Raw genomic sequence first — 121,896 nt, 5'->3', positions numbered from 1 at the left:
CCAGGAAAGTGTACAGGTAAGGCTCCGCCTGTGCAGAGCACATACCCCTTAGCTAACTAGTGTCCTTTCCATTTGACATGTGCCCTTCTGCCCTGGCGACGTATGTCGCGCACCGCGGGGGGCATGCGTCGTCCGTCTTTTTTCGCGCGTCATTCCGTCCGTATGAGCCGACAACGCCGCCCACTTATTCACATTCAGCACATGCCCCTGGGAAGGTCTGTGCACGGTACTGCTACTATCCAACAGCCCATGGCTCAATTCCTAGGGCCCTGTATGGATAAGTTGGTCAGGCCGATACAGATCAGACAACAACATTTCAATAGAGTTGAAGTACTGTGTCTTAAGATGAACGACATGGCGATGCTACACTCCCACAAACTTCTAGTTCCACTACGGTCACTGATTTTAAAGCCCTGCATTGGTGTGAATATTTGTCAGAAGGAGCTTTTACTTTCCTAAAATCCATTATGTTATGCGAGTATGCTTGGAAGTGAGAAGAATCAGAAGGAAGCCCATAAAGAGCACACACAACGTACTAGGGAAAATAACTAGCTCTGGGAAGAGCATGAGTTTAAGCATGACCCACCCACTCTTCATTCAATCCCTAATAAAATATACACTCACCTAAAGGATTATTAGGAACACCATACTAATACTGTGTTTGACCCCCTTTCGCCTTCAGAACTGCCTTAATTCTACGTGGCATTGATTCAACAAGGTGCTGAAAGCATTCTTTAGAAATGTTGGCCCATATTGATAGGATAGCATCTTGCAGTTGATGGAGATTTGTGGGATGCACATCCAGGGCACGAAGCTCCCGTTCCACCACATCCCAAGGATGCTCTATTGGGTTGAGATCTGGTGACTGTGGGGGCCATTTCAGTGCAGTGAACTCATTGTCATGTTCAAGAAACCAATTTGAAATGACTTGAGCTTTGTGACATGGTGCATTATCCTGCTGGAAGTAGCCATCAGAGGATGGGTACATGGTGGTCATAAACGGATAGACATGGTCAGAAACAATGCTCAGGTAGGCTGTGGTATTTAAACAATGCCCAATTGGCACTAAGGGGCCTAAAGTGTGCCAAGAAAACATCCCCCACACCATTACACCACCACCACCAGCCAGTGCATAGTGGTAACAAGGCATGATGGATCCATGTTCCCATTCTGTTTACGCCAAATTCTGACTCTACCATCTGAATGTCTCAACAGAAATCGAGACTCATCAGACCAGGCAACATTCTTCCAGTCTTCAACTGTCCAATTTTGGTGAGCTTGTGCAAATTGTAGCCTCTTTTTCCTATTTGTAGTGGAGATGAGTGGTACCCGGTGGGATCTTCTGCTGTTGTAGCCCATCCACCTCAAGGTTGTGCGTGTTGTGGCTTCACAAATGCTTTGCTGCATACCTCGGTTGTAACAAGTGGTTATTTCAGTCAAAGTTGCTCTTCTATCAGCTTGAATCAGTCTGCCCATTCTTCTCTGACCTCTAGCATCAACAAGGCATTTTCGTCCACAGGACTGCCGCATTCTGGATGTTTTTCCCTTTTCACACCATTCTTTGTAAACCCTAGAAATGGTTGTGCGTGAAAATCCCAGTAACTGAGCAGATTGTGAAATACTCAGACCGGCCCGCCTGGCACCAACAACCATGCCACGCTCAAAATTGCTTAAATCACCTTTCTTTCCCATTCTGACATTCAGTTTGGAGTTCAGGAGATTGACCAGGACCACACCCCTAAATGCATTGAAGCAACTGCCATGTGATTGGTTGATTAGATAATTGCATTAATGAGAAATTGAACAGGTGTTCCTAATAATCCTTTAGGTGAGTGTACATTCACAACGCCTATACAATACAATCACAAGTGTAGTGAGTTGTTATACATTTCTAAGGCAAAGCTAATGTAGCAAACTGGGAGGAACCGATAGATGTACTCACTGTAAAGGAATTTTCAGCATTCTCACATACACTCCGCGAACCTTCCGTGGCAGAGGAGCCAGGGCCTGTGTGTGTGTGTGTGTTCCTTTCATAACTGTGCCTTGACTGGTTGGCGGCCTTAAGGAAAAAACACTAACGAACGCGCAGTAAAGAGAAAGCCATCGTCGTACAGCGGACGCTCAATTAAAATGGCGCTACAAATACTTGTGCTTTTTCATGCAGATTTCAGTATGCGACTGAAACGATGAACATCAAATCCAAGCTGTTTATCAAAAGCACAATAAGACGATCATCTGTAGGGTCAAAAGAATACTTAAGCAAATTAATAAATAGTGAGGGGACTTTAAATGGCAGGAATAAAACTTAAATTACAGACGGCCGTTGGTAAAATGATGGGGAGGAAGGACATCCATCACAATATAAGAAATATAGTTCAGAATGCAACAGCATCACCGGGAAACTTTGTGAAACCAGGCGACTATACTCTCTACGTCTTTCTCCTGGACTGTAAACATTTCCCTTCGTTTTTATTTTTCTTACAAAAATAAAAGTATTTTCATAATAAAATAAATGCTGTTCGCCAGACTTCAATTTCCCGACACGTTGATTTACAAAAGAAAACATTTTGAAATTATCCATAGAAAGAAAAAAAAAGTGTGACCTTCAGACAACGTGACCGAGAAGTACCAGCTATCTGCAACACGGTTAAGACAACTCTTTCATAGTGAATTTACAGTCAATCACAGCCAAAACATGCTCGCCCATTATGGACTAGCTAATACAAAGAGTTCAGATCCAATGGGTGAACTCAACAAACCCACTGTACCACCTCACTTTGTCTAACTCAAATCGGATCGACGTAGAAACCGTCACAAGAAAATGAAAGAGCTTGGCACAGAAAAAGCACAGCAGGCATGTCAGGTCAGCAACACAATACACACCCATATGCTATTTGGGTGGGTGACGACTGAATTTAGTTACCTGGAATTTAACTGAATAAATTCCCCGCTAAATCTTTTCCTCGTGAACCAACGGATCTCACTGCAATAGCCTGCTGTGCTGTGTTAGTTTACCAGTGATACAGCGGTTTAGCAGTCCGAAGTGTCGCGGCAGCAGACAACAGACATCACTACAAATCTCCATTATAGTGAGCTATGATTGTCAACTGGGTGGGGTAAAATGCGCTGTTATTTGGTTATAGTGTCCCCGTGACACGTGGTGTGTTACAGTACTTCAAAACAACTGCGAAAAACCTTTTAGACCTCTGAATGAACCACATTGCATTCAGAAATGCTTGTTAGTATGTGCAGGCCAAATATTACATTTGAAAATACAGTTGAAAACATTGAATGTTTGAAACACTGCCGTGGGGACTGGCAGGTGGCGTTGCAAATTGGCTCAGCAATGTCAGGGGTTTGTGTTAGACATAGTTACCATACTTTCTAATTTTGAATAAGATGTATGATGAGAAATACAACACTATGCAAGATGACACTCGATCTTCGACTCTCCTGAGCCGGCTGGGAGTTGCCTTAAGCGCAAACTGGACGAAATTTGAAGATGAGGGGGGAAGCATTTCATGTTCAAATTAATTATTTTGAGCAGTTGGTGAAAAAACGTCAGCTTCAGGTTTACCACGAGTAAAAAGCTGGTTTCCTCAAAACATGCAATAAAAATGTTTGACACTCAAAGCCCATGCTGTAGTAGGCTGTATTTCAACCATATATAGATACAGATATTCCAATAACTAGGGGTAAAGATTTCTGCGTTTTGTTCTGGAATAAGTTGGCAGTGACGATCAGTCAGAGTCAAGTGATGGCGAGGGAGACCACTAACAGAGACGCTGAAACACCCGCGTAGCCCAGGGGCTATTAACAAAAGCTGTGATTGGCTGCCCGGTCTCCATGGCGACCAAATGAAGGTGGTGGAGGTAAAAAATAAAAAATAAAAAGAAGAAAAATACAGGGTGAATGTAGTCAGAGAAGTGAGGCAGGATAAGGGGAACCGTTGTCAGAGACGGTGCGGACCGACTGGAGTGTTACGCCGCAAGGGGTGCTGTTGATTGGTTGACGTTTAAAAAAAAAAAATCTGTTGCCACTCTCATCAGCGGGCCAGAAGCACTGGGGACAGACCCACCGACCCTCCGGTCCCGCCCCTCTTCTCCAGGGCAACTCCCACGAGTGACTCCGATTGGCTCAGGTCTTGACCTCGCCACAGCTGCATTCGTGCTCGAGGGAGAGCTCCGCGTCAGACAGACCCACCTCCACAGCCAGGATGAGGGAGGTGTCGGAGTCGCTGCTCATCGGGGGCTGATGCTCGCCTGCGGGGAGAAAGACTGGTCAGGGCAGGCACAACATGGTGGACACCGTCAAAGAGGACAGAGATATAGGTACACCAGGGTGGAGCCAAAATGGTGGGTCATTTGCAGTAGCAGAGACAAGATGGGGACACTGGACCACCTCCAGTCCCAGAAGACCCAAGGGTAAGTGTCCAAACTTTTGACTGGTACTGTAACTGGTTTTACAGTGCTCTCCTAAATCAGAGGCTTTTTCACACCCAAGACACCAAGGTCCTCATTTACAAATCAAGCCTAAGAACATAATCTCTGAATAAACCATTCACAGTTCTTCAATAGTCAAAACAAGAGTTTTGTTAAAATTATCCACAGTCATGACCACACATAAGCACACGGCTAAGCACTGAAATGTTAATAACACTTTGAGAATAATGTTTGGAGGTTTTTTTATTCGTTTTTGTGAGTGAATCAATGCAGCAGTTAAAAAAAGCTACCTACTATGTATAATTTAATTTCACATTTTTCATGTTTGTCATTCATCAGACACTTATGTAGAGAAACTTCCAGAAGCGAGGGCAAAACAACAGATGTTTGTACCTTGTCAGGTCTGGGATTAGAAAGAGCAACCTTTTGCGAACCGGCCCATAGTTCTTCATCACTAGGATGTCTGCCGACCAAGTCAGTATATTTTCTACATTAATAAGTCATATAAAGTACAGTCTGTTGTTAAATTATTACCCTGTGTAAAAGCATTAATTGTCAAAACATTACAATACAATGAGATATCAAGTAGCAGTTGACTGATGAAAGATTTACCACACAGTGAATTTCAAGAGAGCCCATTGTTAAAGAGATAGGAAATGTTTTTAGAAAGAACCGAATGTAATGGTCATCTCATTATAGCAAAGCTTTTATTTAATCTCTGAAGAAAATTTAACAAATTGAGTAAGTTTTTTCTGCAACAGTCTGGTATTATATTCCCCACAAGCTTTAAAGGTATGATTCTGACCATATATGGCTAATTAGCGGAATTTCAAAATGAAAATAACCATGGTCATGCAAAAGCTCTGAGGCTAAGAATAATTGGTATTTATCCATGGTGATCTACTGAGAGGTGCGAGACTGTGCTGTAGGATTGCTTCATAAATCAATAGTGTTTGTGTGCATACGAACAGTGTAAATTCAGTTCCTAAGTAGAATATTATTTATTGCCATATTGATAAATGAGGCCCTGGGTGAGAACAAATACTTAGCTCAGGTTATTTACCTCAGGCAGTTGTCAGGCGCTAAAATTAGCCGTTTAGCACCACAACAAAAAACAACAACAACACAATGTAAATCTTTCGCAGCAAGTTAAAGATGCAGAAAGAACATTGTGAGTCTGATGTCAGGCTTGACAATCAGCACAATGGAACAGAACCACAGTTTCTATTTAGACAGAGCGACAAACAGAGGAAGACAGAAAGTGTTATGAATGCGGGCGGAAGGTTTTATAGACAAGAACTACTGAGACTTTCTCCATAGTTACACGTGGAGAAAAAAATAAAAATAAAGAAAAGACATACTGAGAAACTGTTAGACTCTAAATGTTTTCTGAAAAGGAAGTGACAGGAAATAGGGCCAGTGTCACCATGAAACCCCTCCCGACACCTATGGTTGGTGTGTCCAGTGACATAGATCCTCATGGCCTGACATTCCACAGTGGCCACTCCCCTCTACAGGGTAAAGAAGTAAAAAAATCCAGCGCTCACGCCAAATTAAATTAGCCACAAAATTCTCTTGTTAGATGTTGTTCGTTCTCTTAAATGAAAAGCCACGACTGCTTTTTAAATTGTTTAAAAAGTGACCATTACACAACCTACTTCATACCTCAAAAATATGTTGCCATTAGAATGCTGACCTGAATTAACACAGACAGGTAGTTAGCACAGCTAGCCTTTTGCTGGCTGAAGCTGAGGTAACTTTTTATTATTATGGACTCAGCTGCTTGTATTTCAACAGGAAAACATTACTTCTGTACCCTAGTTTTGCATGCATGCATGACAACAACAGTGTGCTGTGACGATCCATACTGACTTCAGTTGCCACACAGTACATCAGCGTTGTCTGGTGTGACCCAGCGTGAACAGGTCTGCTGAACGCCAATTCAAATTTGAAATGCTACGTTACAGTCCGAACACAGACCTACGATCAGTTGCGCCTCGTGGATCTTAGTGAACTGCAGGATCTATAAGAACGGCCAGAATCCAGATCTGGACAAATGTATCCCAGGAGCCGCTAATACACGCCCTGAGCTTTCCAGCTCCGGACCCAAAATGTCATTCCACTCCCGGGTTTATTTTACTGCCTGCGCTGCAGTAAGCTATCATGCTCATGACAGCCAGGCTACAGTGAGGCTAACACGAGGGACTTAAGATAAATAGGCCTAGCGCGGTAGCGCGCTGAGCCATATGATAAGGAATGACTCAGCCCTGTTGGGGCTCTGTGTTTTGCGCAACCTACAAATCACTCCCCCTGACGACGCACACATCCCTTCGGGGTGCCTGGCGGGGAAGCATGAAAATGTTCCGGGGTGTATCCAGGAAACCGGGGAGTTATTCTTGCTGTAGGGGTTGACGGCGATGCTAAAACCTGGCGTGTTGACCTCACGTTTAAAAAGGCCATTCATGAGCATCAGAAAGCAGGAGGGATAAAATTAAGATGAGCGCCTCATGGGACAATGACATCAGAAAGGGCTTGCAGCTGACGCTGTCAGTTGGAGTGTTTACCGGGTCTCTAAGGTAGAGGCCCCTTGGAAGCCCGAGATGTCGCCACCACGGCCACACCAACTTTGGCTGGAATTTCAGCGTATTGGGCAGAACAGGAAGTGGGTTGCGCCAGTGTACACGCACTCCCAGGCCACAGAAGTTCGTACTTATGCAAACATGGGCACACACACAGTGCCATGCGGAAACCAGCTGTTAGCGAACACGCTAACAAAATAAAAACCTTTGTTAACTTAGCAAGCCTTAAACGGAAGCCTTAAAACATCCCCTGACCCAACCATTGTATCTGGGTTACCTTGTGACAGTAAAAAAAAAACAGGAGCACTATTCCTGCTCTTGGGCTCTGCCTGGGGGGGGGGGGGGGTCTGGGGGGGACAAGCTGGATTCAGGGAACACTAAAGCAGGTGGCTGATGGCCTGGTTTTGGCCCTCGATTTGCAAAGCCTCGCCAGGCATCTCAAACGGCGCCCTATTTCCAAAGTAGTGCACTACATTCAATGAGAGGCCCCCTGTTAGGCCCGGCCACAAGTGCCCTTTTTACGCGGGGGAGGCCGTGACTGTGGCCGCGCACAGGTGGACCCGTGGAGCCGAGTGAGGAATTGGGACATCGTGCTCCGGTAGTGAGAGAATCTGCTCTGTGTTCTGGTGGAGACGGAGTGGGCCACGAGGTCCGTTTTATAAACAGCACACTTTCGTATCCCCCCGATAACTCTCCTGGCAGACAGCACAGACCTATAGGCACAGCTCTGTGATCCGGGCTGACGAAGTGCAGGGTAAAGGGCCGGACGCCAGTTAAATACGCTGGGATGGAACAAAACCATGCGGCATGATCTACAAGTCTCTGTTTGAAGTGTTTTGTCGGTGCCAAGGTTCCCGTGTGTGTGTGTGTGTGTGTGTGTGTGTGTGTGTTTGTATACTCACTGCTGGCGATGTGCCGGCTGTCCCCGGCCTGTGGCGGTGCATCGCGGGCGTCGTGGTAGACCGCTGGCTGGGCTCTCGTCTGTTCCATGTCCGCCAGGTCCAGAGCGACTGAGCTCTCCTCGGCCCCCACCGTGACGTCACTAGCCCCGGTGATGGGGTTGGTGGGCGGTCCGCCCGGGGACATCTCGTAGTCGGGGGGGATGTCGTCACCGCAGTCAAAGTTGGGCTGCGGCGGACAAATCAATCCGTTAGGTATGAAAACCAACACTCCCCGGGGAACGAAGAGAACTAGGCAGCTGAGGGTACAAGGGACCGAGGGGAAGAAGAAAAAAACGGAAAAGAAAACCTCCGTACAGGTATTCCCAGGGCTTTGAGGATGTTGATTTTGCACATGGGACAGGTCCGGTGGTCCAGAAGCCAAGGGTCCACACAGCTTTTGTGGAAAATGTGCCTGAAACGTAAGTCAAACACACAAAATGGAAGGAATTGGCCTGGATGATGTCACCCACTGCCAGGCTCCCTGATAACGTTCCGTAATGTTCCATCACTCATAACGCCCTCAGTTCGCGTTTTCCAAACTAGGGGCCGTGATCACATATCGGGTCTGATTTGAAAACGGGGAGGCGAGAGAAACAGGAAGTATAATGCACCGGACTACATAAAACCGGGTCTACACAAACAACCTCCAGAAGATGCCGCATTAAACAAATCAGATGTTGATAGATATGACTCTCAGGAAAACGTGTCAGAGCGGGCGGGACCAGGCAGTAAATCAGACGTGTTAACAAACCCGGGGTCCCACCCACTCTCTCAGTTACAGGACTCTCTCATTGCCTAACATCGCTCCCAACAGACCTACTGCGAAAAAGTGGTATCTATGACACATTCCCAATAACGTGCCAATTCGACCGCTCACCGAAGAGACGCTGAGAGAGCGGCCTTACCTGCACGGCAACACCCGAACCACGTCATTGGCCTTATAACCCTCGATGCACACAGCACAGTTGTCAAAGTCGGACTCGGTTTCCTAGAACACCAAACACACAGGAGACACTGTGGTTAATTTGCATCGCCTTGTTCCCATTTCCTGGAAGGTGAATGAAGGAGAGAAGGATCCAAGTCATGCAATGTGTATAGTTACAGTTAACACACACACACACACACACGTAAAAGGAGTCAATCATTATCATAGGGTTTACTGAGTTTCATTATCAAAACACAGTAGAGGTAAATTGTTCCCTCCAATTTAAAATCAATGTTAAAGAAGGTGATGACTCCGAACCAGCGATCAACATAATGTCGGTGCTTAACAAGTCCCCACTGATCTTGGGTTTGTCCTAAGCTGATCACCGGGCCACCAGGGACTGGGCCACCGGGACCAGGGACTGGGCCACCGGGACCAGGTCGAGGTAGTGGAACAAGAGCAGTTGTTTTGTGGTAAAACACCAATGGAAGCTTGGCATTAGAGGGTTAATACATAAATAATTTTCCCCAGAAAATACACAGAATAATTCCTAAGCCGTTTATTTTGTAGTATAAACCTGTATGGATCTAATCTGAGAGCGCGTGTGAGTGTTGCGGGCTGAAGTGCAATGCCCTGCCAGGACAGTGGTTTCCAACAACACTCCTGGAGCCCATGATGACACATTTTCTTATCAACGCTGGAAGAAAGCAAACAATTAAACTCACCAAGGGCCTGATGGTTAGCTGATTAGTTGAATCCAGTGTACTTTTGGGGAAATTTTAGGACCAGGGTGGGGAACCACTGGTGTAGCCTACTTATTGACCATAAAAGGGAGGGGAATAGAGAAGTGAAAACTGGGGAAGTTTGGGAGCAGATGTTTTCACTGTGATGATAACTTCATACATTGCAACACTTTCTGGCTGTCATGATTGTGAAGGCGGTGGATGAAAGTGTGTGTGTGTGTGTGTGTGTGTGTGTGTGTGTGTGTGGGTGTTTTACTATCCCAGCAGGGAACAACAATCCCAGCAAGGAAAATGTGATCATAAAAGTGTGAAGCTAGAGCTCAAGTCAGAGTAAGGCTGCCAAAACGGGGACTGTTACAGGAAAAAGGAAGGTCTGGTGAAAACATGGATGTTTAAAATCATTCCAATGGTTGGTCAACACTTGAAGGGGTCACACACACAAGGCATTCAGAACACCATCACAAAATAAACATTCATAACAAGTAACACGTCCGTACCATTCATAACAAGTAACACGTCCGTACCATTCATAACAAGTAACACGTCCGTACCATTCATAACAAGTACTGTAACATGGCCATATCATTAATAACAAGTACTGTAACATGGCCATATCATTAATAACAAGTACTGTAACATGGCCATATCATTAATAACAAGTACTGTAACATGGCCATATCATTAATAACAAGTAACATGGCCGTACCATTAATAACAAGTACTGTAACACGGCCGTATCACTCACAACAACCTTCGTAACACATGAACTCAACATGTCTAAAGAAAGGCCACTGAAGTATTCAGCCGGTCCTACCATGTCACCTTTCCTGATGGTTCGGACCTGCAGCTTACTGATGGCCTTCTTGGCTGCATCCCCAAGACGTCTCTGCGCATGGAAGATCAAAGAAGACAAGGATAGGGAAGATAAGCAACCAAACATGAAAACCCCAAAAGAGAACTACTACTTCTGGTATGTCCAGTAAATCCACTGCCTGGCCAGGACCAGTGATGGTGAGTGTACTCAGAGACACTGTCCTGTTTTAACATGGTAGGGTTACAGGTCAGCGTGACCCCGCCCTGACTGTGAATCCCTGCGTGCAGAGCGAAAGGTCTCTTGCTAAACATCACAATCTACGACTACACATTAAACGGAAAGTAGAAACTTTAGACCACAGCTGCTCCCCATCAAATCAAGGACAGGTGTTCTTTAACACCAACCCGAGGGAAGATTTGTGGTTTCGGGTGTGACGAGTTGCTGAAGTAGAGGAATTCTAGACAAACAAGGTAAACGACGATTACCAATGCCCCTCAACGACCCTGGGAGTCCGGCCTGGTGACGGAAACGGTCACAGACGTCAAAGCAACGTCAGGGTCAGCCACCACTAACGGTTGTGTCAGCAGAGGAACAGTGGTGGTCAATCAATGGTTTGGCGGTTCACAGGATTACCACCGGCTAACCCCCGCCGTCCGGCTAATTGACATTTTGGCCGAGGCGAGACCACACCACCAGTACAGAAGAAACACAACCGGCTTGGAAAAGGCGAATCCCGACAAATCACCTCAGGTACAGCAACTGCCTTACATACATCAAATATAAGTACAGTGGTCAAGCTGCTTGTGTACATTGTCATAATGACCATACAACACCTGGTTGCTAATCTTAACCTCTGTATACAGTATAGTTGTATATATACACTCTGTTTATGTCTCGGTGTCTGTCTGTATGCGCGTGCGTGCGTGTACAGTGAACAATACCTGGTTGCGGTCTCGTGCGTTAGCATATCTGAACCTCTGGATGTAGTAGAAGACCAGCCAGGCCAGGGAGATGATCATGAGGACAATGAAGGAGATGGAGACGAACACCACCGACGTCCTGCTCACGTACTTCTGAAGGTTCCTGGTTCCTATGGTGACGTGCATGGTCACCGTGACGTTGCGTTCCAGAAGGGCGGCAATCTCTCGGCCCTTGGGTTCCGGGATCATGACGGCCACTATATCCCCTGTGCCTGAACACAAATGTCACGGGTACTATTAGTTTTGGTTTTCTAGTTCCCAACAGTGAATTGAAGTTCAGTAATTGGTAATTATATGCCCCATTGAACTGGGGCTGTAGCACATTGAGCATAAATGCCACCCATGGGTTTGTTGGCGATAACCTGTTGATCTCATTCACCGAGTGTCACCATGTTGATCTCATTCATTTGTACTGGACTGTAAAGCCCTTTACGGAGGATAAGGACATCTGTGTATCACCGAATTGAGCTATAAATAACCGGCCAGTGTTCACAGACGACTGTCTGTGGAAGAGTTAGCATTCAGCAGCTAGCCCAGTGGGAGTTAACGCAGACAGACGTGGCGCAAGCGTTAACAAAACAACCCCCCCCCCCCCCCCGGCTCTTCGTGCCAGCGTCTTGGGGTCCGGCTCGGGAACGTACAACATATTACAGAGGAGGAATCATATTTGGTCACATTAGGTCTATGCACACAGAGTCTAATTGACAATTTGGCCAGGCACAGATGTTCTGATTGGTAATACCGAAGAACCAATCAGAGGCAAGCAGAGTATGACAACATATTCCTCTACCATGCAGTCTCTCTGTAAGGGGATATTATTTCACAGCGATTATCATTAGTTTACACAAGACAGTCAAGAGTACAAAACTGCTACCACCCAGGACTTAACACAAGAAAGTTGGAGATGTTTGTTTGGATGTTATCAATGTAGATAGTATTGACCCCCACAGTGGGTAAGTGTTCGCAAACTAATAGTAATCAAACAAGCCATGCTCAATTGTTTTGTTCCACTGGCAGAGAAATCTGTTGGTGAAAGTAGTAACAAGATGTTAATCAGTCAAGATTACAAAATGGCAAGTCACATTCAGAAACAACAGAACAAAACTTCAGAACCTTTAAGCAAGACAAGACTCATGAGTGACTCAACACACAGCTATGTTATTCCTTTCTTATCTGATCCAGTGAAGCAAAAACTCTGTGGCCTGTTGCCACTGTGGTGTCTGTGCGGAGCCACAAGAACACAGAAGCCCTAGGAAGTTTTGTTTCTCCAATCAGTCTACTGGTCATGTCTAAAGGAGAGGTACATTCACCCTGCTCCCAACGCAACTAACGTTGCCATCGCTAACCGGGCAGACTGCCAGCCAGAGGGCATTGTGGGATACCTTTGGCACCAGACTGAAGTCTGACAGTGACCAAGGCCATTATATCAATCTCCTCTGGTGTAAACCTGCTATAGAGTGGGAGAGGAAAAAGAGAGGAGACAGAGGAGAAGAAAGAGAAAAGGGCTACCCCTAGCAGTTGGCAACATCACTTTATCACTGCAGAAGAGACACGGACAGGGTGGGAATTTTTACTGAATTGGCTGAAAACTCTGAAATCCATGAAAGACACAGAGCAAGGCATCCAATAACAGGCGGGTCAGTCAGCACACCCAATAACATATCTCTGGGTGAAAACAACAACGGACATGAATCTACAGACAGATGTACAGTACATACATACAGTAAGGAACGTGGGAATAAAAGCGTAGCTGCGGTGTGAGCGGTGTGCTGGTTTCCCTTGACAGAGTTGCATGACTCACGTCTGTACGGGTCTAGCTGACCGTAAGACGAGGTAAAAAACAAAGAAGCTTTAGGGAGTGCGGTCAGAAGAGAGCGAGAGACAAGAAAAGAAGAGGGAATAACACTCATTGCCTCAGTTCTCCCGGTTGGTCGCCATGGTGCCCAGTTTCAGATGGGCACGCAGACTTAGTCTCCCGACGTCTAATGACGCTTCCGGGGGGACTATATATAACCCTGGGTGGGGCGGGGGGGGGGGTGCTGACGCACAGCCGGATCCCCATAGAAACCACACTCCTCATCCGCAAAAGGGCGCACAGCTTTATTTTGCTATGCTCTCATGAATCTCAATGAGTGACGAGGTGGTCCAGTGATACTTAAAGCCACAAGTTAATGCAGGGGGAAAAGTGAGCAGGTCAATAGATAATGCTAATCTTCCCTGGCCAGTCTCTTAGTCAGGCTCTACAACCTTCATTGATCAAGCATTTACAAAGGCCGGCAAAAGACCGAAACTGATACTGGCAAAGTGAGTTTAGGCTGTCGGTACCAGTGCCCATGACATTCCAATAAGACTGAAAAGCGCTGGAGCCAAAGCGTCGGCAGAGATGTGGACTGACTCAAGTCCTCGCCAGTGTCTGTGTTTTGCCAGCCTTTATGTTCATGTAAACTGCACTGTCATTTACTGGAACTGCGGACTGGTGGAGAAAGCACATTCAAAACAACCTCTGCATCATCCTGACAGCTCTTTGCTTGATGCCACAAAAAAAACCTAAAAAATGCCTCCCATCGTCCGGCGAGCGTCAGCTGAAAAGTTCCAGAGCGCTCGGGCTGCAATACAGAAGCGGCCCAGCCGCAGCCGAGACGCGGAAGACGGTCGGAGATGGAATGACAAAGGTTTTGGTCTTTGGGTAAAGCCTAGGGGGTGAGTCTTTAGCAGAAACACACCAGGTTAGTCGAACCCAAGCATAATGCATGGAAGGACCAACACCGCTGGGAGATTAAGCAGGTAGGATACACCTACAGCAGTGTAATGTGACCAAGGAATTGACACTCTCACACGTGTGCTAACACACAATTTGTTGAACGTTCATGATTAGCGACGAGCGGCGCTGCCAAACAGTACAACAGCTGCACCACGATCGTGTCAACAGGTGATTTCAGAACACGTCTATGTCAGAGCTCCTGTTAACAGTCTCAATCGCCGTCAGGATAATAAGACTGCGTGTGCTCAGTAAATTGATACCACGGCTAATGCTACCATGGCACTAGCCGTGATATCAACGAATCGTGATCGCGCTAAAGCCTTTTTGCCTCTCGTACCCCTCAACTGTTACGCTTGATAACCTGTTTTGACAAAAAATTTGAGGACACAGTCCAACATGGACGCCCAATGATTAAGAGCAAAACACATCACAGTTTCTTCTCCTTAAAGACCTTACGATGACCTGTGACGATGACCTGTGACGATGACCTGGGACAAGGGAAAAGTTGTAAAGAGGACTTTGGTCTGTAAAAGCTTTCAAACTGACCTTGTTTCAACTGTTGAGATCTTAAGTAGGTAAAGCAGAGATGAGGTTAAGGTTTTAGCAATTTTGACCATCTGGGTGGGCTTTGGAATTACAAAGCCTGGTCCCAGATCTGTGATGTCTAGCCAGCTCATTTGGTCATTGGCATGTCCATAACCATGGGAGTTAGTAACTCTAAGTCGCCCTAGATAAAAGTGCCTACTAAATAACTCAAATGTAAATGTAAAATGAGCCAGAATAGAAAGATTTGGTACCAGATTAGAAATTACAACCAGTATTAAAGGGAAATTGCATTGCTGTTCTACTTAACTATATATGTTCGTTAAAATTGTATTAACATATCATGCCATCAAAATTGTGAATTTACTCAAACGAAACAATTTTTTTTTTCGTTTTTTGGATCAGACTGCAGGCTCAAATCGACAGATGGTGTCATTTTGCAACAATACTGCCGTATAATTTTGTGCATAATTATGTCGGACAGACCTCCAATCCCTCATTGTTATGTAATGTCTAACCAGTATCTAGCAGTGGAATTTCCCTCCAAGGATACAGAAACTTCCAAAGACAGTCCACAAGGGGAATCATATCACCTATAAATGGATGCACTCATTTCCCCCCCTAAAGCCACCATCAACAAGTAGAATATTCCATTTCAAAATGAACCCAATACACGCCACCGGAAAGAGGGGATGCAGCATGTTACCTTGAGCATGCTTATGGGGCCTCTCCCTTCGGTTCAATCTTTGTGAGACATTAACCAACAGTTAATGAGGGCAAATGGACCGAAATAGCTTCTCCTAAAAAAAGGCTGTGTGTAAAATCGACCAATGGCGCGACAGACGTGGAACTAGACCTAAAGCCCTCCGCCCCGCTGAGACCCTTGGAGAGGACGGTGCTGTAGGCAGCCAGGGAGAACAGAGAGCGAGTCAGACGTCAATTTAGGGGGGAGGGCGCTAACCTGTTAAGCGCAGAGCACTGGCTTTTGCTAGCAGCCTTGAGGGCTGCAGGGCCTGCAGAGTACTGGAAAAACATTCTGTGGTTTGCATGGAGTTAAACGGACAAACGCTTGTGCAATGTGGATGTGTTAGCCCAGCCAACTGAATGGTTTACTAAAACATGAAATAATTAATGAATGTAGCCCCCCCACTGTTAGTACAGTCAAGATGGCCGACAAAATAACTGCCTGAGAATAAATAGGTTGACACAAGCATCTATAGCCACTAAGTAATAACTAAGTTAGACAAATTTGTAAGATTAGTCTTAACATTTTATTTGAAACATTAACCACGCGGCCAACCTTAAAAATCAATCGGCTCACAAACTGGATTTGAGTCTGTGACATCTGACTTTGGGCCTGCAGAATACTGTTTCTGGCTAAAGCAGCCAGGGACTAACAAAAAAAAAAAGTCTAGGGAGGAAAAAAATAATTTAAAGGTCTGAATGAGGGAGTGACTCTCATCATCCGGTAATCTAATTACACATTCAAATTCTCAGAAATGTTCTTCCACATGCTCGTTGCTCTCCACATTAAAACCAGACTGAAAACGTCAAGTCGTTACGCAAAGATAAACCCTGATAGGATTCATGTGTCCCATCCACACAGACCTCAGTGTTTTCAGAAAGAAAGGGCCCTGTATCTTTTCCTTGTCACAGCTGGGGCGAGGATTAAGAGGCGAGAGGGCGAGCGAAAAGAGGAAGCAGAGAAGAGATTCTTGTCTGTGGTGTCACCGGTTAACAAGGACCTCATCCACTGGTTTACAGAGATGACCGTTTTACCTTCCTTCATCTCTATCCATCGCTTTCCCGTCACCAAAACCCACTTCTGACATGAATCCCTCTCGCAGTCCTCCCCTCTCTCTCCCTCTGCTTACCAATCTAATTTTCTCTTCTCATCTCTCTCTTCAACTGTGTCCCCCCCTCTTTACACCAGAGGGATTTGGTAAATCCCAAATAAACCACTCCGTTCTCCACTCCACACTCCGCCTTCCATTTGACTGTTCACACGCTCAAGTCGCTAGCGAAGTGGAATCCCATAAGGCACTGCATTCTTTTTGAGCTTGCGCACAAAACAATGGACAAGCGTGCTTAAAAATGTGCCACCAGCATTTATGTACATCTGATATGTCCTCCGTTTAATGTTTAATTGTCTACAACGACAGGCCGAATATGTAAATTAGAAATGACATGCTGGCTTTATTAAGCAACAGCGGACGACAAGCTGCATCGTTCAAATCAAGGCCAGGTCTCAAGGTTCACACCTTTATTAAACCCCTAGCCATGGATGTCACCCTCTGAGTTTCATCAGCAACGGCTGACCACGGAGGGCAGTCCATTCAAGCATGTAGGGGATGTCGGTTTGAGACTCATAGACTACATCAGGCTCGCCCCCCCCACCCCCAACCTCCGTAACCAAAGGTACACCCTGCTGACGGTCTGGCATTTTAGTTGGTACTGACTGTATTGTAACATTAAAAGCAGTTATATTCACAGGTCAGTACGCTGTGGATATTAACATCCCCCCTACATCTCCCTTTGTCTGTCTGACTGCCCGTCTGTCTGTCTGGAATTTGGACTCGTGGATGGAGGCAGGCATGCAAGCCCAGACACATTCTCTCTTGTTGTATATGTTCCACAGGTACCCAAGGGGGGCGCCTCTTAGCGGGTAGGAGGGGGCGGTCTGTCAAGCATGGACGGCCACAATGGGGTGTCTCGTCTCCTTTCATTACTTCCCCGTTAGGAGCCAGAAGGCTGGCCCCCCTAATGGCTTCCCTCTGCGGGGGGGTGACATTTGGGGAGATGACGCACACAATACACTGTCATGGGCCTGCCAGAGAATTCAAACCAAGGAGTTTACAGGAATGCCCCCCCCCCCCCCCCCCCCCCTCGGTGACCCCCTGTCGCCTGCTGACCTCGGGTGCCCTCACAGACGGTGCTGCGCAGTGACAGAGGCGCATGGGCGCTGCAGGCAGACGTGCTGACAGGGCGATGGGGCAGGCGCGGAGGTCGACGGAAGACGCCACGGCACACCAGCCCAGTGGGGGAGACGGTGGCGGGGATCGTTTTTTTTTGTTAGTTTTTTCCGGTCCAGTTCCGCGATGAGTCCCAGTCGACCCAGAATGGAGCGGAGATCTGCTCAGACGCATTTGGGGCAACTACGAGTGCTTCCTCTTTCCTGTCAGTCGTGAGAGCAGACTAGATGTCGTGAAAAGGAATGTGAAGAGAGGCTATACGGACGATAAACGGGTAAGGTGAGAAAAAGGTGAGAGGGCAGAGACAGAGAGCAGCGATATACATAAACCAAAACGTACAGAGCAAACTGGAATGCTACTTTGCCCTACACAGAGAGTACAAAGTGGCAGAATACCAGACCACAGCGACTGACCCCTTATGAACTCAGTAGTTCACCACAACCTAGGAGACGGTGACCACACAGTTTAGGAAACCACTAGCAAACTCTCAAATGCCGACCCAACACAGAGACGAAAGACTTTCACGGTGGAATATCTGCAAGCCAGTTCCCTCCCGTTGTCTCAGGAAGCCTTTTGCCTTGAGTGCTGGACCCAGGCCAAACGGCTACACCTCAATGAGTGGGGACAACATGTCCAACTGGTTCCAGCGCCCGCTGGATGCGTTTTGGGGGAACGACTGACTCATACGTTCCGACGGAGAGACTCCCACAGCTGGTTCGTCTTAAACCTGTCCAGCCACCGTTAAAAGCTGCGTTGCTCTCATAAAAAAAAAAAAGAGGGAAAAAAAGAAATGAGTAGTACGAGGAAACGTTGTCATCGCAACCACCGCTTTATGTTGACTAGACATTATCATAGATTACAAATTCACTGTGGAGTTTGAATTGGTCAGTTTGTCTGCCTGGCAGTTCATCTACTCCATTAAAACAGTCTATGTGCTGTCTTTTAACAAAACGCACGCGCACGCACGCGCACGCACGCACACGCACGCGCACGCACGCGCACAACTGCAGTGTCAATCTCTTGCCAAGTACGGCTCCAGATTTACAACCCAAAAATGGAAATACACTTGGGAGGAAATATGAACTGTGCTAAATCCTTCTTGCATGAACATTTATACGTCCACCTAAACCTAACCTCATTCCTCTCTCCTCTCCAGCTCTTTGTCCTTGGTTTTGTCAAGAAAGGCTCAGGGGCAGAGGGGGGCGAGATAGGCTCTAAAATGTCTCTTTAAGTCTTAAGTCGGTTAAGTCTTCCTCATTTCTTTCTGTTGGCTCTGTTGGCGTGAACGTACAAAAAGTGCGAAAACAATAGCTGGAAGCCTGTCACTGGGCTGGCTCCTACCTGGTCGGACGTCAGGCCAGATGAAATCTGCTGTCTGCCATGACGAGACAGCTAAGGAGGAGCCTGTGACAGACATCACAGGAGAGTTCTAGACGGCGTCAGAACCCCAGCCTGGGTCTGTGCCGGCACCATGACAACACCGGAACACAGTTCATAATCAGCAGAGAACTGACAACACACCGCCGGCAAGAACTTGATATGCATTAAATGTAAGACAGCTCGTGTAGAGAAATGTCTGAGCCAGGTGGATTATCTGCTCATTGGTCTGTGCACTGTCCGGTCAGGGGAGGCTTGTATTAATATTATTTAGAAGCTGGGTGGAGTCGATGCAGCATGACATCCCTGTGTGAGAAATAAATAAATGTATAAATAAATATAAATATGCAGGCCTCCATTCTAGAACTCAGTTGTGGAGAAAAATAGATCATTTGTTTCTTGCTCTCCGCTGCGGTTCATTAATAAATCTTCACACGCCAGGGAACATTGACAATGAGTTTACCAAATTATAGTGAGATGTTAATCAGCTAACCAAACAAGCTGGAGAGAGAAGGACACAATGGGGTCTAGAGGAGTCTATTGTGCCTCTGTAAAAAGGGTTCAGTAATTTAACGTTTTATTGTAATTGCAAAACAGATGGCGCACAATTTCCTGTGTGGTGTATTTACCCAGAGTGCATAAGTGAACGTTGGGAAAAGATCTCAGTTCCTTTCTTAGCAGAGCAACACGTTAGTGAAGAGATGAGTCCTCATGGAAAGGCAATGAGAGTCTGCTTTTTGATCTCCCCAGAGTTAACTTTAAAGAAGACTGGGATTGTATCTTTTAAAAGGGACTTTGTGTGAGAACAACCAAAACAGCTTAGTCCTGACACAAAAGCCTTGTCAGTCATCAGAATGGTGTACTGCCTAAAAAAATTGCCATAACAAAACCTTAACAGGTACAGTACGACTGTCACCGAGTCATAACGGCGATACATAGTACATGTGACACACCGCAGCCCATAAAATTAATACAGCGTATCACAGTAATGACAGGCTGTTTATACATTTTCCTCCCGAAAGTCAACTTACCTTGATGGGGCATTGTAATTGTTTCGTTCACATTACTGGACCCCACGTTGTATATAATGACAGCGGATGCATTGTGAAATGCAGCTAAGTTGCGAATTTTGTCTCTGAATGTACAATTCCCTGCAGCTATCAACGCCACCCAGGTACTATTTTGAGGAGGTAGAGGATATTTAGTGTCTGGGTCGCAAGCCTGTCTCTCTCGCAAGTGCGAAGGCATCAACACTTGTCCTTTTGCTTCTTTCTTTGGGGAGTGCTCGCCATACCGTCCACACTCGGTCTTTTCGGTTTTGATTTCTGAAGTAACGGGATCCAGATAGGTTATGTTGACAAACGCTGTGTACCATTCTTCTTTCTCTGCCACTGTAAAGTCCAGACACAGCAAATGAACGAAGCAAAAAGATAGCAGCCATGTTGAGAGAGCAAGACTGCGGCAGGCTTGGATGAGGGACACTGCCATGTTCAGTCCGAGGATATGGCAAGGTGCGAGTGTTTCCCTCGCCACCAAAGGTGCACCAAGCCTATAAGCTGCCCCCCCCCCCCCCCCCGGTAGCTTCCTCCTCTTTCCAAGCTCGAAGACTATACGACTTTGGGCTACAAAGTAAAGTTGAAATGCAAAAGAAAAGTTACGTTGTAAAAACAACCGGTTAACGTTAGTCTCTGTTTCAGATCAACCAGAATTCCAGGTTGTTGACACAAATGTTTTCAAAGAGTTGCTTGCAGCCGTGCTCCACCATACCCACGTCTTCAACAGTACCTCAACTGGCCAGCAATGTTGTCGTCTGTCAGCTGTGCGCGCCGTGCAAGCTTTACGTATGACATGGGCGGGGATAACGAATACAGTCGAAGAAAGTCGAACCTGTCGCTCATTATAAGGGCTGTTGTTTTCCTATAATTTAGTGCACTGGTTCGGCATAGCGAGCTCAGACGTTACCTATTATTTACACTGTTCACAAAAAGGCGTTAGGGTATTTAATACCATTGCTTTAAAAAAACAAACATGGAAACTGTAATGTTGTCTATTTCAACATATACATTAGTAACCATTGATATACAACTTACAAAGGGGGGTTCGGAATTACTGGTTCGTATTGTCGAAAGGACATCAACATGGTCGTCCGTTGCTAAGCTCTAAACACGAGGATATATTGCCATCTGCCGGGATAAGCCTAACATTACTACAACCGTGTTTTGAGGTAATACAATGTGTAGTTCTTGAAGGTGACCAAAAGAGGACACTGTATTCAACAAAAGCAGTGAATGATTGGGATTGAACTGACATGGAACGCCAGGTGTTCTGAATGTATTAAATTGAACGGATCAACCGATCTAATAGATAAATTCAGTGATTGACTAAATTCAACACACCTGGTTCTTCAGGTTAGTAAAATAAGATACCGGAATACTGGACAACGACATTTGTGGTAACTGGAATTCACATAATTGGGAATCGGTGATGAAAATGAAATTATTAAAAATGAATTACATGCAAACTCTCCAGGAATAGGGTTGTCCATCATGCCCGGCAGAGCACGGCCATAGTCTGGGAGCGGCGAATATTTTTTTGCTCTCATTTGGTGTCTCATCTCTGGCTCGAAGAAGAATCTAAGCAGCCATAGCAGGACCTCCGGTCAGCCTGGTGTAGTGTCGGGGGTGTCTGCGTAATATCAGATGTACCTAATATGACTTCATGCTAAATAATTTGTCAGGGCGGGTATTGACACCGGTACAGTTACTGACCTGTTACATTACTTCAACTACTGTGTAATATGTGCTTCTAACACCCACGAGACACCCAGTTGTATGTACGAATGTGTAGTTAAATTGGAACACAAGACTCATTATTAATGATTATTTACCATGGAGAAAAAGGAACCATGATGTGCAATAACACAACGCTTGCTGTTGTGAAAAATCTGACTTTTCGCCAGTGTTCCCTTGGCAATGTTTCTGGACACGAGGCTTCGGATGATGTCAGAGGAAATTGGACAATTTGACCGAGAGACACCAGGAGGATCTGAGACTAACACACAGTGGTTTAAACAATTGAAACATCCCCTTGAGCTCATCTGAAGACACAACAAAGAGAAACCTAAAATGTCTGGAATTTTTGCACGCTCATAATCTGAATGACTAGAAGAAAACACCCCACACCGAGGATTACCCCAATACAGTTTAAAACTAAGGGACACTGTTTATGTAAATGTTCGGCCACTGGGGGTTTAGGGAAATAGATCAAAATAGATAGACCTAAAGAAATGGAATAGATCACATGCTGATTAAAAGGTCTAACAGCAAGAGCCTTTCAGAACAGTTCAATTTGAATATGTAATGTTGTTGTCTGTTATCAGTTCAGTAAAACACCCATAAGCATCAGCCTACAGCCAGTTTATGTGGCCCCTGTACTGTGAGCTGAGTTGGTAGAGCATAGAATTAGGGTTTGATTCCAATAAGGGTGGGGGGGGGCAGTATCGAAAAATATGTTTACTACTGCAAGAGCACCTACATGACTTTACTGTGACTCAGTATGACTTTACTGTACTTCCACTGGCGTACAACACTTCCTCTGAAATCACAGGGAATAACAGGACTGCACCTCAGTCTGGTGCAGTCATGTCATACTTATTGGTTCTAAGTATGAAAGCAGAAGTGATCTACACCATCGCCACCACATTTTAAAGGATCATATTCATCCCATCCTGATTTGACAAGACTCTTGACACATTTGAATAAACACTTGTTCAGTTCCATCAATCTCATATCGAGGTACAGTTTTTTTTTGCCCTCTGCTTTTGCCCTCTGTCAGTGGTCAAGATTCTTCGTCATTAGTAAATGCATTGCAAAATATGCTTATATTCAAACGTATATAACTGGAGATTGTGTAATTGTTTAGCTGTTGTATGCTCTGGAGATTATATAAAAATGTGTTTTATAGTGTGTTTACTGTCTGCCTGCCAGTCCCTTACAGTAGCTGAGAGCTAACACTCATTGAGTTAGTTTCAGAGACGAGGGGACATTTAAAAAATATATATATCTGAACTCAGAAAGTATTAGTGAAACTACAGTACTCGGTTAGACGTAGTTTCATTTTGAACCATATCACTGTTTGTGGTGGTACTCCTATCTGGGGTTTCAAACTATGGGAGACTGTACAGTATTCATAAACTCAATCATTTCCAGCCATGTGTATTACTTATGCTAAAATACAAAAATGACATAAGGTGTAAAACTGCTACATGAGTAAAGGAGTTTATGTCCTTCACATTATCTTGTAGGCACATGTTAATGGATGTTTTACCAATATTGCATAATCATTTACTTTAAAATAAGAGACCACTTTACATCGTCAAACATGAGGACTGTTTTGAAAGCCACTTTCTATTTGGCCGATTTTATCGGCATGTGGTTTTTTTCATTTCTCAAAGTCTATTTCATTCCTTTAATGTGGAATTAATCTGTCAATTATAAGAGATAAAACATACACTTTTATCTGGTTTCCATGAACCACTAATGGCCAAATTATGACATATACAATGCTATTTTGGTCTAATCAGTACTAGGGCAATAATTCATTTGTTTGCTTCTTTCGTCTTGGCCAATTCTAAGACTTTAAAAGAAAATCTGTATTTCTGTGTTTTGGCTGCTCAAAACAGAACAGGGGAAGGAAAAGGCACATCACCACTGAATGGGAAACCATCAGTTCTGCTTCTGATACTTTAAAGGGAAGGGTTGCTTTTAAAACCAGGATGTGAGGATGTGCCAGAAGTAAAGCAATGGAACACAGAGTGCTGAAGGCCCCCCAGCCAAGCAGAAAGCAAGTCTCCACAACCAACTCAGCCAAGAAAGGCTTAACTCAACTGGGGCTGTGAGAGAACCATGAAAGCCTCAGTTCCAGATGTCTGCCTGCCAATAGAAAAACATTGATGAAATCCCCTGTCTGTCAAGGGGAGCTCACGGCAGTAAATGGAAGTCAAAAGTTTTGTAGATGAGGCATGGTGAAACTAATTGGGGCTTTCTGAGTGTAGTTTTGAATAGCAACATAAACTTCTTGCTCCCAACACATTCTACACCACATCCAGCAGAGGAGTTCCGCTCATATTGTCAGGCATGATGGGGATATACCGTTTAAGCCCAGGAAAAGAGACAAGACAGCTTCCTTTGATTTAAAATAGGGGATCTTTAGGAGGTCCCTTTGCCATTTCCATGTCACTGGGTTTGTTACTCCTCTATGTCAAGTTTCGGTCCCTCGCAGTGCATCCGCATCTAGATCCGTGGATGAAACTGTTCCACCAAACGGTGTCCACTGATACAGAACAGTCCCCAGCACTGCAACTGTGCCTACCTCAGCCAGCAACGCCCGACTGAGAAAAACAAAAAAGGGCAATAACACCATTCTCACCTCTGCAGCCTTTTCTCAATGTGGTCTGCCGACGTCTGCTTGAAACCGCAAATTCTTAAGTCTCCAATTCTTTGAGGGCAGGTGCTCAACCTAAACTGCAGTCAGTTTAGCTAAACTAAACCCACGTAGAAAAAAAAAAAATCCCTACTAAGCGCCTTTCATTGACCACCAACCACATACTGTGGCGTAGCTGACAGAGAAAAGGTATGGCGTAAACGGGCCTAGTCTAGGTCTATGGCTATCCACGAGTACATATTTACCCAACATGTTGACATGGAAACATTTCTTTAATCTATTTTAGCAAATTTGTGTGGGCCTGTGTTTGGTATGGTGTGATGCAATGTATTGCTTGACTGGACTGGATTTTCTTGTGCCCTTTCAGACCTCTCAGACTAACTGGACATATGACGAATGGTTTATCCCTGTCCAATAAATCAATAAAAGTACCAGTAAATTTTTGTAAGGTTTTTTTTTTTTTTATAACTGAGTTTTTACTTGAAAAAGAGCTCTTTAAAAAACTATTGTCTCAAGCTCTTGTCGTTGTAGCCCATAAACCCACTAAACAAAACAATTATTTAAACCATATCTTATTATAAAAAACCTGTGTTTCATTTCCAAAAATGCAACTACAGATGAAAGAAACTTCAAGGAACAAGTTGACAACATTATACACAGCCAATTGGTAGCCTATCAGGTGACAAATAGCCATGTATTGTCAACATTATCCAGACTACCAAAGCAGGCTGTTATTTTTACACATTTTAATTGGAAATAATATGTTCGTTCTTACTTTCCTCATATTATTTTCTTTGCCAGTAAATAGTTTTGTTAATAATATGTGGAACTGGTACGCATTTTCCTCCCACAAAGGTGACGTATGGATGTGGCCACTCGGTGACGCGTGTTGTTTATACAGTGCTGTGCGGTGGCGGCGCTAGAGAGTTGGCTGCGTTGCATTGTTGTTAGATTTGAAAGCAGCATATATATTTATTGGAGAGTGCTTTACTAAGTAATATATATAGGCTATAACGTGCTTGGGCATATTATTTAGGCTCTTGACACTGATAATTCTAAAATAGTTTGCATTCTAGGAACAAGGAGGCGTCGTTGGGATCGATTCGCACCTTACAGAGGTTCTGGATGAACAACAAAGACTGAACCGAAGCGTCGCTCATCTCCAACCTTGCATAAACCTGTCAGATTCGGTTGTTATGCGTAGTACACCGAGATAAATTGCCACTGGTATTCGATTTCGACTGATTGTGTCGGAAATAATTTGTGGAGTATTCGGCGTACACAGCTGGAATTAAATCACCTTTATCGCGGCAGGCTGTTGTACACTGAAGTTTGGAGCGCGTATTTTTGTAACCGACGATTTGGCCTATGTGCCTTATTGCGCCTTAAAGTCAAATATTGTCTGTATTCGGATAAATACGGCGACATACGCTGTGGTGGTTATATAGCCACACCGCAACCAAGCCGTCGTACAATTGACACCACAAATACCTAATCAGAATTTCAGTTTATTTGAGAAACACCGTTTCAATCAGCTGGATTTGATGTGCTCTTAACGAAATCAACGGGAGGAAGATGTGGGTCAACCCTGAAGAGGTGTTGCAGGCGGGTGCGTTGTGGATAACCGAGCGAGCGAATCCTTATTTCATCCTCCAGAAACGCAAGGGCCACGGGGATGGCGGAGGAGGACTAGCGGGTGAGAATTGTCTGCTGTGGATCTCGCTATCTGCATGTCTCTAAAACAAGCTATTTAATGCTAATGCGGCTGTAGAGTATTCATTCCGCAAGATGTTGATGGAGGGGGATTGTGTAACAGTTATGGTTGGATATTGAGTGAAGTGACAGGTTACGACAGCTGTCACTGTCAAGAGGTGTTAAAGTGGTGACAAAGACGTGTGTGTGTGTGTGTGTGTGTGTGTGTGTGTGTGTGTGTGTGTGTGTGTGTGTGTGTGTGTGTGTGTGTGTGTGTGTGTGTGTGTGTGTGTGTGTGTGGAAGGGGGTGGTGGGGGGACTCGACTGTAAACGCATGAATGAATAGAGGCACGTCACCCGAATTGCCTTAATAAAACTACACGCATAGCTACACACATGCGGGTTTTGAGCTTATCGGGTCTACTAGGCCCTTGTGTGTAGTAAGGGAGTGCGTTTCGGTCTTCGTACACCCGCAGTATCATAGACCCGACTGGCCCGACTTTGACAGAATTTGGGTAAATGGTATATTTGACTTAGGGATCCAACATTTTCTAAAATACTCTGTTTGGCCCATCTTTCGTGCTGGTTTACATGTGGACTGTTGCCTTGTTTTATTTAGAAATACTGTAGATCTAATTAATACTGTGTTTATAAAAAAAAAAAAGCATTCATTTTGTTTAAGGTCCTTTGGCCATTTTAAAGTTTCAGTCTGATTGTGTCGGATTGGCCTGTTGGAGAGCCTAACCCATTACCAAGATGAATTCCACTGGTCTAATAATGAGTCACATTGGGACATTCATGCATATGGGCCAGAAGTTAGTTCTTGCCTGATTAAGCTGAAATTCCTGGCCTTTTTCTCCCTCAAAAGTATCTTTAACAAAAATGGGATAATCATATTTCAATCTGGCCCCCAACTGTTTTGCCCTTGAGCAAGGCAATTACCCCTAATTGCTCACTTACACTTGGTTATGGATATGCTAAATGGCTATACTTTTATACTTTTACCACTGAACCATTATACAAACAAAAAAAGAAATGCATTGATTACTTGTTGTTTACTATGTGCCTAGTTCCATTCAATCACTATATCAGTAGGCTACTAGCTAGCTAAAATGAACCTGGATATCTCCCCTGACAAGGAAGATTAATCCCAGCACTTGGGACCACCTTAAGGCTCAGATCAATAGAAAATAACCTGCAGGTCATTAGTGATAAGAACCTTGCATACACAGGGAATGCTAAGATGTCTGTTGATTTGCCATTCCACGTGCTGAAGTCTGTATACCACCGAGACAACAGGCGCACACAGTGTGTGGAAAACACACAGACACGGCTTGAACCTGTTCTTTCACACATGTATAATACATGCTGAATCATTGCCTCTTCGCCGCTCTCTTCCTCCGTCTTCTCCATCACGAACGCCGTCTTAACTAGGACACAGTGATTGGGAGAGGGGAGGTACATTAGGAAGGAGCAGCACGGAGATGTTTTATACGTACAGACTATGCCTGCAACTGAAGCGACTCCCTAATTCCCCATAATGCTAATCTTTTCAGGGCTTGTTTCAGACGGACGACGCCAGTTGCCAGTGTAGTTCTCCCAAATCGCAGTGGTCTCGTCCGCTTCAGGCTGACCCGAACTGAAACCTATACATTAATTCCTTGCATCTTTGATAATCCAGACAGCTGAATATTGGGTTGCGATGTTACCTTGTGTTTCAGAAAAGACGAGATCGCTGATGAGAGAAAAAAAACATGTACCAAAATCGATCCTTTCAGAAATCCAAGAGGTAGGGTGGATGGGTTCAGTTCAAGTCATTGACTCTGAGCTGTAGAAAGGCTTCTGATATCTCCATATCCCTGCCTTAACTAGACTTGCTGGCCCTGTCATAGGGGGTCAAAGGGGGGGATGAACCATGTTGTCATCCGCAGCGTTGTGTTGCCTTCCTCAGTGCCAGTCAGCCAGTAACACAAATGACAAGGGGAGCCAAAATGGCCTCCGGGTATCTCATTCAGTTGGGCAACGTTTAACCAAAGGACAGTGGCCACGGTTTTACCCCCTGGCCGGCGACTGAGAGTCGGCCCTTAAAACGACACTCTCCCGCTGCACTCTCCCCCGTTTTATCTTTTTGCTGGGGTTAGTGACTGTAGCCACGACACGTGAGGCTATGTGGGATGATGTCATTGTTATGCAAATGTTGAGCGGGCCATGCCGAGGGCCAGTTGGATTTCCGAGAGGAGATGCAGAAATCCTGGGCTCACTGGCAGGCTCTGCCCAGTAAATCCCCCCCCCCCACCCCCTTTCAGCGGGTAGGGAGTGTCAGGCCAGTGCCTGGTCCTCCCAGGGTGTACGGAAGAGGACCCTGGGCCAATCGTTCGTCGCCTTCTGCCGCGTTCTTTCGGCTACTTTACATGAGAACGAAGGAATCGGTCCCGGGGTTGCAGTAGTACAGCAGAGGCTGGTGTGTTCTCTTATAGGCAACTGCTGTCCCCAGTCAAAGTTTGGTCGCAATGCCGGATAGAAATTGGATTCCTCAGTTGTGAAATGCTGGCTTGTGATTTAATCCGCAAATCACACTCCCGAGATTTCACAGTATTAGAGTGCGTCATTTGGACGTTGTTGTGACATGAAACTGAGCTTGGTATGCATATTCGACCTAGGTGGGTACCTGGCCTGGACTTCAAGTTCCCTCTGTTTCCTTATATTTGTCCGTATCTCCCCCTGATTATCTGCCAGTTATCTGCCACTTAAGTTAAGAGCTTATTTCTGGTGACATCTGACCTCTACACATATAAACAAAAAGCTTGGCAAGGTTTAAAAAAAAAGGGGGGGGGGGGGCACTTGATTTGGACATTATAGGGCACTGGGTTAAAAAGAAAAAAAACGATAATCCACAGGTACTGGGTTCCATCACCGGACCCAAACAGGTTCCTGTTATTTGAAACAATATGGATCCTTTGGCCATGGATTTGATAAGATGCCGTGTCATTGTCCTGGAGAAAATGGGCCCAGCAGAAAGCAGGATGGAGACAGGCTATATTAACTCACTACAATTTCTATTCTTTCTTGCTCAATGTTGTTTTCCTTTAAATAAGGAACCATCCCACCATTTGGAAAAGGAAGCTTTTCTATGTAACAACGGGCAGGCCAGGCTTGGACCTTGCTTCTCCAATCTGTAGAAAACATCATGTGATTCTGCCCTGTCATTGCTGCACACAAATGCTGTAACGGTCGTGTTTTTCTGTTCACCCACAACAAAGAAAGTATTTCTCATTGTTGCCTAGTTTCTGAACGTCTTGTTTTTTTCTAGTATATAGACAGGCTGTTCACCTCAGTGTTTGTGCGCGTGTGTGTGTGAGACCAGATTGTGCTTTCCCAGAGTTCATGTTATAGATAAATTGGTCAATAGATCCAGGGTCAAACCTCTTCTCACCGCACACCATGCCTTGTGTACTCTTTTGTGCTCTTAAAGAAAACTTCCCTGCTGATCTAAACAATGTGATGTGGAAAATGTAATTTCTTGTATAAAAAAAATAATACATTAATCACTCTCAATTGGTGTTGTGAATTTCTACCCCATGTTCCAGCTGACGTTTTGGAGTAATGGTTTTACTTCTTGAGCTGTAGGTTGAAAGTAGTTGCCGTCACAGGATGTTGTGGGTGTCGCCTTCCCCGGGTCTCACTTCAGCGGTGTCCTTTGTTGTGCTTAACACCTGCGCTTCCTGTGCTTACCCACCTGTGCTTACCCCCAACCCAGCTGTGTTAGGTCAACAACTCCAGTCCTGGGTACCAGCAGGCTCGTATTAGAACACACTCATCGCAGAACTAATACCCTAATTCAGCTGCCTGACCAGTCATAAAGCTCTTGATTATTGAATGCAGGAGTATTATTATTTAAATTTTTTTTAATAATTTTCTTTTCATCACGTTACTGCTGAGCTAGAACAAAAACATGCTGCCCTGGGGGTGGAGAACTGGAGACTTAATAATCTGTTCTACTGGAACAACAGGTTGAACCTTGTAACAGGTTTGGAAATGTAAGACCTGTGTCTGCCACATGTGATACATCCTGTATAAGGTTCAATAAACTAAACAACTGCTACAAGAATAGCAGCAGCTTTAGTGTCTGTAGTAATGATATGCAAATAGTAACTGGGAATTTAAATGGGTAATCAGCTACTGCTTCATCCATTTTTGACAAATATATTGCTTCGTCAACTTGAAGAATATACAGAATGCTTGTATAAAGAGTAAAATGTGAACGCTGTATAGCCTCAACTAAATGGATTTTGGCAAGGAAAATAAAACACAAAGCACGTGTCTTTAGGGAAATTGCCTTAATTTTGGAAACAACTATCATTATGCTGCCATCGAGTCATTCATTTTAATTTATGATCTTAATTTATCGAACATTGACTCGTATTCATACGTTTTCATTTTTTTAAAGATCAAAGGATTTGGTCTGTTTCCTGCTTGCAATGGAAGAAATATTGCGGTACTGGTATTTGTCACAGACCTTATTCTCACCGTGCTCCAGAACTCTGTCTACTGTTCCAACACTGGAGGAAGCAATGGGTTGTAGAGAGCATACCACCATTGTGAATACTGTGGCAGTACCTCTACTGTAGACCGCGCTTATCGTCCCTGTGAACCACCAAAGACACAGCCGTTGTCTGTTGTCAGACGGAGGGACCACTCCTGGCTGTCTGTCCTAACGTTTAATTGGGCCATGCGTAGGAAGAAAATGTAGAGAACGAGAGAATGATACAGAGGTAGGATGATTGTATTCGGATGTGTTAATTACAGCAATTAGTGTAGTCGTGACAGTATCCCCCAGCCGGACGGTATCCACAAAGGGCAGATGTATCGGTCGAGACTGGCCCAGGATGATCTCAGAGAACTGGAGAACAGGCTTGTCTTTAAGTGCCTGTCTGTCTTTATCTCCGTGACTCACGGAGAAACGCATGCTTCTGACACCACCGGCCAACCCTGTCTGTGGCAATCGCAATATATCCAACCAGGAAGAAGTAGTTTTAAAGCAGCAGTCTGTGGCTTAAAAAAAAAATCACAGTTTGAGTATGTTGGAAGGAAACCGCTTAAAGGAAAAACGTTGATCCCATATCAGCTTTAGACCAATGTTGCATGTAAAACAAGACTAATCCATATTCACAACAAACATTTTAGGAAGACTAGCATATATATCACTTGATAATTTTTCGATGATTGTTTTAGGAATGGTGGTACTGGTTCCTTTAAATCTTCCGATAGACTCATCAACACTTGAGGTTATAAGGAAGGCACAAGAAAGCAAGAAGAGTATAGCTGTGGCTTAATATCAAGCAATCAGCTGCGCTGTTCATTCGCCATGCTGTGTTATAGCAGTCAATCACCTGTCCATCCATCTTACCTCAATCCACATCGATTAGGTTATTCATCTGTCCTTCCACCCCAGGTGACTTTGCCCTCACCTTCTGCCATTGATCCGTGGCACGGGTGGAATATGAGCTCTATGCCGTTGGCATGGTTGTGGTCATCGCCCCCCCCCCCCCCTTATTTGATAGGGATGATCTCCTAGCAGGCAGGCTCCATGAAGGGCCTTTCATTGAGAGCGTTAAGCAGTCTAACCTGGGTTAATGCATCAGAGATGGCCTCAGTCACACAGTGGAGGATGTGTGTGTCTAAAACCACGGCGATGTTGGATTTAGTGTGTCAACGGGTCGTCACGGCGACGACTGGTATTCATGACTTTGTCGTATTGGATATGTTTTTGTTTTTGTTGTTGTTGTTTTATATACGTTAACATTCCTCCTGTTCCCTAAGCTGTTGTGTACAGAACCACGAGCTGTTCCACAGTATCGGCCTTCCTAACACCGGCACCCCTGTCTCCGTTCCCGGTTCTTTCTGCTCCAGGCCTGCTGGTGGGAACCCTGGACGTGGTGCTGGACTCCAGCGCTCGAGTGGCCCCCTACAGGATCCTCTACGAGACGCCTCACTCCCTTACCTACTGGCTCATCGCTCATGGTCTGTGTGCGTGTGTGTGTGCGCGCGCGTGTGTGTGTGGTTACTGTGTGGCCTCCCCCAACCCTATGCTGCCCTCTCTTCCTGCATATCCCCCTGTTGCCTTGAAGGCCCCCAAAATTCCAAGCTGTTAAGTCACGGTTCGGCACTCTTAAAGGGCTAGGACACAGGCAATGGGAATCGACGGAAAAACAACGCTGGCGTCCGAGTGGGTTGTGCTCACCGCGCCGGTGTGTGACGTTGCTGCCCCCCCCCCGCCCCCCCGACCGTAGATGTAAATATTAGCACCCTTTACTTTCTTTCGCTTCAGCCTCGCAGTGTGTGATAAGGACCTTTTGTCACTTCAAAGGGAGCCTTGATGCAATCAGACACACTCACCGTGACGCAGTAAAGTCATGTGGAAGTGGCCTGACGCCGCAGTAATTTAAGATAGGACTCGACAACAGAGGACCGTACTCCCAGACCTGATGAGCGACCATAGATTAAGGGGTAGTGGCAAGACGTGAACAGACGCCTTTAGGCGTACTCGCACCCAGGATGCTCACTCAAGACTGACTCAAAAAGAACAATCTGTTGCGTAACTTTGGGGATGATAACAAAAAACAAAAAAAAGGTGTGGATCAATGTGTGTGTCTGTCAGTGGTGGATTTCAAAGGTCAAATTGGGACATTATTGCTTTTACATGTTTTGTGTGGGACTAAGCACGCAGGCGTTGCTTTAGTGAGAGATGGGTAGATAGGTAGAAAGGAGGCGATGAAATGGAAGGCCAGGTTTAGAGTCCTCCTGAGGGCTGGCCTCGAAATGGCAACCACTCCACCACCCGCACTCCTCATCTCTCCCCACCCTCTCTCCTCTCGCTGCCTGCCAGTAGCTGAAGGGAAGTGGAGCGGGCTGTTTGCCAGACATTATCACAAATATAGCTGAAGGGATGAACAGTGCTCAGTGGCAGCACTGTGGATTTGCAAAGAGGTGCTGTTCAACATTTTCCTTGAATCTAAGGCGATATTTCAAGGCATTATTATTTAGGTGTTTTAGCCATTTAAATGTTTTTACTATTATAGCTGTTATCCAGCCAGGGCAGAATGGACTAGCTGGGACCACAGAGTGATGTCACTGTATGGGCTATCAAGATTAGTCAAAGTGAGCTGTCTGAGTAATAGATTTAAGCCATCTGTACTGGTTGCGATGGACCGTCATTCTCTACCAAAGAGATTTGAGGAGGAGACGAGGAGAGTGGGAGGATGCAATAGATTGCTGTTATGAATCTCCCAAGTTTGCCTAAAAACAGTCTGTGCCGTTCCCCTCTCTAGGAAGCTCCCGTAAGGAGATCACGGAGCACTGGGAATGGTTGGAGCAGAACCTCCTGCAGACGCTGTCGATCTTCGAGAACGAGAATGACATCACTACCTTTGTCAAGGGGAAAGTTCAGGTACTTCATAGTAGCATCATCTACATCCTCTATTTTCCACAGCTGTCACTTCACTCCAAATGTGCTTCACTCCAGAAATGCTTAAGACTGCTTGGGGAGTTACCAGGTTGGTTGTGTTCAGTTAAGAAGAGATCGACGGTAGGACCTGGTTACTGGTTACTAGCGGACGTTGTCCGCAGTTTGTCCAGGCAACAGGAAGTACGTAAAGAGATGCATTCTCCCTCAGGGCATCATCGCGGAGTACAACAAGAACCATGACGTGAAGGAGGACGATGACACCGACAAGTTTAAGGAGGCCATCTGTAAGTTCCGGAAGCTTTTCGGCATGCCCGAAGAGGAGAAGCTTGTTAACTACTACTCGTGTAGCTACTGGAAGGGCAAGGTGCCTCGGCAGGGCTGGCTCTACCTCAGCATCAACCACATCTGCTTCTATTCCTACCTGCTGGGCAAAGAAGGTACACGTTCCCCAAGGCGATAAATGCCACAGACCTTTGTGCGAAGTGTCTGCAGGTTTTTGTCTCGAACAACCGTGGTAGAACATTCAAGCAATGATGAATAGGTTTTAAGGTCAGGCCCCCTATTTACTCTTAAAAGAAGCCCCAAAATTAGAAAAGTCCTTTTTACAATACGTATTTTCAAATTGTTTGGATGGTGTTGAGTGGTAGTAATGTATATTTCAGTGGTAGTAATGTATATTTCAGTGGTAGTAATGTATATTTCAAACACCCCACCTCTCTCAGCCAAGCTGGTGATCCGCTGGGCTGACATCACCCAGCTGGAGAAGAGCGCGACCCTCCTCCTCCCCGATGCTGTCAAGGTAAGCCTCAGTTCTATCATGGCTAACCTTGACCGCCACTCCATATTAGCACGTCTTTATCCGTCGCTTCATCCTCTCTTTACCGTCATCTCTTCTTACCTTCATTCAGGTGAGCACACGGGCGGCCGAGCACGTCTTCTCCGTCTTCCTGAACGTCAACGAGACCTTCAAGTTGATGGAGCAGCTGGCCAACATTGCCATGCGACAGCTGCTGGACAACGAGGGCTTCGAACAGGATCGCTCCTTGCCCAAGCTCAAGCGAAAGTCTCCCAAGAAGGTGTCCGCACTTAAGAGGTGAGTTTCCAGAGCATTACCGTTTCTGTTTTTGGGGAATTGGATGTTGTAGTTGAGAGGTTTTTGTGGGTGTCTGCCCCTCTAAGTGACGATTTCAGTCGGCAAAAACGTCAATCATTAAAAATTCATTAACTAGGCCTTATACATGCTGCATGACATGTTAAAAGGCTTTGTTGTGGGAGGCCTATACATGTAATGCCTTTCTCGTATATGGTTAAACTGGCACGAACGCTTTCTAGCACTCGCCAATATAAATAAATGGGTGTGCCGCCAAAAGACAATCCTGTCTTTCATTGGAAGAAAGTATAGTATTTTTCTGAAGTGTCCGAAGGACACTAAAACTGGAATCCCTTTTCATTAGTTTGTCTCACAGCTACTTGCTTTACACCAACAACATGATTATATTTAATGATCCATATAGCTCCAGCTGATACTGAACTCTTGCAATTAACTAGCAAACTTAACATCACTGGCCAAGACTTTAAAACGCACTGCCCTCGAGACATGAATTCCAACTCTCCAACCACTGCTCCAGATTGATTCCATATATGGATATCTGTTGTAATGTTATACTGTCAGACTACGTCTCGGAGTGCTTTTAAACTCTACTGTCCCTGTCTTAGTTTACCAACTTAATAGTTACTGTCCGTAAACAGACAGCGGAGGACTAACGTCTTACTCGTCGTTCTTCACTCTCCCAGGGACCTGGATGCCCGAGCGAAGAGTGAGCGCTACCGGGCTCTGTTCCGCCTGCCCAAGGATGAGAAGCTGGACGGACACACCGGTTGCACGCTTTGGACGCCCTTCAACAAGACCCACATCCTGGGCCAGATGTTTGTCTCCACCAACTACATCTGCTTCACCTCCAAGGAGGAGACCCTGTGCAGCCTCATCATTCCCCTACGAGAGGTGAGCCTGGCTGTGGGGCAGACCTTCTTTGCCGAAAGTTATCCCTAATTGTTCCTCCTCCCCCATAACACTCCCCCAGGCCCATTGCTGTAAATAAGAATTAGTTCTTAATCAACTTGCCTGGTAAAATAACCTGTGAAACCCCCCACACTGGACCACCCTAGGCTACAATATTAGATTTAACCAATCTTTTAGGCCGAGTGTGTTGAACTTAGTCAGTTACTGACCCGGTGAGCAAATTGGTCAGCTGAACACGCCTGGTCTTACGGCTCGGTTAGATATAAAACCGTTCTTCAACGTGACAAGGAGGAGAGATACTCCCTGTGGCTAATGAGGTCTAAAGACGGTAAGCATCCGTTTCCCACACCCGCTCAGCTTTCACCGCCGTCAGTCCTTCCTCTCTGCGCTGCAGTTGCCAAATTACTACTGCACGGCCTTAATCGCTGGCGCGCCAAGTGTGGACGAAACTAATGATGCCTGATACTGGCGTTGTAATTTGTGGCGCTTAATTGATTCAGCTTCCGGGCATGTGGGTTGAATCAGTAGCAGTGTGAAACTGTTAGCTTCCTTTGAACTCGCTGGCATGTTTAATAGACACTTGGTGTTTAGTTGATTCATGTGTCCACTGTCCCAGGTGACAATCGTGGAAAAGGCAGATAGCTCCAACGTGCTGCCCAGCCCGCTGTCCATCAGCACCAAGAACAGGATGACCTTCCTGTTCGCCAACCTCAAGGACCGCGACTTCCTGGTGCAGAGGATCTCCGACTTCCTGCAGCAGACCACCTCCAAGATCCGCTTCGAGAGGGAGATCGCCGGGAGTCTCAGCAGCTCCGATGACGAGGTGAGACCATGTCTGTGTCATTGTATGTCTAGGATGCCGTGCGTCACCTATCTATGCTAGGCTCAAGTATGCATCTATGCGGAATTGTACCTCCTCCGTCAAAATGGTGACTGCAAACAAAATACTGTGCAATGGGCGTTTCGTATTTGCCCAAAGCATCTCTGGTGCTGGTCTCAGACCAGGTGTTTTGATGAAGCCGCTGTGGATAACAGCATCAGCGGAATTACTTGAAATGCCAAATGTAAACCAGAGTGATAAAACGACTCGCTGCTGGTGTCACCCCCCAGGTGTACTCCCAGCAGGGCTCCCTCCTCTCCAGCAGTCCCCAGCGGAGCAGCCTAGGCTCGGAGGGGTTCTCCGAGGGCGAACGGCAGTTCAACCTCAACGACAACAGCGTGCCGACTGCCACTCAGGCACTGATGACCATGTACCGACGCCGCTCCCCGGAGGAATTCAACCCCAAACTGGTACGGTCGAAGAGCGTTCGTCGAGCCCGCGGTCGGGTGACATGTCAGAGAATGCTGGACTTTCTACTAGAGAATCTGAATAATTATGCTATTCTTAAAGTAATAGACCTGAACTGGGAATGGCGGAATTGAGTTCAGCATTTCCGGTCGGGCGTTTTTGAAATGGCTGCGAAATGCTAAGACGCAAACTATAATCGTGTTTAAACGCCTGCATGCTGAATAAACTATTGGGAAACATTTTAATTTCGACATGTACAAACATATTGAGGGCTCCTCATGAGTCGGTGCTAACATCAAGCTACTGATTAAGTGCATTATGCACCAGGGAGCCACAAAATTGATCTAAAACCCTGCTAGGCCTGAAGCTTGTAGTCTGTGTCCTATTCCCGCTCCAGCCTCCTCCGGGGTTTATATTACACAGCTTTCAGGCCCTTGTGAAGTTGCTGATGTAGACTAGTGAGCGGGGAGTGTGTATAAAGTATTAGACCTGAGTTAATTATAGTGAACGTAACCTGAATGTCATTATTTACTGACATTTACTGAGTATTTGTGCAAGATGCCTGAGTCGAGAGTTTGTAAACATTCCTGTGAAGGCATGCATGAACCAATCAAGAGGCAGGGGGAGGGTTCTCACCATCAAGGAAGTTCCCAGGCACCCAGTCCTGATTGGCCGATGGTCTAGAGCTGTCATTGGTCGGTTACACAGAATTTGCGTAATCAGAATTACATGCAATTGGACTCAACATTAAACGAATAGGAAAATCCACTTTGAAAACATCTCTCAAGCTCAGGCTTGTTCTTTTTCTCTTCTTTCTCTCGAAACACGGTGAACTCCGTTTGCTCCCCCCAGGCCAAGGAGTACCTGAAGGAGCAGGCGTGGAAGAACCACTTCACAGAGTATGGCCAAGGAATGTGTATGTACCGGACAGAGAGAACCAAGGACCTGGTGCTCCAGGGAATCCCTGAGAACATGAGGGGAGAGCTGTGGCTGCTGTTCTCTGGTGAGACCAGCACGCACGTGCACTCATCACAAACACACACACACACACACACACGTTACATGTTACCATATAGTACAATTTTTACCATAATACTCTCAAATTCACTGTACTTATGTCGTCATGTTTATGTCACGCTAAGCCAATCCGTTTGTGACATTGGCTTGCTTGACCGTCTCCTTCTGCGTCCCCTCAAGTCGTGTGAATAGACAGACAGAAAAAAGACTGCACGTACAGTACATGCTTAAGCACACACACGGCTTACCTACATGGAGACGTGTGGTGGGGACCACACATCTGATACCTGCTGTTACCACAGGTGGAAAGCAAGAGTAAAAGCCTGTGAGAAGCTCAAAACAAGGTAGTTTGGCGTTTTCACAGACACATTGGTTTAAAAGTAGACGTGCCTGTCTTCTGGTGGTGTTGTAAGTATTCGGTCAAAAATGTGCCCTTATTTTCACTTTGCGTGTGAAATTGGGTTATATGATGCAAAGAAAAACAAGGCATCTCATTAAAATTGCATTAGCTTGGCCGTGGAAAGTAATTTCATTCCCGTCTATTGCTGAGCATCAGCATCTTGCTAATCTGACCTTTAGCTGAGCCGCGTACTCCAGTTTCACTATGACTGTGTAAGACCACACGTTCTAGCCAGGTGAAGCCAAAATGAGCACGGCTTTCACTGTTCTTTCTACTGACGCCTGGGTTTAGTCAGGCTAACCAGTGCAGCTTGTTTGTGTTCTGTGGGCGGTCGGTTGAAGAGGTAAGCTGACCTTGTGGCGCGCAACAACTGTGAAAAAGTGACTGATTTATTCAGCAACCTGAAGAACTAGTCGACCTTCAGGCAATATTGACCACTATGCTCAATATTTTTTTTCTTCAGAAATCTTTCTTCCTGTTGTCCTTAATCTGCTAGTGTTTATCTGACCTTAGAGGACATGTCTGTTTATTTGCATCCCCATTCGCTGACTCCATGGCAATAGCATATTTTTCAGTACGGGGTCCTTCCCTGTGTGACCCAGCTATGGTTTCTTCTTCAACAGCCGTGCACCTGCACTTCCTGAAAGGAGAGTTTGTTTACATGCTTGGCTAGTCTCTCTTTTAGAGCAGCTCAATTGCTGTCCTTTTAAGTAGAAGCAGATGCTGTTTTAATTTCGTCATCTGTGTGGCCCTTGACACTGCATAGTGAGAGATAAGCCCCTTTGTATTAAAGTGAGTACACGTCTACCTGTGTTTGCCTAAAGTACTTTATTATCTGCCTGTTTGGCTGAGTGAAGTAAAAGAGTGTTGGGAGTGTAGAGAGAGGCTGGTTTAACAGTCTCTTACCCAGGGGATGCACTTATCTATGTTTATCTAAGGGCACAAAGCTGTTCAGTATAGAATAGATTCTGCCAGGAGAAAAAGAGAGAGGCTTAGCATTGCATGTGTAATGGCTGCCTGATACATTCCTTGGTTGGCAAAAATGGAACCAGAGGTGAAAAGTTCCAGTCTTCCTTCAAATCGTTCTGGACGCTAGTAAATGTACTTTATTAATTCCCCTATACCTGAAATCACGCTCTGCTACATCCAACGTTGAGGTTCAACACAGTGGCGACTGACACAACCGCCGTCCCTTAATTCCTCCCCTTTGGCAGGCGCGATCAACGAAATGGCTACCCACCCGGGTTACTACGAGGACCTGGTGGAGAAGTCCATGGGGAAGTACAACCTGGCCACGGAGGAGATCGAGAGGGACCTGCACCGCTCGCTCCCCGAGCACCCCGCCTTCCAGAACGAGATGGGCATTGCTGCTCTCCGTAGGGTCCTCACGGCGTACGCCTTCCGGAACCCCAACATAGGATACTGCCAGGTACTCCGACAGGGCGTGCACACACACACACACAATGCCTGACGGCCTGTAAATGGTCTGCCCTTGGTTGTGTTAGAGGGGTCCCTAAGTTCAGCTCCCCTCCCCTCTCCTCCCAGGCCATGAACATAGTGACATCGGTGCTGCTGCTCTACGCTAAGGAAGAGGAGGCCTTCTGGCTCCTGGTGGCCCTGTGCGAGAGGATGCTTCCTGACTACTACAACACCCGGGTTGTAGGTCAGTTCAGACGTGGTTTTTTTGTTTGTTTCGTTTTTTTAAATAATAATCGGGATGCGTCTGCGAGTTGAAAATCGCGGCAAGCCTTTTTGATGGGCACCTGGTCCATTTACCCGATGACCTCGGTCAGTTTTGCAACTGCCGGAGAGTCGCTGGGGTGGTAATGAGACCTGGAAGTCACGACTAATGATGCCCCCCCATGATGCTTTTTAAGTTTTAATGCTGAAGGGGCTTCCCAGCCACTCGGCCGCTTGTGCCACAGTTATGGCTCAGCTGGGTGCTATGAGGAGGCCCGTAGACCACCAAGCTTAGGAGGCCCAACTTAATGGTGTCTTCTGGATGTCTTGCCTTGGTTTGTCTCAGCATGTCTGTTACGCGGGAGGTTTGGTCTCCCTTTTGCTCTGTGTGCTGTGTCCTTTCTTTCTCTCTCTAACCTGCCCCTTTCCCGGGAACCCCATGCAGGAGCTCTGGTAGACCAAGGTGTTTTCGAGGAGCTGGCCCGGGAATACGTCCCTGAGCTTTACGACTGCATGCAGGACCTGGGCGTCATCTCCACCATCTCCCTGTCCTGGTTCCTCACCCTGTTCCTCAGCGTCATGCCCTTCGAGAGCGCCGTGGTGGTGGTCGACTGCTTCTTCTACGAGGGCATCAAGGTCATCTTCCAGCTGGCGCTCAGTGTGTTGCACGCCAACATTCACCAGCTGCTGGAGGCCAAGGACGATGGAGAGGCCATGACCGTGTTGGGAAGGTGAGGTGGTGGGGGCGTGTGAGTGGACAGACAGACTAACCCCAGCCTTTCCAAACCAGATGTGTTTTGAACCTCAAGGAACCAAATGTAACAGCCCTGAACTGAAGGGACATGACTGGCAGGCCAACCCCAACCTTTGACCCCAATGTGGGTTTTGTGGTTGGTTAAATTTAGCTTGAGTTGTGTCCGTCATGTAGATGAGAGGTTCCCATCTTGTGCCGAAACGTTGATAAATCACGCTTTGTCCCTTCGCGGACAACTCACTTCAGACTTGATCAATAATGTCTTTGATGAATGCTTCCGGTTGTGCATGGTTTAGAGCTCACCCTACCATGGAAGCATCCTTCTCTCAGGAAATGTACCTTCGAGGTTTATCAACCCGCATGTGTTTTCAAGGTACCTGGACAGCGTGACCAACAAGGACAGCACCCTGCCCCCCATCCCCCATCTCCACTCCCTGCTGACGGACGATGGGGAGCCCCACCCGGATGTGGACATCTTCAAACTGGTCCGCAGCTGCTACGAGGTGGGACGCTGAGCGCCGTCCGCCCTGCCGTTGCCTCATTCTGTCAGAGGAAATAGAACTAGTCAAAAAACGTCTTCCTGTAGATGAGTGTATTCACCTGTACTACTGTGTTCCCTTTCTGACTGTGTCTGTTGATTTTTGGCGGCTTCAGTTCGTATCCCAGAGGTAGAATAGCAGCTGTATTGACTTTCCTCCGTCCCCTGTGGCTTGTTCTAGAAGTTTGGCTCCATCCGGGCGGATGTGATCGAGCAAATGCGCTTCAAGCAGAGACTGAGAGTAATCCAGACTATTGAGGACACGACCAAACGCAACGTGGTAAAAAACTCTGCTTATTACACGCACATGGTATGACACTGGTACAGCACATCTTTGGTGTGGAGGTTATCTTTCTTTGAAGTCCAGGCGTTGTTGATTTAAGTTTAGGGTTAAGGTTAGGCATTACATCTAGGTAAAGCTTAGGCATAAATGTTACTTTATTGAGGTTAGGGTTAGGTTAAGGAGAGGGTTAGGTTTAGGGTTAAGGTTAGGGCAAGGGAGCATGCAATTTCAATTTTGGAGGATATCCATACAAACTTGTGTGTGTGTGTGTGTATGTGTGCATTCATTATTGTGTTAAAAGCTAAATTACTCATGCATATCCTATATTTTTTCTCTGTTCTTGTTCAGGTTAGAACCATAGTGACAGAAACCGCCTTTAGCATTGATGAACTGGAGGAGCTGTATGTCCTGTTCAAGGTGAGTGAGAGACTAGCCAGACAATAGAAAGTCTTAGAAACTGCCCATTAACCAATAGGAAGCTCAAGGGATACACATCCTGTTCCTTTCATGTCCCCCGTCCTCCTCCTCCTTTGCCATTTACATTCTCCCATCTTTCACACAGTCATGCTGCCATGGCAACACAGAATTATGGGCTAGAATTTGTCCCAGGGCTTAATATATATAAACATAAATAGCAAACGCACTCTTCTCTCTGTCCATTACCACAACATAAGCTCAGGATGCGGGGGAAAGACCAGTCCTTATTCAGCATATATCTAACGGTTAGAGCTTGGGCCCCGGGTTCATTAGGAAAATGCGTAGCTTGGCAGTAGAAGTACGGCAGGGCACATTGCCTGGATGTCACACATTATTCAAATCGGGTGCCAATTAAGATATTGTGCAGCGCAACCCAGTGGCGTGACCTCTGTCACCTCACCACAACTGAACAGATTTACCCAGGACCGTTTGGGATCCCGTTTGGGATCCTGTTTGCGATCCCGTTTGGGATCATGCCTTACCTGTTCAAAGGGTCTTAACCACGTCCGGTCCGGTGGTCCATGGTTTGTGTGTTTTTTTAGGATCCCGTTCCGTGTGCATGGACACCTGCCGTCCAAACCCGTCATCCGTTCATATCGTCCCCTTTCTAGGCGGAGCACCTGACCAGCTGCTACTGGGGTGGCACGGGCAGCAGCAACCCCACAGATCGCCACGACCCCAGCCTTCCCTACCTGGAGCAGTACCGCATCGACCTGGAGCAGTTCAGAGGCCTGTTCAGCCTCCTGTTTCCCTGGGCCCCGGCGAACAGCGCCCACTCGGACCCCCTGGCCCAGCGCCTCTTCAGGCTCCTGGACCACAACGGAGATTCGCTCATTAACTTCAGGGAGTTCATTAGCGGACTGAGTGAGTGTCAGCGGCGGGGGGGGGGGGGGGGGGGGGGGGGGGGGATTGTAGTTCAGCGAGTGGGGGGGGGGGAGGGGGTGTCAACCTGTTGGGATTTAAGTTTTGTGTGGCTTTACATTTTCGTCATAATGAAATGACCTGTATGAAATATACCTTAAAAAAATGAAATAATCTAATATAATCTGACCCACTCTAGGCATTCTTTGCCACGGGGATCTGACTGAGAAATTGAAGATCCTCTACAATATGCATGTGATGCCTGGTAAGTGCGCGTGCGTGCGTGCGTGCGTACGTGCGTACGTGCATGTGTGTACATACGTGTGTGTGTGTGAGACTGAAGCAGCGCTCTGAGAACTGGAAATAAAAAGTAGTCTGGGGGGAAATATACATCAGTTACAGCCGAGTGAGGTGGATTGGGAGTCAGGAGAGGGGATTTATTTACTGTAAAGACTAGAGGAAAGAAAAGCATTGTTTGGCTACGCTTGGCTGAGCATTAGTAGCACCGGCCAACGTTTCGCTTCCCTTCTCAAAACAGAATTGTGGGTTGGTGTGCATAAACCCACACTTTGTGTGTTTTAGTGTGGCACGATTTCTGGCTGGTAAAGGAGAACAAACTCAGAGTATCTTTTCAGGTTATTTTGCCAAGCCTGTGTTAATTCTCATGCTAGAAGATCTGGAAACGCTGCGGTTTGCATTTTTACCTCAAAACTGTAGTACGATAATATGATATGTGGAATAGCAACAATAATTGACCACTGGCTGTTTTTCCAATGCAAAAGTTAAAGGACACATTGTACATGTTGAATAATAATTGAGACACAAGATGTGATGTGCAGTGGTCCTCTCCTGTCCCCTACAGAGGTGACCCATGAGCAGGAGGAACCCGACTCTGCCTTCGAAGCCACCCAGTATTTCTTTGAGGACATCACCCCAGAAACATCTAACGGTAGGTTATCAAGCTTATCTACGCGCCAGAGGTGGCGTGGGATGTTCCAAGCCAGGTAGCCCCTTGGGATTCTCTAACATGGGCTGTCACACACCACCAAGCATGCATCAGTCTATTCCAAGATGTGTCATTTCAACTTTGCCCTCTTCTCCCTTTGTGTCCTCCAGGCCTTGACCCCAAGTGCAAAAGTGAGAAGGACGATGGCTTTGTCAGGGTCACATTCAAGACTGAGAAAGGTACAAAGCTGCTTTGAAACTGTTACGGGTGAATAATTTCCATTTCAGTTTTTTACAGGACCTTCTGTAACACGGTACCCTGCTGACCAACCTCTAAAATAATCTGATCATAGTTAACTGGTCAAGTTCAAATCACCAGGGCTCAGTTTCCCATAAGCCATCTATCTGCTTGTCCAAATTAAATGAATAGGACAGACAAACCAGTTTCTACGCACATACACAAGACCTTGAACTTCATTAGCCAAGAAGAATATTTTCAGAATATTGTTTTCTCTTCCAACCATCTCCAGTCACACTTTCCCCAGGGTGTCTTGGGCAGCGAAGCGCCACGCCCTATGATGTAACGTTTACTGTGGAATGACTGAATCATCCCGACAGACCCCTAAACCGAATAAGGGAAATAACCAGGCTGTGCTTGCTTCATTAAAACGTGTTTATTGTGATTATTGGCCCTGGCCCAACCAGATGGATGTGTTCGTTTACGAGTTCAAACGTCAGAAATACCGCTCTGTTTGACACCACGTCTCGCAGTATGGGCTGTAGAATAGTGATCCAAGAAAGCTTGTGTTTGGCCACCTGTATTAAGGGCACGTGGCTTAGAATAGAATTCCTACCCTTAACAGCTGTGTGCGTGTTTGTTCGTTCATGTTCAAATAACTGTACTGGAGGGCCTCCAACAGCTGTTTGGGGCCACAGACAACTGTGGAAAGTAGATTAAATATTGCGTGGCTGGTAGATACATAGTTTTTCATCATCCAAAATATCACTCCAAAATGTCACCATGAAACACATAATTTGAATGAGTATGCTATGTAGTGTTTCTCAAAAAAATCTAATAGTAAACCAATTACCAGTCATACATCATATCTGATGTTGATCAATTTCCTTTAACCAATGTGGCCACAGTCTTTTAACCAAATGATCTCTCCGGTGAAGCAAATGGTGAGCTCCACCTTGATGTTACCATGGTTACAGACCGTGGTGTCTCTGTGGGAGATGTTATTCTCTGTGGTAAAGGCTGGCATCCTATCCACTGGTTTAGTAATCTGTCGTCTTGCCTTCTTGTCAACACCAGGCATGTGAATAACACAATAAAAATAGGCCAGAAATATAAGGACTAACTACTTTTTTATTTCTTCACATTTTAAAGCATACTGACTGTGTTTACGTTGTATATTTTAACCCTAAGATAGTGGTCTAGTTGACTGAGTCTGTCTCATCTGGAATGCGTACAAAGGCTGGCTGTTTTTGGGAACATTGACCTGAGCTAGTGAAAACCCTGTTGGATCCACTGGGAGAAAGGTCATAGTAACTTACAGCAGTGTCGATGTAGATCAATATATCCTTTTAGAACAATGAATGTGTGAATTGGATCACATAGACCTGATCTCTAGATCAACTCTCATACTCTGCTGTGCTGCTGTAAGTGTCACGTACGATAGTCCCTAATATGTCTGCTTTCGCTTCAGTACACTCAGGACATCATTGGCTGTACTCTGCAAAATATGCTTCCTCAAAAGTAGGCAGAAATGATATCAGAAAGCGAGAATCAAGCAAAGAAAACACCAATGAGTGGTTAGTTTTGCTTCTTGGAAAGAGAGTAAGAAGTTTGTGGAAAAAAGCCACAAATTCAGTTGTACAATGCAGCTTTGTTCAGACTTTTTTGCCCTGATACAAGTAGCATGAACTCACCCCATTGGCAGATTTTGTTTGCTTGATCTAATTTTTTATTTCCCAGTCTTGTTTATTTCCTTCTATAAATAGTCAGAGTGCTGGGCTGCTAGCTTAACATCAATGTTTGTTCCCACAGTAAAGAAACTGCAGGCCCCTGATTACCGCAACTACCTGAAACTCTGGAACCGGGGGACCAAAAACAACCTGGAGAACGTGAAGGATCTGCCGAAACTCAACCAGGTAAGATCATTCGAACCCAACCCAGGTCACAGTCCCAGGGCGAAGCCCACCAAAAACACTTCAGGCGGTCAATGTGTGACTATGTGAAGCCAGCTGATCTCTAGGTTCCTCTCCCTCCCCCTCTCTGTCCAGAGCCAGTTCATTGAGCTGTGCAAGACATTGTACAACATGTTCAGTGAGGATGCCCAGGAGCAAGAGCTGTACCACGCCACAGCCACGGTCACCAGCTTGCTGCTGGAGATGGGCGAGGTGGGAAAACTCTTCTGCTGCCCTACCAAGGACCCAGAGGAAGAGGACCTTGAGGACCCAGGGGAGGCCAAACCCTGCGAACCAGCCCTGGTTGGAGGGGCCCAGCCTGGGAGCGTCTACCACGAGAGGGTCCAGGGAGAGGGGGAGGGGGAGGAGGAGGAGGGGGAGGCCAGGCCGCATGGCCCTGGGAACGGGGACAGCGGTGGCGAACAGCTGTCCGGCATGGAGGACATTAGGTTGGAGGACTCGTCCCCGAAAGACACGGGCACGTCATCCTCCATGCTGATCTCAGACGACGAGACCAAAGACGACACGTCCATGTCGTCCTACTCCGTCCTCAGCACCGGCTCCCACGAGCTTGACGACAAGCTACACTGCGAGGATATCGCCGACGACACGGTCCTGGTGCGCAGCGCGAACGGGCCCCCTGGAGGAGGGAACGGGCCTCTCGGCGGAGGTAGGGCCCGGGGCGGAGGCGGGGGGATGCCTCACAGCACTAGCGTTGATAAAGACTGGGCCATCACCTTTGAGCAGTTCCTGGCCTCGGTGCTCACCGAACAGGCCCTGGTGCTTTACTTCGAGAAGCCGGTGGACGTGGCGGCACGCATCACCAACGCCAAGAATGTAAGGAAAGCAGGGCGCCCCCTGCTGTCCACCAGTGACTATGAGATCTTCTTGTCCGGCTAACGGGTGGCGTGTGATTGGAATTAAAGAGACTTCATAAGAGACAGTGAGACTCGTATCCTGTAGGTTGACTGTTTAGGAATACAGGGAAAAAAACGGTGAATCTACCTTTCTTTTATGTATATGTGTAACGTGTAGTTAAAAAGTCTTATGCACTTTTCCGAGGGGGGGGGGGGGGGGCTGGTTGAGTGAGGATGCCAGTCTTGGAACTGAAATGTGTTAACATTTGTGTATGATAGCGTGAGAGTTGCTCTAAGCAATGTCTTTTACACGATGTCAAAAACACCTGTTTTATTAGAGTGTGAAGCAGAGGTTAATAAGGACATAAGGGTTTTATCGATCTCTGGTCTCCGATGGGATCCGGCAGGGCCGTGCTGTATGTACTGTACATGTATTAGCTGATCTTGCTTTACTTTATATGAAGTCATGTATACATGTTACGACTAATAATCTCAAAACCAATTAGACCGCTACGTATCAGGGTTTTTAGGGCTTGCGGACCCACAAACCAGTCTAGGAGTCGCCTGGCTCTGCCCCAGAGGACCACTGCTCACTCCTTATAATGTGCTAACTGCTAGGCGAATTGACTGACAAGCTGTGGCTAAGTTTTTCTCGCTGCTAATCTGCAAGCCTCTAATTTACACCAGTAACTATCGGGTCAGTTGGGTAGCTTCCGCTCGCTATAATAGACAGCTGACTGGATCGTACTTTTGGAGTTCATGCGTTTAGTTCCCACCGGTTCAGGTTAACCCAAACTAACATTTGGACTGAAACCCATCTTAGAAGAGTTGAAAACCATGCATCTGACTCCTGAGGTAAATTTAGTAGGGATAACACTGTACAGGTTTCTGTTCGTGTGGAAGCTTAGCCTACATAATGAAGTTGTTCTCCTCAATGTCTCTTCAACCAGAGCACCAGCACTTTGTTCATCACCCCAAAAAAGGTTTACAACAATCCTTCCTTGCATCTTTTCTTTATCAATTCCACTAGCATGTCTTGTCTTTCCCCCACTCCTATACTCATTTTTTGAACTCTCCAAAAGCTGGTCTTTTTTTTTCCTCAATCGTTTTTTTTTATCACATTAGTACAATGTTTTTAACTCTTTTTGTTTTGTATATTTTTACGCTTTTTGTTTGTTTTTATTGGTTTCAGTGTAAATGCTTTGGTGTCCCCCGTGTACAAAAGCCAGGATTGTAAGTGTCCTGTATCACTTCAACTAATTACAAAGTGTAGAATAAACGATCCTATGCTAAGTATTAACAATGCCTTGTTTCTAATGGGGATTTATCAGTAAGAAGTACTCATACTGTGGCCTGCGATACAAACAATTACGTGGCACTGAAGCGGATAACATCATTACAGATCCCAGGCTATTCATGCTGTGCTCTCGTTAGAGGTGAAGACATACCGCCCTCTGCTGGAGGAGATTATATTCCAGAATCAGACCCAATGCATTTCTTGGCCTGCGCTGATGACACAGCGAAATGTAAGGAAGAACTAACTGGATTACAATGGGTCAGTTCTCTAGCTCTGACAGTAGTACACAGTGTCAGGGTGTCGCCCTTTGTGGGGGTTAAAGTTGAAACCAAGATGTGGTGTGCAGTGGTCCTCTCCGATCCCCTCCAGAGGTGACCCATGAGCAGGAGAAACCAGACTCTTCCTTCGAGGCCACCCGGTGCTTCTCTGAGGATATCACCCCAGGAGCGTCCAGTGGTGGGTCACCAACCTTATCTACAGTCCAGCGGTGACGACATGATTTCAACCAAACGCATTTCACATGTTGCTTTTTTTAGTTTGACCACCTAATGTGACCCAACATTTTAATATGCCATTCAACCTTTTCTCTTCACCCCCTCTTCCAATCCTTGACTCCAAGTGGAAGAGGAAGAGGGATGATGGCGTTCTCAGCCTCAAGACTGAGAAAGTTACACACTTGGATAAAACAGTTATGGTTCAAGAGTGTCCCCTTGTGTTGTACAATGTCTCATCTAAATTATAATGCCATAGGCCACAAAATATGCTGTTCCTGTAGATTACTTTTGCAAATTGACTTTTAATCCTAACTCAGTCAAAGCACTGTTAGCCAAGATACCAGCGTTATGGTCAATTCCTTTCAAATTAAGTTAATTCAGGAAGATGACTGAAATTCCAATTCTCTCTTAGCCTCTTATAAGAAAACATTTTGGAATTTTAGTTTAATTCTTGAATTGACTCAACAGTAATTGACTTCTGCTTACTGGGAAGAAATCTCAGAGATGGATCTTGCAGAGCTGGTCTTGCAAATGCAGTTTCCTTTCCGATCTCTACAGACACAGACACTTAGGCCGTCATATCTCTCCAGGGCTGGAGCCATGGTATGGCCTCTGCAGGTGCAATCTTTGTTCATATCTCTACAGGCCCAGACACTTTGGCCATCAAATCTCTTCGGGGCTGGTGATGGAGCAGGGGTATGGCCTCTGCAGGTGCAATCTTTGTTCATATCTCTACAGGCCCAGACACTTGGGCCATCAAATTGAATTTGGGCTGATGATGGAGCAGGGGTATGGCCTCTGCAGGGGAACTCTCCATTCATATCTTTACAGGCCCAGACACTTTGGCCATCATATCTCTTTGGGGCTGGTGATGGAGCAGGGGTATGGTCTCTGCAGGTGCAGTCTCCATTCATATCTCTACAGGCCCAGACACTTAGGCCATCAAATTGAATTGGGGCTGATGATGGAGCAAGGGTATGGCCTCTGCAGGTGAACTCTCCATTCATATCTTTACAGGCCCAGACACTTGGGCCATCAAATTGAATTAGGGCTGGTGATGGAGCAGTGGTATGGCCTCTGCAGGTGCAGTCTCCATTCTCATTTCTACAGGCCCAGACACTTTGGCCATCATATCTCTTCGGGGCTGGGGATGGAGCAGTGGTATGGCCTCTGCAGGTGCAATCTCCGTTCATATCTCTACAGGCCCAGACACTTGGGCCATCAAATTGAATTGGGGCTGATGATGGAGCAAGGGTATGGCCTCTGCAGGTGAACTCTCCATTCATATCTTTACAGGCCCAGACACTTGGGCCATCAAATTGAATTAGGGCTGGTGATGGAGCAGTGGTATGGCCTCTGCAGGTGCAGTCTCCATTCTCATTTCTACAGGCCCAGACACTTTGGCCATCATATCTCTTCGGGGCTGGGGATGGAGCAGTGGTATGGCCTCTGCAGGTGCAATCTCCGTTCATATCTCTACAGGCCCAGACACTTGGGCCATCAAATTGAATTAGGGCTGGTGATGGAGCAGGGGTATGGCCTCTACAGGTGCAGTCTCCATTCCCATCTCTACAGGCCCAGACACTTAGACCGTCATATCTCTTCAGGGCTGGGGATGGAGCCATGGTATGGTCTCTGCAGGTGCAATCTCCGTTCATATCTCTACAGGCCCAGGCACTTAGGCCATCATATCTCTCCGGGGCTGGGGATGGAGCAGTGGTATGGCCTCTACAGGTGCAGTCTCCATTCCCATCTCTACAGGCCCAGACACTTAGACTGTCATATCTCTTCAGGGCTGGGGATGGAGCCGTGGTATGGTCTCTGCAGGTGCAGTCTCCATTCCCATCTCTACAGACCCAGACACTTAGGCCATCATATCTCTTCGGGGCTGGTGATGGAGCAGGGGTATGGTCTCTGCAGGTGCAGTCTTCATTATGATCTCCGCAGGACCAGACATCTGGGCCATCATTTGTCTGAGCTGGGGTCAGAAGTTCCACAACATGAGTCCCACTCACTGAGAACCTTACCATTGGTACAAATGGGTACCGTACGTCCATCTGGAACACAGAATATCACAGTGTGGTGAGTAATAGAGCCAAATGTATTTTTGTACTGTTTAGATGCACAGATTGGACTGGGGACTGTAGGCGTTTAATAAAAACAGTCACTCACACATCTCGGAAGGTTTAGGAGGTGAGACTCAGAACACCCAGATTCAGGGATTTGAATGTTCTGTGAAACATGAAGTATACATCATAAGCACAAAACCATTTCATTCGTTATAATTAACTGACCGATTGACGGATGATTTGTCTCTCACCTTGTTCCGCGGGGAATTGATAAGCTTCCCCTCCTCCTTTAGATGAATCCCTTCCTCCATCAGACTCTTCCCTTTCTTCAACAGGATCTCTTCTTCCATTCGTTTCTGCAGTTCTTCTAATCACAGTCTCTCCGTTCTGATCTCCTCCACTTGTTGTTTTATTGATTGCATATTTAGCTATTGATTAATCTACAAGAACACAATTGTAATATAAACACATTTTAAGCATTAGAATGATGCATTCTAAGACCATGTAACAATAGTAGAATAGCAACAGTATCCCAGTAGTCTCCAAAAGCATTCACAGATTCTATCTGGCTAAGGTTGTATGAATCTTGTGTGATTGATTAAATAAAGCACAACCCCAAATGTGAATCCAATACATTGAATGATCTCTAGATATTCCTAAAATGCCCACAATGACAGATGGAGGGAGTGAAACGGTGAAAAAGAGTTGGGCTGCTTGAATCTGCTTCCTTTAACTGAAATTACAATCACTATACCTTCTTTTAGACGGTATAGATAGATAATTATTTATTTCCTACCATGTTCTATAAAATACATTTCTACCAGAGAAGTGTTACTTCTGTAACATAACATCCTGCTGTACAACCCCTTCAACCCTTTTGTTTTCTTTAAAACATTCTTACATATACCTCCACTCCACACAAATTGTGATGCCTGAAGTTACCTGATGTTTGTATTGACTGTTTAAGATTACATGATTATAGTTGCTATTGGCAACATGACCTCTGAGAGGAAGGAACCATTTTACATTACATTTTGAAATTGTGAAAAACCTTTTCAATCTCATCTACTAGCCAAAATCCAAATTGATGACTAGAAAGAACGGGTCCAGTCCTTTGACCAATATGAATAAATGTCAAGCTAGCTCACAAAATATCTGATCAGTCAGTTTTACACAAACAACATAAACAACAAAACAATTATTTAACAATTACCTAATTAAGATATACATGTGATATACGACAAAGGTGTTTCTTAATTAGTCTAACTAATAAACTATCCAACAATGAAACAATATCGGGCAACAACCTTACCTCAACTGTCTTCAAATCCCTTCCTTAACTCACTGAAATCCAAATAGTGCGCACCTCTGCTTTACGTATAAAGATGATGCATTCTAATCTGTGTCACAATAAAGCATAAGAACAATATCCATGGAAACAATTCAAGCCTCACGAGTTCTCAGAATGTTTGGATTCTTGGTAGAGTTGACATTTGGAATGAGGTTGGTTAATTCCAAGGACTGGGATGGAAATTCCAGGGACTGGAATGGAATACAAATAAAAATAATAACAATTGTATTTGTAAAGGGCTTTCCTTACAACAAATGTGCTGAATAAAATAGTAAGAAGTATAATAACTTCTAGTTGCATCTTCCCTTTATCAGTTATTTATTTGCCACTCCTGTACACATTGTCTGAACACTCCAAAAGGTGGTATTTCTCCATTCTTCTTAGTTTTTACCATTGCTCTATATACCCTCAGACTGCTGTTGGTTTTAGATTTTGTTTCAGTGTAACTGCTTGTAAGTTGTCTGTACAATAGGCAGGAATTCAAGTGTCCCATACAATTTCAGCTAATTACAAAGTAGAGAATAAAAAAATCCCGTGCCACATTTTAGCAATGTCCCATTTGACCCCAGTGTTCTAACAGACATGCACCAGTGAAGCAAATAATATAAGTGTGAAATCCATATCATTCTGTCATTACAGGTGGAGGCAGACCACTCTCTGCTGGAGAAGAGAACATTCCAGAAACAGACCCAATTCCCTGTGTATGTCGGACCACACCATCGCCACGGTGGAAAAAATAGAGAAGGTCTTATTGGATAACGTCTGTGCGGTTCAGCGAGCCCTCCTTGTTGTTAGGGATGCAAAAATGGAGTGAGACGTTGTCACATGAAGGTGGTTTGTGAAGGCCTTTGGGGAGATTTCTCTGTGATATGCCGTTGCTGTGCTGCTCTGATGACACTGGGCGTGAAGGGGGGTGGGGTGGGGTGGGGGGGGGGGCAGAGTCCGTATCTGGCAATTATTAATCCATTAAAAACGCTTTAATAATGGATTCGGTTGAATGGGTCTTGTTGTAACTGGTCTGTCTTTTTACTGCAGTTATTATGTAATACAGTTGATCCCAGAATGTCGTGTACCGCAGAAAGGTCATCAGAATGTCAAACACTCAGTATTTTAAGGAGCTCTGTTGTTAAAATTACAAATTGGGCTGTCTATTAAATGACTACTCTGGCTTTCTGTTTCTTTACACTATTCTCCCCAGTGCCTGTGTGCATTGTAAGGTAGTTCAGACGTAATGATTATTTGATTAGCATCGTGCTTAAGCCAAACAATGACCCCGAAACATTTGTCTGTTTTTACCATGAACCTGGCTGGTGAGGCTAGATAAGGATTCTTTCATTGACAGAGACTAGGGTCCATGTTTCCTAAGTCCTTAATGTTTTACATAACAAGGTTCCTCTCTACTATGTAGCTAAGCTGGGGAGATATTGAGAGAGAGAGAGAGAGAGAGAGAGAGAGAGAAAAGTGAGAGGGAAAACACCCTGTTATGGAGAAACTCTCTTATCAGCACCCCTTTGAACTTCAGTCACTAGATCACGTCACAAACCCTCCCACTTCGTTCAACTCAGCATTTTTAACAGAAGGTAAACTCTTTCCATCAATCTGAAATCCCATTTGAACTTTTCTGGGACGTTAGCCCATTCAAAGACGCTCTCATACATAGGTCCCTAAGAAAAAATACAACATTTCGCATAGTGACAATTTATTGTGGAGAATTAATGTAGCTGCTAGCCTGGGCAAACCAATGAAAACGTGCTGGGTTGGTGCAGCCTGTTTAAGCCAGTGCAAGATGCTAAAAATGCTTTTCCTTTTTTTTTTTTTTTTTTTATCTTCTGCCAGATCTCCCCTGGTTTGTCCTAATCACATCAGAAAGAGCAGCGGCCGTTTTGACAGCATTAACTGCCGTGCATCTGGTTGTTAGCCAAATCACTCTCGGACTCCATGCCCGTCACCCTCACTCCTAACTCCTATTGGATGAGAGATGAGACGAGCCTCTCCCTTTATGACTGGGGCCCTGCAGTGTTGCTGGTGTTATGGGTAGAAGTCTCTGTGTGACTTGATAACACCCAGCTAACCCATCCTCACCAACTTCATGCTACTGATATGTCTGGTTTTAATGTCGGTCTACATAAATGTGAAAATGTGTCCTGTGTTCCCGTTAAGAACGTGGTAGTTAAGAATGGGTTTTTAACAACACGGAGTGTTGAAATAACCATAGACGTTTTTTTGGGGGGGGGGGGCTTTTTACGGCAACGGGGGCGTCGTCTTTTATTATTACAAAATGAGACGTCGACATTGTCGCATTCCGGTGGGAGGAATGTGTTTGCCATTTCTGTTTGCGGTGACAAAATGTCCCGGTAAACCTGCTGCTTCTCCCAAGTGGTGGCAGGTGGATGTAGCTGTGACGATGAATTGGATATTGATTGTCTTGACTGGGAGTGGACTTTGGTTTGATCCTTACTCCATAACACAGTAACGCCTCTCTGTGGGACCAGTCAGCAAAATATATAAATACAATGACAGAGATGCACAGACACTTTTCAGTTTGTTCAGGTACTTTTTTTCAGAGGTTCCCTGGGATTAATACCTGGCCTTTGACATCCAGACGTGAACCGATTTTACTAGTCAAAGAAGGAACTGAATCCACTGGATTATTTTCAATGTAAGTACTCTTAAACCAACATTTTTAAAAACTGGATTAGTTAATCAAAGTTTAAGTCTTTAAACTGTGATTGGTTACCTGTGTCATGATGGAGTCATTATGGAAACCAATCAGCACAGGTCATTGCCAGGGCCATATGAAAATCCATGGGTCTGATAATTGTTTGCTTGCTAGCAAAGCCAAGAGAGTTTGTGCTTCAAATTAAAAGTGAAATTTCTTGCGATTGCACTTTTTCGTGAAATTATTATAACACTCTTAATATGCAGCACGTGGCCTCACTGACATTTACTCAATGTTACGCCCTCCAGTGGCAGTAGGCGGCATTTAAGATTTTTCTGGATGAAATCTTTTGGAAATTTACATATCTACATTTATTAAAACAGTTGAACAACATAGATAACTGGGATTTTGGTTTGAATTAAATGCATCTTTACGTAAGAGGGACTACATTTGACCAAGATTTTATCTAAAAGTAGTTTGATGCAACATTCATAGGTTAACAATGACAACCAAGTTGAAGAGTGTCATTCAGTCCCTGTTGGTGCAACCCACTGATCCATCACTTTTGTTTGTTTGATCTGGTTCGTTTTATAGATTATCAACATTTTCAAATATCACTAACTCCCTCCTGCCAGAACAAATTCACACAGGACAGACTATTGCAATTTAGAAACCAAATAAATAAATGAATCCCCAAAGTCACTCAAGACCAGTATCACAGCATGTTCCCGAATCCCAGCATTAACATATTGTACTGTACAAGCATTGCCATCCATCTCTCTGCCTCCCTCACTTCCTGTAGAACCAAGGACCATGGTGGGAATGAAACCCTCCGATACACCCCCTACACTTGGGGTGAAGTTCCTGAGTGCTGGGACAGCGGCTTGCATCGCTGACCTCATCACCTTTCCTCTGGACACAGCCAAAGTCAGACTGCAGGTACTGGTTCATTGCCCCACCACTGCCCTGAACTCCTATATCTGACGTGCCGGGTAACTTGTCTGCATTCCACTGTGTTCAATTGCTCAGCGGAGAGGCTTCTGTGAGTGTTGTGAAGTCGGCCTTCGTGCTTTTCTGGGAAGCTTAATACTTGTGAAAACTCCCTGGTTATCATAGGGACCTCCCATGACACTGACAATTATGGGACCTGTAAAAAAAAAAAAAGCACTGAGACCTGTTGGCAGCCAAACCATTGACAATGTAGTTCTGGGGACCCCCTGTAACGCTAACTATGAACCCCAGATTCAGGGAGAGAAAGTGGCGTCGGAGGCCACCAAGGGCATCCGCTACCGGGGGGTGTTTGGGACAATCAGTACCATGATCCGGACGGAGGGGCCCAGGGCGCTGTACAACGGTCTGGTGGCGGGCCTGCAGAGACAGATGTGCTTCGCCTCCATCCGAATTGGCTTCTACGACAACGTCAAGAACTTTTACTCTGGCGGAGTGGACAGTGAGTGACCACGAGCAGCGGGGGCACTGTACACCGTTACTAGCCGTCGTTTCATTTTCATTCTGATGGATTTTGTAGTAAATTATGATTATAATTGGCGTGCTTTTAATAACACCTGACCTGTTCATCAGAGGTTCTTAGAATGTTACTTGAACCGTGCTTTTTTGTCACGGTAACACAGTTTCCCCTTTAATAGCTGTTCCTGTCTTCATCCTATGCCATTCTCCCCCCATCCTATGCCATTCTCCCCCCATCCTATGCCATTCTCCCCCCATCCTATGCCATTCTCCCCCCATCCTATGCCATTCTCCCCCCATCCTATCCCATTCTACCCCCATCCTATCCCATTCTCCCCCCATCCTATCCCATTCTCCCCCCATCCTATCCCATTCTCCCCCCATCCTATCCCATTCTACCCCCATCCTATCCCACTCTCCCCCACATCCTATCCCACTCTCCCCCACATCCTATCCCACTCTCCCCCACATCCTATCCCACTCCCCCCCCCCCATCCTATCCCAGCTGCAAATGTGGGTATACGTATTCTGGCCGGCTGCACCACGGGGGCCATGGCCGTGTCGTTCGCCCAGCCCACAGATGTGGTTAAGGTTCGCTTCCAGGCCCAGGTCAACCTAACCGGGGTGGCTCGCCGCTACACTGGAACCATGCAGGCCTACAAACAGATATTTAACCACGAGGGAATCCGTGGGCTCTGGAAAGGTACGTAATGTGGCTTTTAATCATAGATTACCCATCTTTGTTATCGCAACAACATCACAGGTCAGGGCTTGGAAAACACATATTTAAGACACAAAAATTGTATCTTATGCGCTGACAACAACAGGTGTAGTCTTTATGGTGAAGTGCTTACATACAATCCATAACCTATCAATAAAAACAATAAGAAGCACAAGTAGAATATATGTATTCTACTTTTCCCAAATGAATCGAAAAATCATGCTTAGCTTTGCAGAAGGTTGCTGTGCTTTCCATGGATATGGATTTCCATAGACTTGTGGGTAAATTCCAGAACAATGATCGGTGGCATCACCCAATCATCATGCTCCTTGTTCACACCAGGCTGTTTACCCAACATCACCAGGAACGCACTGGTCAACTGCACAGAGCTGGTGACCTATGACCTCATCAAGGAGGCTATTCTCAGGCACAACCTGTTGTCAGGTAAGTGGGTGGGATCGGTGCATATGGTCATAGTAAGACCGCTGATTGGACAGATAGGCACACACCCTTCGGCTCTGTCTAATGCATGCTGGTACTTAATGTCCATTCCAAATAATAGTTGTTCTTTCCAGTTATGAATTGTGCATCGTAAATGTACCAATTATCTTAGGAGGCTTTATTGCACCCTTCACGACATATCAGCATAAAACAGAGATATTTAGTGTTGGGTATTTACAAGGTACCACCTGACACTACTTGACAATGAACTTTAGTGCCTGCATTAATCTTTTACAACAGTGCCATTGAAATCTCCATGGTGCTGTTTCAAAACGGGTTCTTTAACGCACAGATAACCTCCCGTGCCATTTCACGTCGGCGTTCGGCGCCGGGTTTGTTACAACGTGCATCGCCTCTCCGGTGGATGTGGTGAAGACGCGGTACATGAACTCCCCACCGGGCCAGTACAAGAGTGCCATCAACTGTGCCTGGGTCATGGCCACCAAAGAGGGTCCTACGGCCTTCTATAAAGGGTGAGCTCACAGACCGTCACCTGCACCAACTGTGTAAACAGACCTTTGTCCCTAGTGACCGGGCCTGGACAAAACAAGCGTCAGTTTTGTTGGACTAAGCGGTTGGATGTGTGTTGTTTTTTAAAGGCCTACATTTTTCCACAACAACATATCGATTTAGCTGCTTTCAGGAAAGAATCAAGAGGGATCTTTAGCGAGGTCTTTCCCGTAGACTAATGTTTAATTTCTCCTCTCTCGTTCCAGCTTTGTGCCCTCGTTTCTGAGGCTGGGCTCCTGGAACGTTGTGATGTTTGTGTCTTTTGAGCAGCTCAAGAGACTGATGATGTTAGGAAAGAAGAAGATTGAAGAGAGAAGTTAATTTTGTTTCCAGCAGCAATGAAGAGCACTTTGCAATGGATTTAACAAAACTCACAAACCTGAATGGGACCCAGACAATACTGGACAATCTTTAGGGGATTCTCCAAATTTAAACTGAAATTTTATTTGTTCTGCAAATACCTTGGGCGAAAAAACTTTGGGGAATGATTTTTGAATGCATACATTAGTGATATCATTATTTCCCCCCACAGTTTCAATGTAAAACTGTGGGGGACCGTTTCTGGTGAGTGTGCTGTTCACACTGCTGCAGTACAACAGACTACCAGCATCCACAGCAATTATCATGTTAAATCATGAGGTTCCCATTGGTTTGACTGGAAGAATATTTAATTAGGAATCCTTTGTTAAAAAAGGAGTAATGAAAAGTGCATTTAAGGTCCATCGACACTGCATTTGGCTTATTGCACTGAATGTTTTCTTAACCTGAATTTAGCTTTTACTCCGCGATGTGGCTTATTGCTCTGAACACCAAGTATGAGAAAAGGACTTTCCTGGGTGAATATATTTTCTCTCCCTAGTGTTATTTATTTTGACCTTGCTGTCCACTTTGGCCCAGATGTCTCAACCAAGTCCTCACAGACCACTAACAGTTGCATAAAATGGTGCTCCATAATTATTGGGACGGTAGGCATTTTGTCGTTAGTTTTTTTTTGGCTCTATCCTCATAAACTGACAATTGGCTTCACCACTGAGAAATGACCACACGTTGGGCCGGTTTTGTCAGACACAGATTAAGACTTGTCTTGGACAACAACCAAAAAAAGTTTCAATGAAGATTCCCGATTGAGCAAAATTTTCTTTTGGCGAGGACTATGCATTTTCTGTGAAACCAGCCCTACGCACGCACTGTCCTCTTGTTTCAGGGCGGCCGACGTATTGGGAAATTTGCTGGACAGGTATTGTTGGTTAGCCAGGTGTGTTCCGTCACACAATTTGTGTAGAGACGGCTGTCGATGTCTAGTCTTCACTCTAGGACGCATGAAACTCCTGCAGTGTCTGATGAGGTGAGGATCAAAGAGGTATCAGTACTATTTAAGGAGCCATTATAACAATCATAAATAACCACTCAGAACATAGCCAAAATCTAAGGCATCCCAACAACAGTGGGCAAGGTCATGAAAAGAAACTGACTGGAACATTCTCCAGAAGGTAGGCGTGGACCAGCAGAATAACAATGGTTACAATACAAGGTGCAAACCATTAGTAGGCCTCAAAAACAGGACGGCCAGGTTACAGTTTGCTAAAAATGACCATGAATCCTGTGGAGATCATGAAAAGGACCTTTTTGACGGATGAGACAAAGATTAACGCGTTAGAATGATGACAGGAGGTAGAGAGATAAAGGGAAATGTCAGAGAGCCACAGCGTACCACCTCATCTCCAAATCATGGTGGAGAGAGGGTTATGGACAAGCATGGCTGCCACTAGAACAACTGGCTCACTTGTCTTCATTGATAATGCAACTGCCAATAGCCGCAGCACAATTAATTGTATAGAAACATCTTTATTACAGAATAAACTCAGGACACAAGACTGTGACCCTGAGATATACTGCCATGCTTGCAAGAGCATATTTGAGGCCAATTGGGAAGTTCTTGGTTGGGCAAGTCAATCTCCTGATTTAAATCCAACTGAACGTACCTTTCATTTGCTGAAAATGAGGCCAAAATACCTCCCAACAACTGAAGATGGCTGCCGTACAGGCCAGGTGAAGAATCACCTGAGAAAATACTCAGCTTTTAGGGGGTCTTCAGGCTATTACCTCATACTAAGGATAGCTACCAAATAAATACTTTGCAGGTTGTACATCTGGACATTAATCTGTGCCAATACTTTTGGTGCCCTAAAATAGTGGAGTGTTGTCATTTGTATAATGTGAAACCAGTATGTACAAAAATACCTTCAAATAAAAGCTAGAATCTATGCTCTAACCTCCTAAGTTATTTGATTCAATATCCAAACTTTGAATTTTATAACCCACTTTGTTTTTATCTTCTTGGCTGACACCAGACAATGTAACAGAAAATCAGTCAGAAGATATCACATCAGAAGTTAAATTTATTAACACTGGGCACTTGTCAGTCGTAACGGTATCCATACTGTGTCTACAAAATTACAAATCTTCAAACAGCAGGACACAGCGCATATAAATAAGACAAAATACAAGGTCCGTTTTAGTGCATACAATACTGTACTAACGTGTGAAATCCATGGCGGTGTTGTCACGAGTGTGATCCGAGCACCACCTGTTGAAATGTGCTGACAATGACGGTATCACTTGAAACGCATTAAAACATGCACAGAGCTACATTTGTCTGGTGAGATGTACAACTACTGAGTATAAGGTAAACACAAATTATTCAATTATTTTTTTGTCTACAAAGAATGTTTCACTCTGGATATAAATATTTGATTCCTGAGCAAGAACGACATATACAAGAACCAAGTAGGCAACGCTTTAAATACATGCAAGATAGCTCCTGACATCGAGTTTGACATCAACCATAGCCCTCAGACAGTTAATATTATTGTCCAATCTCCATTTTCTCTGAAACAACGTCCCCCCCAGTCTACAGAAGTCACACACAGCCAATCAATGACCCATCACTACGGCAGCCCAACACTTTATTTCCCTTTTTTATTTTTTACAGAATGGTCATTTTATGAGGCAGTGTTGAATTCCAGTCTCCTGTTCTATATTGCTATGGCTTTGGCTGGAATGATCCATGGAGAACAGACCAAAGAAGAACAGATGTATTTTGGTCTGTGGTGTGCGCACATGCTGGTCCGTGCACATGCTGCTCTTTTGTAATTGGTCCGTACACATGCTGCTCTTTACGAATTGGTCTGTGCACACTTTGCGCCTATCTAATTGGTCCGTGCACACGCTGCTCTTTTCTAATTGGTCTGTGCTTGCGCTGCCCTTTTGAACGTCTTATATTATGGGAAATTGACAGCTATTTTTTGGATAGGTAAATGTGTCATTTCATTTAGAAATCATTGGAATTCATGAATACTGATAAAAATCTACATTCCAGTTTATCCAAAGCCAAAAGCTGGTCATTTAATTGGCTTACAAAAAGTCAATGTAAATATTTCACTGTAGAAACTCCATGAAAATGAAAAAGGATTGTTGAAACTAAATTAAGATAAAACTCAAAGCAAACTCAAAAGGTCCTGGTAGCATGTCAAGGAGAAGGTCGCCCCAACCGGGATTGAAAAGTTCCCGTCACGTGGTTGGTTACTTCTTCCAATGGCCCGTCAGGATGAGGCCGACGGCCGGGTCCAGTAGCTGGATCTTAATCTGGTCGTGGAACTTCTCCCTGTAGTGGTTGAACTCCATTATGCTCGCGGGCTTCTCCTCAACCCAGAACCTATCAAACTGGTAGGCCAGGTAACCTGGGGAGGACACAAGACAGGACGTTAGCGGTTCATCCCGGACGACACGACCACGCTGACGGGCCAGCCCCTCCTGCCGGGGAAAGACTCCTCAGACGGGACGAGCTCGCTGACAGACTGCGCGGTCACGGTGGCGATGTGTTGCCGTCACTCACAGTACAGCTGGTGAAAGTGCTGCAGCTCGGGTCTCCCCGACACGGTGTTGTAGAAGTGGGGTTTGAGAGCACCACTCTTCAGTAGACTGTAGGCCATCTCCGTCAGGTTAATGCCCACTATGGCGTAAGAGTACCTGAAACGAGACACGAAAGATTTGCTCTGACGGTACCATGTTGGACATGCCATCAACTGGTAAGGCCTGAGGACGCTGAAATATCAAGAACATGCCAGTCGGCTCCATAAATGCAGAATGAATCACAACCTACCCCAGGTTGGGATGGTTGGCGTGGGACAGCACCTGCCGGGCCTCCTCGGTGTAGTGCTCACTGAAGAACCTGGGATGAACAGTAACAGTTAAAACAGTCCAAACGTAAGAAAATAACTGGTCAGAACGATATGGAGCAAGGGCACCCACCCGGACGCCATTACTCACGCAAGGTTCGTCAGTCCCAACATGCCCATTCCTCGGAAGTCTGTCTTGGGGTCATCACCTTGGAAACCAATGTCACCCCACTGCTTGGTAACTCTGGACTCTAGTTTGGTGTCAGGCATCAGCAGGTCCCATAACTGAACAGTCAGACACAAGCCCATTCCTGTTAATATACTTACATTCAAATTCTGATGGATATTGAATGCTTAAAACACATGAGATTTCTTTATGCTGATCATTGATATACAAATCCTGTAGTACCTTTAAAAGCATTTCCTCATGTTCTACTTTATCAGAGTCAAAAGTTTCCTTCCTCAACTCTTCCACGGATTCAAATAAGTTCCGGTATCCCGTTATTTGTAAAAGGCACACCTTAAGATGTATCTTAAACCTAAGAGACACACACAGTAAAAAAAAAATAATAAAGGAAAAAAGATTTACCACACTGAAATGGTTAAACAAGTGAGGGTTAACGGTCTGTTTCAGAGACAGAGCGAGCCAACTCAGGGATTCAATCTAGGAACCCCTCACAGCTAGACTCTGTGACCGCTAGGCTACAGAACAAAACAAAAGGCGAAGATAATTCTAGTTTTTTCAGACTTACGTCGGATCCTTCTGGGTTTTGACATTCTTCTCCCTCACGATGAGATCGAGATACTGATCCACACCGTCCTCCTCTACCTCCAAAGCCAATCTTAAGACCTGATGAGAGGGAGTGGTATAAACTAAGACGGGCTTGGCTTGGTCGCTGACAGATTACTCAGTCACACCGCTGATGATGAGCATTAAGGTCAGACGATGAAACGGCCCTACGCTGACCCCTCTGAACACCGTATAGTGTTGCTAGAATGTGCTTAGCATAACGAGAATAACAGATACCAGGACAGTGACCTATGGATCTGTTGAGTGGGTTAAAAGGATTGGTCTGGATGACGAACAGGAATGCCTTGAAGACACGGCTGACTAGATGAGACTATCAAGGTAATGGAATGATTTACAATGCTTACCAGGGATTTGGAGTTCTTGAGGGAGTATTCTGAATTAAGACAAAGCAAATGAGAGGTTACATTTTCTTCTGAATGATCACCAATTAGGCTTCCATCCAACTGGTGCCAGAAATCCACGTGAGACAACCATTCCGTGAATCCACAGAAAGAAAACGTGCAATGCTCAGACAGTGTTTTTGACAAATCTTGCTTGTTGAGGATATAAAATAAGAAATGTGACACTGTAGTACACATGAAGGTATTTTTTTGCTCATGTTTTGTACAAATAATAAAAAAAAAAGGTTCTGTTCACATGGCATTTTCCACTCTATCAATAATTGTCACAAAAACAGTTTCAGTGCTGATAGGTTACAGGATGAGATTAGAATGGATAAGAGCACAATCATTTTAATTTCTCAAACGGTAGCCACGCATCAATCATCATGTCACCAGAATGAGACCCTAAATATTCATTGCAAAAAAAGCATTGAATTCATCACTGAGGCACTTTCCCACTGTGACGTTCACGTTATTTGATATGTAGCTTAACAAAATGCATGATAACTCCAGTTGTAGTGAAAGTGAATCACATAAAGCATTGCTTGACTCAAAGTTTGCTTCAGTATGATGGCTATTCTATCAATATTTGCTTCCACTGCCAGTTATTGTACAGACTCAAAAACGGCCCACCATCTGACCAAACAATTCTGTTAATACCGTATCAAAATATCCTTCTTCCATTAGCCTGGTCAAGACTTGTTTTTATAAATCACATAATTAATTGTTAAATGGTGGGATGGAAAAGTAGTTACTGTGACAAAACATGTCTTCCTAATAAGAGTGTTCATTAGGTACCAAATGGAGGCCCCAAATGCATTACAAAATAAAATTAAAAACACACCTCGGCTGAGGTGATCTCTCATACCTGCTCTTGTTGTCCTAGGTGCCCCAGGCTTACAGCCGGCACATATCCTCTGCAGCTCACATTTCCCTGTCACCTGTCTGATGAACCACTTAAGCCAGTACCTAAGGAAGGATGCGTAAAAGCATCCCCAGATGCTGCCCAACATGTTCTAAAACAGAAACAAACAGGACGTGTCAGCAATAGCTCCCGAAAACAACACAATGCAAATGAACAACTCCATAATGAATCATCCCAGAGGACATACACAGTGGATGGTAGCTACTGATGCCTTCAAGCTACATTTTCAAAGTACAGTAGGACCTCCCAAACACAATCATTAGCCACTGTGTAAAGCCCAGCATTCACTGGGAGTGGTTTGACATCTATCCTATCAGACACACCTTAGTGGTCAGGTCTGATAAATCACTAGAAAGTTACTGTATAACCTGGTCCTCAGACTGCCAATTGCTTTAACAAAGATGTCCACGAGTACAGTGAGTTTGTGAACATTTTCTATGCTTCATTACTATGTACTGAATGACACATTTCCACAAAAGGCTCTTGAACAGCAACTTAGGCTTCAGTTATGTAGATGTGGCTTGAAGCAACGTCTTGACAACATTCTCCAACCCACAATCCAAACCCTCCCCATTCATGAAATAATAGTACAGAACAGCACCATTTCATTCAACTGAATATTGCATGACTGAAAAAACAGCTAATACTAACTGTAACATTTCAGTACACTGTCACGAAAACAAATGTTTATTGAAAATGAATACTTCTATTTGAGGATGTTATTGGAAAGTAAGGGAATTATATTTATTTTTACATTAAATTCTGAAATGGGACCGGCATTCTGTGCAGACAGAATCTTATTCCTGAACCCAGTTTAACCTTTCAGAAGAAAAACATCCCATTGTACCACCTTTTCAAATAACATAATTTTTTAAATGTCTAATCATTTATACTGTTAATTTAGGTACCCGTTTTGAGGACCTGAATATGTTGCTATGACTACAATTTTGCAACAAATCTGAGATTGGTAATGGGAAACATTTGCTGCTCAATATTTCCAAAGTATGCTTTACATGGAAATGAAACTACTAGTCCCAATATCACGATTTCCAGGTTGGGAGAAAAGGTCTTATTCAGCCAATTAATCATTTGTACCTGTTAAGCTACAGAACACTGGGTTTCGAGTAAGAAGTTGTATTGAGAAACAAATTTACACACGAAGAAAAGTCTATATTTCAGGTTGTAATTTGAGTTACTTCTTCAGCATGTGTGTCTTTACGCAATTGGCAATTGTTGGCCGACCGGCAACATTCATTTGGTTTACAAGTTACAAGAAACTGACTAGCCTGGAACAGCATTCAACAGATGTCTGCAACTAGCTAGATTTAAGCTATTTAACGTTAACAGCGGTTAGTTAACTAGCTAATCAGTAATTGAAACGTTTGCAGTTCAACGGACTGTGTGCTAACTAGCAGGTTGGCCAAAGAAATATGTTAATACAGCGACAAACATTTAACTGGCTAGCTATTAACTTCTCCTTAAAAGTTAGCTAGCTACACAGTACTGGCTAAGGTAAGCTAGGCTAGCCATAAAGGTACTGTTACTACTGACTATATTTACCTCGAGCAATCAGGATTTGTGTGCCAGCAATTGAGTTAACAGGGCAAGGACGAGATGTCACATTAGTTATTTACTTCAGAAAGGAGAAAATCTAATTATTTAGATAAGCTAAAACAGCAAGATATTCATTTGATGCTAAAAAAAAAAAGTCGTTTAGCTAGCTAACAGTAATTCCTACCTCTTCTTCTTTTAAATGAATTGCGAGGAACAACTGCACTAGCGGACCTTTGGCGCCGCCTGTTGTCTGTAATCTGATGGAATTGCGTTGTTGCTGATGTAGATGGTCTGTGATATTGGCACAATAGATAACGCTCTCATGTTCATTCTTTCTTTACTTGGTAATAATGTGTTCGATCCGTGGTGTAGTGTGGGGTAAACACAAGTAGTTTACAGAGATAGTGTATTCATTCTGTCAAAAAAACAAAAATCCGAAAAATATAAAATAGACATTCGTCTAGATCTTTGTTATGTTACGCTTGCTTGTGTTGAATAAATCTTTCACGAAACATTTTGCTTGGCATAACAAAAACATAACATATTTTATAAAAAATAGGTAATGCCCATTTTAATTAAAACAAATTAATGAACTTGCTTTTCTAAATAGATGCCTAGCATTCCAGAGGATTTTTATGAGGCCACTAAACGTCAGATGTTTTTACCTTCATTTTATCAGGTGATTTTTTTTACAGCAACAACTCTGGAATAGTTACATGGTGATTAGAAATAAATGCATGAGCCAGTAGGATGCTGGGCATCTAAGATGGCCTGTTGGTAAGAGGCTCAGATTGAATATTCTGCCATGACACCGGGGTTTACATTCTAACTTATACGATAAATGCGGTGGGATCTTTACCAAACGATAAAACATCATTTTAATGTGCCACCAGAACAACTTTCCTGACAAGGGGCAACAACACTTTCTGTTCCCCTGGGGCATTGGGATTCAACAGAGCTAAGGGAAAAATGCCTCCCACTATCTCTCCAACACCACTTCCAGTAAGAAGCATCTGGCCTCCAGGCACTGAACAGCACAGATTCCACTTAGATTCGTCAGACCAGGCAACAACAAAGCTTTTTATTGCTTGAAAAGAAGGGAACTGATAAAAGGATCACAGATAAACCAGTATTGCTCATGTAAATAATGAGAAGACCTTGACCAAGAATCGATTACTGTGGAACAAACTTTTTTTTTTTATGCCAAGGAAACTTTAGTTACATGCTGCTCTTTCTGTTAAATCATTTTGGAGGAGCTAGACGGCGCCTGGATCAAGCAAAGTCTCAGAATAAGTTGTGATTCGGAATGGAACCGTTACAGAAGTCAATAAAAACAGCTGTGTGCCCCAATAGGAGGTAGCCAAGCAGAGCCAATGTTAAGCCGCAAGGTTAAACATGTTTTGGACCCTGCCAACCTGCTTCTTTGGGAGCACTGGTGGGACACATGCAAAACAAATGCGGCGAAAGGGAAGGGGTCTGAATACTATCTGAAGGGACTGTACTGGTTCTTCCACTTGGTTGAATCAAAACGTGTGTGGCACTACCCCTCTCCATGGTTTCTTAACCATCACAACTGACAGTCCAACAGATTTTCACTTAGCTGCATGGTCATAGAGACCAGTAATGGGAAGGATGCTAATGTATGTTTCAGACCTCTAGTCCCAGTGTCCCAAGATGAATGATTTTGACCACTAACGTGATAGGCATTTATATTTCTGCTGTAGGGTAGTAGGGTGACAGATAGCCTGGTGGTTAGATTGTTTGGCCAGTAACAAAAGGTCACTAATTTGAATCCCCAAGCCAACAAAGTTTCAAATTGGTTGTTGTGATCTTCAGCAGGTCACATAACCCTAATTGCTCTTGAAAACCCTGCTTTGGAGTGTCTGCAAAAATGTAAATGTATAGCGGCTTTGCAGATGCAATTTAGATTACACTTTATATCTAGAGTGTCTGCTAAATTATAAAAATGTAAATGTATAGTGGATTTACGGATGCAATTTAGATTATACATTGATATAACTAGCTGTCCTGCAGAAATGATGACAGAGGGGTAAAAAAATAATAGGACATGTGTTTGTCTGCCTGTTGAAATAATAATTACGTCTGGAATCCAGTGCAGTTTCACTAGAATTATCCAAATCAATATTTAGTGTTTCCCTTCACATGGGGACCAAAACATTCCCACCCTTAATTCATGCATATGTATTATCAACCTGCGTCTGTCTTCAGAGGTGGAACCTCAACAAGACGTGTCGGACAGGAATACGTCGAAATAAGGGGCAGACTTGCCTGGTATTTCCACGCAACTAATTCAGATAATTGTAAGGAATGTACGATAATTGGTGTACAAATATTACGTCGTCATTTAAAAAAAATTATGTTCACCAATACATGGTGTGTATGCAACAATTTAGGGTTGCTGTAAAATGTTTTGGTATTCAAGACATTTCAGCTTACATTTTTTTATTTGTGACTGTTTGTGTGTTTGGTCCTGGAGATAAAGCAGGACTTCCATCAGTCACAGTTTTTCATAATACATTCAGAGGACTGATTGAAATGCGCTTGCAAAGCTTCGGCAGAATCAAACGGTTGTCATTCCTCTGTGTTTCAGGAAACACTGACATTCAATGATACACTACCATACCAGCCACTCACCTTGGTTTCCAAAACGTGTCACAGCACAGTAATAGCATAGCGTGCTGGAGGTGAGAACTGGGGACGTGAGAGAAGGGAAGCGAGGAACGGAGGAGATCCTCGATCAGATTAATCTGACCTGAAGGTGTAGAGACTACAGCCACTGTCCCCTGAGGGAACTGATGTCGAAGAGCATGCTGTACCCTCTCATAGTGGACTATCTTAATTGTCTCAGTCACTGAGTACTCTGCGGGGCAAACATTTCATCGTCAGTGCAAATGCAGAGTCGCATCTGTGTGATGGAAATGAAAAGTAAATAGCTGCCGCTTGAACCCAAAGTGCTGCAGTGACACTATCCGACACTGGTCCGGTTCTGCCAGCAATGCAGTGAGTTGTTAATAAGATTGAGATCTGTGGTTACATTGTAAGGGACAACGGTATTGTCCCACATTTTTTTAATTGGTTCTATACCTGCCCCTCGCTACATTAGTGATGGACTGTCTGTCCATGTGTGCTCTTCTCTCGTTCCCACAGAGCGTGGCAGAGCAACAGCAAATGTTCAGCCGCAAGGTTAAACAGTCCTGCAGAGCTATTTACAACTTTGCTCAATGCAGTAAATTCACAAAAAGTAAAGAAATATTCTGTCACAGCGAACAGACACAATTGTTTGTAAGATACGACATACTTGATTCGACGTGACACATTCAAGTCAATTCTTTACAATTTAACATATTTTCAGATCTCTGCCGGGCAACGGGGTTACATGCTGAAAGCTCAGTTCTGTGATACAATTTTAGGGGATATTTTTTTAAATAATAAAAAATAGGTTTTTGGCACTGGATTTTTTATATTCCAAAGCAAAAATGCTACAGTACATACTGCCCCTTTGTCTTCCTTTAGTTTTAAGTCGATGCCTAATTGGTCCTGTGTATAACACAATAACACAATAACTTTAGCACTAAACATATAAGCAAATGTTTCACCTAGCTTTCAGATTAAACAATATCTGCAAGACTTGCTGCTGTTACAGCCATTCATCCAAATCAAACAATTGTCTCTAAAGTTTCAGTTTTACATATAGGACACGCATAAAGCCTGTTGGGCTTTTTTACTTTGTTAACAAATATTTGTTTAAAACCAGTTAATATTGGGTTAAACTAAGCTCCTGAGGCATTTATGAGAAATATTCTTAAAGAATTACTGAATAGGCTTACATTTAATTATAGTTGGAAAAAATCCATAACAACTCTGATTGACCCTTTGCAACAATGTTATTCGTTTTTTATGTGACACATTTGTGATATAGCAGGGCTTGAAAAAACATAGGTCAATAAATGTTAATTTATTTTCGTTGATGTCTCTGCAGTTGTGTAGTCTCATATACAATGCTAGTTGCTTTCTGTTTTTCAAGTAATTGCAGTGCATCTCCTGGGACCGCATGAAATCTCAGAAAAAAGAGGTGACCACGATTTGCAAGCGCCAACGAACGTCTCGGTGAAGCGTAAAGCAAGTTTGATATGATAACTGCACGTTGGATCATCGAACCGAATAAGCATGAGTCATAGCGCCCAGTCTTGGCTTTAAATCTTCCGTCGACCCTCGGAGAAAATCGATATTCCAATGTTTGACCCAAATATTATTTACCTTCTCTGATCAGACCCATACAGAACCTCTCTGAAGGCGTGGCTTTATGTCACGGAGACGCGCTTGAAATAATTTCATTGATATTCAGCCGGGTACCTGAGCGGCACCGTGAGAACAAACAGTGGCTAAATATCGCAGTGATAAAACCACGAATATGATATGAAACCGAGAATACACCGCGGCAGGTAAGCGTTCTGTTATTATTTTGACCGAAGTACACTTGAGGTAATTAGTGTACAGATGATGAATTCGTCTGCAAGGTCAAATATGAATGTAAACCGCAGGGGGGGTCCTGAAATTCCTCTATAAGGCTGTTGTGGCTATTGTAGTGGGGTTGGGCAGTGGACTACCATCAATCGCAAGGGTTATATTGTTTCTCTCACCATTTACACTGCATTTTACCGTGCTTTCTTTGTTTGCTGTTAGCTGTTAGCTGTGATATCCTTGTTTTTGAATTTCCATTCATTCGTAGGCTATAATGCCTGGGGTTTAAACTAATTGCAGTCAGAATATATTTCTTGGGAGAAGAGACCATTATATGACGAATGCTTAGCCAACTATATGCTACTGTTAGGTTTAGGTAGTACACTGGTTGGGTGTGTATAGTAAATCATTAAATGTGAGAGAAGGATAATTTTTATTACTGCATAGTTTATTTCTTTCCAGCCTCAATCCATACTTCCATTTATTCCAGTCACTGGTGACTGACCTATAAAATGATCTTCTATAAATGGCGTCTACGGGGGGACTCAGGCAGAAAGCCTACAAATAACAAATCCCCAATGATATAGTGCGACCACTAAATTGCCATGATCCATTCCCAACTCCCCTGTTGCTTTATAAGATTTATAATGATGAGAAGTGCATGTCTGTAATGTCTCCACGTCAACACAAGAGGGGGGAAACCTCAGTAGACATAGATAGTGTATTTCACCCTAATATACTGTACACACCCGCAAGCCCCTTCAAAATGGCTTTCAAAAGATGTTGAATATAGAAAAATAACTGCTGTTTTATCAGAGATATCTGCATGCGCATGATTAATAATGAATACTGCTGTCAGGGAGTAGCTACACAACCCCATATCAGTGCTTTAGTGTGAATACAATCGCTTTCCTTTTGCCACGTGCCTCTTTGGAATTTACCTTAGAACCCGTGAGCAGCAGGTTTGCTTTGTTAGCTTAATAAGCAACGAAAGGCTTTTAAAATGTGTTGTTTGTTGCGTTAGCCCAGTGTGTAACGTAGCATGCAGTGCAATATGATTTAGTTGGGAAGTTGCTGTGTAGTTGGCTACCATTGTGTTGTTTTAGTAAATTGTATTTACTTTAGCCATCACTAACTAACTAAATAACCTTTCACTAAAATCAAACCACATATGGAATTGATTTTCAATGGACTGGAGATTGTTTTTAACATGCTCATGCCCTGATTACTTCAATAGATTTTTAGCTAGTTTATTCCTAATGTCTTTTTAAAGACTCTTAGATTGGAGTTTCACTCAGTCCATAGACTCATTTTCAGGGGGAAAAATCATCTAACAAGCAGAATTTTTTTTAAAGAACAGTTTACATATAGTAGACCGTACACAGATAAGTAGAAGACAGAAAAGTATATTATTAATGAATAGCAGTATAGTAAATTCACCAGACTCCCACTAGCTTAACCATTGCGAGTATTCATTAAGCTTGAAAATTTGTTTTACCTTTGAGATTATAGTGAAAAGATTTCTTCAACAAAGGGGATCTGATCTTAGGTCACTGCTCCTGCTTTGACGGCTGTCATTAATCAAAACAGGCTCTAAATGCAGGTGTGTGCCTAATGTATTCATCTTCCCCTCCTCTCACAGTCCCCAGACAGAGAAACCCACACTTCACTGATATGGAATAATATATTGTTTTGTGCAGAAACAAAAAGGACACAAGTTCTGGTCATTTTGATACACACAAAAGAAGACTAACCTTTCCATTGGCTGAGAGCACACTTAATTATGATTAATGATTTTATAAGATCAGCAAAACGCAGGACATAGAATTTCATGTTGTTGTAGGCTAGTAACTTTTATTTTTTCCAAATACAATAAGCCCTTATGAGAGGACACCCAATGTAAAAAAAAAAAATATTGTCCTGAGCTACCAATGATGCCACTCAAGGAAATCGTAACACTCCTACCCAACACATTTTGCGACGAGACCAAGGTATATTAGGCTCTACGTGCATTTTGGTTAGGCGTCTCTTCATCTGTCCCCTGAAATGATAATAATATTTGGGTTTTGGCCCTCTGGGCCGCAGAGCTTGTACCCTGTGTTCCTGTCAGGAAATAAGATCCTGGGTGTCACAGAAGGAGTCTGACAAGTGTCAAGGCTATTTGCACATTGATGGAAATGCAGTATATGATTATGAATGGATGTGTTTAACAAAAACATTTATTGGTGAATATTTTACTGAAACCAATCTTGAATTTAGTGAACCATTTTTATAATTAATTTTTCAAAATGTTTGGCCGGCCACCAAATGTGAAAACCCCCGACCTGGAATGACAGAAGCTTAAAGTCAGCATGTACATTTGAGTGAGAGAAAATACAGCTGCGACGGACAATTACACAGGATGTGAATGTAATCAGTGATAACGAAAGGAGTGAATATATGGCAGTCTGTCTCCTAGTTTGCACTGTATTAGATCTGAGTTAGTCATGTTCTTTTACCCAATTTGGCACTGATACCTGCCTGCTTCTGTCAGTGCATTGGGAGTTGACTGCCGAAAGCATAGTCAGCAGTTGAGAAAACCAATTCTCAGGGGAACCATAATTTCCCTTCACACCTCTAAAGGGCTGGATGTGATTTGCTGCGACAGCCCGAGCCGCCCTTCAAGGCCCGTTGTGGGAGCAGTCAGAGGGGTGCAGTACTAATGGGTCACTTTCTTATAGTGTGAATAAACATTTACCAACTGTGTGGCTTGGAAAATCCAGATCCCATTTCAAATACTCTATAATACACAACACCTCATATTTCCTTCGTGTACTAAAAATACCACGGCGCAGGCCCTTTAGTTGGTCCGTCTTTTATAAATCATGTTTCTTTTTGAGTGGGCCACTGCACTCTCACTCCTTCTGTCTGGAGTCTACAGCTACAGGCTTAGACGCTGCCTGAGATGTATTTTTGGATGGTGGGTGCTCGTTTGGCCTACATAAAAGCCAATACAGTCTGATGTTTTTGAGCCTGCAATTGCAAATTGTATGTTTAGTAGCCTGGCTAGAACATCCAGAAACTTAAACGGCCTGTTGTCTCTGAATTACAATAGCCCAATGAGACATTAACTAGGTAAGTAATATTGTCGTTTTTTTCAACATCAATGTGTGAGGGAAATAATACAAATGAATATTTTTGCCCTCTGGTTGTAAAAGTTTTTGAGCTAAAAAGGAACCCTGAAAAGTTCTGCCCCATGTCAACAAAACCATTTGCTTTCATACTTGGTATTTAATAGCTTACTGAGGTATGATACTAAGTCATCATCATACTAAGTCTACTTATTTATTAATGATTTACACACCATATACTACACATGCAGCCCAAAATGGAAGGTTTTTAAACAATATTTTGTTAATCACAGAAGTCCCGTGGGTGAATCTCTAAGTTCCTGGGTTTAAAGAAATACTTTAATTTACTTAAAGCTTGCTGAAGAGTGTGGTAAGTGTTTGTTGGTGTATAAACCTCCGGTTTGGCATTGCTCTATCAAAGCCTTCTGTGCCCTAAATAGACTCAAAGTCTTCATGATCCATCATTTCAAATCAGTTCACAGTCACCGCAGGCTGAAAGAGAAAAGGCCACAGATGCCTGCGTGTGCAAACCAACAGCTCCGATCAAAGCAGTCATCATTTTCTTAGGCTTTTTTTGTTAGTTATTATAGCTATTATCTAATGCTCTGTTTACGAACTCTGTGTATTAATTCAGTTCTGGTGCTGGCACTTGGCACGCAGTCTTAATTGTGATGGATAGCAGGAGTCCGGAGTAAGCATAAGGTGTGTCAGAGATTTCAGTGTGTCAGACTGAAACATTTCCATAAGGGGTTGTTGGAGCTCCAGCTCTGCAATAACACACTGGTGAGCGATCGTTCCACGGAGCTCACTCTGTTGTTTTTTGATCACTTCAGAGTTAGAAATTAATGAAGTCTCATGTCTTTTTTGGTTTTCTAATATCCAAAGTGTAGAGCATTGGTTACACAGAGTGAGGTCATGTACAGTCATACTCCCACTTGTTTGAAACTAAAATTATTCCTGTTCTCTTATAGGGAATTACAGACAGGAATTGTAGTCAGCTGGTTCAGCTTTGGAACACCTCAACAAAAGTAATTGACAAGACTCTTTAAATACAAAATGGGAACCAACCCGAAAAGGACAGTGACTGTCCAAATGGTTCCCCAGCTCGCTGGATTGGATGTTCTTGGAAACAAGGAGTCTAATGCCAACTGGACTAAGGAACCTGACCTCAACCTCAACCAGGGCTGCCCTGGACCTAATTCTACAGAACACATGTGGGATAATGTGTGTGTGACAACCACCAACACAACATCCCGTATCCAAACAACAGGCCCAAGGGAACCTGGCGGCGGGGGTGTGGTAACGTCTGCGCCTTTCTCGACCGACAGCGTCAGAGGAAAACCCTCCCCGGACCATGTTATTGGAGCAGAGCAGCTGACGGGCCCAACGGCTCTGCCCTGTCGAGGTGGGAGCGCTGCCGAGGTGGCAGCAGAGGGCAGCAGGGACGGCAACGCTAACCTGACGGCGTTAACCCCCGCAGCAGCCGTCGAGGAGAAGGAGCAGGACGTCTGCAAGGCCGGCTTGTCGCTCGCTGTTACATCACCAGAGGCTGATGTGCAGACAAACTACTGCAGAGCAAAAGAGCCGGGCGGAGCGGGGGAGGGGGTCGCAGGGACCCGGCTGCAGCCCACAGCAGTACGAAGCGTCACAGCCGGAGTGTCCTCAGCGGCTCGAGACGACTCACTGGCAGTCGGGGACAACAAAGACACGGCCGCGCAAAATCAAAAGCGCCCCCAGACCTGTGATCCGAAGTGTGGCTCCGTCTCGTTGACAGCTCTCAAACAAGATACGGCCAAGGGGTCTTCTTCAGTCACCGCGGACACCAGTGCTCTGCTGCCCGGCAGATCAAAAGAGGCTGGCGATAATGCAACACAGGGCCCCTCGCTGTCATCCAGCCCCCCCACCGTCGTCCCTGCCACCAACCCTGCTCGGTCGGAATGCCCTCTAGAGGCCTCCAAAAGGGGTACACCGGGGACAATCTCTCTGAAACCTTCCTGCAAAATGGAATACGTCAAAACGTCTGAGACGTCCCAGCCAGAACCGAGGGATAAGAACGTTGTAGCTCCAGTCAATGTCACCACCGCCATCATGTCTCCATCAGACAGCAAGGCAGACATAGGGCTTAGGAACAAGGCCCCAAGTTCTGTTCCTCCCGAGAATAGTGATTCAACATCTTCTCCGATTGCAAACAAACAGAGTTCCTTAGATAAACGCCAGGGAGAATCGTCTTCATCACAGAAGGAGCGTTGCTCATCGCCCAAGGCTGCCCAACAGACCCAGAACCAACAGACCCAGAACCAACAGACCCAGAACCAACAGACCCAGAACCAACAGACCCAGAACCAACCGATTCAGAACCAACAGACCCAGGACCAACCGATCCAGAACGAACAGACCAAGAACCAACCAATCCAGAACAAACAGACCGAGAACCAACCAATCCAGAACCAACAGCAGTCTTCCAACCACCATACAGCACGGGTGGCCAACGGAGTGGTCCAGACTGCCTTTGCCTCAGAGCAACCTAAAGACCATTGCAAACTGTACTGCGAGGCGTCGACTATGACACGCACCCCAGTTGCCACCCCCACCCACTGCAAGCAGTGCCAAGATGCGGAGATCCAAGCAGTGGCTGATGTTTGTAGCCGGGCAGTCTCCACAAGCCCCAGCCTGTTCCCTCTGCCTCCGCCCTACAGGTCCACCGACAGAGGTGCTGCCCTGAGGGATGCAAGCGGCATGGTGCCCTCCCACCACACCCACACAGGTGGCGATCCGCCATGTCTGCCGCCGCCTAACTACCCAGCAGATCTCCGGCATGGGTCAGACCGGTTTACCCTGGAGGCGGGGTCATGCTCAAGTCAGAGTGCCGGGGTGGTGCTCCACGCCGAGGAGGCGATGGCGGCCCTCCATGCGGAGGTTGCCAGGCTGGGGGCCAAGCCTAAAGACCCGGGGTTCGGGGGGTCGACAGTGATGTGCGACCCCCAGCCCAGAGGAGCCCTCCAGCCTCTGCAGCCTGTCTACCAGATCAACATCGAACAGTGCGGCGGCCAAAATGAGCCACCTGCAAATCTAAATTGCCAACAGCCTCGAGCAGAGGAGACGCCGCACTCCCGTCCAAAGCCCGAGGCAGCAGGGAAACTGGTGGTGTCTAAGGACATCGAAGGTGTGCCAACGCGGGCAGCTTTGCCTCCACTTGCGAAAGCTCCAGCCTCCCAAATTGAATATCCCGTCCCATCTGCAACTGCCGCAAGCAGCAGCAAAACCTCTGGCTGTACGGCTGCTCCTCCTTCTCAGTCAGCATCTTCCTTTACCAAGCCCAACCAGGCAGCAACGCCCACCTCCAAAAAAGCAGAGGATGCTAAGCCTGTGAAGTGCGCGGAACAGCCTAGAAGCAAGCCGAGTGGCCAAAAAGACCAGACGGGCAAGCAGTCGTTGAAATCGGCGAAGGGGGGCCTCGTTAAGGGGGTCGGGGGCGTTAAGGCTTTGCTGGGCAAGAAGAAGCAGGAGCAGCTGGAGCCGGAGAGGAAGGAAAAGGAGAAGGGGGAAGAGGAAGGGATGCAGAAGGCTGAGAAGAGCATTCACGATGTGGTGTGGGACGAACAGGGGATGACCTGGGAGGTGTACGGGGCCTCCGTTGACCCCGAGTCCCTGGGTTTTGCCATCCAGAGCCACTTGCAGTGTAAGATCAAAGAACAAGAGAAGAAGATTGTGACCCGGTCATCACTCAGGAAGTCCGTGACGCCAGACTCGCCCGCGGCCGCGGCCAACAGTAGAAAGACCGAGAGGAGGCACCACAGCATTCTCAGGGCGATGCTGCGAAATGCCCGACGGCCCAAGTGCTGCGCACGCCCCGCCCCCTCCGCCGTGCTGGAGTGAGAAGCAGAAGCCGCCGGGGCTGATTGGAGCAGACGCTGTCAGCCGACTCCCTTGTGAACCCGGGCCGTGTTTCCTCTTGCAATGGTCCTCCCCATGCCAAGACAAGCGTGGGTCACCCTTCTAGTCAGATGTCGTGGTGTTAAGAAATCCCATTAGGCGAGGTCGTTGATGATTGAAGAGGACGAAACCGAAAGCAAAAATGTGAACAACTTCGTTTTTTTTTTTGTTATGAACAACTTATTTTTTAGACATAGAAGATATTGTAATGAGAGAAATTCTAAAGGTGTTTAAAAAGGAAAAATTGCAATAATAATATCTTAGTGAAACGCATGTTTGTGTTAGTTCTTATGGCAGTCATAACTCATATTACCTCCACTATGAAGTCCTGGTCTATAAAGTACGTGGCACTGGTCTTTGGTCATACGTACATATGTTACTGTCAGAATAATACCCTTTACAGATGATCTTGTGCAACTAAATATCACTACTTCTCAGTGCATTGTGGGAGCATTGTGGTATACGTATGTTAATGTTCTGGGTGTGTTGTACACCCTCTGTTTATAACATTGGTATATAGCTCTTGTTTTCTTTTTTCCATTTTGCAGATTTTATTTTGAGTGGGTTACTACTGATTTTGTCTTGATAAAGAACAACAACAACTCGGCTGTGCTTGCTTTTGTATGCCATACAGTATATACAATTTGACTTGTGTGCATTTAGGTGTTCCATATTTGAACCATGTTATCTTCATTTAAAAAAAGAAAAAAAGGTGAAATATGAAAATCATCCGAGTACTCTTTTCTGAATTTAATTTACAGGTGTTCCTTGCCTCTCCCTTCCCCAAAACGGGAGTTCTTTAGGTATAATGTGATCAGGCAGGACGACAGTGGGGATGGCGTGCGTTTATGAAATAATTACCAAAAGAGTTGGAAAAAGTGGACAATGCGCATTGTCTGGGTATTGAGTAATCAATAGCAGTCATGTTTAACTGTATTAAACCAATAATACAGCTGAGAGGAAACGATTGAGAGGGTAATGTCTTAGTTACTAGCAGAGATATTTGCCATTCCAGGAGCTCTGAGGTCTAGATTCCATATTAACCTTAGCAATTTGATCGTGAAACGTCCCCATTAATAACCGCCCAGCATTTTCTTCATGGAACCGTAGTCATCTTTGTGATCCAACCATTGGTTTCACACCACGTACAGCGTGTGGCGAGGTGGATCCATCGCCTCTGGGAAATCTTGGAGTGGCTGTTTTTCCCTCCACGTAATAATGATCGACGTCATGGCTTTCCTGTCAACAGGGCATGTGACCTATACGGGTCAGCTTTACTGGCTGGGTTTTCACAGGCGGCAGGATTCTGATCTTTTCTGATATGATTTAAACGATACAGGTTCAACAGGTTTAATGGGACACTTGTGGAAATGTGGGCGCAGGCTGTTGTAATGGGTTAGTTGTGGATGGGTGTCATGGCAGCGCCGGTGCCTTTCCCCAAAGCAATCCTCAGGATGTAGTGGCACAAATGAGTGTTTATATTAATCACATTTTCCAAACCCATTGCTCATCCTATAATCTGTCATAAACATTTTATTGAATGAACAAAGCTCGGACAAAAGAGACACTTTCAAACAACTTGCAAGTTTAATATTTTGAACGATTGAAAAAATTACTTGCTCAGAGGCAGACTTAAAACAGCTCCTTTTTTTCCAAAATTGTCTACATTTAAAATGTAATTACACTCGCTAGATAGTTTTTTGTCTGGACTTGCCATGTTTGATTGGATAACTGAATTTCTTTGGGCTTTATAGAAGACAAATGTAGGGGCATGTAGAGCCAATTGGAAGATGAATCTGCTTGCATATATTTATAAAAAATGCTAAACTTTACCAGATCCGTTTTGGAAATGCTACATAAACCTATTTTCCTCCATATTGCTGTTAAGAGTAGTACAGATATCAAATGCCTGTAACATATGGTGTAGGCTTACAGGTGTGTGGAATTGGGGATATTCTCTGACTAACTGTCTGCGTCAACACACCCTCTGTGTAAATGTGTCCTTTTATATGTGTAGGTACAAAATGTTGTGAAATCACTGCGTTTTAGTCACACTGGATGGTTAGGTTGGGTGTCCTGGGCTGTAGCGTTCCCTGTCAAATGAACACACTCCCAGACTGTCATCCCAGTTTCCGTTTGGGGCAGTCATGGAGAGGTGCATCGCTGACCTCTGCTCTGACACGGCTCGACCTTTCACAGGAGATGTATTGAATTTGGCCGCCAGCAGCTTTTTCTTGCTATGTAGGGCTACTCGTCTCCCTTAACTCTCCTCTGCCTTCATCCTCGTGTCCTCTCTCAGTCTGTTTTTTGTGCTCTGACTCTCTCTCTCCCCCCGGTCTTCCTCACTCTTTCGTGTCTTTTCCTGTCTGTCCATAGATCACGGCCGGGCAACAGTTAACTCACTAGAGTTAATCTTGCTCCTTACCCTGGCCTTAATTAGCTGGTGTTTCAATATTTTATGTCTCCCTCGTCCTTTCCTGACGGACGGAGAGAGAGACGCAGGGAGAGAAATGGAGATGGATTGTGGGAGGAAGAGAGAAAGATGTAGCGAGAGGGCAAGATGGAGAGGAAGAAATATGAAAAGAGACAGGGAAGAAGACAGACAAAGAGGGAGGAAGGGAAAGAGATATGTAGATGGAAGGAGAGAGATAAATGGGCTCTCAGAAACGCCTAACCAAATATCTCCCCTCTTTGCCATAGTAACTAGAAGCCTTTATTATGGGGTAAGGCTTGAATATTCTAAATGACACATTATACTGCATCCACTGCCTGTGTACTATCCTTCCCAGTTTAGTCCTTGAGAGATGACATTATTAAAAAGCACAGCATCAATCAAGGTTATGTCAAACAGTTTGAGTAATGTAATGTAGTATAATGATTGTGTGTGTTTGTGTGTGTGTTACCAGAGGAGCTCCCTGGTAGCATTAAATGTTACCACTAATGTCACATGAAGCCCCGATTCGGTTGCTACTTTAAGTGTAACTAGACAGCTGGAGAGGCATTCTTGGGGCATCCCTGGTGTGACTCGGAGACGTCTGGAGTGACAGTGCCGACAAGGCTTGGAGCTAACCCTGGTGCAGTGCGTAGAGAATTTCGCTCCGAGCACTCGGAATTAGCACCGGTTTGATTTGACAGAGTGGGTGTCTGCACCGAGATCAATTAAAGAACGGGGAGTTCCGTTTTGGAATGCGCTCGTTTGAAACGCATGGTCGTCACGTTGTCAAATGAACAGTGTTCTCTCAGAATGAAATAGCTAGGTAGTTTTTTGTGCTTAGAGTTACAGTCTGGAAATTGAAATTGCTGCCTTTAAAATAATTAGTTGTTTGCGATTTAACTTGCAGATGATCATTGATTTGGATAATACATTTATAGTGCAGGGCCTAGACGCTTAATTTAACTGAGATGCCAAATTCATCAACTGTTGGCCAATCTATCATTATCTACCATTTTAATGAGGTAATGGCAGTATACTCTGAGATATCAAAATGATGATTTAGTAGTGGAAAAGATTCAAGATTCTGTGATGTTATATGGCAGTGGATAATCCATAAATGGGCTTGGTTTATTGTCTTACAGGAGTACTGTCGTATTTCTGGGGAGTTGTTCTTATCTTAGGGGAATCCTTCACAGTCTTCACTACAAAGACCCTTTTAAAGCTTAATATCATGTTTCTCTTTGGCTCGCATTGTGCTTTTTAGTTTCTACAACAGTGAAGTATTCAGACCATTGCTCTTTACATTTTGTGTTATAGGCCGAATCAATATACACAATACCCCATAATGACAAAGCAAGAACACGTTTTTAGAAATGTGTGCCAATATATAAAAACTGAAATCTCATGTACAGTAAATATACAGACACTCCAAATTGAACTCAGATGCATCCTGTGTCCTTTGATCATGCTAGAGATGTTTCTAGAACTTGGGAGTTTACTTGTGGTAAATTCAATTGATTGACCATGATTTAGAAAGGCACACACATGTCAATATGATGTCCCTCACTCCACAGTGCATTTCAGGGCAAAAACCAAGCCATGAACTCTCTGAGATCGTTTTGAGCCATGGATCTGCGGAAGGTCAAAATACTAAAACGCACTGTCATTGTAAAATTGAAGAATTCTGGAACCACCAAGAGTCTTCCCAGAGCTGGCTGTCCATCCAGATTCAGTAAATGGTGAGGTGACCAAGAACCCAATAGCCACTCTAACAGAGCTTCAGAATTGTTCTGCAGAGATGGGGGAACCTGCCAGAAAGACACAAATTTCTTCAGCACTAGAGGTGGCTGTTACAACATCAGGCTGTTATGGTAGACAAGGGAGCCACTCTGAGTAAAAGTCCTTCTTGAAGTAAGAGGGAGGAGCCAATGGGGAGGTGTGTTATACAAAGAAGAAGGACTGGCACATTTTTTGTCGGGAAATGCCGCCCGTGTTCCCTGTAAGGAGATACAATAGCTTCCTTTTCAGCTTAATTGACAAAGTTTGTTCAGGGAAGTGATTTGGTTTGAACAGGGTTTTGTTTGGCAAAAGTGGACCATTTTAGTTTGCCTTGCCTTTTTTTCAAATTGAAACACCTTGGTGGATGACCACTCCTGAGAAAAAAATGTGCGTTATTGTATGTTTAAAGAACGTTTTACATCTCACCATACTGAATTGTGCTCCCATCACTGGAATGACTCGCCCTGGGGTAATTGGCACAATATTTAGTTTTTTCACAGTTTTCACTTGCATTATTGGGTATTTCGTGTAGATTGATGACAAAACAAACATTAAATGGGTTGAATTCCATCAATGACACAACAAAATCAGGAGAAAGTGAAGGAGGCTGAATACTTTCCAAAGCCAAAGTATGTCAACTTCCCCTTCAGCCACACAGACACATTTCCCCTCAGAAATGTAATGCAAATGTGTTCTTCCACCGCTATGACCCAGTTAGCCACACAAACACACTCACACACAAAGGCTCTTGTCAGCAGCACAGAGAATCTTCAGAGGAGCAGACGCAGATTGAGCACAAGCCATTACAATTATCAGTGCCCATCATTAAAGTCACAAACAATTCCCCGTTGGATGTTCGGAGGCACATCAGACACGCTCTCAGATGCTGTCTCATTAAAGAGATCAGTGTCTGAGTTTAATTGTGGTTAACTGGTTGTATTTACAGATTGTGGAGTGTCATTCTCTTTCAGGGACATGACTTTGGCAATGGCTGTAGCTACGGTGCCAGCCTGCTTCCCTTGTGAAATTGGGGGTGGATTCTTTAGTACTGAATGATGAGCGCATCACATTGTGTTCACCCCCCCCGGTCTCTCTATGATCCCACATAAAACCATCCTCCCCTCCCTCCACCTCGGTCTCCCGCTTTCGCTCTTCCTCTGTCTCCCTCTTCCCCTTCGACTCTTCCTTTCCAATAATGTCATATAGAACCATTGTCTCTCGCTCTCTCCCTCCGTCTCTGTGATAATGTAACAAAGGCACCGTAACGGCCGATGACGGCCGAGTGAGCAGGATCTCGGCTGTCCCAGCTTCAGTCTCCGTCCGTGGCTGGTGCCCCGCCACCTTGGCCCCAGGGAGGGGAGGGAGGCTTCGTCTGAGGCTGCTTGCTAGTAACCACTAGTCAATGACTTTTGCAAAACTTCTGAGAATTAATCGCTGCAGAGATCCGGGCATTCGAAACGTTACGGAAAACCAACTGTATTCCATTTTGAACTATCAGTTTTTCTTTACCCGCAGGGAGAGAGAAGCTTTTGGCATTGGTCCACAAGTTTGAATAATTGTCAGTAATTGGCCCGGGGGTGGGGGTGGGGCCTTGCTGGATCTTTCCTGGAGGATGACATGTTTACTGGCGACTCCCTGCTGTGCTGAATATCTGGCAGCGCTACGCTGCACCACTGTCGCTCATAACCCAGTGGAATATGTGGCCTACATTACCTTGTCTGCAGTGAGGTGTAGGAAAGTTGGTTTAGTGTGTGTGTGTGTGTGTGGGGGGGGGTTATGTTGTGCCCAGTATGAATCGCTTTGATCTGTCGTTTTATGTCACAAGCTCCTACAAGGTCACCTTGGTTGGCCTCATTAGAGGCTTCCTTTATTACAGCTGACAGATGTTCCCATAAATCATTGGTCACCCAGTGGAGAGAGGGCTCCTGAACAAACCTACCACTTATCTGAGGTGACACGCACACACACACACACACACACACACACACACACACTGCACCACCTCTATGGCACTAGGCTTCAGACAAAAGGTTGAGCGCAGTTATACAGATTCTTACACAAGCCATGACAAGACAGTACAAAGGATGATCTACGGAATTGCATTGTAATCCAATTTCCATGACTACCAACCCCTTTTGATAACAGATTATCAGTGTCCCATTATCTGTAATCTTGAGAAGACAACATCAGGTGGGATCCACCAATTAAATGCAATGAACTGCTCCGGACTAGAACAGTTTATTTTGGAATTGTTGATTAAGATTTCCTAAATGAAGGCCTAAATGTTAATCCATAATGGAGGAATAGGTTATTACAATCTAATTCTAATGATCAGATTCTACATTTGAGAGTTGGAGATGTTTTCACAAGCTCAACATTGTGCAGCCAACCTTTTGACTGACACGTAGCTTCTTCTCTCACTCTCCCTCCCCCCTCTTTCTTTCTGTCTCCCTGCCTCTGTATCTCCCTCCCTCCTTCCCTATTGGTTTCTGTTTTTCTAATATATCCCTTCATTCTGCTATGGTGTCTCACAAGAATGAGGTGGAGGAGGCAGAGTTCTAGAACCTACCCAATCTGTATCATATCTGTTTAAACTGGCCCCCAAAAAACGAATATTTTTCCCAAGACCACAAAATGTTTTCCTTGTCCAGTCTGCAGGTCTAATTGCACCATGATATTAATATATGGAGTCATCCTCCATGGTAACTGTGCAGTCATAGTAAAGAGTATTTCTTTCTCTTCAAACAGCACATGGGCTAATGCATCTCCTGGCCACAAGACAACCCATAACCGACAGATAAAAACAAGTTATATATAAAGTAATTATGGCCTGAATAACATCTTGAAAATCTTTCATTCCCTTTTATGTAAATGTGCTGCCAAGTGTAGATAAGAAGCTTATGTTACATCACAGTATATCGCCACTTCCTTTGTTTTCAGAGAGGGAAGAAACGTAAGACATAAGTACAGGCCCCACACCCTGGCAATTGCTTAGGTATTACTGGTTACCACGGTCACTGTGAATGTGTCTCACTGTCTAATCAGACACTGGCTCAATCCAACAGGCGTTTATACCATGAGATAATTTCAGCCATTCAGTCTCTATGGAGATTATCCTCATTTGAACCACTTCCTCCCTAAAACGCATTAACTATGACTCCAAAGTTAAGGTGAAGAGACGTCTCTTATAATTTCCACATCGTATGCAAATGGGTCCCGAAATTACATACCGATTTTTTTTTTGGTCTCCCGACAGTCGATTAAATATGTGTAAATGAAGACATAGGTCATTATTGAGCTTCCTGATTGGTAATGACCAAATGGTAAGCATGAACATTAGTTATGCCAAAATGTCCCTTTTCATTATCATCCCCTCAGATGATTTAAAGATTGCTTAACTCTCCTGTAGTCAACTGATTAAAAGTTAAATTAAAAAACCTGTCGGTCGGAGGAGGAGGAGGTGGGGGAGATGATGGAGTGGAAGGAGGTAGAGGAGGAGGTGGGGGAGATGGAGGAGGGGAAGGAGGTAGAGGAGGAGGTGGGGTAGATGGAGGAGGGGAAGGAGGTCGAGGAGGAGGTGGGGGAGGCAGAGTAGTAGAAGGAGATGGAGGAGGAGGTGGGGGAGGTAGAGTAGTAGAAGGAGTAGTAGGAGGTGGAAGAGGAGTGGCAGGTGGAGGAGGAGTAGGTGGAGGAGGAGAAGGTGGTAAATAACAGCGCTAAGCCAAACTGCGCCGCCCTATGCCGGTCTCCCGGAGCATCATGGGTGTGCCGCGAACAGGATTCAAACACCTGGCCACAATGACACATACGGCACTCCGGGGGCCACCGATGTGTGCCAAATTTAACCAAATTCCCATTCTCCCTAGATAACAAAACATGATTTGATGTTCTGTTGCAATGTCCCATGCTGCTTAAATATTTCAAAGCAAACAGCCTTGTGTGATGATCTCTCTACAGACTGATCTGGTCAAGGCTTTACCATCCTCGCAATCTTGTTGACAATCGTTCTGAACTGTGCTGATCTCCTTCAGCCTTCATGAGTGGTTGTTAATGGTGCTCTCTGCTTGCTCCGTTATCTCTGTGGATTGGTTTATTCTCAGTCTCCAGATAGCAAAGTGCTTATCCCAGCGTTCTGAAACCCCTCTTTACAAACGTACTCACAGCCTGACAGTCAGGAAGCGTGGGACCATCTGTCCGTCCAGAGACTGATTGATTACAAATGTGTGAGGGGGATTTGCCTGAAATTGTAATTTATCACCCAGTTGGACTATAGCACAAAGTGTCACCTGCAGAGTGCTCAAAGTTTTACTGGGATCCATGAAGCTCTGTTCACATTTAATCTGCAGAACATTAAAGAGCAGTTTCAGGCGTGCCCTGGAAATGAAACCCCTGCCTACAACAGGTGGGATTCAAGGTTTGTTCCTAGCCCCATAGCCGTTTGCTAAACAGATGTGTCTCAATGCGTTAAGTACAGATGGTCGTCCCACTCGCGATGGCCATAGGTGATTGAGTCCTTCCGCATTCTCTGCGGAAGGGGACCATGGGGTGCGGAAGGGGACCATGGGGTGCGGAAGGGGACCATGGGGTGCGGAAGGGGACCATGGGGTGCGGAAGGGGACCATGGGGTGCGGAAGGGGACCATGGGGTGTTATAATGCGTAGGGGACCATGTAGTAGACTTCTGGGAGTCTGGCGCCCGGTCATTCCTTTCACTGTGAGGAAATCCACTCTGACGCTAAGTGCTTTGTGCGCTTGTGTCACATTAGAGGGTTTAACCCGGGAATGCTCTGTAGTGCCTAAATCAATCGGTAACCATGACAATGAATGTAGTGTAATGTGTGACGGATCCACTCTGGGTCTAAGATTTGCCCACGAGGCAGTAAATTCTTTCATATGGGACCGTGGGTAAAATGTCGCAACGAGTAGAAGTAGGCGAAAGCTATGATTCGAACAAGTCTTGTTTCATCAAAATGGGTAATATAGTATAGTCTGTAACGTGCGTTACGAAAGACTGAGGGGTCAGAGGTTAAGCATGTACCCTTGTCCAATGTTCTCTCACACTTCTCCCTCTAATGAAGATATATATACTGCATGGTTATGGGTTTATGGCACCATTATCAGGTAACTGATGGTACACATACAAAAACACATCTTGCTACTAATCTTGCAAAACCGCAGCTATAAACGCCCCACAAAGAGCGGCGTTGTGTATCTCGCCTAGTTCTGGCGGGTCCAAGGTACAGCCCGGCAGTCGGGCTCGGCGCAACGGAGGCAAAGTACATTTAAACCCGAAGCCCAGCGGACGACATGGAGGAAGACCTGAAGAAGGGCCCTAGGTCCCGGGGGCTGAGTGCCCTGGAGAGGGGCTTGATCCTGCTGTTCCTTGCTCTGACGGGAGCCTGCATTGGCCTGATGGTCATCCACTTCACGGACGAGAGCGGCCGTGTAGCGGACGAAGGTGAGCGCAGGCGCCTGCCTTGTCTTTGTGTTTAAACTCAGGGGGGGTGTTTATGTGCACTGCAGAGCTGGCGGGTTGACCCCCTAAAAAAGGGTTGCTGCCCGTCGTCATTCCCTCAGGGACACCATTCAACAGGTCAGCATGGGCAAAAATTCCCAAGGAACGACTCCAGCACCTTATTGAATCCAGACCGATTCAGGCTGTTTTGGACCTACCCGAGCTTAGGTTGGTGCAGAGTCCATCCTAAACAAAAAGCGCTCTAGTACTTTCAAGTGCTGTTTGTGGGTGCTTAACTTTAAGCCTCATTTTAACTGGTAAGATCAATGCGCGTGGCTGTACTCTCAGCTGAGGGGTGGATACATATCTGCAGGAGGATAAAACTGACTGATGGATCCTCAGGATTTATGGGCCATGATCATTGTCCTCAGCAAACTCAGGAAGTTTTGTTTTGTTTTATATTTTTGATTCACCTTTGAGCTCCATTATTCTCAGTCTCTGACCAGTGTTTGTAGCTTTAATTGAGCCATGATATTTCATATCAGCAGTTGTTGTGGAAGCCTGGCAGGGTAATCATTTGTCTCATTGTACAGTACCACGATAAACTAAAGGTATTGCTTGCTAATAATTGCATTGAATTCTCCTGCCATTAAATGTGCACACATTGGGCCAAATGAAGAGTTCTATTCTGCACAGTTTTTGTATCTTTGTGCTCAGTGATGTGAATCGCGGTGACGTCCCCTGGCAGCGGCTACAAAGCGTGACAGGCTGACAGCCTGAGCTGGGACGCATCTGTGGAAAAGCAGAGCATCAATGAAGGCAACGGTTCCTCGACGTTGAAGGAACCGCTACAGACAAATCTCCCGGGAACCGTTCAGAACGGTCGCGAAGTATGACTGATTCCCACGGACGTGCGTCTAACTGGTTTCACCACTTTCCAGTCAGCGATGTAACTTTTAGTCTGACGATCGGTAGTCTCATCCAACCATTGGGCTAAAACCAATGACTGATGTCACTCGCTGTCTTCCTTTAGTGACTGTCATAGCCATCGTGTCTAGTATATTGTTCGACTGGTTTAGCTACTGTGATGTACCGACGTGGTTCCAAGCGTTGGTACGAATAACTGGATGCGATTTTCACATCTTGTCAGTCTGCAATTCTTTATTTAACACTCGTAGGCCAACATATTTTTCAGCAGAGGGAAGTGGCAATTTTAAAACAACCTATCAAACACATTAAAGTGTGAGTTGTTTTGGCCAATGACAAGCTAGGCATCTGTTATTATCTGTAAGTTATTAGGCCTATCTATTGACCAGTACGTTCACATTCTCCACGTATCGTAGACCGCGGCATATCTTTGCCGTGGTCCCTTGGTCGCATCGTATCTCCGAATAATGTCTATCATCCATGCCTGTCGGTGACACACGTCGGACACCATACTGGCCTGGTGTCATGCAAGTACGGTCTTTTTCCTTCACCTTTCTCGCCTTCTTCAGTCTCATTTTTCATTTTAAAACGTATTGTTCGATACAACTCTGCCCGGGCCTTCTTTAAATTGAATGGCCATAGCTATAGTGGGTATTGAAATATCAAATACACCGTAGCGCCTGTCTACATTATAAATGTGTCTACATTATAATAAAGACTTGTAGAGGATATATAGCGCAGCAGCTGACCTTGTGGTTGATATCTAGCTATACCATTGTGGGAGTTAATTTTACTACCCCAGTAGACAACGGAGAGGACAGGTAGGACATCGATTCTGCTCCTTTCTCCATCTTTTGTTCTGACAGTTGTTAAAGCGGTCCTTTATTTGAAGGATGTCATTAACACAAAGCGGTAGCGTACCAATCTATCTAGGACAGTCTGGGCCAAAGGACTCAGTGGTGATGTTGTGTTACCGTTCCTTGCTATACGTAACAGCCCCAGTTACAATAACCCAATCTATAATCAACAAGCCATTTATCAGGCAAGAGATACACTGTTTTTCATCTTCAGCTACATTAATCACAGCTGATCTCCCAGCACGCATCTGTCACATCAACTAGGTAGGGGGGGCAGACTGCAGAAATAATGAATGTGTTTGTGTGTGTGTGTAGGACAAGAGGTCACTTCAGGCTGTGGGGGTCCACGGGAGCTCAAGGGCCCGTCTGGAGGGTTCGCCAGCGTGAATTATCCAAATAGCTATGCTAACGGCTGGGGCTGTGGCTGGCGCATCACTGTGGACCCAGGCAAAGTAAGTACAGTTTAGGCGAAGCGCAAAGTAACACGGGCCGTTTCATACAATCATGTTTTCCTTTTTGTGTACTCCTTTTCCACAAGGACCGTCAAATACATGTCCGAACAATTGTATCTCTCCCAATGTAGACTCAGTTAGAATACCCTTCCTGCCTCTTCTTTCCTTCCTTCCCGAAGTAGCCACCGGTCAGAGCGTCGAGCGTCTCACGTGGAGAAAAATGATTTGAATTTGCAAGGATTTGGAGAAACTTGGCAAGGGACACTCTGAAAAAGCTTCATATTAATTCCTTGACAACCAGTGATCTGACAGGAGCTGATGGGTGGGAAGTAATTCGCCAGACACCTTTCAATGCCTTTCACCCATCAGTGCGCAATGTGAGTAGTGGAAAAGGACAGGACAGGTGGCCATTTTGGAAATGGGAACCCAGTCATATAGTAAAGAACAGGTTCTCTGGTCCTTAAGAGATACTGAGGAAGTGGAGTGAAGCCTGATAAATATTTATCAAAAAAAATCCCCTGTATCTTTTATTCATACACAAGGTGATTGGCGCGTGAAGATCCCTTTAAGATAACGACTCGAAACATCCAATTAAATGCACGGCTAACGTTTTATAAATGTTACGCTTTAAACCCAACTCAGAACCCAAGAGCTTGCCTTATGAAGAACAAAATCCCGACGTGTCTGCCATAATCTCAGCCAGCGTCAGAACAGTGTTTCATCAAGTCGCCCCCCCCCCCATCAATCTCACCATCAAATCAGATCATCATTTGAATGAATCTTTAATTCATATTGTGCTTTTGATATGATTCTGTCTCTGTGCTGGGAGGATGTCAGATGCGCCATCACTCATCTCCCAAATGGTACCCCAACCCCTGTTCAGTGCACTACTCTAGACAAGGGTTCAATAGCGTAGTGCCCTATACCGTGAAAAGGGCGCCATTTGGGACACAGATCCAGGCGGTGACAGAGGGACGCTCCTGCTGTCGTGTCTTTCCTTCTCTCTTCTACAGCGTCTGGAGGGAAAGACGGAGCTAAACAAAAACCAGGCGTTTTCCCTTATTCCGATCCCATCGCTGTTTGTCTGCCTCTCTGTTTGTCCCACACGTGCATGTGAGCGCACGGACAGACATGTAACCCCGCACACACACAAAACTGTGCTCTCGTTTAATTTTCCCTAACACTAACCCCACCTGTGTCCCCGAGTACTTAAGCGAAAACCTGAAGGTGGAAATGGTATTTTCAATATGTTTTACTCTCCCTGTTGGGTTTTACTATCACTGCGGGTTTTTACTATCCCTGTGGGATACACACACACACACACACAGACACACAGACATACCCCTATCCATTCCTCAAAAGCACTGAAGCTTCTCATCCCTGGCCTACCCTGTCACTACAACTATTTCACTACAACTGTAACCCTCTTTCTTAAAAGAAAAATAAACGCTTGTCTTCCCCCTGTACAAGGTGATCCATTTGTGGTTTGAAGACTTCTCCTTGGAGGCGACAGACCTGTGCACGGCAGACTTCCTCACAATACAAGACAACCTGGGGGTCATCGGTAAGGGACTGGGTGCACTGGATGGGCACTAATGGAGTGAGTTAGGTCCACCCGAGGAAGGGGTTCGGTAGGCCAACGCTGATTACCGCAACCACTGGGGAGACACATGGGCTGGTGCTTGGGAGTCAGTGGTGTGTGTGTGTGTGTGTGTGTGCGCGCGCGCGCGAGAGCTTTTGTTTCTCGAACAACTAGCTTTACAGATCAGACAGTTCGTCCGCACAGTGTTCTGAGAGGTAGGGAAGTCTTTCGTGTTATGTTTTCAGGGAGGCTGCCACGCGTCACGTCTCACGATGGGTTTTAATTCAAAGGACGTCTGCCCTTGGAACCCGCTCAGGCACGTGTCGTTTCCGCGGAAGCACGCGGTGGTGTGGTTTTCTCCCCTTTATCCTTGAGATGATCAAACCCGGCTCACCTGACAAAGGTTTCCGCTCTTTGCATTGCTTTTTATTACTGGCTCATTCACTCATGTAGATAGTAGGATACAGGCAAGCAGAACATGTGGGTGATGCTGTGTGCTCTTGGGCAAATGAGCATACCCACCCTCTCTCTCTCTCCTTCTATTTTTCTCTGTGTTTATGTCTCACTCTCTCTGGCCGCCTCCCTGCCTCTGTTTCTCTCTGTTTCTCTCTGTCTCTCCTGTCCATACGGTTTGTGATTGCAGGATGTAAAGGCCACAGCCTCCATTTGAACTGAAATCATAGACAACAAACCCTGCAGCGTTTGTGCAAAATGTCCTCAGGCTCTTCAACTCCTCTGCCCCATGGCTTCAAACACACACACACACACACACACAGAAAGCCCTAGCTCCAGAAAACTGTCCACACTCCAGTGCTATAAGGGGATTGAGCTTTGATGTCCTGCCCAAATTGGACAATCCATGCTGTCCTCAGCCAACTTGCCTGGCTGGGCTTTCCACTGATTACACCGAACACTGCAGTCAGAACCCAGAGAGACTCACCTCAGCTCTGTCCACTGTCCTGGTTAAGCGTCAACGTTCAATATTACTGGAAATTACTTTAAATCCACTGTGCTTTGTCAAACGACTCGAACGGAGAATCTCCTGCTGCACCACGCTCCGCTACAGATTCCTGTCCGAGACGCCTTCCATTTTGGGCGTTTGGGTGACATTTGGGTAGCCAGGGAATCGGCCGGTTGATTTTGATGGACCCCACCACCGGGTTTCAGCCTCTCTCTCTCTCCTCATCTGTGTGGTTCCGCAGGGAGGTTGTGTGGACCACATAAACCCAGGCCCATAGTGTCGTTGGGAAACTCCATGTTGGCGTTCTTCAACACCAATGACCGCAACACAGACAAGGGATTCAAAGCCAGGTACCAAGCAGTGGCGCCGGAGAGGGCACCAGGTAAAATCACACCACCGCCAAATCATTGTTGGTACTGGGTGGCCAAGTGGCCTAAGCTAAAAGAAAAGGAGACCACTTGGTCAATCAACAGTAGGCAAATCCAGTGACAACTTGCTCCATAATTGTTCCATTTGATTGGTTACACACTGTGACGGGATGGCGAGAGAGAGGAAGCATGTTAGAGAAAGAGATTGGAGCGCCAGAGCAGAGGAGACACACAGGCAGGGAGAGCGAGGGGGATCGATGAAGGCTATGTAACCTTGAGGTTTCCGTCTGTGCAGCCTGTGTAACCTCCCTCTCTCCCTCTATTCTTCCTGCTTCCAGAAATAACCGGAGCCGGTGGCTATCTCCAAGGTGACCACGGGGTTCTACTGACCCCTGGGTTCCCAGGGCAGAACTATGAGAACGGGGCTCTCTACCAGGTACACACACACACACACACACAAACACACACTGATGATCTCTACAAGTCTTGGCAACCATGGCACCAAACTGACTCTACCATACACGCGGTACTGCGCCACTGCAGGGCGGTTGGAACAACTAGTCAGCAGTGCCGGTAGCACTTGAATCGGCTACATCGCTCGCTCCCGGACCTTGACCTCGGTCACCGTGTTCAGAGGACCGCCGGTCCTTTCCATCCACCTCTTTATGAGGGGAGACAGCGACACCCAATCTACACTCTTCTGCGAGGAGACACATAGACCCTATCTATTGTGTTGCTTACGTTATTGCGTACGTTATTGTGTACATGTTAGTACATGTTTTGTTTTTGGTGTGTTTTGATTTATGCTTGGATCCCGCGTGAGTTAGCCATTGCTGCAGTAGCCATCCTGATAAAGTGCTAAATTCTATAACCAGTCAGTCAGAAGCAGAGCACCCTGCAGCCCACGCCTGGCTGACCTCTGGAGCCAATTGGTCCCTGGATGGGAGACCAGATGCTTCTGGAAGTGGAGAGGCCAGGCTCCCGTCACCGTCTGAGAAGAAGGTTTACGGTGACCACCCTCTGAGTAGTGAGCCGACCGTATCGCGGCGGGCCGAGAGCACGGCTGAGCGCTGTGACTCGAGTCTTTTCCATTAGAGCCTTGGCCCGCTTCCCGAACGGCACCCTGTCCTCACCACAAGGCGCTACTTCCGTAGGGGCGCGTGGCTCCTTGGTGCTGTCTGGCTGTGCATTATCTCACTGACTCGTCCCGCTGTCCCTCTTGGCTCGGCTGTTGTTCGCGGGACGCCTTCCAAACAGCCACAGCCGGGGAGAAACTGAATCCGTTTTTTTTATTAAGGACTTGTCAACGTCCTGCCTTGGGAGGAGTACGGTCGGCGTCCCGGACACCCCCCGAGTACAGGGAGAGAGATATAATCAAGAGGTGGATGGAAAGAATTATGTTCTGTGTATATTGGTTGCAGACAGAAATTCAAGATAGAGCGCATTAATCTACTGGTTTCTATTCTTTATTTTTTGCCCATTCTAGACATTTCAAGTAAATGTAATCTCCATTTGTTATCTTGATGTTGTGCCTCATTTAGAAAGCCTCTGCTTTGGAATAGAAATACACTCGAAGGTATGTTTGACTTATGTTAGTACGCATGGTAAGATTGACCATACCAATGGATCTCTTTTGTATGGATTTAATCCTGACTTCTGATTGGCTGAAAGCCATGTTATATTAGACTGTATACCGCAGTTGTGCCGTCACATTATTTTTACCTCTACAATTGCATTGGTAAGCAGTTTATAATACCAATGTGACATCCCAAGGGTTGGTGGTGTATTGCCAATATAACGCGGCTAAGAGCCGTGTCCAGGAACCCAGCGATGCATCAAGCCTAAGAACAGCTATAACCATGTTATAATGCCTGATTGGTTAAATATAATGGTTTTAGTGACATGAGTTGGATGGAATTCCACAGTGGAGGATCACCGTACCAGAGGGGGAGAAGATCCGACTGACATTCATCACCTTCGACCTTGTCCCGGAGGCCTGTAGAGACTACGTCCTTGTTTATGACGGTCACAGAACTGGCTCCGCCACGTTGGGTGAGATGTCCCGTAACACGCCGTCCCATTTGTCTGGTTCGGATCATTAGGTGGACACAGTCGTGCCTAGCAGTCCAGGGTGGACGCTGTGACACGAGTCTCCTAAAATGTCAAAATACCCTGATTATATAATCATATAGTGGACTCTGAGCTATTCCTTTTTTGAAAACTGCGGGACTGTCACAACAAATTCCACTTGTTCAGTCATCCAACATCACACTGAAATATTCAGGAGTCTTATAATTTTTTAGTAAGCTTGTTTCGGAAGGTATTGGATCTTATTTGACATCCAACAGGGGCATTATGACAGCTAAAATTAGCTGGCTTTGGGGTTTCAAAACAACTATTTTTGTATATGTATGGAACACTACTAATTTATAACAGGCTGTATGAATAAAATATGAAGTCTATTACAAGTTGATGTGGAACAATAAAAGTAGTTACCATATCTGGATGGCATGGGCAAAAAAGCAATTAGTATAACTATTCATTCACATATTTTAGGATACTTATGGAGATCTAATCTTAGATGTATCTTGTAAGTCATTGTTTTGCTTCTGTCAACCATAAACTGGAGTAGTTCTGGGTTTCTGAACTGAACTGTTATCGGGGCCCATAGGTCGATTCTGTGGTGGGAAGAATCCAGGCAGAGTGGATTCCAGTGGCAACACGATGGTGGTGCGTTTCAAAACCGACAGCACTCTGACCTCCAAGGGCTTCAATGCCACGTACACTAAGACCGGCCTACTTTCGACCACGATCAAACCAACCGCAAGGCCAACGACCACGAAGCCAATGACAACAGCTGTAACCAGCAGTAAGTGTACAACAGGGTCAAAATAGAATTCCCCTTCTAGGAATTGTATTTCTTTGGAGGGATTTCTGTATTTATTAGCCAGTTTTCCAATTGCTTGGAGTTTTTATGGAGGTCTATATTCTCCACAGTTGAAATAATATTGACTTCCTGCTGGTAGCCAACCTGCCTTTGGTCTGATCTTTCACATCTTAGTCATTTAGCTCTTGACTCCACTTGAAAAGTGTCCGCTCTATGTAACATAATTGATTGGAATTCGGTGTCTTGCTTCAGTAACATTATTGATGGCAATGAACCCAGAAATGTTAGTTGAAATGTTTTTTCTTTTATAAATAGAATGATTGATTTCCTTAGAGACAACCACGCTGAAGCGCATTAGCAGTCGTAACCTCCCAAAGGACATCCTATTCCCTTCAGAGCACAGCACTTTTGACCACAACCCCAATGTGAATGGAGTGCTGTTTGGGTCTAAGATGTGTAAATCCCTGGCTATGTAGTAACGATCAGCATCAATCAGCTGGAATACTCACACAATGGTGATAAATGTCAGCCTCAATAATACCAGTGACTGTGTCTAGAGGCTAGCTAAACTCTGGCGTGTGTAATCTCGTTCTTAACCTCCGCCTGGGGCTGAGTTTACTGTGTGCTTGCATAAAGGAGTTCCCTCTAGTCCTAATCCTTGTCCATGAATCACTATCCCCCGCGTTGTTTCTCTCCGTTCAAGACTCCGGCTGCGGTGGTATGGCAACGCTGTTTGGCCGTAAAGGGGAGATCCGTTCTCCGGGATACCCGGAGTCATATCCCGGAGGTCTTCGCTGCTCCTGGAACATCACAGCTCCGGAAGGCTTTCTGGTCAAACTGCGCGTCACGGACATGTCCGTCGCGGGGGAGGCGGGCCGTTGCGGAGGCGACCGACTCCTCGTCTCCGATACCCTCCAGGCGCTCGGTAAGGTCCGCCCCTTCCAAAGTGCATCTGGTGTTATTACAGGCATCCAAATGCCTACATGGTGCAAGAGTACAAACGGTTGCTGTTTAGTGAGTGTCAGTGTAGCCCTGGGTCTTCTCCGACAGCCGACAACAATCACTACGCAAACAGAACAAAATGGCGCCAAGAGGGCCCCGGGTGCCATAACCGGATCTCCCTTCCATTTCCCGAACCAGCTGTTTGCAGACAGAGGGAGACACGCACAGAGCAAATGAAATGCGCCGCGGGGCAATAATAAATGCATGAGCATCCCCTCCATAGGATGAGTCACGTTGCTTGAAACCAATACATGGGACAGTCTCCTAACTCCTAGGCTACTGTAGGCTGGCACAATCTAGAGTGTGTCAGAGCCCGTGTCTCTCATCTCCTCTGGGCTATGAAGCTGTTGATTAGGATCTCTCCCCGGAGATCAAACCGTGAATTACCACTCCTTATTATTCACATCAGAGAGCTGGAGTCTGGCTCATGGTTTTGGTCTCCGGCACTGACGGTAAGTGGACAGAACAATACTTGTGGCTTGTTGGTGTGATCTGTGTGCGATCGTGGTATGTGTGTGTGTGTGTATACATGTGGTGACAACATGGTCCTGCACATCCAGTAAAACCTGACAAGGTATCCAAGGTTTTTTGGCAGGTCAAAGGAAAATGCGATTTCCTCAGGGTTCAGCTCAGGGTTTGGGGCGAAAACATACAATTGGTGTTGAAAATAAAATCACGTTGGAAGTTGTTTAAGTGATGAAGCGCATGGAATTCACACTTAAAGGAGCAATTAGTGTTTAGTGCTTTGCTAAAGGTTTCAAACCAGCAACCTCTCAGTCGGGGTACTATTGCTCTAAATGCTTGGATTCCTGCTTTCCGCTGGGATCAGCTTCCAGATCTTAATGTTCACCCTAGACATTAATCAACCCAGACAATAGGATTCACCTACACTATATTATTCCACCTACGCAATATTATTCAACATATTCCATCTACACAATATTATTTAGTCTTCAGGCTAAAGTCAAGGTCTTGGCGGTATAGATTTTTCACTGTCTTTAATTGACCTTGGTGTGTGTTTCAAGTGTGTGTGTGTGACAGGATGCAGTTTCTTGACCAGAGTAGGCGCCCTAACTGTCAGAAGTAGTGTGACCTCCTGCTGGGGAGTAGCAGGAGGCCATGGTTTCCCCTTGACAGCCCCCATAACACAGGAACACACCAGCCAGCCACACAAACGGAAGGGGAATATAAATGAAGACTCTTCCATTAACTAGGTTGAGGATGGCGGCAGTATGCTGAATATGGTTGTAAACAAAATATAGTTTCCGGAAGGAATCATTACTTGGTCTCAAACATGTATTTTTTAGATGATGGGTAAGATCTCTGCTGTTATTTCAGGACTCTAATCTCCTCCAAAATGGTTTTTTAAAACATAGTAAAGACATGAAAGTGTATGTTTTCCACGACTTTTCACCCTTTGGTGAGAAAATAATGTCTTGCTTTGTCTGTTATTTCAGAATTACATTGACATGACTTACGTGATGTCATTTATGGATGAGAGAGGCTATTTCTCATGGGAAATCTCACAGTTCTCTATAATGTCTGTGGAATGTTTACTGATTCCTCGTTCGTTACTCAACATGCATTAAAATGTCCAACAGATTAGCATGTTTGTGGCGTGTCTAATTACTACTCTTATGTTTTTGCCTTAGTAATGTGTAATACATCTCTATTTTTCACTCCCTCTGTATTTCTATCTCTCCTGCAATCCATTACTCCTCATTTCCCGTTCCCAGGGACACATTGTGGCTATGTCCTTCCCCCTGTGGTGGTCAGTGTAAATAACAAGATGAGTCTGAGTTTCCTGTCCGACTCGCGCCTCTCCGACCGAGGCTTCTCCGCCAAGTGGGAAGCTGTGTATCCTGAGGACATCGCTGGTAAAAAGCCCAGAATCTCAGACGACCGCACACACACACACACACACACACACACAAAAGCAAGTGCCAGCGTGCACACGCTCACATAAGGACACGCGCAGATACACAAACACCAGTAAAGAGGCAGACAGACACTCACGCACCAGCGCCTTTCAGAAATGCTATATCTCCACAGCCCCTCTGCTAGTCCATGGCCCAACCCTCGATGGCGTTCAGCGGACAAGGCCGTGTATTTATGACATTAACGTTGTCGCGCGGCGGGGAGGGCCGATAGGTGTCGGCGTGGTGAGAAAACAAACAGAGGGGGCTAGAGGTGACGGCCGGGAAACGGGGTGAGGTCAAGAAGATTAATCACGTTTTTGTTTGGGGGGGGGGGCAGTCAATCACTCTGACGCCATACCTGTGTTTCTAGCGTTTAGCATTTTCTGTCTTCCCTTGACATTGTGCCATGTAATCTACGCCTGTTTCTATGGATGTGTCAACACCTACGAGGGCAGCGGATTCGCACACATTTTCTGCTCTGCTCCCACGCAGACAAACACTCTCCACCTCCCCATTAAACGGGGGGGCGACGCGTCTGCCTCTGGTCGACCGCTTACAGTAGAATGTATTGCGTGAGGCTACGGTTGCTGTACATCACTGTGACACACTGTGCTTACGCCTCAGAAAAAGATCGACTCCGCTCCCTGCCAAACCTTCAGCCGGCCGTAGCTCATCTACGTTAATCAGTTCCACTCCTGTCCTCCCACTGTCCTCACGCGCCCACACGCCCCAGCGTATCCCACACACTATCCTAACCCTCACCCCCTCCTCCCTTAAGACATTCAGGGTTGCGGCGGGGTGTCCCGTGAGGAAGTAGGGGTGATCAAGTCCCAGAACTGGCCTATGAACTACAACGCGGCCAGCGAGTGCCTGTGGAGCGTGGAGGCGCCAAAAGGGAAGACAATCACCTTGTCGTTCACCCATTTCGATGTGGAGGGCGAGGACATTTTCACCTCCAAGTGCTTGGACAACGTAGCGGCGTATGACATCCAGAATGACGCCGCGGAGACTACCAGGCATGGTGTGTTTTCGAGGCTTACCAGAGTTCAGGATGTGACGAATTTTTACGTTTGAAAACATTTAGAATGGGACCAGTTCTAAAACAGGGCGAGGTCAAAGCAGAAGCACTGTTCCAGAAACAGTTCCGCTGACTTCTAACAGACTTTTTTCTCATTCCTCATCCCTGACCAGGCCCATGGTGCGGCGCCAAACTCCCAGCCGACGTCAAGACCAAGGGCAACCGGCTGGTGGTGCGTTTCCATGCCGACTCCTTCGCGGAGGCTAAAGGCTTCAGAGCTTACTGGACCACGGACACCGCGTTGCCCCCGCCCACGGAGCCCCCGGCACAGCCCAACCCCTGGGATGACATCGAGGTCGGTAGGTGACGGGACGGCAGCCTGGCTGTTAAAACATCAGGCTGGATTCAATCCTGAGCTGGTGAAAAATCAGTTGTTCTGTCGCCCCTACGTGGCGCGGTTAAGCCTAATTGCCCCCAGGTTATTGTACCTGGTAACAATGAGGGCATAAGAGAAAGAGAACACACAGTCTTCTCTCACTGAAAACTGTTGGGCGTTCACGGAGAGGCCGGTTCTTTAAGGCCGAAAATCCCTTCAGCTGAGGACCAAGCAACACGTTGCTGGTAAGTGTGAATTGGATTTGAAGTGTTACCATGTTGCCTCCGTCTCCCGAACGTCCTACTAAGCAAACATAAACAGGCCATATTACCGCTTCCTAAACCGCTTCAGGTCCCTGAAGAGCGCCGCAGAATACTAACTTCATTTCTGCTGATTCATGTGGCTCCATTTCGGCGGAACTGTGAAAACAGTGCAGTCTGAAGTGCCCTTTAGCACAGCGGTCGGGCTGCGTGTCGTCCTCTGCCCGATTCGTTACTGGTTGCGCGGAGGAGACAGGAGAGCAAAAAAGGTTTTGTTGGTCCAGTACAGAACATCGCGTGTAGCCCTCGTACAGACCATGTTTGACGCATGTCTAACATCTACTGGCTCCGAGTGGACGAGAGATTGACAAGCACCACTGCTGGCGTTTGTCAGAGGTGTCTGTGGGTTGAAGGACACCGCGCAAGACACGAGTCCCAGAGTCAAGTACGGAGGTCAGGAGGCGCACAGCACTAAAGAGAGCCATGACCGCGTGGAACACTCCGCCAGCTATAAAACCAGATAAAAAGAAAACGAACAGAGACACACAGACGCTGAGCTTTATAATGTATAATGTATCGTATTATGTCGTACAATGATGTTTTAAGGATGTGTTAATATTAATGCATGGTGTTGTGTGCGCTGATAAAAAATGACTCGGTTCTTTCACCCAGAGTGGCCTGCCACGTGTGGCAAACCCGCCGTCCCCCCGGTCCTCCACACTCGCATTGTCAACGGAGAGCCAGCCAAGCCCCACTCATGGCCCTGGCAGGTGTCCATGCAGGTGAGGAAGCCCCTGCCTGGGAAAGAAAAACAACGGCCGTCCCTTAGGGCCAGATTAGGGCCACACACTTACTGTGGAATCACATTTTAAAATGCCCTTATGACGTTGATCCGGCGGGGAATACCTCAAATGTGCCAAAATAGTTTTCATTTACTGTCTTATCTCAGTAGGTAATCCTTGCAGTAGGTTCCAATATGGACTCTTATCAGGTTGTGGCTGCACTTGTCCCGGGGGCAAGCCTCCAACAAGTCTCTGTTATGATGGCTTATTTAGCTCATGATAAATAAAGCTGGTTACACAGCCAATCCGAGGCTGCCGACTGCCTCGCACACAGATTACACACAAACACACACAGCTAATGAAGTTAAATGAGATGAATCCCTTCAGACCATCCTCATCATGATTTCAAATGACTGTGATTATATCTGTGGCTATGTCGTAACTGTGTTTGTGTTTGTGTGCGTGCGTGTGTGGGCGTTGTCTCCTAACTTCACCCAAATGAATAAATTACTGTTTGTCAAACCACGTTTTGACGCTGGAGAGTTACAGTGGATATAAAAAGTCCACACACCCCTGTTATAATGCCAGGTTCTTGTGATGTAAAAGAATGAGACAAAGAGAAAAACAAAGATTTCAGTTAGTTTTTCAATTGAATTGTTCATGTTATAGGTCACATTAAAGGAGGAAAAGGCTCTGACATGATTTCCCTTTTGTCTCATTCTTTCACATCACAAGAACCTGGCATTTTAACAGGGCTGTGTAGACTTTTTACATCCACTGTAGTCTAGAACACAACGTGACCCGTGGCCCTATTTCGGCTGCTATTCTGGTGAACCGTCCCTTTAAATGCAGATGTTTCCCCGTCCCAGGTTTGGCCTAGCAGCCAGGAGAAGCCTGTGTTCTTCCACACTTGCGGAGGAACCCTCATCCATAAGAACTGGGTCGTGACAGCCGCTCATTGCTTCATACGGTGAGTGAAACAAAGGAATGGAGGACACGCGAGCGTCCCGTTCCGCGACCCCATGTATTGGTGTGTGACCTTTGACCCCTCGTCGTTATCGTCGTCCCCCCCAGGTACGCCGACGAACTGCGGCGCTGGAAGATGTGCCTGGGCAAACACAACCTGACGTTCGCCGAGGACACGGAGCGGTGCCTCGGCGTGGCGGCCATCTTCCGACACGAGGGATTCAAATACCCCACGGTGCCCACGGTCGAGTTTGACATCGCTCTCGTGAGGCTGGATGGGGAAGTGACCCCCGGCGATCATGTCTCCTACGCCTGCCTGCCCTCCGCGGAGGAAGTCCTGGAGGGGGGGAAGAAGTGTTATGCCACCGGCTGGGGCGACGAAACCGGTGAGGGGTTGTAGAGCCCAGTGGACCCTGTCATATAGGGGTCAGGGTGACGACCGTGAGAAGGTCAGGTGTCGGTCCGGACTAAATGTTCAAGTAAAGTAGGGCAGAACTGACATGTGACGTGATCATTCAGTCAGATTTTATAATGCCCTTTTTACTTTTTTACTTCACTTTACTTTTTATTTTCTCTACTGAAAGTGAAGTAAACAAGCATACAGTTTAAATACAAGTTGAACGACTTCTTCCCATTTCTGCACTACCAAGATGGTTTCAGTTCTACTGGTGCTAGGACCCCCCCTGCTGGTCAACAATAGAAGTTACACCTCTTAACGTTTCTCACTGATCATTCTGCAACCTGACCCTACATTGTTTTCAAGAAAATAAAAAGCCTTCAGTAATAATTTGTTTGGCAAAAAAAAATTCATAGCACTATCTAGCTGACAACAAATTTGGTCATTCTTTTTTTTTTTTTCAAGAATGCCAAAAGTAGAGGAGGCCCAAACAATTCCCTCTACCTGTCTTTTCTAATCAGGCGATTCCATGAACCCCAAAGTGGCTGAGGCCCTGAACCAGGTGGCCCTGCCGGTTGTGCCTTTCAACACCTGTAAGAGGATGGACTTCTGGTGGTTCCAGGTCAAGACCTCAATGATCTGCATGGGCTACACTTTGCCTGACCAGCTCAAGTCTGTCTGTCAGGTCAGCTACAGGCAATACATCACTGATATTACCGAAAGTGCTTTCAGAAAATATATAATGTAGGAAAAATTGCATCCACACCTATGAGGTGATTACATGGTTTTAAAACAAAACACTCTGATTAATTTAATTTGACTGCATCATTTTCTTTCTCTCCATGTTTTCCTGGCGTGTTGACAATGTCATCAATATGACGTGCTACTGACCCTCGTCATGTGACACAGGGGGATTCGGGCGGGCCCCTCGTGTGCCGGGATGCTCCCACTTCTCCCTGGGAGGTTCATGGGATCACCAGCTTCGGTCCCATCGGCTGCATCGTGGACAAGAAGCCCAGTGTGTTCACGCGCACCTCAGCCTACATACCCTGGATGGAGGACACCCTCCGCAGGCACATGTACAACCAGCACAGTGAGTAATGACTACAAAGTGGTTCCAAAAAACCGGTCCAAACCAGTTTAAAATGTCAATCTTTTTGTGGATATTGTGGCATTTGGAGTAGATTTGTTTTGTACCCCTTACTCTCTTTCATTTCACTTCCCTCATCACCCCTCAACACTTCCACAAATTCCATACCTCTTGTCTTTCTCTCTGTCCCATCTCTAACCCGCTGTCACCTCCCTCTTCTCTCACTCCCTCTGCAGCATCGGGCTGTGGTGGGCCAAAGGACATAACTGGAACTAGTGGCGAGTTATCGAGCATGCATTACCCAGGCAGCTATAGTAATGGTGGCCGCTGTCAGTGGCATATCAAGGTGCCCGAAGGCAAACTGGTCCACCTGCACTTCCACAACTTCTCCCTGGAGGACACTCAGTTCTGCCTCAACGACAAGGTCACAATCAATGACAGTTTGGACAGCCTAGGTAATTCTGACGTATGTTATATTTGGTGTTTGTGTATGTACTGGAGGGGTAGTGTCAATTCATATGCAGGGCATTCTTGTATCTGATAATTCTCTATACTTGACAGGGTCTCTCTCCACTCACTATCCTCAGTGTGATTCTCTTTCAATATGATTGCTTATGACCTGTACTGTTATAACATCCCTATGTCACCTCAAGACATCTACCTTTAAAACCTACATATGTTTCCTCATGACTCCTACCTTTATAACCTCCACGCATCTCCTTATGACCCATACTTTTATGACCTCCATATGTCACCTCATGACTCCTACCTTTATAACCTCCACGTATCTCCTTATGACCTGTAACTTTATAACCTCCATATGTCGCCTTATTACTCCTACCTTTATAACCTCCACGCATCTCCTTATGACCCATACTTTTATGACCTCCATATGTCATCTTATGACTCCTACCTTTATAACCTCCATGTATCTCCTTATGATCCATATCTTTATAACCTTCATATGTCTCCTTATGACTCCTACCTTTATAACCTCCACGTATTTCATGACCTGTACCTTTATAACCTCCATATTTTGCCTTATGACCTCTCATGTCTCCTCTTAGGTACCTACTGTAGCCACACGCCTCCTCGGGACCTGGTGAGTATCGGAGACAGACTGAGCCTCTACTTCACATCCAACAACAAGGTAGTGGACACTGGATTCAAGGCCTCCTGGAAGGCTGTGGACCCCATTGATGGTGAGTGGGCCTGGGAGGAAGGGAAAAGGTACCATGGCTTTTTTTAACATTAACTTTATTGAAAATATTAGCCCAAATTATTAACTTCTTTAACTGTATTATGGATGTAAATACTTAAATGGCTCAAAACATCCTTTGAATAAACTAGAACAAGACTGAGCTGAACCCCAGAGAGACGTTTTTACCACACATTTTAATGCATAGACTGGCAAGGCACCAGAAGAAAAACCTCAGTCCTCTTTTTGCTTCTGAGCTAAATTTAATCACACATTAGGAATTTGACCAAAGCAGTTTTTTTTACCACCTGAGGAACATCTCAAAGATGTGCCTATATACATCTCAGGATGACAATGAGAGATGAATCCATTATTTTATTGCTAGCAGGCCATACCACAGTGATGCTGTCCTGTCAGGTCTGCCTGAAAAAGCCATTGGTCATCTGCCAAAAATTCTAAATGTTGCAGCACAGGTACTGACCAAGACCAGATGGCTAGCACATATTACACATTTCACATCCCAATGGGTTTAGAGTCTCTGCATGTGCTGCCTGTTAAGATTCTTCTCCTGGTTGCCGTGGGTGGTCCAGGATGGTCCAGACCACTCTCCGTTGCACATGCACTGTCTGAACCAACTCTAGCTTTCACCAAAATGCCTAAAGTGTATTAGGGTTCGCACAAATACCTTTCAGTATAAGAATAAAATCCCTACGCGGCACTCTCACTTTCACCACTCCTCCGTTCTCCCTCCACTCCTCCCTTCTCCCTCCACTCCCACGCAGCTCCGTGCGGAGGTCATTTCACCCGTGAGCAGGGAGAACTCACGTCCCCTAACTGGCCCGACCACTACCCGGACCAGACGGCGTGTACTTGGCATATCTCCGTGCCCTCGGCCGTGAGCATCCACGTGGTGTTCACCCATTTCGAGGTGCAGGCTCAGAACCGCCTGGGGCAGTGTCTGGACTATGTGGAGGTCTACGGAGGAACAGGCTTGACCTCACGAGGTCGGTACCATACTGATAAAACCATGGGAAACTTTGGCGTAGTAACTTTGTGCACATAAGGCTTTTATAAAGTTTGCATGTGATGAATAAAATGTGTTACTTCAATGACATTGATTATCTGTGATTGATCACCCATGCAGGCCGCTTCTGCGGCTTCGCCCCGCCCCCAGCGGTTACGGTCGCCGGCGACACTGCTGTAGTCCGTTTTGTCAGCAACAAAGCCAAAGCGGAGAAGGGTTTCCGCGCTTACTGGACCACCGATCCCAACGTTTTCCCCACTCTGCCTCCCGCCCCCGCTAACCCGTGGGACAACATCACCGTCAGTAAGTTCTTGGCGTCCTGAAACCTAGCATTAGCCAATTAGGGGGAATAGAAATATCTGACCTAGGATCAGTAGCAGGAGGCTACTTTTACATTCACTAAATTGGAAGTTAATCCGGACAACTGATATGTTTACTACAGAGGATTGCTAGCTTAATGACGGCTTGAAGCCTGGCCAGCTCAGCCCGACTTCGGTTAAGTGGCGCCTGGAAAGCACTCTTGTTGGTGCTGAGAGTTAAACGTAAGTCTTTCATTTGCTGAGAGTGGAAGTGTCTGTCATTGCTGTAGGCTGGCCTGGGACATGTGGAAGCCCCGCTGTGCTCCCTAGTAACGCCACGCTGAGGGTGGTCAATGGGGTAGAGGCCGTGCCCCACTCCTGGCCCTGGCAGGCTTCCATGCAGGTGAGGTTTGTGTGTATGTGTGCGCGCTTGCGTGTGAGGCCAAATGCGGTTGTTCATTTGTCTGTGTGTGTGTGTGTGTGTTTCTGAATCTCTTTACAGGCGAGTCCGTTCAGTCCTATACCTTACATGCATGGTTGTGGAGGCTCTCTGATCCACGAGGAATGGGTTCTCACGGCTGCTCACTGTTTTATGGCGTAAAGACACTAACGCACGAACGCACACATACAGCTCCAAAGATGTTACCTATCATTAACACTAGTAATAACAACTCTCTCTATATTCTGAGCTTCACAAAAATGGCCCCACCCTGTCCCCCTCCTTCCAGGCCTCTTGGGAACCCCACCTTTTGGCGTGTGTGTCTGGGCAAACACCACATGAACTCGTCCAAGGACATCCCTTCACACGAGGCCTGTTACAAGGTACATAGTGTGCATTTGTTACAAACCACGTGGTTCAAATCCTGAATGCTGATTGGCCAAGATTGTCTAAATGCATTGTTAACCAGTTTATGAACGCAATGAGTTATCTCAGCAGTTTGTGTTGACCCTAGTGCCTTCTCGTTTCATTGAAACATATAGCATTTATAATTTCTGCATTATAATTTTTGTAATTTTTTGGGGGGGATTAACTGCAAATTGTTACAATCATTTAATGCACTTTAAATGTATTTTTGCCACAGGTGGACGGCATCGTGAGACACAAGGGCTTTGTGTACGAGCAGGACAAGACAGACATCTCTAATGACATTGCGCTGGTGCACCTGAGCACCCCAGTCACCATGACCAGGGAGACCAGTCCCGTGTGTCTGCCGGCCCCTGGAGCTCTGATGCCCGCTGGGAAACACTGCTACGTCACAGGCTGGGGCGACGAGAAAGGTGGGATAGGGGGGGGGGGTGAATATGAAGTTGTCTCGGTACCACCGGGGGTGAATATGTGGATGTCGGACAGGGTCGTTCTCTCTCGTTGAGGTCCGCCCTCTCCTTATTTAAGTCCCACAAATTGGGCTGACGCAAGCCTGGTGCCGGTTGTTGGCCGGGGTCTGTGCTCTCCTCTAAGACCTGAATGCAGGCAAACAGCAAAAGGCTTCACAGCTGAGCGACCGGTGTGATAAGAAGCCCCAAATCTTCGCCCGACGCGCATCGCGTACCAAGTGAATCGTTGTGTTTTTTTACCCGGGATGTGCGACGAAACATCTACGATATGTAGACATCTACCTAAGCCTAACCCCTTCCCTCTCCTCCCATTGCTAGGCAACCTCTTCCCGGTCGTATCTCAGAAGTTGAACCAGGCCGCCCTGCCCATCGTCCCCTTCTCCACCTGCAGTAAGCCGGCCTACTGGTGGGATTCCCTGAGGCCCTCCATGATCTGTGGTGGCTACGAGGCCCCAGACGAACTCAAGTCAGCCTGCCAGGTAAGACGCCGACCCACCACCCAGTCACGCTGCCTGGTTTTGGGCTAGAAGACGGATCGTTGACCCCAGGTGGTGTCTAGGCGGTGTCCTTCGTTTGGGTCGGGGGGTAAAGGGGGGTGTGGCCTGGTAGGATTAATTAACCCAAAGAGGGCTGGGCCACGTCACTGTGTTGCGTAATGGAATCACGGTTCAAGGGGTTCTCCTAATTGGGAGGGGTTACGCAACAACACGTCATTGTTTGTCAGTAGTCAGTCAGCCTTGTAAATGCCGAGTGCGGCGACCGCGGCGACGTTGATGGGACCGATCCTAGAGGGCATGGGAACTGACACCACGGGTTGTCACAATGGGGTCTCTATGCTGGAAAGGTCTTTGGACAGCTCGCGTGCTACAGGGCCAACCACTTGCACTTGTTTCTGATTTGTGCGCCTCTACAGTGGTTTTGTGGTGATTTGGTCTTGCGAGGTAATGCCTCAGAATCTCTTCTAGCGCGGCCTGGTCTAAAAGGCTACTGTTTTGGCTGATTGGGGTATATGTGGGGGGTGAACTGTAATTTATAGGGTTAATATGACAACCATAATCAGTTAAACGTTGGCGAAAAATTTTCAGTAGTTATGTTCCAGACAACAGTTTTTATATGAGTAATTTATAATAATAAAAGTAATAGAATCAACTGTTTTCTTCCGGAACCTTTTTCCTCTCCAGGGGGACTCCGGGGGACCCTTCGTCTGCCAACCCTCGGCCTCTGACCCTTGGGAGGTGCACGGAATCGTTAGCTTCGGCCCCTTCGGCTGTATTAAGGACAAGAAGCCCTCGGTCTTCACCCGAGTGTCCTCCTTCAACGACTGGATCCACGACAACATAAAGAGGTTCAACTATGAGAAGTCCAGAAACTAAGGCGAAAATCACTGACCTGAGAACTGTGTTGATTTTAGGTAGTGTGGGTCAGAATTGCACTCTGACCACAGATCTACACCAAAAAAAATTACAAAATATTGGTGAATCCTTTAAGGGTTCTTGATTGAAACTGCGGTACAACCACTGTAACAATGTTCTTTCAAAAAACCTCCTTCTAATGGTTCCTTACAGAACCATTAGAAGAACTGACCCCCCCTCAAAAAAATCAACCCTCAAAACTATTACAACAGGGGTTCGGGATAAAATTAGCAGTTCCTGTTAGGGGCCACTTTTCCTTTAACCTTTGACATTTCAGGTTTAGTCTTACTCCGTAAGGATTTTATTGTGTATATGTAGACCCCTCTACAAGTGATTGTTTTCACAGGTCTGACGCTACTTCCTGTTTGCCCAGGTTCTGTATTAAACTGTCACCGTGTTGAAGTAACTTGATCGTGTGTCATGTTGTAGTTGCTTCCTCTCCAAATGTAAGATATAAAATCCTTGTTTTACATATTTCTTTACTGCCGTAATACTAATGCGAACTGACAAATTACCGTGCCTGTGTTTTTTTCTAATGCCTTAATGTGTGCGTCTAGGGTGTTTAACTTCAAAACGCTTACTTGCATCCAAATTCCCCTTTCTTCCCTAGCAGTAGCATGCTGTCATCCATTCTCCGCTCTGACTCACAGCCAAATCCTACAGGGCAAACTTTTCAAAGTTTCCTTTAGTCCTTTAGTCACATGACCCGACCTCTCAGCCAATGACAGTGCAGGGCTCAGATTTCAGCACAGGAGGAGACAACACTAATCTCTATCAGAACAGGGGGTTGTAAAGCACACTCTCCTGTGTACTGGAGGCTTTCCTCACCATTTCTCTGCTCCCCGGATTATCTTGGCTGTTGTACGGGGACTTTTGGATGGCGCCGGTCTGGGTCAAAGACTTTCCCAGCCTCGGGCCGAGTTCAAAAGGCGTGTAACCGGGACAAGAAGGGTGGAGGAGAAAGGAGAAGGAGGGAGGATAGCAGTTTTTCTTCATCCTTCGCTTCTGCGGACATTTCCCTGGAAGAATGGGGGCTGGGGCGCTCACCATCTGTGTAAGTACAGCACAAAAGCCTTTTACTCAGCCTGGCAGAGAGGTTTGTGTTTTTACGGATGTTTGCGGGACACTCTCATAGCTTGGTCAGACATAGCCTGCTCACTCTTTCGTGGTGGTGTGTGCGGTGGGCTTGTAAGGGTAGGAATTGTGTGCGTGTTCGTGACAGCCGAGCTGCCTTTAACATCAGTCGGGGGGCCCATAACAGTTTCTTAAAAATGACATCTGGCTGTCGCGGGACTGCAGTATATTTCCTTTCCTCTCTACAACTCCCTCCGCATATTAAACAATTATCCAGGCTACTAACAGACCCCCCCCCCCCCCCCCCCCCCCATCACTGTTAACTCGTGTCGTTCTCTGTCAGACTTCCCCCGACAGGCTACGACGCAAGATGGCATCATTTTAAACTGACGCGACAAACGCTCGAGAAATGTTCCATGTCCCAGGAGCCACAGCTGCGGAATGTGGTTACTGAAACTAAACAAAACACAGTAATTTCCCCTGAAAAGTCTCACTGAGGACCTGGCGCGTAAACCACTAGCGTGGAATCGACCATACTTCCAAGCCACTTCTAGGGACTGCCAGTGGTGCAGCTGTGGTTCCACAGCTCGGGCCTCCTTCAGAGCAGTTGCTCTCAAGGCCACCCAAGTCAGGAGACGGAGGGATTGAGAGGGGGAGGGAGGAAGAGGGAGCATGTAAGGGCTTGCTGTCCCCCTCTGTGAGTCAGCTTAGGGAGACACAGATCCAGTCTTTTGCGACGGGGTGAATGAGAAGAGGCGCTCGCGTTCCGCTCGGGACACGCGTTCTCGTTAGCCTTCGATAGAAACACGCTGCTCCCAAATGGTCCCGTAGTTCAGTGGGGGTGTGTGTGTGTGTGTGGACCTCTTTAGGGCTCCACAGGTTGTTGTTTTTTGCGATCGAGGCCGTTTCGGTTGTTTGCGGGAAGCAACTCTCTCAGGATGTGAAGAGGTGTATGTAGCTGTAAGACAATGTCACGCTGGTGTGGTGGGGAGGGGGAGGAGGAGGGGGGAGGGGGAGGAGGAGGAGGAGGAGGGAAAGAAGGGGTGAATAGGGCTAATCACTGTGGAACGGAGGGCTATTGGCCATTAGCTACTGACATGCAATTCCTTTCATCTGCATGAACTAGATGATAGGTTGTAGTAGTGGACAAGAGTCATTAGAGGTGTGTGTGTGTGTGTGTGAGAGTGAGAAAGACAGGTCAAACAGAGTTGCGTGTGATTTGTAAGCTGGGTGAGTAGTCCGCTTATCCCTTTTTGTAGTCTACAGACCACGTGATTGACCAGTGGGAGGCTGTTTGTGTACGTGTGTGTGTTTGTGAGTGAACCATATATCACACACAAAAACCTCATCAAACTGGTCAAATGAGAAAAAACGCCTGTTTTTCCAGTCCCCGTTTTAGGAATGCTAGTATTATTTTTGGGGTTAGTTCTAGATTTAAAGACACATTTGGGGTTAGGGTTATTATATAGGGTAGTGGTTAAGCTTATTATTAGGTTAAGGTTAGTGTTGGGTTAAGGTTAGTGTTGGGTTAAGGTTAGTGTTGGGTTAAGGTTAGGTTATTGATGTTAAGGTTAGAGTAAGGGTTAGGTTTAGGATTAGGATTAATACAAATATAACTTTTTAAGGGCAATCAAGTGGTCTTCCATTTAGATAGCTTAAGTAAACGTGTGTGTGTGTGTGTGTGTGCATGAAGGTGCGTGATGTTTGTTGGTGGGTTACGGATTTAGTGGGCATCTGCTCGCCAAGGCTTGTGTCACTGACAGGCGGAGTAGCTCAGACAGGCTTAACTGCTGACCAACTGCACAGGCTATGACCACCACAAGACTGAGCTGACTACAGACGTATAGGAGAGGCTGACTACAGACGTATAGGAGAGGCTGACTACAGACATAAAGGAGAGGCTGACTACAGACGTATAGGAGAGGCTGACTACAGACGTATAGGAGAGGCTGACTACAGGCATAAAGGAGAGGCTGACTACAGACGTATAGGAGAGGCTGACTACAGACGTATAGGAGAGGCTGACTACAGACATAAAGGAGAGGCTGACTACAGACTTATAAGAGAGGCTGACTACAGACGTATAGGAGAGGCTGACTACAGACGTATAGGAGAGGTTGACTACAGACGTATAGGAGAGGCTGACTACAGACGTACAGGAGAGACTGACTACAGACGTATAGGAGAGGCTGACTACAGACGTATAGGAGAGGCTGACTACAAACGTACAGGAGAGACTGACTACAGACGTATAGGAGAGGCTGACTACAGACGTATAGGAGAGGCTGACTACAGACGTACAGGAGATGCTGACTACAGACGTACAGGAGAGGCTGACTACAGACGTATAGGAGTGGCTGACTACAGACGTATAGGAGAGGCTGACTACAGACACACAGGAGAGGCTGACTACAGGAGAAGCTGACTACAGACGTACTAGAGAGGCTGACTACAGACACAGGAGAGGCTGACTACAGACACAGGAGAGGATGACTACAGACGTACAGGAGAGGATGACTACAGACGTACAGGAGAGGATGACTACAGACGTACTGGAGAGGCTGACAATGCACTCACCGACAAAACTGTTTTGGAAATGTTTCCTTGTCTCAGCTCTCTGTGTTCATTGATGCAATTACTTTTATCAAATTATACAATTAATTATATTGTACTGTTTTGTAAACAGCTGAAATATTCATTCAATTACAGTGAAACTCTCACTGTGAGGGACAAGAACCTCCAGATTTTTGAAGTCCAATGTGTTTATGTAATCCATGGGCCCCCAGCAGGCATCCTGAGAAGGTTAGGTTGTAATCACACTGTCAAGATGAAAGTGTGACTAAATTAACGAGTCAAACTGTGAGACGTCATTATAATCATTGCCTCCTACTGCCTCGTAGTAATGAACATGTCAACAGCCTTAGTGTGTGTGTGTGGGGGGGGGGGGGGATGTCATATTGCTCCCAGCAATATGGCATCCGCTACGGTATAGATACTCATTCTTTAACATGTCCAAATACAATCTGAATGGTGTGCCTAAAACCAAATAGAAATGTTCATGCAAAATACATTTAATGCATGGAAATGCGTTTTGAAATATAAAACACATTTTTCATTTGTCCCAATATCTTTTTTCTTTGTAAGGGGAAGCTGAGATTGAGTCATCTCATTTAGTCAGTGGAAGACGAGTAGTTCAGTTGTGTCACCATTATCAGAGGGATGAATGTGTTCAGTTGTTTGTGGATGGCTGTGATTTGGCAAGACAGCACAAACAGTTATGTGCCCAGGCTAGCTTTAAACCACCCAGGTGGTGAGTTGATTAAATAAATGACACTATTGCATGTTGCCTATCGAAAGAAATCATTGCAGATCTTACAGCTGTATGTTAATGTCCTAAAATATGCATACATTTTTGATGTACAGGGAAGCTTTCAAGGACTTCCCTTTTATATCTTAAGACCTGCTGAATAAAATGAAAAGAATCCACTTTGTGATACACAATATATGACTATGATATGTTAAAATAACTAATTATATATATGTATTGTGTGTTCATGAGATCCTGTAATGTATCTTTAACACGTATTAGTAATCCAGTCGCACATAATCAGAGAGGGAGAGGAAGAATCCATGGACTGACAGGTCATGACTCCAAGCTCATGGGAGAGAACAGAGGTTTATTGCTCACCAGAGCTGGATGAGAGAAAAACAGGGAGAGAGAGACCAAGCAGGTGGTTTAAAAGTCACTGCCCTAACTGGAGAATACGGAATTGCGAAAGAAGGGGGAAAAACCAGAGATAAACTATATTTAAAAAATGCAACAAATAGCACCAGATGCAACCAATAGCACAGTGTAAAAGTCATCATGCTATCAGAACTATTTGTGATGCTAAGACAATAGCACATCTACCTTGCCGAGGTGTGGACGTGGAATGACAACAGGTGTATTGATCCCTCCAGACGCTGGTCGGTTGCCCCAACCGCTAGGACCCCCGTTGCCCCTAATGTTGCCAAATGTTTTTCCAGAGTTTCTACTGGCCAAGTTCAGATGGTTGTTTAGGAGGAACGGGTGACCAGATGGCCTTAATTGCCTGTTTGTGCTCTAGCGACTCCTAGTGACATCGTGCTCCTCAAAACTCGTATGTGGTCATCCCGCTGACTTCCTGGTAGAGCAAGAAGCTGAGCAGACTGGCGGCTTGTGCATCTGAGGACACATCCTGGTGTTCAAATCCAACGGCAATGATTAAACGCCGTAGTGAGGAATTGGAGACCCCAAGATTGGAAGAAGAGGATAGAGTGGACATTGTGGGGGAATAAACTGCCATCCAGAAGCCTCTTTTGCACTGTGTTGATTGCAAGTCATTTTGGGGACTGATTCAGGCAGGTATCAGATGCATCTGTCCTGTATTTCATATGCTGTATTTGCATGAAAATGCTTTTGCCAAGGCACATCTGTTCTCTCTCTATTCTGTGCTCCGTCTCTCTCTGCCTCTCTCAATCTCTCTCTCTCTCTCTGTCTTTCTCTCTCTCTCTATTTAGAAGTATTGTCAGGCCTCTAGGTTACCATCTCTCTCTTCTTGAATAAATATTTTCAATGCTACAAACAGTAATTTTTGTTATAATCTGTAAAATTTTACATTTAATTACGAAAACACTGGAGACAGGTAGCCTAGAGGCCCTATCTTATAGCAATACCTAAAAAAAAGAGAGCTTTATAGTTTTTTTTCAGTCTTTGAGGGATCATAACTAGGTAGCTAGTAATAAGATTGTTCTCTCTCATTCTATCCATGGTAATTTGTTTTTGTCTCAAACGGGGGGAAATAATCTCAGTAGATTGCATGATTGTACATCCATCTGATGTTCGAAGACAATTTGCAAAGGTGGATAAGAAATGTTCATGACCTGATGCTGTCAGACATTTCTAACTTTGCCAGCATGTTCCTTAGAACTCTCCTGTTAGTTGCATGCAGTTTTACAATGTTGTGTCATTTATTTTGGGATTTATGATCATTTCAAACTATAAGTTGTAGGTAGCACAGAGGCCCTATCAGATGGACCAAAATACAGATAATTTTATTATAACACTTCATTTTGTGGGAATTGATTAACTTATTATAGGAAATGAATAGAAAAATCCATATTAATTACAAACAACTGTAGATATTTGTTATATTATGAAAAATATAGTGAAAATAACCAAATTTAGGAAAATAGGGCATCTTGGAGACCATAACCCTAACGCTATGTCTAAACTGTGTTTTCTCTAAATTAGATTGGAAGTTTGGTGTAGAATTTGTTATTATACAACATAAAGTGTGAATGAAAGTTACCTTTTTTATTTTTTTGTCCGATAATCATCCATTTACATCCCAATAGGGCCACTTTGAGACCTCTCTAAATTCTAACCCTAACTCTATTTCACAAAATGATCTAAAACAATATCTTAACTCTATTTTTCCAGCTGTATATTGATAGATGATTTAGAACATGCTATGACATAGCATGAGAAGTATAAATGTAAACAACATCATTTTAATGTTCTCAGATAATCATACCTTTACAATCCAATAGGGCCTCTAAGAGACCTCTCTTAAACCACACCATAAATGTCCCTAAATGCACAAAGCAGACAATGCAGCAAAAACAACAATAGGTAACATTTCCCACCTGGTAACCTATTTACTAGACACTTGTATCTACAAGATATTACAGTATGAGTCAATATTACTATTGATCCTGCAAATTACCCTTGAAATTGTTCAATTCATTCATATTGAACAACCCCTGACCTCTGAAATTGTCACCTACACAGTTGTATCTATAGGTTGTAACAGGGTGAGACAAGTTTACAGTGGAATTGTTCAGTTATTGATCCTGCAATTTACCCTTTTAAATGCACAATTTATCTTTACCGAACGAACTCTGACCTCTTTGAAAAATATGAAAGCTTAACAATTGAGACTGGTGCTTTGGATATGTTAACTGGGGGCTAAGTCTGAAGGAGTAGCTGAAGTAGCATGCCTGTATTTTTATCTAAGGAAAAGATATGGCCAAAAATCTATAAAATTGTCAAAATCACCATGTACTTTGACTGTTTGTGACTTCACCAAATATGCAACCATACCAAAATAGCAATAGGTAACATTTTGGGAGGATTAAATCTAGCAACTTCATACTGTTATCTGTAGGTTGTAACCAGATCAGACAATTGCTGTGGAATTCTTTAGTTATAGATCCTGAAAAGTAACCCGCAAAGCATTCAATTCATCCTTTTGGAATGACTCCTTCATAAAAGATTTTGGCCATATCTTGGGTTTGGATAAAGATACAGGCAAGCCACTTCAGCAACTCCTTCAAGACTAGTTTCCAGGGGACAAATTCTAAGCTATAGTCTCAACTCCCAAGCTTTCATATTTTACACAGAGGTCAGGGGTCGTTTCATAAGGATGAATTGAATGCTTTGCGGGTTACTTTTCAGGATCTATAACTAAAGAATTCCACAGTAGAATTGTCTGATCTGGTTCCAACCTATAAATATTAGTGTGATGTTGCTGGATTTAATACTCCCTTATAACGAATTTGTAGATTTGTTACATTATCTTGGGTATTGAACAGGTTAAAGGTAAGCTACTTTTGCCATTACTTCCAAATGTTGCCAATTGTTGTTTTTGCAGCATTGCCTGTTTTTTCTAGTCAGGGTTATTTATGGTAATGGCCCTATTGGAATAATAAGTCATGGTTCTAACAGCAAAGAAGGTATGTTTTAAAAATATCTATTAACATCAATTTAGTTTTGTGAATTAGGGTTAGGTTAATAGAGTCAATTAGTTTTTGTTTTATTGTATTACAGATTTCTAGTTTTGTAGTTTCCAGGGCATCATTACAAATAGACAGGAGAGATATGTTATCTTACAAGGAATAATGTTTGGTCATATGTGTATTTTTCATATAAAGCTGTAATGGCCCATTGACATTAATGTCCAGAGTGCAAAGAGGCCCTATAAATATTGAAGTAGCCAAGATGCCCTGTTTCAGGTAGCCAAGATGCCCTGTTGGTAGCCAAGATGCCCTGTTTCAGGTAGCCAAGATGCCGTTACAGATATCTCTCTCACTCTCACGCTCTCTCTCTCTCTCCCCGCTCTGTCTCTCCCCCCCCCCCCCTCTCTCTCTCTCTCTCTCTCCCCCCTCTGTCTCTCTCTCTCTCCTCTGTCTCTTTTGAAGTGGTGCCCCCTAGTGTGACTGGGGCGTCACATGGTCAGTGTGAAACGGACCAGTGTGTGAACCAAAGCCCTTTGATCCAGAGAGGTTACAGTTTTGTTGTTGTGTAGAGGAGATTTTGGGTGTTTTGTGTATTTGCAATGTGATGTGTGCTTTTGGCAGAATGTAATTCACTCTAACACATCTACTGCTCTAAATATAATTCTTAGTGCATCTTCTGTATATATTCATCCTCTGAATATAGGCTAATACTGTTCTATGTATGTTATAATTTTATTTGCATTGCCATATAGATTTGTTCCAATATTTCTTGATTTTGATGTGTGATTATTTGAGGTGGAGGGTTTTTGGGGTGGGGGGGGGGGGTGTAGTTGGACCAGCTTCACTAGATGAGGAGGGTACAGTATGTTATATGACGACAATAAATATGTAAACATGTCTATAATATCTACAGTTACAGTGTAATGATTGTGATTCATATTATTTGTTCACCCAGAAATTATTTTATTTTAGGGGGCATTCAAATCACATCCTAAAATGTAGACTAAATATTTGTTCTTTAGATTACTCTCATAAATTTAACAAACACCTAAATATGTAAAACTAGGTCAACCCAAGTGAGGGATTTAGCGCAGTTGTTTGTAGTGACATGCCGTGCATCAGAATAGTACCTGAGAAGTTCATGGAAGCGTCAAGGAAGATCAAGTCAAAGCTGACTGTGGAAATGAAGAAATGCGTTGCTTTCCATTGCGGTTTTGCCACAGTTCATTTTAGAGTGTCCCATACATCTTGTCTTGTGAGTATCATGTAGGGAAACAGAAAGAAAGATACTGTGTGCCGTCAGATTTTAAGCAGGTGGCGAGTTCACTGAGTAAAGGTTTAGATATGGTGAACAGCTGATACACACTCACACGCAGGCACTCTTCCATGTTAAAACACACTGTATAAATAAGGCCTTATCTCATGTACAGCAGTGGGTGGACGTATGTGTGTTAGCTCTAGTACAAGACGTTTGCATCAGCTTGAAGAATCCCAGCTTGAAGTTCAGTGTGTGTGTGCGTGTGTGTGTGTGTGTGTGCGTGTGTGTGTGTGTGTGTCTGCGCGCGCGCGCGCACCAGCTATCGTCTCACTCACCGCGCCTGTCTCAGACCTCACCCCTCCCCTCAGGTGTGCATAGTAACCGGAACCTTGTCGTAGCAACCGGTAAGAGCCCGAACCCGCCCCTTTTCCTCTTCCAACACAAGCTCCTCGCACCTGCTGGTGAGGCTGCGTCGGTGTGTGTATCAGTATGGCTCTGGCCGAGGGGTTTCTCCATCGCTCCGTACGCTGAAAGACTCTCCGCGCTCGCTCAGGAGGTTATCCGGCCATGTCAGCGGTGCTGGTGGTGAATGACGCTGACTGCTGCTCTCTGTTTTGCTCCTACCTCCAGCACAGCAAGGCAGCGGTGCAGATCAGGGAGGACATGAAGAGGATGGTCCAGCTGCCGACGCTGCGGGGGATCCCCGGCGGAGCCCGGGGAGCGCGGGCCGAGGGGGGCGGTGTGTTCGGCGTGCCCTTGCTGGAGCTCAGGGAGCAGGGCTTGGTGAAGGACGGCGTGCCCCTGGTGGTGCGGAGCATGGTGCGGTTCCTCCGAGACCACGGTGAGATGAACCGACGGCCGTGAGGTCAAGGGGAGTTCAGAGAGCATGAGGAGGAGGGGATGATTTTTTTTGGTTAATTCACGTCAACTGAAGAGTCATTTTGGGATGGACATTTGGCATTCATTTTACTTCTGGGGATATTTTTATAGTGATGGTAGCGTGTTGTACCAGTAGGCTAATTATTCTTATTAAGTTTTTATTTTTTAAACGTCAAATCCATGATCAGTGAGTGGAGCCATTGCTCTGATAGTTGCTGCTATTTCTTTCTCTATTGCAGTCAATAAGTCATCCGATGTCAAGACAACAGTGACAGTTTTAGCTCTCAGTCCAAAGTCGCTTCACAAACCAACAGGCATGAACATACAGTAGGCTAGTTCAGCTTTGTGTGTTTTTCCACTTGAGAACAGAAAAACAAAAAAACAAAAGATTTAATCCAGAGAATGGATTGAGAAAGAGTGTATTAAAATGTTGGCCTTACCCAGTCCATTCGTATGTTATAAAGTCTTGCAATGGAGGCCGGAAGTAGCTCTGTGCTCTAATGGTCAGCGGTTCTCAAAGCTCACCTGGGGACCCCCCCGGCCCCCCCCACCTAAAGGCAGCACACCTGAATCAGCTTGTCTAGTAATAATCAAGCCATTGATGCTACTTTATTCAAATGAGGCGGGGTTCACTGAGAGACATCTGGGGCTCTCCAGGAGAGGTTTGGGAACAACCGTTCTAGGTCAGCGCCTCGCATTACTGCTTTGTGCACTTGGTCCTGGTTGCCGCCTTGTTGCAGGGGTCCAGTATAGGCCGGCGCAAGTTTGGGTAGTTGGGAAGACATGGTGGCTTTGTCTTGTCACGCTCTAGTGACAAGTGGTAGGTCAGGGTCCTTTGAGATCAGTTGAGGTTGTTGGCCAGGCCATGTGTTCTCCTCCAGTGCATATGGAAAAACTTTCTGGCAGAGCAAGTAAGAAGATATGATGCCCGAACGGCTTGCCACGAAGGGCAATGGGACATCACCGTACACACTCTTCTAACCCTGCTGTGGAGATGTTGCAACAACACCAGGCCATAATTGGAAACAAGGAAATTTAGATAACACAAATTGCTATTGAAATGGGGAAAAATGGGTTTAAATTAAATAATAATAAAATACAAAAAAAGTATATTGTTGTGGTCCAGTTACTTCCCCTATTTGGCCACTAGAGGTCAGTGTGATGCTATGATATGGCAGTTAGAGCTCCACTTCATCGCCACGTGGCTCCCTCAAGTTCATCACTTTGCACGTTCATTGTAGGTGTGGCTTATCAGTCAGCCTATTGAAGTGTTGTTAAGCAACCATGTGCAGCCAAGTGGACAAAGAGGTGTGTTTTTTTTCCTTCCGTTTTTTGTAAGCGGTTGCTCGTGTTTTTTTTTTCTCCGACGCGGTAATGTTGTCATTGCAGCTCGCTAGTCTAGGCGACGCCCAGAGGAATGCAATGTTTTGGTTCGTTAACATAGATACACATGCAACGCAGAACAAACATGCCTCTTATGTAAAATAAGTAACCTCGTTATGGCATTTCTGTATGAATTCTTCGAGGACGCTGGTTATAGCGATTTGCCCTGTAGACTGCAGTTTACAGCCACAGTTTCAAGTGTTTTATGCAGGTAATGGCGCCTTAATAGGATGTCCTAGTGATTAAAGCAGGACACACGTTCCCATAACATTGTTGAAATGTAACTTATAAACCTGGCACTGAATCTGTGGAGACTGACTTTCCCTTTTCTCTCTTCCCCAATCGTCCCCTAATTTCTCTCTTTGCCTTTCTCCCTCAATGTTGGTCCCTTTATCCTCCATGTCACACCATCCACCTGGAACCCCAGCCCTGCACCAGGAGGGTCTGTTTAGGGTGAACGGTAACGTCCGGGCCGTGGAGGTGCTTAAACAGCGCCTGGAGAGCGGCGAGGACGTAAATTTCATGGATGAGGCAGACGTGTGTACGGTGGCCAGCTTGCTCAAACAGTACGTCAGGGACCTGCCAGAAGGCCTCGTTGACTCTACTGTGCAGAATGCCTTGATACAACAGCACCAGCGTAAGCAACATTACTGTTTCAAATGAGTGTGTGTGACAGGGTTTCCATGACATGATAGGTGCAACTATGATAATTTAATTTGATCCTACTCTATTATTTCGGAACGGCTCGGTTCCCCGGATGGGCAGGGAATGCTTATTTTCGACCATTCCATTGGCGCTAAGGAGAAATCTCCACCCGTCGGTGGAACCGGGTAATGCAAAACGAGATTGTGCTGTGTTCTCCATTTCGATGTAGGTCAAGGTTGTGGCTGTTGATTCGCTCAGAACAACAACTGGTCTTTAGATTGTTGCACGGGTCACTGGCTAGGTTGGACACTGTGCTGGAGTACATGTCTCTCTGCAGAATTAACTGGGGCATGGGTGTGGATGGGACACATGCACACACAACATCCACACTCTGGTCATATATCGTCACAGACTGTATAATAGCCTAATTCTGGTCATGACCGTCACAGGCTGTAGACTGGAATGACTCTGGTCATTACCGTCATAGACTGTATACTGGCCTGGCTCTGGTCATTACCGTCATAGACTGTATATTGGCCTGACTCTAGTCTTTACCAGGCCCGGCCCCATGGGGGGAGCAAAAGGATGCGTTGCCCCTCCAGATAGAATTTGTGCCCCCCCAGTTTTGTTTCCCCATAAACACTGCAAATTGTATATAAAACAAATGCCCCCTAAGTAATTTCATCCTGGAGCCGGGCCTGGTCATTACCATCATAGACTGTGTACTGGCCTGACTCTGGTCATTACCGTCATAGACTGTGTACTGGCCTGACTCTGGTCATGACCATCACAGGCTGTATTTTGGCCTTATTCTGGTCAAGAACACCGCTCTACTTTTTGCCCGTAGCCCTCACGCAAAACAAAAACTTGTGTGCCTATTCTCAGCGGGTGGTGTGGTTGTCCCAGCAAAGCATCTTGAAACGAACGCACCGCTAGTCACGCTGCTAAACGACTAATGCAAAACGTGAACATGTAAAACTGTTCAAGCCTTCAGTGTGACCAGACCAGGACCGGAGAACAGTGACTTAGTTATTTCTGGATGATGAGATGGGAAAGGAATCTCTCCCCAGTGTAGTGCATTTATTTTGGCCAGGGACTGTCGCGCTTTGGTCAATGTAGGAAATGGCGTTCCATTTGGGATGCAGCCATTTCGCTTCCAAGTGCTTCTGAGTTGTCAGAGATGAGTGTATATTATACAGTTGTTGGATGAATTGGCTTATTTGTCGGGCTCGAAGCCAGCGGATCCATTAGGAGACCGCAGTGGACAAGTCATTTAAGGAGCAGAATATGGCTTGGTGAGAATAAACCGACGGTTCAAGGCCCCGTGCCAAGGTGGAGCACAGAATTAAACCGGAGGAGGGGAACAGATAGACGGACGATCAGGCAGCAGAAGGGTTGGATGGAAAAAAATAGACGGGTCGAGGTATTGCTAATAGGATGCCCCTTAAGCCACTGGCCAGTGGATGCCAAGCCCCCCCACCCACCCCCAGAGGTGTAGGGTGACCTGAATGTTCCCACTCTCTGGGTGTGGCACGTGTTTCGGTGGGATGACCACAGATGGCGAATCACGGTTGCCAGGAAACCTATCTAAAAACCTGGTGTGTTGGCTGACATTCTGTCCCCCTGGCAGCTAGTGTTACACGTTGGCTTTTTTCAATGGTGAACCTAAGCGCATGGGCCCGGTTCACCAC

General features: G+C 45.4%; 8 protein-coding genes across 17 annotated transcripts in view; 5 read left to right on the top strand and 3 right to left on the bottom strand.

Annotated features, from left to right (window-relative positions):
• Positions 1 to 4,012: 4,012 nt before the first annotated feature.
• On the bottom strand, positions 4,013 to 20,774 carry rnf150a (ring finger protein 150a). 2 transcript variants are annotated; one of them, XM_020043606.3, is made up of 7 exons: positions 20,109 to 20,774; positions 11,386 to 11,636; positions 10,445 to 10,531; positions 8,868 to 8,950; positions 8,278 to 8,374; positions 7,924 to 8,149; positions 4,013 to 4,262 (listed from the first exon to the last, which is right to left on the bottom strand). In XM_020043606.3, exons 1-7 carry the CDS (start codon positions 20,563 to 20,565, stop codon positions 4,138 to 4,140), a joined length of 1,326 nt encoding a protein of 441 aa, XP_019899165.1. In that variant the 5' UTR covers positions 20,566 to 20,774; the 3' UTR covers positions 4,013 to 4,137. The 2 variants fall into 2 exon arrangements, with proteins under 2 accessions (XP_019899165.1, XP_010886633.1); XM_010888331.4 differs by having other exon boundaries at positions 10,445 to 10,516; positions 20,109 to 20,650.
• A 5,320-nt stretch (positions 20,775 to 26,094) lies between these two features.
• Positions 26,095 to 48,286, top strand: tbc1d9 (TBC1 domain family, member 9 (with GRAM domain)). Its single transcript, XM_010888333.5, has 22 exons — positions 26,095 to 26,215; positions 32,122 to 32,232; positions 33,540 to 33,658; positions 33,885 to 34,113; positions 34,399 to 34,475; positions 34,585 to 34,769; positions 35,471 to 35,678; positions 36,313 to 36,519; positions 36,807 to 36,986; positions 37,837 to 37,987; positions 39,616 to 39,830; positions 39,947 to 40,064; positions 40,527 to 40,812; positions 41,209 to 41,338; positions 41,555 to 41,653; positions 42,005 to 42,073; positions 42,745 to 42,997; positions 43,194 to 43,259; positions 43,857 to 43,943; positions 44,111 to 44,179; positions 45,990 to 46,093; positions 46,226 to 48,286. Exons 1-22 carry the CDS (start codon positions 26,095 to 26,097, stop codon positions 47,027 to 47,029), a joined length of 3,888 nt encoding a protein of 1,295 aa, XP_010886635.4. The 3' UTR covers positions 47,030 to 48,286.
• A 1,340-nt stretch (positions 48,287 to 49,626) lies between these two features.
• Positions 49,627 to 53,087, bottom strand: LOC105020956. Its single transcript, XM_034290915.1, has 5 exons — positions 52,159 to 53,087; positions 51,098 to 51,286; positions 50,950 to 51,009; positions 49,896 to 50,834; positions 49,627 to 49,695 (listed from the first exon to the last, which is right to left on the bottom strand). The coding sequence occupies exons 2-5, from the start codon at positions 51,194 to 51,196 to the stop codon at positions 49,627 to 49,629; spliced, it is 1,167 nt and encodes a 388-aa protein (XP_034146806.1). The 5' UTR covers positions 51,197 to 51,286; positions 52,159 to 53,087.
• A 1,608-nt stretch (positions 53,088 to 54,695) lies between these two features.
• ucp1 (uncoupling protein 1) lies at positions 54,696 to 60,327 on the top strand. The gene is made up of 7 exons (XM_010888334.5): positions 54,696 to 54,856; positions 55,659 to 55,795; positions 56,099 to 56,306; positions 56,829 to 57,026; positions 57,387 to 57,488; positions 57,838 to 58,018; positions 58,262 to 60,327. The coding sequence occupies exons 2-7, from the start codon at positions 55,670 to 55,672 to the stop codon at positions 58,374 to 58,376; spliced, it is 930 nt and encodes a 309-aa protein (XP_010886636.1). The 5' UTR covers positions 54,696 to 54,856; positions 55,659 to 55,669; the 3' UTR covers positions 58,377 to 60,327.
• Positions 60,328 to 60,436: 109 nt separating this feature from the next.
• Positions 60,437 to 66,194, bottom strand: elmod2 (ELMO/CED-12 domain containing 2). 3 transcript variants are annotated; one of them, XM_010888336.4, is made up of 9 exons: positions 66,088 to 66,194; positions 64,293 to 64,440; positions 63,389 to 63,417; positions 62,986 to 63,083; positions 62,643 to 62,772; positions 62,385 to 62,518; positions 62,218 to 62,286; positions 61,951 to 62,084; positions 60,437 to 61,795 (listed from the first exon to the last, which is right to left on the bottom strand). In XM_010888336.4, exons 2-9 carry the CDS (start codon positions 64,435 to 64,437, stop codon positions 61,638 to 61,640), a joined length of 897 nt encoding a protein of 298 aa, XP_010886638.2. In that variant the 5' UTR covers positions 64,438 to 64,440; positions 66,088 to 66,194; the 3' UTR covers positions 60,437 to 61,637. The 3 variants fall into 3 exon arrangements, with proteins under 3 accessions (XP_010886638.2, XP_010886639.2, XP_010886637.2); XM_010888337.4 differs by lacking the exon at positions 66,088 to 66,194 and adding an exon at positions 65,910 to 66,081; XM_010888335.4 differs by lacking the exons at positions 64,293 to 64,440; positions 66,088 to 66,194 and having other exon boundaries at positions 63,389 to 64,286.
• Positions 66,195 to 70,007: 3,813 nt separating this feature from the next.
• Positions 70,008 to 78,077, top strand: gprin3 (GPRIN family member 3). Its single transcript, XM_010888338.5, has 2 exons — positions 70,008 to 70,366; positions 74,467 to 78,077. The coding sequence occupies exon 2, from the start codon at positions 74,552 to 74,554 to the stop codon at positions 77,369 to 77,371; it is 2,820 nt and encodes a 939-aa protein (XP_010886640.3). The 5' UTR covers positions 70,008 to 70,366; positions 74,467 to 74,551; the 3' UTR covers positions 77,372 to 78,077.
• Positions 78,078 to 86,915: 8,838 nt separating this feature from the next.
• On the top strand, positions 86,916 to 108,693 carry zgc:154142 (CUB and Tryp_SPc domain-containing protein). 2 transcript variants are annotated; one of them, XM_010888446.4, is made up of 26 exons: positions 86,916 to 87,098; positions 89,195 to 89,331; positions 90,802 to 90,895; positions 92,116 to 92,256; positions 92,581 to 92,678; positions 94,168 to 94,294; positions 94,914 to 95,111; positions 95,833 to 96,054; positions 97,868 to 98,008; positions 98,829 to 99,071; positions 99,242 to 99,427; positions 100,377 to 100,486; positions 101,356 to 101,456; positions 101,561 to 101,838; positions 102,371 to 102,534; positions 102,759 to 102,942; positions 103,176 to 103,394; positions 104,007 to 104,141; positions 104,920 to 105,141; positions 105,282 to 105,464; positions 105,751 to 105,863; positions 105,963 to 106,057; positions 106,189 to 106,282; positions 106,543 to 106,738; positions 107,114 to 107,274; positions 107,977 to 108,188. In XM_010888446.4, the coding sequence occupies exons 1-26, from the start codon at positions 86,948 to 86,950 to the stop codon at positions 108,166 to 108,168; spliced, it is 4,185 nt and encodes a 1,394-aa protein (XP_010886748.2). In that variant the 5' UTR covers positions 86,916 to 86,947; the 3' UTR covers positions 108,169 to 108,188. The 2 variants fall into 2 exon arrangements, with proteins under 2 accessions (XP_010886748.2, XP_019899333.2); XM_020043774.3 differs by lacking the exons at positions 86,916 to 87,098; positions 90,802 to 90,895 and having other exon boundaries at positions 89,256 to 89,331; positions 107,977 to 108,693.
• Positions 108,694 to 109,156: 463 nt separating this feature from the next.
• Positions 109,157 to 121,896, top strand: part of fam13a (family with sequence similarity 13 member A) — a 63,536-nt gene continuing 50,796 nt past the window's right edge. For all 6 annotated transcript variants that reach the window (XM_010888342.5, XM_010888341.5, XM_010888345.5 and 3 more), the window contains exons 1-3: positions 109,157 to 109,261; positions 117,929 to 118,139; positions 119,988 to 120,197. In XM_010888342.5, the coding sequence (XP_010886644.2) occupies positions 109,235 to 109,261; positions 117,929 to 118,139; positions 119,988 to 120,197 (448 nt within the window). In that variant the 5' untranslated portion in view covers positions 109,157 to 109,234. The remainder of the gene's footprint in view (positions 109,262 to 117,928; positions 118,140 to 119,987; positions 120,198 to 121,896) is intronic.

Source organism: Esox lucius, chromosome 25 (genome assembly GCF_011004845.1).
Source record: "Esox lucius isolate fEsoLuc1 chromosome 25, fEsoLuc1.pri, whole genome shotgun sequence".
Taxonomy (NCBI): Eukaryota; Metazoa; Chordata; class Actinopteri; order Esociformes; family Esocidae; genus Esox; species Esox lucius.
This window is presented reverse-complemented; position numbering and strand designations above follow the sequence as displayed.

Bases quoted from the DNA above. Each gene is read 5' to 3' on its own strand.
- rnf150a (XM_020043606.3), bottom strand. From the start codon at position 20,565: ATGGCAGTGTCCCTCATCCAAGCCTGCCGCAGTCTTGCTCTCTCAACA. The intron at 11,637-20,108 runs GTAAGTTGACTT...ATTTGTGTTCAG, and splicing joins AATTACAATGCCCCATCAAG to GCACAGGGGATATAGTGGCC. The intron at 8,951-10,444 runs GTAGGACCGGCT...TTGGTGTTCTAG, and splicing joins CCATCAGGAAAGGTGACATG to GAAACCGAGTCCGACTTTGA.
- tbc1d9 (XM_010888333.5), top strand. From the start codon at position 26,095: ATGTGGGTCAACCCTGAAGAGGTGTTGCAGGCGGGTGCGTTGTGGATA. The intron at 34,770-35,470 runs GTGAGTTTCCAG...TCACTCTCCCAG, and splicing joins AAGGTGTCCGCACTTAAGAG to GGACCTGGATGCCCGAGCGA. The intron at 41,654-42,004 runs GTAAAAAACTCT...GTTCTTGTTCAG, and splicing joins ACACGACCAAACGCAACGTG to GTTAGAACCATAGTGACAGA.
- LOC105020956 (XM_034290915.1), bottom strand. From the start codon at position 51,196: ATGGAAGAAGAGATCCTGTTGAAGAAAGGGAAGAGTCTGATGGAGGAA. The intron at 50,835-50,949 runs GTGAGTGACTGT...TCTGTGTTCCAG, and splicing joins TCCTAAACCTTCCGAGATGT to ATGGACGTACGGTACCCATT. The intron at 49,696-49,895 runs GTCTGGGCCTGT...CTGGGCCTGTAG, and splicing joins AGAGATATGATGGCCAAAGT to AGATATGAATGGAGACTGCA.
- ucp1 (XM_010888334.5), top strand. From the start codon at position 55,670: ATGGTGGGAATGAAACCCTCCGATACACCCCCTACACTTGGGGTGAAG. The intron at 55,796-56,098 runs GTACTGGTTCAT...TATGAACCCCAG, and splicing joins CAGCCAAAGTCAGACTGCAG to ATTCAGGGAGAGAAAGTGGC. The intron at 57,027-57,386 runs GTACGTAATGTG...TGTTCACACCAG, and splicing joins AATCCGTGGGCTCTGGAAAG to GCTGTTTACCCAACATCACC.
- elmod2 (XM_010888335.4), bottom strand. From the start codon at position 63,622: ATGTGTACTACAGTGTCACATTTCTTATTTTATATCCTCAACAAGCAA. The intron at 63,084-63,388 runs GTAAGCATTGTA...CCCTCTCATCAG, and splicing joins TCAAGAACTCCAAATCCCTG to GTCTTAAGATTGGCTTTGGA. The intron at 62,773-62,985 runs GTAAGTCTGAAA...TGTGTCTCTTAG, and splicing joins AAAACCCAGAAGGATCCGAC to GTTTAAGATACATCTTAAGG.
- gprin3 (XM_010888338.5), top strand. From the start codon at position 74,552: ATGGGAACCAACCCGAAAAGGACAGTGACTGTCCAAATGGTTCCCCAG.
- zgc:154142 (XM_010888446.4), top strand. From the start codon at position 86,948: ATGGAGGAAGACCTGAAGAAGGGCCCTAGGTCCCGGGGGCTGAGTGCC. The intron at 101,839-102,370 runs GTGAGGGGTTGT...TTTTCTAATCAG, and splicing joins CGGCTGGGGCGACGAAACCG to GCGATTCCATGAACCCCAAA. The intron at 104,142-104,919 runs GTGAGTGGGCCT...ACTCCCACGCAG, and splicing joins GGCTGTGGACCCCATTGATG to CTCCGTGCGGAGGTCATTTC.